The sequence below is a fragment of the Budorcas taxicolor genome, chromosome 3 (assembly GCF_023091745.1).
Source record: "Budorcas taxicolor isolate Tak-1 chromosome 3, Takin1.1, whole genome shotgun sequence".
In the NCBI taxonomy this organism is placed as follows: Eukaryota; Metazoa; Chordata; class Mammalia; order Artiodactyla; family Bovidae; genus Budorcas; species Budorcas taxicolor.
In genome coordinates this window covers 35,222,262-35,366,440 of record NC_068912.1, presented here as the reverse complement: position 1 = coordinate 35,366,440, position 144,179 = coordinate 35,222,262, and the positions used below count along the sequence as shown (strand labels likewise).

Genomic DNA, 144,179 nt, shown 5'->3' with positions numbered 1-144,179 from the left:
CTACAATGAGGTACCATTTCATGCCAGCCAGAATGGCTACTATCTGAAAGTCTACAAGCAATAAATGCTGGAGAGGGTGGGGAGAAAAGGGAACCCTCTTACACTGTTGATGGGAATGCAAACTAGTACAGCCACTATGGAAAACAGTGTGGAGATTCCTTAAAAAACTGGAAATAAAACTGCCATGCAACCCAGCAATCCCACTGCTGGGCATACACACCGTGGAAACCAGAATTGAAAGAGACACGTGTGCCCCAATGTTCATCACAGCACTGTTTATAATAGCCAGGGCATGGAAGCAGCCTAGATGTCCATCAGCAGACGAACAGATAAGAAAGCTGTGGTACATATACACAATGGAGTATTACTCAGCCATTAAAAAGAATACATTTGAATCAGTTCTAATGAAGTGGATGAAACTGGAGCCTATTATACAGAGTGAAGTAAGCCGGAAAGAAAAACACCAATACAATATACTAATACATATATATTGAATTTAGAAAGATGGTAATGATAACCCTGTATGCGAGACAGCAAAAGAGACACAGATGTATAGAACAGTCTTTTGGACTCTGTGAGAGAGGGAGAGGGTGGGATGATTTGGGAGAATGGCATTGAAACATGTATAATATCATATGAAACGAATCGCCAGTCCAGGTTCGATGCACGATACAGGATGCTCAGGGCTGGTGCACTGGGATGACCCAGAGGGATGGTATGGGGAGGGAGGTGGGAGGGGGATCCAGGATGGGGAACACATGTACACCCGTGGAGGATTCATGTGGATGTATGGTAAAACCAATACAGTACTGTAAAGTAAAATAAAGTAAAGAAAGAAAGAAAGAAATTTATATTAAAAAATAAAATAAAGAAGATACAAATATTTTAAATATTTGAAGAATATTTAATGTGACATGAAAACATGCTCACGTTAACACTATTAATCATAAAAGCAATAAACAGAATGTAAATTAATTATAAAGTAAACACTACTATGTAAAAAAATATATAGGACAAAGGACAAGAAGAAATTCACTCAGTGTTAATAATGATCATTTTGGGTGGTGAGAAAGATAATTTTTCTACTTTCTACTTTTTTACTTTCCAAATATCCCTTAGTAAGCATATACTCACTTTATTTAAAAAATACAATTTTTAAAAGACCAAATAAGTGACTGTAGAAAGTTGAATGTGTTTTTGCTAAAATAGTAATAGTGCTATTTCTTCATCTTATTTCTCCACGAAAATGACAGCTCTCATATTTTAAGCGCAGACTACAATGACAGGTATAATGCAAAGCACTTTATAAAATTTTTTAAATTCTTACAATAACCCTGGCATCATAATCTTCATTTTATAGACCCAATTAAAAGAGATCAAATGACTTTCCCAGTTATAAAGTAAGTAGCAAAGCCAGAATTAAAACCTCGGGCTCTCTGACTCTACAAGAGACCTGCTTTTAAACTACAGTAAACTACTTCTCACCACACAACACACATCTGCTGGAAGCCAGCATAGGAGATCCCACCCATGACAAGGTCATGTGGAGGAAACCTAACAGGCAAGGTGGATCAGGACTTGAGGGACTCCCTGGACCTGCTCGAGCATCTACCCCAAACCAAAATCTGTCTGTCTATTGTTTACTATATTATGCCTTCCACCAACTCTTCTGACATTAACAGGGGGCTATCCCCAACCACCTTTCTCTGGAGAAAATCAATTTAGGGCTGTAGTTGATAAGTCTCCTGAGCATGAAAGGAGCATTTCAATTCAAACTCCCCTGTTAGCATTCTAGCTTGTTTGGTAGGTTTATCCAGACTCTTGCAACTACACATATGATTGTTCACAAACCATGACATGGGAAGCCTAAGCATTCTAAAAATATAGAGCCCTTCGAGGGGTGAAAGAGTTTTATTACAATAATACTGGTGAAGGGTTTCATTGTTGAGCCAATGCTTGCTGCAAGTTCCCATATCCCTTATCCATTGTGTACCTGGGAGTGCATTAGTTAATATAGTTGGAATGTAAGAAAAACAAGTAGTAGCCTTGGTATTAACCACATCAGACCTTTGAACTAATAAGTTCTTTTTTGTAACCCACTGCACCTTTGCTCCATGAGAATGTAACTCTGTTTAGTACTTTCTGAGGCTGACACAGATTAGAGGTATAAAGAAAAAACATTTCAAGGGAAAACAAGTTTTCTGGTTGATCAACCTTTATCAAAAAAGGGTCATAAAATGTCAACAGCCATCCAAAGCCAGAAGATATTGTACACAACATAAGACCCTTGTTTATGGAAAGGTATGCAGAAAAAATCCTGGTTTCTATAAGGACAAAACTGCTGGAATGTTTGAGCTGACTCTGCATGACTTTGCATCTTTCATTTTCCTCTATGTACAAGTCAGGGTATAAAAGCCCCTTTTGAAAATAAAGTTATAGGCCTTGCTTACTGAAGCTTGGTCTCCCCATGTCATTCTTTCGTTCGCCAAAGCCGCCGTTCATCCCGAGGGTATCCCTGGTTGGACCCCAGCACGCATCCTTCTTTTGTTCATAGTGTTCTTTTCCAGTTGTGTGAAGCTCACCGAGAAATACCTCTATCAATAAAGGAGACAAGTTCTAGTGAACCCATCTCCCTGTCAAATACATGTATGAATGAAAGCCATGAGACCCAAGCCAGAGTGGCACAAAAAGGGCAGCATCTTGCCTCCTCTTGCCTCTCATTAGATCACTCTTCTTTTCCATTTTTAACCCATTTTTCATCTATCATAGCTTCTCTTTTTTCTCACTTATCTTCTTCTCTATTTTCCTTTTCTTTCTTTTAATCTCCCATCCTCTTCTCCCTTCTATCTATCCAGCCCCCTTAAATCTTTCTCTTTTTTCACTCTTTCTGAAAACACCCCCACTATTTACTCTATTCTTTTTCATTCTCCCTAATCCACTCACCAACTTTCATCCCCTAGGAGAAAATTCCTACTCTGTATCTCTACAATACCCATCTATCTAGACATATAGCAAGTACTCCTAAGTTATAATTATTATTTTTCAGCAGCACCATCAGTATATAGATTTGTTGTCTACATTTCTGTTAGGTTCTGAAGTATAAGAAAATATGCTTTTAATCCAGCACTAAGCATATTAACAATGGGCACTTAAAATATATATTTATTCTCTTTATTTTCCCTCTGAGTCCCTTTCCCATTTTTTCATCTCCTTATATGTCTCTGTTTCTATGTAGCTCTGTGTGGTATCCACATATTTTTCTTTTCCACCTCATTTTTAAATTTTCTACCAGGCCTGGTCGCTGAGGAAGCCAGCTCTTCTATTTCTACTTGCAAAACAGATCTTTCAATTTCTGTTCTTTTCTAAAAGCTAACTGAATTTAGTCACCTCACAGGATACAATATAGGTTACATATAGAATCAAACATACAGAAGAATGATAGGTTATTTGCCTTACTGTCTTATGCCAGTTAACTCACAGTGTACAATTATAACTATTCAGCTTATTTTCATAGTATCTTGGAAGCAATCAGCTGCCTCCAGATGAAGCTGAACATTGCCTTCCCAGCCACTTGTTGCTCATTCACTGATGTGAATGATGAACACAAATGTCCTACCTTTTGAGGGAAGCATATGGACATAGAAGTTGCTGTTGATGCTCTGGGAGAATGGGAGGGTTATGTGGGCCAAATCAGTGGTGGCTATAATTAAGCACGGTGGCTTGACCCATGGCCATGTCCACTGCTACTGAGGAAGAAGCAATCCTGTTATAGACCAAAGAAAAATGGAGAAAGGAAGTGAAATCTGTTCAGAGTTGCACTCTGAATGCCAATGTGAGTGTTCTCAACTTGATTATTGCAAAAATGAGGTATTCCTAATACTACTGTGCCTCACTGCCTGGGACACATGCACCCGCACCCCCCCCCGCCCCCAGAAAAAAACAGCCAAAGCCACAAACTTTTCAGTCACTAAAGAAGATGATGTTCACCAGTATGTTGTCAGAAATCCCCTGAATAAAGAAGGTATGAAACGCAGGACCGTAGTACACAAGATTCAGTATTTTGTTGCTCCATGTGCCCTGCAACACAGATACTGGCATAATACTCTGAAGAAATAGCATACTAAGGAAAATAAGGAAGAGGCAACAAGAATGTTATGAACTTTTGACCAAGAGAATGAAGCAAGCCAAAGAAAAACAGGAGCAGACTGCCCAGAGATGGAGGCTGTCCTCTCTGAGGGCCCCTATCTTTAATTCTGAGTCAGTCAAAACTTTTTATTCTTTATTTTTTTTGGCCATGTGGCATGTGGGGTCCTAGTCCAACCAGGGGTTAAACTCACACGCCCCACACTGCAAGTGCAGAGTCTTAATCACTGGGCCACCAAGAAAATCCCCACAAACAAACAACATCATATAGCACCAAAAAATACTATTCATAATCCATTATCAAATATCACCTATGTTACCCAAAAAGACAATAAAATACCCAGGTATGTAAATTTAATTACAAATTTAAATTTACTAGATTGTGAATTGGGCTTCTCTAGTGGCTCAGACAGTAAAGAATCCACCAGCAATGCAGGAGATGCAGATTTGATCCCAGGGTCAGAAAGATCTCCTGGAGAAGGACATGTCAACCCATGCCAGTATTCTTGCCTGGAGAATTCCATGGACAGAGGAGCCTGGTGGGTGTAGTCCATGGGATTGCAAAGAGTTGGACACAACTGAGTGACTAACACTTACTTACTTACTGAGACTGTGTATTATTAATTTTGTATCATTGTAAAGAAAGTATTCAGCAAATATTAAATTTAAAAAGAATTTTTTTGGCCACAGGGCATGTGGGATCTTAGTTCCCCAAACAGGGATCGGACCCACACCCCTAAACTGCAAGTAGGGAATCTTAACCACTGGACTTCCAGGGAAGATCAGCAAATATTAACTTTTAATTGACACTTAACAGATTAAAACTAAACCTGCGCTCTTTTATAACTACTGTTGACAATCTATTAATCAGCAAAATAAAATTATGTAGTATTACCTCTAAACAGATATTAGTCAGTAACACACTCCTAGTAACTTATTTTCCAATTCTTAGAAATACTATTAGTACTTAAGTAGATTAGAACCATGCTATTATGTTAAGTTTCAGGGGCTCAAGACACCTAATAAGTTAGACTAATTGTATGTCTTAACACTTCATTCATAGATTTAGTTATAATCCTGAGAAAAAATTTCTAAGAGTGGTTCTATTATTATTTCAAATACAAATTAATTTTAAAAGCATCTGAAAGGAAATTAAGGCATTTTTAATATTGAAAATAAGAAAATTTATGTTTTCATAAAAAATGTAAAACTTCAGGGAGAAGTAGTTTGAAATGTGCCAAAACACTTCTTTTGAAAATTAACAAGATTTTTTTCAAGTTAGTTTAATGCTTAAGGGCTAAAGTGCAAACTACCTGCATCATGACCTTCAAGCGGTCAAAAGGGGCTGTACACGTCCTTGCAACTCCACCAGCTATCCCTCCTGCCACCAAGCGCTTCCACCAATTTCCAGAACGTTTTTCCTGTTCAGTAATGTCATCTGGAATAGCTATGCTCTCCCCTATGTCAATCATCTGATAAAACATAAAATAGAATTAGATGGTCAAATGTAAACACTTGATAAGTAAAAGCATAACTCTGTACAAAGGCCAAAAACCCAAAGGTTATGTTTCATATCTCACTTCCTGTTAATGAAGATTGACAATATCCTTAGTACTTGTACTAGACCAAATAATTTCTAATAGCACATTCATGTATTGATTTAATATAATATCCCAAATGGAGGTTTTAGTCTTAAATTCTCCAGCTATTTAGAGAATTCTCAAATATTAGACTAATCTCTTACATGAAAAATCTAAACACTCCATGCAGGGATGATGTCCTAGTTATGCAACATAGTGTCTGCCACACAGTAAATAAGGAATAAATGCTTAAAATTTTTTTCTCTATCTTATTTCAAGTTCTCTCAGATTACACTGTGCACTTACTTAATCTGAGTCAAAATTCAAGAGTAGCATTTTATATGTTTTCATTCTCTATTATTTATACTGACTTCAAATGTCAGTTTTCTTTTTAAAAATCTGAACTCGAACAAATTTTTCATTTCACTTCATTTTCAGTTATTATACGTGATTTTGCTAAGACTATACATTTTTGCTAAATGTTGAGGCAGTGTGGTTCAGTAGGAAAAGGGCCAAATTGGAGCTAGGTTCCATTACTTGTCAATCATAGTGTGTGTGTGTTAGTTGCTCAGTTGTGTCCTACTCTTTGCAATCCCATGGACTAAAGCCCGCCAGGCTCCTCTGTCCATGGGATTTTCCAGGCAATCATAGTGAACAAGTCTTTTCTCTGTTTCTTAGTTTTCTGATCTTCATTTATTCATTCATTGAGCACCCTCTTTCCAAGCACCATCTCACCTCAGTACCTTTGTTTTTTATTTTCCCCCTGCCTAGAACATTTCTCCTTGGCTCTTTCCATGGCTTCCTCCCTAATATGTAGCACAATCTTAATTAGTTCATTTCTATTGCATGCTTTTTCCTCTAGAAGGTAAGCCTAATAAAAGCATCAAACTGGTCTCTCTTATGCATCGATAAACCTAGCACCTTGGTCAGGGGAGATAACAGTGTTCCCTAAGTGGTGGTTGAATTAGTGAATTAAAGTCCAGGGCCCTGGGCTACATACTAGTAATGTAATGGTGCAGAAATCAGTTTCTGCCCTCTAGTCCTGAATATTCATTGGAAGAACTGATGCTTTTGAACTGTGGTGTTGGAGAAGACTCTTGAGAGTCCCTTGGACTGCAAGGAGATCCAATCAGTCCATCCTAAAGGAAATGAGTCCTGAATATTCACTGGAAGGACTGAGGCTGAAGTGGAAGCTCCAATACGTTGGTTACCTGATGCAAAGAGCTAACTCATTGGTAAATGTCGTGATGTTAAGAAAGATTGAAGGCAAAAAGAGAAGGGGGTGGCAGAGGATGAGATGGTTATATAGGATCATCAACTCAATGGACATGAATTTGAACAAACTCCAGGAAACAGTGGCGGACAAAGGAGCCTGGAGTGCTGCAGTCCATGGGATCACAAAGAGTCTGACACAACTTAGTGACTGAACAACAAGAAAGAAGTCAAGTAAAGCAGATATTTTAAGGATGGAGTGATCAACCAAATCAAACACAACTGAGAGGTCAAGTAAGCTGAGATGTAAGAATGGACTACTGGAGTTGGAACATGCAGATCATTGCTTCAGAAGTCACTGAAAAGAAAGCTTATAAAGTTTCAGGTCAGAATGGGGTCTAACAAAAAGACTTTCAAAATCATTCAAATTAAAATTACAATAATATTCTATTTAATATTCACAAAATTGTCCAAAATTCTAGTCAGATAATAACAACTACTTGCAAGCATATAGAGCAAGAGTAATTTTAATCCATCACTGGTGAAAACAAATGGTACAAAAATTTTGGAAAATACTTTGATGTTACCTAGTAAAGGTAAATACAAAGCAGCAATTCCATTCCTGTGTATATGCCCTATATTCTTAGAGAAAGTCTTATTCATGTACACCAGGAGACATATACAAGAAAGCTTCAGTTCAGTTCAGTTCAGTCGCTCAGTCATGTCCGACTCTTTGTGACCCCATGAACCGCAGCACGCCAGGCCTCCCTGTCCATCACCAACTCTTGGAGTCCACCCAAACCCATGTCCATCGAGTCAGTGATGCCATCCAACCATCTCATCCTCTGTCGTCCCCTTCTCCTCCTGCCCTCAATCTTTCCCAGCATATTAAAAAGCAGAGACATTACTTTGCCAACAAAGGTCCGTCTAGTCAAGGCTATGGTTTTTCCAGTGGTCATGTATGGATGTGAGAGTTGTACTATATAGAAAGCTGAGCACCAAAGAATTGATGTTTTTGAACTGTAGTGTTGGAGAAGACTCTTCAGAGTCCCTTGGACTGCAAGGAGATCCAACCAGTCCATCCTGAAGCTGAAACTCCAATACTTTGGCCACCTGATGCAAAGAGCTGACTCATTTGAAAAGACAAGAAAGCTTATTGCATCATTATTTATAATGGAAAAAATCTAGAAATAACATGAATGTTCAACAATTGTGAAACTGATAAATAAAAAAAAATATGTATATATATATGTTCACACACTGGTCTACTATATGAGAGAAAATGGATAGAATACAGTTACAAACATCAACATAGTTTAATGTAAATAAGTAGAATGTTAAATACCATATACAGTTCAAAAATAGGCAAAATCAAATAATATGTTGCTTATACATACATACTTGGTGCTAAAAGTATAAAGAAAAAGGAGAAAATTGGTTTACAGAAAATTCAGTATATTGGTTAACTCTTGGTGGAAGTACAGACATATGACTGGGGAGGACACAAGGGTTTTAAAGTAAGGAGAATGCCTATTTCTTAACCTGGTAGTCAGTACATTAGGGTTAATGATACAATTTCTAATTGTACTTATGTTATTTATACTTTTTTGTATTTGTGCTGTTTATGTCACAATAACAAAGAATTTTATAAAAACAAAAAGAATGTCTACACTGACTTCCACACCATTTGGCATGTGTTACTGACAGACCAACTCTTACTTTCAGACAAAGGCACTGAATTGTGACAGAAGAAAAGGCTTGGTTTTGTGAAATAGCAAAAAAGAAAAATAGAAATGGATGATGTGATGACAGTTTAAATAGACACTTTAGAAAAGAGCTTCAATGAAAGAATGCAGTGATATGGGCAGTCACTAGAAGAGGAGGTATGGTCAAGGGTGTATTTTTAAATGGAAGAAATTGTAGTGTTTTTGTACATTTATGGGAATGATACAACAGAGATGCAAAAATTGATTGTGACTGAGACTACTGCTCAACAGACTCTATTCTCTTTTTTTGTTTTGTGACAACCCAGTCACATCCACATTCTGCATTTTGCCTGGGTAAATGGCCACCCAAATAGAAACCACACTTCCACACTTCCCTAGGAGCTTATGTAGACACTAGTCTAGATTTGGGCCAGGTAGTTATGAACAGAGTAAATATGTACAACCTCCACTTCACATCCTTAAAAATGAAGCAATGACCCAGCTTCAACTATGTACATGAGGACAACATCTTGGAGAACAGAAAGAACCAGTGGATTTCTCAAGGCTTTTGTGAAACAGAGGTACCCTATCAGCTTAAGCAAGCCTTACTATTACACGAATAAGAAATAGATTTCTATCTTATTGAAGTCACTGTCTTGGGATGTTGTTGCTATAGTTTCTTATCTCTCATACTGATGATGCAGGAGAGAGGGAACAATAACAGGAGTAAAGTAAATGAGAGTAAATGAGAGGAATCCAGTCCAATGCCCAGGTACAACACTTGACATGGGAAGTTTTCAAATATATCACATCATAAAACTGACATCAATGAGGTAGGAAGATTTATTCTATAGAGAGAGGGCCAGGGAGAAATCCTTTGCAGATGGGTCCAAAGGAGAGAGGAGCAAAACATATTGATAACAGATAACACACTCTACTTCACTGGCTTATTCCAGTGCTATAACTCAGAATTTTGAGGCATCCAGGAAATTTCAGAAAGCATCTCTTTGCCCATGGTATTATAAAACAAATAGATACTATTAAGTAGTTAGGTGTGTGCTAAGTGGCTTCAGTTGTGTCTGACTCTTTGCAACCCTATGGACTGTAGCCCGCTAGGCTCCTCTGTCCACGGAATTCTCGAAGCAAGATACTGGAGTGGGTTACCATGCCCTCCTCCAGAGGATCATCCCAACTACTTAACAAGGGTTTCCCAGATGGCACTAGTGGTAAAGACCCAGGGTCTTTCTTTTCCTTTCATCAAATTGTATCGTTTGTAATTTATTAAGGTAATGGTATTCCAGTACTCTTACCTAGAAAATCTCATGGACGGAGGAGCTTGGTAGGCTGCAGTCCATAGGGTCGCTACTAGTCAGACACGACTGAGTGACTTCGCTTTCACTTTTCATTTCACGCATTGGAGAAGGAAATGGCAACCCACTCCAGTGTTCTTGCCTGGAGAATCCCAGGGACGGGGGAGCCTGGTGGGCTGCCGTCTATGGGGTCGCACAGAGTCGGACATGACTGAAGTGACGCAGCAGCAGCAGCAACATTATAGTGACAAATAATAACACGTTCTGGTTGTCAAGTCCTTATTTTGTGTCAGAGGCTATTCTAAATTAGTGGTCTGATAATTAATTTAATGTAATAACTAATGATAAACCTGGTAAATCATGCAATTTTGGAGAAGATGGAGAGGTGAGTGGGCCCTGAGACCAACACCTCTGCTGATAATATGCTGAAGCATAAGTTTTGTAGAGGTGGCATTCTAAGCAAATGCACATTTATTATTGTAGTTCAAAAAGAATTCAATGGTATATTAAAAAGATCACATACTCCAATTGTTGCTGCTGTGAAGTCAATTCAGTCATGTCTCACTCTGTGTGACACCACAGACAGCAGCCCACCATGCTCCGCTGTCCCTGGGATTCTCCAGGCAAAAACACTGGAGTGGGTTGCCATTCCTTCTCCCATACTCCCATTAAATGGGATTTATCTCTGGAATGCAAGGATGTTTAAGCACACATATTAATAAATATGACACATCACATTAACAGAAGAAAAGATAACAATTAGATCGTCTTAATAGATGCACAAAAGCACCTGACAAAATTCAGTATCCTTTATGATTTCTAGTTGTTCAGTCATTCAGTCATATCCGACTCTTTGCAACCCCATGGACTGCGGCATGCTAGGCTTCCCTGTCCTTCACCATCTTCTGGGAGCTTACTCAAACTCATGCCCATTGAGTCAGTGATGCCATCCAACAGCCTCATCCTCTGTCAACCCCTTCTTCTCCAGGTTTCAGTCTTTCCCAGCTTCAGGGTCTTTTCCAATGAGTTGGCTCTTCACATCAGGTGCAAAGTATTGGAGCTTCAGCTTCAGCATCAGTCGTTCCAATGAATATTCAGAACTGATTTCCTTTAGGATTGACTGGTTTGATCTCCTTGCAGTTCAAGGGACTCTCAAGAGTCTTCTCCAACATCACAGTTCAAAAGTATCAATTCTTTGGTGCTCAGCTTTCTTTATGGTCCACCTCTCACATCCATATATGACCACTGGAAAAACCATGGCTTTGACTAGATGGACTTCTGTTGCAGTAATGTCTCTGCTTTTTGATATGCTGTCTAAATTTACCATAGCTTTTCTTCCAAGGAGCAAGTGTTTTTTAATTTCATGGCTAAAGTCACTATCTGCAGTGATTTTGGAGCCCAAGGAAATAAAATATGTTACTGTTTCCATTGTTTCCCCATCTATTTGCCATGACGTGATGGAACTGGATGCCATGATCTTAGCTTTTTGAATGTTGAGTTTTAAGCCAGCTTTTTCACTCTCTTCTTTCACCTTCATCAAGAGGCTCTTTAGCTCCTCTTTGCTTTCTGCCATTAGGGTGGTGTCATCTGCATATCTGAGGTTATTGATATTTCTCCCGGAAATCTTGATCCCAGCTTGTGCTTTATCCATCCCGGCATTTTGCATGATGTAATCTGCATAAATAAGCAGGTTGACGATATACAGCCTTGACATATTCCTTTCCCAATTTGGAATCAGTCCGTTGGTCCACATCTGGTTCTAACTGTTGCTTCTTGACTTGCATACAGGTTTCTCAAGAGGCAGGTAAGGTGATCTGGTATTCCCATCTCTTTAAGAATTTTCCAGTTTGTTGTAATCCACACAGTCAAAGGTTTTAGCATAGTCAATGAAGCAGAAGTAGATGTTTTTAAGCTTTTCCTTAAAATCAGGAACAAGATGATGATGACCACTCTCACCACTCCTGCTCAACATATTAGTGAAAGTTTTAGCCACAGCAATTAAGCAAGTGAAAGAAACAAAAGGCTTACAAATTGGAAAGAAAATAAAATTGTCCCTATTTGGAATAACATGATTTTATAATATTAAAAAAAAAAAAAAAAAAAACCCTAAAGACTCCACACAAAAAAAAAAAACTGTTAGAATTAGTCAATGAAATGAGTAAAGTTGCAGGATATACAATCAGCATTCAAGAATCAGTTGAATTTCTATTAACTAACAATGAAATATCTAAAATGGAAATTTAGAAAATTCCATTCATAATAGCATCAATAAAACACTTAAAAGTAAAGTTAACCAAAGAGGTAAAAGACAATCAAAAACTGTAAGACACTGATGTAAGAACTAAAGAAGACATAAATAAATGAAAAGATATGACAAGCTCATGGATTGGAAGAATTAATACTGTTAAAATACCATACGACCCAGACATCTATAGACTCAATGCAATTCTTAGAAAAATTCCAATGGCATTTTTCAAAGAATCAGAAAAAATAAAGTCTAAAACGTGTATGTGTGTGATTAGGCCACCCAAGATGGCTTGATCTGCTTTCTATACACAACCTGCTTGACCAGTGCCTGCTTCATCTACACCCTACTCACATGACAGACTTTCTTATATACTTGCCCTTGCCCACTCAGAGATTGTTCTAATCTTTAGATCAGAATATCTCCACCCTAATAGACTATCAAAGGGGTGGTGAGGGTGTGTCCTTCTGCTAGTTTCCCTGGTAATCAGTAACCCAACCTGATGTCAATTCCCACTGTAACTGATAACCCTCATCCCAGGAGCAAAGACTACCCCCATGTCCTGCCCACCAAGTGCTGCACATAGTAGGATATTGCTCCAGGACCTTGCTTTAGCTGTGTAAATCCCTCTACCCATTAAACCACTGATGTCTCTGTTGCTGACTCCAGGCTCTTTCTCTTGTCTCAAGGCTAGACAAGTACAAGGCTTTCAGGTCTGTGAAGTGCAATCCAATAGTATGGACCCTCAAAAGACCTCAAATAGCCAAATAAATCTTGATACAAAAGAACAAAGCTGGAGGCATCACATTTATGGATTTTGAACTATACAGCAAAACTATAGCAATCAAAACATACAGTATTAGCATAAATACAAAAATATAAATCAATGGAACAGAGTCAAGAGCCCAGAAATTTATTTATTTATAAATAATTTATAAATAAATGATTTATAAATCATTTTTGTAAAGATTTATAATCATGTCTTATCAGCTAATATTTGACAAGAACACTCAATAAGGAAAGTATAGTCTCCTAAACAGTGTCAGGAAAGCTGGCTAACCACAGGCAGCAGAATAAAATTGGACCACTATCTTACATTACTCACAAAAATTAATTCAAAATGGATTAAAGACTTAAAATGTAAGATCTGAAACTGTAAAACTAACCAGAAGAAAACATAAGGGACCAATGGACAGATCATTCAGACAGAAAATCAGTAAGGATGCACAAGCCTTAAATGATAGGTTAGACCAGATGAACTTAATTTATATTTATAGACCATCCCATATGAAAGCAACAGAATACACTTCCCTCTAACATGCACATGGAACATTTTCCAGGTAGAGCACATGTTGAGCCACAAATCAAGCCTTGGTAAATTTAAGAAAACTGAAATCATTTCAAGCATTTTTTCTAACCACAGTGCTATGAGATTAGAAATTAATTACAAGAAAAAACTGTAAAAAACACAAATACATGGAGGCTAAACAATATGTTACTAAACAATCAATAGATCACTGAAGAAATTGAAGAAGAAATTTAAAAAATACCTAGAGACAAATGACAAGGAAAACCTCAGAACCCAAAACCCACGGGACACAGCAAAGGCACTTCTAAGAAGGAAGTTTATAACAGAACAATCTTACCTTAGGAAACAAGAAAACTCTCAAATGAACAACCTAATCTAAAACTAAAAGCTAGTTCTTTGAAAAGATAAACAACATTGATAAACCTTTAGCCAGATTCAGCAAGAAAAAAGCTTTTGACAAAACTCAACACCTATTTCTGATAAAAAAAAAACTCTCCAGAAAGTGGAAATAGAGGAAACAAACTTCAACATAATAAAGACCACAAACAACAAACTCACAGCTAACATCATTCTCAGCAGTGAAAAACTGAAAGCATTTCCTCTAAGATCAAGAGCAGGACAAGAATATCCATTCTCACCACTTTTATTCAACAGAGTTTTGGATGTCCTATTCATGGCAATCAGAAAGGAAAATGAAACAAAAGGAATCCAAATTGGAAAATAAGAAGTTAAACTGATACTGTTTGCAAATGACATGATACTACACATAGAACATCTTAAAGATGCTGCCAGAAAACTACTAGAGCTCATCAATAAATTTGGTAAAGTTGCTGGATAAAAAAAGTTGAATTCCTATACACTGGCAACAAAAGTGGAGAAGGCAATGGCACCCCACTCCAGTACTCTTGCCTGGAAAATCCCATGGACCAAGGAGCCTGGTGGGCTACAGTCCATGAGGTCACTGAGAGTCGGACACGACTGAGCGACTTCACTTACACTTTTCACTTTCCTGCATTGGAGAAGGAAATGGCAACCCACTCCAGTGTTCTTGCCTGGAGAATCCCAGGGACAGGGGAGCCTGGTGGGCTGCCATCTATGGGGTCACACAGAGTTGGACATGACTGAAGCGACTTAGCAGCAGCAGCAGCAGCAGCAGCAGCAGCACAAAAGATCAGAAAGAGAAACTAAGAAAACAAGCCCATGTTACATCACATCAAAAAGAATAAAATATCTAGGAATACATCTACCTAAAGAGGCAAAAAAGATATGTACTCTGAAAACTATAAGATGCTGATAAAATAAATCAAAGTTGACAAAAACAGAGAGAAAAACCATGTTCTTGGGCTGGAAGAATAAATATTGTCAAAATGATTATACTACCCAAAGCAATCTACAGATTCAGTGCAATCTCTATCAAATCCCCAGAGGTATTTTTCACAGAATTGAACAAAAATCTTTTTAATCTGTATGGTAACACAAAAGACCCCAAATAGCCAAAGCACTCTAGAGAGAGTAAAACAGAGCTGGGGGAATCAGGCTCCCTGACTCAAACTATACTACAAGGCTACAGTCATCAAAACAGTATGGTGCTGGTACAAAAACAGAAATACAGATCAATGGGACAGGATGGGAAGTCCAGAGATAAAGCCATGCACCTCCGGTCAACCAATCTATGACAAACAAGGAAAGAATATAAAATGGAGAAAAGACAGTCTCTTCAACAAGGGGTGCTAGGAAAACTAGACAGATATATATAAAAGAATGAACTCAGAACAACATACACAAAAATAAACTCAAAATGGAAGCCTGGATACTATAAAATCTTAGAGAAAAAACAGGCAGAACACTCTCTGATATAAATTGCAGCAATATCTCTCCTGATCCACCTCTTAGACTAGAGAAAACAAGAACAAAATAAAATGGGACCTAATTAAACTTAAAAACTTGCACAGCAAAATGAAAAGATAATCCACAGAATGGGAGAAAATATTTGCAAATAATGCAACAGATAAGGGATTAATCTCCAAAATATACAAACAGCTCATGCAGCTCAATATCCCCCCCCCAAAAAAAAATTTGACAGAAGATCTAAATAGACATTTCTGTAAAGAAGACACACAGATGGCCAAAAAGCACATGAAAAGATAATATCACTAATTATTATAGAAATGCAAATCAAAACTACAGTGAGGTATCACCTCACACTTGGTTAGAATGGTCATCATTAAAACATCTACAAACAATAAATGGTGGAGAGGGTGTGGAGAAAAGGGAACTCTTCTGTACTGTTGGCTGGAATGTAAATTGGTACAGCCACTAAGGAGGTTCCTTTAAAAACTAAAAATAGAGCTTACGTATGATCTGGCAACCCCACTCCTGGCCATATACCTGGACAAAAATCATACTTTGAAAAGATATTCACTGCATCATTATTCACAACAGCCAAGACACGGAAGCAATTAAAATGTCTATTGATGAGGAATGCATAAAGAAAATGTGGGAAATATATATATATATTATACATATTATTGTATTATATATATATAATACAATAAAATATTACTCAGCCATAATAAAAAGAATGAAATAATGTCATTTGCAGCAACATGGATGAACCTGGAAGGCATGATGCTTTGTGAGATAAGTCAGAAAAAGAAAGCAAATACTGTATATTATCACTTATATGTGCAATCTCTTACTAGGGGAATGGATAAGGAAAATGTATTCAATGTGTACTATGCCATAGTTAGAAGTAATAAACTAGATGAACACATAACAATAATAATGTCTTAAAATCATAACAAGTATAAAACAAGAAATAAGATGTGAACTTTAGCACAATACTATCTATGTAAAGTTAAAACACACATGAAACATTATATGATTTTTAAGAATATAGATTCAAGAATACAAATGGAAAACATGCCTATCACAATAAATAACATTTTGAACACATATATTACCTGCTGAACTCTTTTCTAAATATACTAATGTACTAATTTAATTCTCAAAACTCTAACCATTATTATCCCCAATATATAAATAAGGAAATTGAGGCACAGAGGGATTATATAGCTAGTGGGTGCAGATGTGGGGTTTAAACCTTGGCAATCAGACATCAAAGGCTATGCTCTTAGTCTTCCCCAAAATGTACGTGAAGAGGAGGCATAAAATTACAAGGGTGGGTGCAAATATTATACCCTGAAAAATGACTGACTTAACTCCCTGTGGGCTTCCCTAGTGGCTCAGATGGTAAAGAATCCTCCAGCAATGCAGGAGACCTGGGTTTGATCCCCTGGAGGAGGAAAAGGCATCCCACTCCACTATTCTTGCCTGGAGAATCCCCAAGGTCAGGGGAGCCTGGCAGGCTACAGCCCATGGGGTTGCATAGAGTTGGACACAACAACGCGACTAAGCACATAACTCCCTGTACTGAGATCTAAAAAAGAAAAACAGCTTATTACTAAATCTCATTTGTTCCTCACAACTCTTAACCAAATACTTATATTAAAGTGGCAGACAGATTATGTAGCTGATTCTTTCTGATTCTAAAATTTTGAATCTTAATCTTTAACTTTAAATTTTCTATGACAGAAGGCCGAATTGAGTACACTGTATCTGTGAGAAAAAGAAGGGTGTACTATTTTTCCACTTTTCTAGGACAATTAACTGTATAAGAGTCATTTATTCTCAACACAAAGTGGGCCTTTTCAGCAGATGGATATCTATATTAAGTTCTAGGTTTTAGCAAACAAAGTTATTGTGATAGCTATGTTTGCACACTTTTTGCTAAGAGTACTGTTAACTTTAGACAGTGAGGTCTAAAGAGATTATGTGATCATAAGAGATAAGACATTTATGGCAAAATAAAAATAGAGCAAAATACAAAGTAATCTTACAGTAGAACGCTTCCAGAAATGAGCAATTTCATCGATATTTTTTGCAGGATGAAGCAAGAAGTAGTTCTTCCATTCATCCCAATCTACTGTCATTGTTCCATCTCTATCAATGCTGAAATACAAAAAGTATTTATAACAAAGTTAGCAACATTATAAAAATTAATTAAACATTTCCTACATATTTATTGTAGAAGCCACTACTTTGGGCTTCATCAATTTTCCTATCTTTAATAAAAGTTTATTTTTTGGAATAGTTTAAGACTTTCAGAAAATCTTAGAGAGTATTCCTCGAGATTCATTGTACAATCTATTATGATAGTACTGAGAGTTCCCACATATCCCCACATCCAGTTTCCCCTAATGGTAATACTTCATATTATTATGATGTATTTGTTACAATTAATAAACCAATGTTGATATATTATTATTATTAACCTAAGTTCAGGCTTTAGTTCCTTTAATGTCCTTTTTTGTTTTAGGGTCCCACTTGAGATACCACAAGCCATTTGGTCATTATATCTCTTTAAGACTTTCTTGGCTATGAAAGTTTCTCAGATTTTCATTGTTTTTGATAACGTTAATAGTTTCAGGGTATGCTGATCCAGATATTTTTTAGAATATTCCTCTAATGGAATTTATTCTGTATTTCTTTTTAATTATTTACTTGTATGTGTTTCTCTCATACTTGCCTATGATCTTTCAAAAGGAAAGACAATTTCTAAGTCACTTCTACATCTTTAGCACTAAGTACTCAATGTTGAATGAATAAATAAATGAATACAATGGACTGAGGTTTAACTTTATACCTTTTGACTCTCTCTGGTAGTATTTTTCCCCTGACCATCTCCTTTAACTCAATTCTATAATAACCTACAATCAAGCTATCCTGTCAATCCTTTTAAAAATGTTTTATTGTAAATAACCTTACTTCTTGTTTAATTGTATGAAGGTTAGAGAACATATTTTACATGATTCAAATTCTATTTAGTTTTTCACATTTCCTTTATGACCCACCATATGGTCAATTCTTGTGAATTTTCTATGGGTCCTTAAAATAATACATACCCTGTAGCTTTTGAGTACAATATTCTAGTTATGCTTGTTAGGTAAAGACTGATGGTGTTGATGGTGGTGGTTTAGTCACCAAGTCATGTCCAACTCTTGTGACCCCATAGACTGTAGCCCACCATGCTTCTCTATCCATGGGATTTCCCAGTGGTATTATTGAAATCTTCTATTTTTACTGATATTTTCCTGTGTGCTGGTACTATTATTGAGAAATGTGCAATAAACTTTCTTACTACAAGCACTGATTCATCTTGCTTCATAAATTTAAGACTACGTTTTTAGATCCATACATACTTAGAATTGTTATATATTCTAGGTGAATTAAATCTCTAATAGTTATAAAATGCTCTTTTAAGTTTTGTAATGAGTTTTGCCTTTGCCATTCTTTTTTCTTAAACAAAAGGAGATGTTAGCAACATTAATAAGATAGCAGAGTAGAAGGTACTAGCCTTCCTTCCCCAACAAGAAAACTATAGTTAGACAGCTATCCAGAAATAAGAAGATCCCTGGAAAGGTTCAAGAATCTAATTAAGAAACTATAACAACATGGTGGAGTAAAAAAAAAGTGGAGAATGGTCACACAGAAACAATCACTGATGAGGCTCACTTAGCTGATATGTGTGGAGACGACAAGAAACAAAGAAGGGTGAGGGTTGACCTCAACCACGTGGCAGGTGTCATCATGGTCTCCAGTGGCCTGCTCTATGGAGGGCCCCCTGAGGACTTCAACAGGCCCCACAATGGCCATAGATTCCCCACAGCTTTCAGAGTGAAGGAACCTGAAGTGGCATCAGTACAGACCCCAGAGCTCCACAGAGAACACTGGCAGCTTTTGCCGCCAAAGTAAACAACAGATGTTGCTGCCGTGGATGCACTGGAGAGGAAGATGCTGTGCACCCTCACCAGAGGGAGCCAATATTGCACCATTCTGGGACCAGGCCTGTCGCTGCCATAATCCCTGAGCCCTGGCTGCACCCCCATGCACCCACACTTCAGGCCCCAGCAGCACGGCTGCTCTAGCACACATGTGTTCAGACCCCTGCTCTGTGGCTGCTTGGTTCACACCTGCATCTCAATCACCAGAGCCACTGTGACTACAGGCTAGTTAGTGCCTTGGACCCCAGAGCCACAGTCACTGTACAAGAGCCTGCACTTCAATCCCCAGCTCTGCGGCTTCTCCATGCATGGTTGCACCTCAGATATTGAAGGCACTGCCAGGGAAAAATAGCCAGCATGCTGAACCTTGGAACTACAGTCAATCCATGAGTATCTGTGCTCCAGACCCTGGGTCAAAGGCTGTTCCACAGGTACCCACACATCAGTACCTCTGCCATCACAGGGGACCTTGCAAGCTGGATCCAGCACCATGACTGATCCCCTCAGCCAGGACAGCTCCATTGGAGACAAGGAGATCAAGAGGTTTCCAGACAACTTGAGCATCAAAAACTCCAACAGTCCTCATCACATTACAGACCTCTACAGCCTTGGCCATTGAGGATCCTGGTAATATTCACTGATGCCAATGTCAGCTGACAGAGTTGCACAGAAATTATATCACTGGGCTTTTCATACAATCAGAACCGCCACACACCCCCCACTTGGCACCCTTGTACCTACCCACAAGTGAAGGTATTTCCCCACCAAAACCACTCTGAAAAGTCTGAAAGTTCAGACTTCAGACTCCATCAAATGTGCATATATTAATTCAAGGATACAAGAAACATGAAAAATCAAGAAAACATGACACTCACAAAAGAACACAATACTTTTCAGTTCAGTTCAGTTCAGTCGCTCAGTCGTGTCCGACTCTTTGCGACCCCATGAATAGCAGCACACCAGGCCTCCCTGTCCATCACCAACTCCCAGAGTCCACCCAAACCCATGTCCATTGAGTTGATGAAGCCATCCAGCCATCTCATCTTCTGTCGTCACCTTCTCCTCCTGCCCTCAAACCCTCCCAGCATCAGGGTCTTTTCCAATGAGTCAACTCTTCACATGAGGTGGCAAAGTATTGGAGTTTCAGCCTCAGTATCAGTCCTTCCAGTGAACACCCAGGACTGGTCTCCTTTAGGATGGACTGGTTGGATCTCCTTGTCCAAGGGATTCGTAAGAGTCTTCTCCAGCACCACAGTTAAAAAGCATCAATTCTTTGGCGCTTAGCTTTCTTAACAGTCCAACTCTCACATCCATAAATGACCACTGGAAAAACCATAGCCTTGACTAGATGGACCTTTGTTGGCAAAGTAATATCTCTGCTTTTTAATATGCTATCTAGGTTGGTCATAACTTTTCTTCCAAGGAGGAAGCGTCTTTTACTTTCATGGCTGCAATCACTATCTGTAGTGATTCTGGAGCCCAGAAAAATAAAGTTTGATACTGTTTCCACTGTTTACCCATCTATTTCCCATGAAGTGATGCGACCAGATGCCATGATCTTAGTTTTCTGAATGTTGAGCTTTAAGCCAACTTTTTCACTCTCCTCTTTCACTTTCATCAAGAGGCTCTTTAGTTTTTCTTCACTTTCTGCCGTAAGAGGGGTGTCCTCTGCATAACTGAGGTTATTGATATTTCTCCTGGCAATCTTGATTCCAGCTTGTGCTTCATCCAGCCCAGTGTTTCCCATGATGTACTCTGCATATAAGTTAAATAAGCAGGGTGACAATATACAGCCTTGACTTACTCCTTTTCCTATTTGGAACCAGTCTGTTGTTCCATGTCCAGTTCTAACTGTTGCTTCCTGACCTGCATATAGGTTTCTCAGGAGGCAGGTCAGGTGGTCTGGTATTCCCATCTCTTTCAGAATTTTCCACAGTTTATTGTGATCCACACAGTCAAAGGCTTTGGCATAGTCAATAAGGCAGAGATGGATGTTTTTCTGGAACTCTCTTGCTTTTTCCATGATCCAGCGGATGTTGGCAATTTGATCTCTGGTTCCTCTGCCTTTTCTAAAACCAGCTTGAACATTTGGAAGTTCACAGTTCATGTATTGCTGAAGCCTGGCTTGGAGAATTTTGAGCATTACTGTACTAGTGTGTGAGATGAGTACAATTGTGTGGTAGTTTGAGCATTCTTTGGCATTGCCTTTCTTTGGGATTGGAATGAAAACTGACCTTTTCAAGTCCTGTGGCCACTGCTGAGTTTTCCAAATTTGCTGGCATATTGAGTGCAGCACTTTCACAGCATCATCGTCCAGGATTTGAAATAGCTCCACTGGAATTCTATCACCTCCACTAGCTTTGTTCGTAGTGATGCTTTCTAAGGCCCACTTGACTTCACATTCCAGAATGTTGGCTCTAGGTGAGTGATCACACCATCATGATTATCTGGGTCATGAAGATCTTTTTTGTACATTTCTTCTGTGTATTCTTGCCACCTCTTCTTAATATCTTCTACATCTATTAGGTCCACACCATTTCTGTCCTTTATCGAGCCCATCTTTGCATGAAATGTTCCCTTGAGTTTCTCTAATTTTCTTGAAGAGATCTCTGATTTTTCAGTAACTGATCTCAAAGAAATGGAGGTCTAAAAATTGACAACAAATTCAAAATAATTGTTTTAAGGAAGTTAAGCAAGTTAGAACACAGATAGATAACTCAATGAAATCAGGAAAAGAAACACATGGACAAGATGAGAAGTTCAACAGAAAGACAGAACTCATAAAAAAAGAATCAAAGAGAAGCTCTGGAGCTGAAGATACAATGAATGAAATGAAAAATGCAATACAGAATACCAACAACAGACTTAAGAAGGATAAAGAATCAGTGAACTCAAACACAGATCATTTGAAATTATCCTGTCAGAGAAGAATAAAAGAAAAAATGAAAAACATCTATATGAATTATGGACCCCATCAAGAAAAACAATATACACATTATGGGTGTCTGAGAAGGAAGGAGTGTGAAAAGGGGCTGCTGCTGCTGCTGCTGCTAAGTCGCTTCAGTCATGTTTGACTCTGTGCGACCCCATAGATGGCAGCCCACTAGGCTCCTCGGTCTCTCGGATTCTCCAGGCAAGAATACTGGAGTGGGTTGCCATTTCCTTCTCCAATGCATTAAAGTGAAAAGTGAAAGTGAAGTCGCTCAGTCGTGCCCGACTCTTAGTGACCCCATGGACTGCAGCCTACCAGGATTCTCCGTCCATGGTATTTTCCAGGCAAGAGTACTGCAGTGGGTTGCCATTGCCTTCTCCAAAAGGGGCAGAAAGCGTCTTTAAAAAAAAAAAAAAGGCTGAAAATTTCCCCCAGATTTTAGGAGGCTTCCTTGATAGCTCAGTAGGTAAAGAATCTGTCTGCAATGCAGGAGACCCCAGTTCATTTCCTGGGTCAGGAAGATCTGCTGGAGAAGGGATAGGCTATCCACTCCAGTATTCTCGGACTTCCCTTGTGGCTCAGCTGGTAAAGAATCTGCTTGCAATGCAGGAGACCTGGGTTGGGAAGATCCCCTGGAGAAACAAAAGGCTACCCACTCCAATATTCTGGCCTGGAGAATTCCATGGACTGTATAGTCCGTGGGGTCGCAAACAGTCAGACATAACTGAGCGACTTTCACTTTCACTTTTTCATGAACATCTAAGTACATGAAACTCAAAAGTCCCCATACCTAATGAGGACTTCTCCAAGACACATTATACTAAAATTGTCATAAGTCAGAGACAAAAATTGTCACAGAGAGAATTTTGAAAGCAGCAAGAGAAACAAAATTTTCTTCATACAAGGTAACTTCCCTGAGGCTATCAGCAGACTCCTAAGCAGTTATCTTACAGTTTAGGAGAGAGTGGGATTAAGAAGATATAGTTTCCCAGGCAAACAAAACCTGAAAGAGTTCATCACCCCCAGTCTTGCCTCACCAGAAATACTAAGTGGAATTCTTTAAGTTGAAATGGAAGAACACTAATTCCTATCATGAAAACATATGAAAGAATAACACTATCTGGTGAAGGTACATCAGATTGAGAATACTCTAGTAGTGTAATGGTATTGTATACATCACTTAACTCTAGCATAAAGGATAAAAGACAAAAGTATTAAAAATAACTATAGCTATAATAATTTCCTAATGGGTACACAATATTAAAAAACATACTAATATCAAAAATAAAATGTTGGGGACAGTAAAGGAGTTCAGTTCAGTTGCTCAGTTGTGTCCGACTCTGCAACCCCATGGACTGCAGCATGCTACACTTCCCTGTCCATCACCAACTTCTGAAGCTTATCCAAACTCAAGTCCATTGAGTTGGTGATGCCATTCAATCATCTCATCCTCTGTTGTCCCCTTCTCCTCCTGCCTTCAGTCTTTCCCAGCATCAGGGTCTTTGCAAATGAGTCAGTTCTTCACATCAGGTGGCCAAAGTATTGGAGCTTCAGTTTCAGCATCAGTCCTTGCAATGAATATTCAGTACTGATTTACTTTAGGATTGACAGCTTTGATCTTGCAATCCAAGGGACTCTCGAGAGACTTCTCCAACACGATAGTTTGAAAGCATCAATTCTTTGGTACTCAGCTTTCTTTATGGTCCAATTCTCACATCTATACATGACTACTAGAAAAACCATAGCTCTGACTATATGGACCTTTATATGGCAAAGTAATATTTCTGCTTTTTAATGCTGTCTAATTTTGTCATAGCTTTTCTTCCAAGGAGCAAGCATCTTTTAATTTCATGGCTGCAGTCACCATCTGCAGTGATTTTGGAGCCCAAGAAAATAAGTAAAGGGGTAGAATTTGTGTATGCAAAGTTAACTTGTATTCAGCTTAAAATACTTTATAAGATGTTTTATGTAAGCTTCATGGTAATCACAAAGCAAAAAGCTATAACAGACCAGAGGAAGGAGTCAAAGCAATTACTACACAAAGTCACAAAATCAAAAAGGAAGATGGCTAGAGAAGAATAAAGGCACAAAGAAACTACAAGCCATTAAAAAACAATTAAGAAAATGATAATAGTAAGTCCTTACTTATCAATGATTAAATTCTCCAAACAAAATTCATTGAGTGGCTGAATAAACTTTAAAAACAAACACTTAACTTCCTGCTGCCTAAAAGAGACTCATTTCAGCTTTAGGGATACACATAGTCTCAAGGAGAAGGGATGGGAAAAGATAATCCATGCAGATAGAAACCAAAATAGAGCAAAGTAGGAATAACTAGAGTTTAATTCAAAAACTATAAAAAGAGACAAATAATGAGGCTATATAATAATTAAGAGGTCACTTCATTAACAGACTATAATAATTATAATATTCCTATACATTATATGAACCAAATATTGAACTAAATATATTAAGCAGATACTAATAGATCTGAAGGTAGAAACAGACAGCAATGAAACAACAGTATGAGACTTCACTCTCCCACTTTCAACAACAGATAAACCATCCAGACAGAAAATCAGTGAAGAATTAATTAACTTGAACTACACATTGGACCAAATGAACCTAAAAAACAAATACAGCAGCAGAACACATAACCTCAAGTACACATGGAACATTCTCAAGGATCAATTATGTCTTAGGTCAAGTCTCAACTTTAAGACTGAAATCATACCAAGTATCATTTCTGACAATAGTATGAAACTAGAAATCAATAACAAGAGGAAAACTGGAAAATTCACAAGTATGTAGTTATTAAATAACACTCGTGAACAACCAGTGGGTGCAGGAAGATATCAGAAGAGAAATTAAAAAGTCTTACAAAAAGTGAAAATAGAAACACAACAAGTCTTATAGCATGCTGCAAAGCGGTTCTAAGAGGGAAGCATATAGCAATAAATGTCAACATTTTTTTTAAAGAAAGATCTCAAATAAACAATCTAATTGATCCCTCAAGAAATTAGAATAGGAGAAAAAACTAAGCCCAAAGTTAGCAGAAGGGAAAAAAATAATAAAGATCAGAGCAGAAATAAATACCAAAACTCAAAACCATAGAACAAAAGATCACCAAAATTAAAAGCTTGTTTGTTTAAAAAGATAAACCAAATTGGCAAACTTTTAGCCGGACTAACTAAAAACAGAGAGAAAAGACTCAAATAAATAAAACCAGAAAAGAATTAGGAGACATTAAGACTGATGCCACAGGAATACATTGGGTTATAAGACACTACTATGAACAATTATATGCCAACTAATTGTAAAATTTAAAAGAACTGGATAAATTCCTAGAAATATACAACCTAGCAAGACTGAATCATGAAGAAACGGAAAATCTGAACAGAGGAATGACTGAACAGACTGAATCAGTAAACAAAAATGTACCAACAAAAAAAAGTGCAGTACCAGATGATAACCCTGGTAAATTCTATCATAAAGAAGGAAATCTCACCATTTGCAACAACATGGATGGACTTTAAGGGTATGATGCTAAGTAAAATAAGTCAGACAGACAAAGACAAATAGTATATGATCTCACTTATATGTGGAATCAAAAGAAAGAAAAAGAAAGGAAAGAAAAAGATCTTATAGATAGAGAAAACTTATCAGTGGTTACCAGAGGTGGAGGGGGTTAGGAGGTGGAGGAAATGAGTAAGGGGATGGTCAAAGGCACAAAAATTAAAACGTCAAGGATATAACATACAGCATAGTAACTATAATTAATAATACTATTTTGTATACTCTAAAGTTGCTAAGAGGACAAATCTTAAAAGCTCTCATCATAAAAAAAAGTCTATAACTATATACAGTGACTGACGTTAACTAGACCTATTGTGGTGATCATTTCACATTATACACATATGTTGAATCATTATGTTATATACCTGAAATTAATATAATATTATGTATCAGTTATACCCAAATTTAAAAACCAAGTAAATTTAAGTTTTAACTATAAGAAAGAGTTCTTATCATAACAATAATAAGAGGGTGGGAAGAAACTTTAAGAAGTGATGGATAGGTTTATGGCATAGATTATGGTTATGGTTTCCCAGGTGTATGTGTGTGTGCATGCTAAATTGCTTCAATCATGTCAGACTCTTTGCAACCCCATGGACTGTGACCACCAGGCTCTTCTGTCCATTGGATTCTCCAGGCAAGAATACTAGAGTGGGTTGCCATTTCTTCCTCCAGGGGATATTCCTGACCCAGGGATCAAAGCCACGCCTCCTGCATTGGCAGGCAGATTCTTTACTGCTGAGCCACCTGGGAAGCCCTCCTGGGTATACACTTACCAACAAATTCATCAAGTTAGATACATAAATTATGTACTTTTTTGTACTTCAACAAAATTAAAAAAAATTTTAATCAATTACTTAAAAGAATTAAAAACAGTCTTTGAACTAGAAGCAGGAAGAATCTTTTTCTGAGGACTTTAAAAAGAATACTTCTAGTTTTATTAATCAATAGCATTTCAACAAATTTCTTAGGGATCTTTCTTAAAACATTGTCAATAAAAGGTGATGTTATCAGAACTAAAAAGAAAGGAGAGAAATGAAGGAAGAGAAGAAAGAAGCTATACTTATAACCACCAGTTACATATTAAACAAAAATTAAAACTATTAAAAATAAGGGTAAGGGCTGACCTTTGTATAATCTTTTTTGCTTGAGTTTCAGAAATATTTATACCCAGTGATTTCAAAACAGCAATTATTTCTGAAGTTTCTATTATTCCTTTAAAAAGAGAGAATATGTCAAGTTAACGAATCTGAAAAGATAACAAGGCAAAATATACTTACAAGGCAATAGCCTTTAAAAGTCCACATAGCTGATGTGAGGTTAATCTTAGTCAATTATTTTTCTAGTCTAATATGGTTATTCATTTGTTTCACTGAAGAAATATTCATGTACATAATTGCACAGTGGTGCTCCAGACCCCACCTGGAGTATTATATCAGTTCACTTCAGTTCAGTCGCTCAGTCGTGTCTGACTCTTTGTGACCCTATGGACTGCAGCACGCCAGGCCTCCCTGTCCATCACCAACTGCCGGACTTTACCCAAACTCATGTCCATTGAGTCGGTGATGCCATCCAACCATCTCATACTCTGTCGTCCCCTTTTCCTCCTGCCTTCAATCTTTCCCAGCATCAGGGTCTTTTCAAATGAGTCAGCTCTTCGCATCGGGTGGCCAAAGTATTGGAGTTTCAGTCTCAACATCAGTCCTTCCAATGAACATTCAGGACTGATTTCCTTTAGGATGGACTGGTTGGAACTCCTTGCAGTCCAAAGGACTCTCAAGAGTCTTCTCCAAAGAAGAGTATTATATAACATATCACATATGTGCTATATTGCTTTTCTAAAATCCAAATTCTAAATTTCTAATCATATCTGGTCCCAAGGGCTTCTAATCAGAGATTACAGATCTATAACAGATATTGATTATTATACTTACTTGGAAAGAAAAAGCTAATTCTGAAGAACTGATTCAGGGGCATGAAAATAAGACTACTCAACATTTTAAAAGATAAGTTTTAAAAGAAATAGCCTACTTAAAATAAGATGGAACATGAAACTCTTTTTAACACAAGCATATCCAATGTTAAATAACTCAAAACTACTAATATATTTAATACAAGCCTATCACACATTTCAATCTCACACTGCTAGATGTTCTGAAAGAAAAATTAAGTATTCCATACTGTCTGCAAGGCCTAAACCACATATATAATCATGTCACTCCTCAAATGAGAAAAAAATCTTTTAATTCTTCCCATGGAAACAAATAGTTGAGGATACCAAATAAGGAAAAAAATATTTAAAAAATCAACTTTAGTGTCATCTAGATGAAAACTATATAATGTCAAAAAACTAACATAAATTCAGTCATAACTTTATATTATACTTTACTAACCATAGCTGCATATGCATGCATTTAAAATATGCATAAGTAAAAACAGTATACATATATATGAGATATATTATTTATGTAGCCTATAAACAAAGCCCAATATTCATACATAGAAACTCAGATTCTTTACAATGACTCTGAGGCCCCTAGTATGGAATTTACTGGTGGAATTTATAGAGGGTGGAATTTCCTGGCCTGCCTAGGAAGTCTTTTTCAAATGATGAAGCTGAATCCTCTGTCTTATGCCATTATATTCCATTATATCCCATTATAATTTTCAAACACTATACAATAATTTTTTTAACTTTTTTTAAAGTTTACTACTCAAATCACTATGCTAAATGTGAAAGTAGTCAAAGATTAATGAGCCAACCACCCCAAGGAGTTTACCAGTTTGTATGCATGCACTAATTACTTTAAAAATATATCACTCTGTGTTACTGTATGTCATAGAAGAGCTATGAATAATGTACGGTGGAAAGATAAAGGAATGAAAACAAGAGTCACAAATGAAGTACTATAAAAGGATAAGCAAGAGACCACCAAAGAAACAAAGCATTTCAACAAAAGGTAAAGTATAAACATGGTAAACTTATTCGTTTAACAAAGATAGATTGGGAACTTACACACAGAAGTAGAAAGCAGGATAGCAGGTACTTTGGAGAGTGGTGGTGATTTAGAGAGGATACAAATTGGATCTTTCTGAGATGCTACTAATATTCTGCTTCTTTATCTGTATGTTGTTTTCATGTTGTATATTTGCCTTGGAAAAATTCATGAAGCTTTTACTTACAATGTATGCACTTTGCTATATATGTTATATATCAATGAAATTTTCCCCAGAAAATAGTAATTTAGGGCCAAATTTGAAATGGCATTTTAACAAGCCATGTCTGACAATTTCTGCCTTTGTTCTCTCTGCAAAAAAAAAAACAAACAAACAAAAAACAAACCTTTCTTCAGGACAGAAAGCCCAGGTATAAAGTCATGTGAAAGAAAGTGAAAGTGAAAGTGAAGTCGCTCAGTTGTGTCCGACTCTTTGCGACCCCATGGACTGTAGACTACTAGGCTCCTCCATCCATGGGATTCTCCAGGCAAGAGTACTGGAGTGGGTTGCCATTTCCTTCTCCAGGAGATCTTCCCAACCCAGGGATCGAACCCAGGTCTCCCGCATTGCAGGCAGATGCTTTACCATCTGAGCCACCAGGGAAGACATAAAGTCATGTACTTATGGTCAATTAATCTACAAAAAAAGGAGGATATACAGTGGAGAATACAAGAATATACAATGGGGTCTCTTCAATAGTAGTGCTGGGAAAACTGGATAGATACATTTAAAAGAATGAAATTAGAACATTTTTAATACCATACACAAAAACAAACTCAAAATAGATTAAACATCTAAATGTAAGGCTATAAAACTCCTAGAGGAAACAGTAAGCAGAACACTCTTTGACAAAAATCACAGCAATAGTTTTTTGGATCTGTCTCCTAGAGTAATGGAAGCAAAAGCAAAAATAAATAAATAAGACCTAATTAAACTTAAAAGTTTTGCACAGCCAAAGAAATCACAAAATAAATGAAAAGACCACCTATGGACTAGGAGGAAATATTTGCAAATGATGCAACCAACAGGGATTAATATTTAAAAACTACAAACAGCTCATACATCTCAATATTTCTAAAAAATATTAACAATAAGCAGAAGACACAAACTGACACTTCTCTAAAGAAGACATATAGGTGGCCAGAAAGTATGTGAAAAGATGCTCAACAACACTAATTATTAAAGAAAAGCAAAATTACAGAGAAGTATCACCTCACACCAGTCAGAATGGCCATCATTTAAAATCTACAATAAAAAATGCTGAAGAAGGTGTGGAGAAAAGGGAACCCTCCTAAACTATTGATGGGAATGTCAGTTTGTACAACCACTATGGAAAACAGTATGGCGGTTCCTTAAAAAATTAAGTAGAGTTACACATGATCCCCACCAATCCCACTCCTGGGCATATATCCAGAAAAGATGAGAACTCTAATTCGAAAAGATATATGTACCCCAATGTTCACAGCAGCATTATTTACCACCATTACTTTACCAATAGCCAAGATATGGAAGCAACCTAAAAGTCCATTGATGGATGGATAAAGAATATTCCATATATACAACAGAATGTTAGTCATAAGAAAAAATTAAATTTTGTTGCTGCCATTTGCAGCAACACAGATAGACCTAGAGATTATCATCATACTAAGTGAAGTAAGTCAGACAAAGACAAATATCACATGATATCACTTATATGTGGAAGCTAAAAAAAACGATTCAAATGAGCTTATTTACAAAACTGAAATAGACTCACAGACATAAAAAATAAATTTATGGTTATCCCAAAGGAAAAGGGTAGGGTAGAAATAAATTAGAAGGCTGAGATTAACATATACACGCTAACTGCGTAGAGGACATAAACAACAAGGTCCTACATGCACAGAACTATATAATATCTTGAAATTACCTATAATGGAAAAGAATCTGAAAAAGAATAATATACAACTATATATATATATATATATATATATATATATATATATATATATAAAGAATATGTATAAGTAAATCAATTTGTTGTATACCTGAAACTAATACAACATGGTAAATCAACTATACTTAAACAAACAAACAAAAAAATACAGTGGAAGAGCAGAGATGAGTGGTACCATGTATTGACCTTCACATTAGGGGTGGCAAACACTATGGTCTATGGGGAGCAGATATCTGTACAAATGGAATAAATGCTACTAAACCCCACTGATTTTTACCATGTTGTAAAGTGGGTCATATGTTTCATTTTAAAGAAAACTGGGAAAGCTGAATTTTTATATAAAATCTTCCAATTTTTATACATTAAATAAAAAAATAATTTCTTTAAAAAACTCCTTTCTTTTGAACTCTGTTTATATATTGACCCAGAAGAAAACTAAATTGTTCCTGAGCACAATTAAAGTCTCCCTCTATCACTCGTATAGCAATTATCATAGTCTAGCTTGTGTATGGCTATTCATTCTTATTTCACCCAACACTGTCTGCTTCTGAAAATCTTTGTTAACACAGTTCCTAGTGCACTAGCTCACATATACTGCTCAAAAACTCTTCGTTTCATTGACCTAAAATTACATTAAGTAATTAATCCTTATGCAAAAGAAGTTAAAATTTCAAGCTATGATGTAGAGAAAAATTAGGTAATGTAATTCAGAATATAATCAATACCTATGGACTGAATGGGAGATTCAATGTTGTCTTTAATTATATACACCGAGTTTTCACTGAGAAAGATGGGCTTGAAATGGATTTGCTAGAGTAACAGTAGTTAGTTGTATGGAGAGGAAGACTGTGACTATTCCAGTCCTGTAATTCCAGGGGGAAATGCAAAATATTCCACTTCTATACTAGAGATTATTTTGCCAAGTTAACAAGCCATCTCAAATTTTACTGGTTTAATAAGAATGTATTTGATAATAGTATGCAATCAGAGTTTGGTTCAACACATTGGTTCTTCTGTTGGTTATGCCAGGTTCACTCATGTGAATTCAGTCATCTAGACGTTTGACCATAGCTGAAAATCCAAGATGGCTTCACTCACATGTCTTTTACATCAGACGGAAATGTAGAACAGTTGGAAATGAAATGGGCCACCCTAATGGCAGAAAGTGAATAGGAAGGTGAAGGTGATGAAGGTGAAAGAGAAAAGTGAAAAAGCTGGCTTAAAACTCAACATTCAGAAAACTAAGATCATGGCATCTGGTCCCATCACTTCAAGACAAAAAGATGGGGAAAAATGGAAACTGGCAGACTTTATTTTCTTGGGCTTCAAAATCACTGCAAATGGTAACTGCAGCCATGAAATTAAAAGACACTTGCTCCCTGGAAGAAAAGCTATGACAAACCTAGATAGTGTATTAAAAAACTGAGATCACTTTGCCAACAAGGTCCATCTAGTCATAGCTTCCAGTAGTCATGTATGGATGTGAGAGTTGGGCCACTAAGAAAGCCGAGCACTGAAGAATTGATGCTTTTGAACTGTAGTGTTGGAGAAGACTCTTGAGAGTCCCTAGGACAGCAAGGAGATGCAACCAGTCCATTCTAAAGGAAATCAGATATGACCAGACAGTTTCATGGCACTGAGATCAACCCTGGGATTTCTTTGGAAGGAATGATGCTAAAGCTGAAACTCCAGTACTTTGGCCACCTCATGCGAACAGTTGACTCATTGGAAAAGACTCTGATGCTGGGAGGGATTGGGGGCAGGAGGAGAAGGGGACGGCTGAGGATGAGATGGCTGGATGGCATCACTGACTCGATGGACGTGAATCTGAGTGAACTCCGGGAGTTGGTGATGGACAGGGACGCCTGGCGTGCTGCAATTCATGGGGTCGCAAAGAGTCGGACATGACTGAGTGACTGAACTGAACTGAACTGATAGCATCAATAAAAGCACCTTGCAAAAACAAACAAACAAAACAATAATAATAAAGGAAATCAGTCCTGAATATTCACTGGAAGGACTGATGTTGAAGCTGAAGCTCCAATACTTTGGCCATCTGAAGCAAAGAGCCAACTCACTGGAGAAGATCCTGATGCTGGGAAAGATTGAGGGCAGGAGGAGAAGGGGACGACAGAGGATGGGATGGTTGAATGGCATCACCCTCTCAATAGACATGAATTTGAGCAAACTCCAGGAGATAGTGAAAGTGAGGGAAGCCCGTCACGGTGCAGTCCATGGGGTTGCAAAGAGTGGGACATGACTCAGCGACTAAACAACAATAATGGTCCTAATGGCTGAAGCAAGTCAAATGGCCGAGCCCAGGTCAATGTGGCTCAGGGTTACACAAAGGCATAAACCCTGCTAGATGAGGTTCACTGAAATACCAAATGTATTACTTAGCATTACTGTTCTCATACGTAAAAGGTAGCTGCCATGAGGACTGCATGAGACAAAAATAAGATATAGAAGATAAAGTAGCTAAAACAGGCATGGCAGATGGTAAAGTACAAAAAATTCTAGTTTCTTTCCCACCATTTTCCCAATCTAAAAAAAACTCCTTCCAAAAAAGAATCTTAATGATGAAATTATATCTAATAATTTAATTACTTCATTTCACATATTTATGACCACACTCCAAGGACATTCTGGCTCAGTAGAAGTAGGGACTCAAGAAACTTCTTGAGAGAAGTTAAGCAGATCAGTTGACATTGGGCCTTGAATACTTCCAGCTAGTGAATTTGATAGTATAGTACACCAGCTCACAAGCATCCTCTTGCCTCCATTGATTGGCATAAGGCCTGGAAACCCTCCTGGGACACAGAAAATGCAGTGGTAAAAATTGAATCCTACTATTAGTGTTCTATACACATTAATATGTGATGAACTGGGAGAGTCTCAACAATGTTGTCAGGAAGGACAAGAAGGGAAAAGATATGATGTACAGAGCCAGATCCAATAATAGGATTTGTAGGGGGAAGATTGGCTCAACAGTCAATGATGCACAACAGGTATCAGAAATTACCTTAACCCAGCCAGTCTGGAAACACTCTGGAAGAAAGTAGCAGCATGTTCGTACGAATTTAAAAAGCTGTACTTTGAGGCCCAAAATATTCTGGCATTGGACAATTTCTGATTAAGCAAATAAGAGGGAGGAGTGTATTTGTTTCCTAGGGTAGTTATAACAAAGGACCACAATCTGGGTAGCTTAAACAGGAATTTAAGCCAAAAGTGATTATTGGCCAAAATATTGGCAAAAATATGGCCAAAAGATGATGAAGGCCAAAAGTCTGTAAAACCAAGGCATTGGCAGGGCCATGCTCCTTTGGAAGATGCTATGGAAGGATCTGTTCTGTATTTCTCTCCTAGTGTCAGGTAGCCTCAGGTACCCCTTGGCTTACAGACACATCACTCCAAGCCTGACTCCATTGTCAAATGGCTACTTATATTATCTCCCTCTGTGCATGTCTGTCCCTGTATCCAAATTTCCCCTTTATGTGACACCTGTCCTATTGGGCTTCCCTGGTGGCTCAGACAGTAAATCTGCCTGTAATGCAGGAGACCCGGGTTTGATCCCTGGGTTGGGAAGATCCCCTGGAGAAGGGATAAGCTACCCACTCCAGTATTCTTGGGCTTCCCTGGTGGCTCAGACAGTAAAGAATCTGCCTGCAATGCAGGAGATCCGGGTTTGATCCCTGTGTTGGGAAGATCCCCTGGAGAAGCACATGGCTACCCACTCCAGTATTCTTGCCTGGAGAATTCCATGGACAGAGGGTATTGAGCATACCCTAATGACCTCATTTTTCTTGGTTACTTCTATAAAGACCTATTTCCAAATAAGATCACAGTCTGAGATCTGGGGGCTAGGACTTCAACTTATCTTTTAGGGGTACACAATTCACTCCTTGGAGAAGGAAATGGCAACTTACTACAGCATTCTTGCCTAGGAAAACCTATGGACAGAGGAATCTGGGGGGCTACAGTCCATGGGGTCACAAAGAGTCAAATACAAATTAGTGACTAAACAACAACAATTCAATCTGTAATAGAGGAGGTATTCCCTTTCATACCCACAAAAAGCATCATGACCAGGGTAAACTGGCTGAGCTTTACAGAAGTGTGGTCACTGAGGAGGGAGCAATGATGACACAAAGCAAGCGCCTCAACCAGAACAGTGCCTCTGCAGGGACTGCACTCTGCAGCGCAGGTGGGCACTTCACACCTACTGCCATGGCTCAGATGCTAAAAACAAAAGAAGCCAGTAGGAATTCAGACAAGAGCTCTTCCAGAATGGCGCCACTTCAGGACTTGCCTGTGATGTTCCAGCTTGACCAGTCAAGGCAGAAATTAAAAGATCTATATTGCTAATCATTACATTACTTTGGATGGCCATCTAGCCTCAAAAAGAGTATTTTCTATTATTACCAAGAGCTATAAGCACTGATTTTCAGAGACAATAGTAATATATTTTTTTACTAGGGGTTTTCTACTTTCACTGATTGTGATACAGTGTATTTTCAGCTTACAAATGATGATCATGGTGGTAACCATCAATAATGGAGTGAAATTCCAGAAGAGCACAAGAATAGAACTATCAGTCTTAGATCAACAGCAAATGATGACCAGGTTTAATTCACAGATATGAATCAGTAGTACTTCTAAAGCTTCTGGATACTATTTAAGTAGGAGGGCCCACAAAGGCCTCCTGGAAGGTAAATGGAAGCTTGAAACCTATGGTTTGGATATTAAGGAAAATACAACCATTTCTGTGCTTATAGGTCACTAAACCTTGTGACATTCAGGTTACACTTTGTCTTACAAAAAATTCATCAGTGAAATCCTTAAAATGTCTTTTCTGGTATACTTAGAATTTTTCAATTAAAAAATTCAACTTCACAAAATTTTAAAATTAATATGTATGTTTCATAAAGTATAATTAATTTCTAATTACCTGTGATGAATTAGCCATATGTGAATGCAGAAATGGTATTCTACTTTTACATTTAGTCTCTTTGATTTAAGGATTTGCAACAAAGTAAGAATATTCCTTTCCTCTGCAAATCAGCATGGATATTGATTGTATGTATAAAAGACTGGAAACATTCTAAATGTCTAACAATATGGGATTGATTAGATACATCTACTCACCAACTGAATATTTCAAAGTTATTAAAAAATTATGCTTGCAAAGAACATTAAATGAAGTGAAATGCTTACACTGACATTAAAAGAAAAAACTAGGACATCAAACTATACATACAGTGTGACCACAACTTCACTTAAAGAGAAAAAGACCAAGAAAGAGACAGAAACAAAAAGTCTAAAAGGAAATATAAAAATATATTAAAATGTTAATATCTCTAGACAGCAAGGTCTTTCTGTTATCTATCTGTGTTAACTAACTTTCCTACAACTGAAATATTTTCAAAATCAGCTAGAAAACAACAAATATAATGAGTTTAATCACCATGATACTTTTAACTCTGCTGCTGCTGCCAAGTCGCTTCAGTCATGTCAGACTCTGTGCAACCCCATAGATGGCAGCCCACTAGGCTCCTCTGTCCCTGGGATTCTCCAGGCAAGAACACTGGAGTGGGTTGCCATTTCCTTCTCCAATGCATTAAAGTGAAAAGTGAAAGTGAAAGTGAAGTCGCTCAGTCATGCCCTTCTCTTAGCGACCCCGTGGACTGGAGCCTGCCAGGCTCCTCCGTCCATGGGATTTTCCAGGCAAGAGTACTGGAGTGGGGTGCCATTGTCTTCTCCGACTTTTAGCTCATATATTGCAAAAAAAGTGAAGAGGTCTACTTATTAAGCCAAGAAGTTTTAAATTTAGAAGACAAAAAACAATTTTATTTAAATTATGACTAACCCCACAGAAATTTTAATACTAATAAATATCATTCACATATTACTCTTAGAAATTAAAAAATTACCACAAGACACGTAATAGATATAATTGAGTATTTGATAGTGGGAGTAAGTTAAAATCTAGTAAAAACATCCTTTAGTATTCACAGTCATCATTCATGTTAATCTAACTGGATAAAACACACACACACACACACACCATCATTATTTTTGTCCAGACTATTAAATGCCAGCGTCATTTTTCTCTCGTGGTCTTTAAGGTAGCGCATAAAATCTTCAAAGTTCAATCCGGAATCAGCATTGGTATCTACAGTTTTATAAATATCCTATAAGAAAGAAGAAACTCATTACAGAGATATATAGCAAGTAAGCTACTATACCACGTTAACATTGGCACATTTCACTCATACTAATTATGATTTCTACCCACATCCATTGTCCTAGTTTTTCAGTCACAGCTACAAATTTAAATACATTCGGTGATTTTTTAAATTTGTTCAATACTGAAGTCAAAACTTATTTCAAATAATTATGAGTCTTACATGCAAGTGTTTACCTAAGGTAAAAAATGAATGCCATATACCTTGAGGGAATAAAGATAGTAAGTAAGGTATATAATCTTTGTAATCAGAGACCTCACATTCCATTAAATGCAATGGGATAAAATATGTGAAATTCCAATATGACCCACAGATAATGATTTGAGATGTAGCTTTATGAAGAGTGTATGTTCAAACCTCACTAAGGTGTTCTGCTTTTTTGAACAAAAAACTAATAATTTTTAAATGCATTATCATATATATTTCTAGAAGTTTCCTATCTCAAAGGTATAGATAATATATTATTCATCTTTGTACCATAAATGCCTACCACAGGTATGGCATACCAAGGTCCTTAATCTATATTTGTTGAATTAATACTGTGAACTGGGCAATGCACTATGTGGTAGGGATTAAAAGACAAGAAGCTGCCCTGAAGGAAATTACAGAGTAGTAGAGACCATTCACATAATAAAAGAGAATTTGTTAGGTGATGTGATGGGAATGTATTCAAGGTAGAGAAGTGTGGGAGGATTCAGGAGAGTCTTCACAGAGGGAGAGGACTTGAACTGAGAACTACAAAGAATAACTGGCATTAGCTGGGCAGACCAATGGGACAGGGCATTTCAAGAATATGTGACAGTATTTGTAAGCAGGCAGAATATATATTTGTTAGAAAAAATACAGTAATAATGATAATGATAACAGCTAATATTTATTGAGCACTTCCTTTTAAGTACTTTATATATACAATCTCATTTAATCATTCTAACAACCCTAAATAGTTCTAATTTGTTACAGACAAAATGCAAGGGAGAAAAGTAGGAGATAAGGTGGGCAGGGGAGAGATTATGAGAACTTACATGTCACAAAATGGATTCCAAATTAATTCTGTAGGTAGTATTCCCCAGTAAGTGGGATGATTTATGGGGCTAACATGGAAACAATATTAACATTAAATCACAGTGAGAAAATTATTCATGTTTAATTATCTTTCAACCCTTCTGGTTACATCATGGAGAATATCTGTTTGGAGCCAATATGTCTCAATACTTCCCAACGTTAAAAAAATCCAAGAATAGTAGCAACCCCTTCCCCCATCTTCTGCACTTTCAGTTGTTGTTGTTCAGTTATGTCCCACTCTGCAGTCCCATGGACTGCAGCACGCCAGGCTCCTCTGTCCTCCACTATCTCCTGGAGTTTGCTCAAATTCATGTCCATTGTGTCAGTGATGCTACTGGACCACCTTATCCTCTGCTGCTGCCGTCTCCTTTTGTCTTCAATCTTCCCTAGCATCAGGGTCTTTTCCAATGAGTTGGTTCTTTGCACCAGGTGGCCAAAGTATTTGAGGCTTCAGCATCTGTTCTTCCAATGAATATTCAGGGTTGATTTCCTTTAGGATAGACTGGTTTAGTCTCCTTGCAGTCTAAGGGACTCTCAACAGTCTTGTCCAGACCACAACTTGAAAACATCAGTTCTTCAGTGTTCAGTCTTCTTTATGGTTCAACTGTCATATCTGTACATGATTACTGGAAAAACCATAGCTTTGACTATATGCACCTTTGTCAGCAAAGTGATTTCTCTGCTTTTGTCATAGCTTTCCTTCCAAGGAGCAAGTATGTTTTGATTTCATGGCTGCAGTCACCATCCACAGGGATTTTGGAGCCCAAGAAAATAAAATCTGTTACTGTTTCTACTTTTTTCCCTTCTATTTGCCATGAAGAGATGGTACCGGGTGCCATGAGCTTATCTTTTTCAATGTTAAGTTTCAAGCTGGCTTTTTCACTCTCCTCTTTCACCTTCATCAAGAAGGTTTTTAGTTCCTCTTCACTTTCTGCCATTAGAGTGGCATCATCTACATATCTGAGGTTGTTGATATTTTTCAACTTTGTTACCCATGGTCAACCATAGTCTGAAAATATTAAGTGAAAAATTCCAGAAATAATAAGGTTTAGATTGAGCACCATTCTGAGGAGTGTGATGAAATCTCACTCCATCAGGTTCCATCCTGCCCAGAATGTGAATTATCCCTTTGCCCAGATATCCCACTCTTTATTCACTTACTAGCCATCAACCTAGATTATCACATCGCCTTTCATAGTATCACAGTTCTCGTGTTCAAATAACACTTATTTTACTTAGTAATGGCCCCAAAACACAAGAGTGGTAATGCTGAAAATTTGGATATGTCCAAGAGAAGCCATAAAATGCTTCCTTTAAGTAAAAAGGGGAAAGTTCTTGACTAATAAGGAAAGAAAAAAAATCGTATACTGAGGTTGCCAAGATCTACGGTATGAATGAATTTTCTATCAGTAAAATTGTGAAGAAGGGAAAAGAAATTCACACCAGTTTTGCTATCACACCTCAAACCACAAAAGTTATGGCCATAGTATGTGGTAAGTGCTTAGTTAAGACAGAAAAAGCATTAAATTGTATAGTACAATATTCTGAAAGACCATATTTATAACTTTATTTGAAATTATTTAACTATACTCAATTTACAATATTGTGTTAGTTCCATGTATGTAGCTTTAGATACTTTTCCATTACAGGTATTACAGGATATTAAATACAGATCCTGTGCTAAATAAATAAATAAATCCTGTTTATCTGTTTTATATATAATGGTATGTAACTATTAATCCCATACTCCTAATCTATCCACCCCACCCCCCCAAATTTTCCCCTTTGGTAGCCATAAGTTTGTTTTCTGTCTGTGAGTCTGCTTCTGTTTTCCAAATAAGTGCACCTGTATTATTATTTTTAGATTCCATATGTAAGTGATACCACATAATATTTGTTTCTTCTCTGCCTTGACTTACTTCACTTAGTATGATAATCTCTAGGTCCATCTGTGCTGCGCTCAGTTGCTCAGTTGTGTCCGACTCTTTAGTGACCTCGTGGACGTAGCCCGCCAGGCTCCTCTGTCCATGGGATTTCCCAGGCAAGAATACTGGAGTGGGTTGCTATTTCCTCCTCCAGGGGATCTTTCCAACCCAGGGATCAAATCCGCATCTTCTGCTTTTCCTGCACTGCAGGCGGATTCTTTACCATTGAGCCACTGGGGAAGCCCATAGTCCATCATTGTTGTTGCAAATGGCACATTTCATTCTTTTATGTTTGGGTAATACTCCATTATATATGTACCATATCCTCTTTATCCATTCATCTGTTGATTGACACTAAGGTTACTTCCATGTTCTAGCTTTTGTAAATAGTACGTCCATGAACACTGAGGTGCATATGTCTTTTCAAATGAGAGTTTTTGTCTTTCCCAGATATATGCCCTGGAGTGGGGCTGCTGGATCATATCATAACTCTATCATTAGTTTTTTAAGGAAACTTTGTACTGTTTTATATAGTGGTCTACCAAGTTAACAATGTAGGATGGTTCCCTTTTCTCCACACTCTTTCCAGTATTTATTATTTATAGATTTTCTGATGATGGCCATTCTGACTGGTATGAGGTGATAACTTATTGTAGCTTTCATTTGCATCTCTCTTAGCAGGGCTTCCCTGGTGGCTCAGACAGTAAAGAATCCACCTGCAATGCAGGAGACCTGGGTTCGATCCCTGGGTTGGGAAGCTCCCCTAGAGGAGAGCATGGAAATCTACTCCAGTATTCTTGCCTGGAGAATCCCCACGGACAGAGGAACCTGGCAGGCTACAGTCTGTGGGGTCACAAAAAGTTGGACATGACTGAGTGACTAAGCACAATAATTAGCAATCACATTCTCATAACTTTTATTACAGTATATTGTTATAATTGTTCTATATTTTATTACTGAAAAAGTTAAAGTGCTGGTCGCTCAGTTGTATGATTCTGGTGCATATTTTATGTTCATTTTAGACCAGGGAAATGATATTAGATAAAAAGCAAATTCAAACAATTTTGTTATTAAGAGTTCAAAATGAGTCATAAGGCAGCAGAGATAACTTGCAACAACAACAATGCATTTGGCCCAGGAACTGCTAATGAACATACAGTGCAGTGGTGGTTCAAGAAGTTTTGCAAAGGAGATGAGAGCCTTAAAAATGAGGAATACAGTGGCTTGCCATCGGAAGTTGACAGTGACCAACTGAGAGGATCATTGAAGCTGATCCTCTTACAACTACATGAGAAGTTACCGCAGAACTCAGTGTCGACCATTTGTTGGTCATTCAGCATTATACAAAACTGTGTAATCCACCACAGCTTTTCTCATCAGAGAAGGATATAACATAGGGACCAAAGCCCCAGCTTGGAGTGCTCTCTGTGTTGTACCTCCCTCCTGATGTCTAGCATGTCTATCATAGCATCCTGGTCTTCACACATTCCTCAGAGATACAACCAACAACAAGGAACACACCTACATGAAATTGCTTGAGGTTACAAACTTCCTCCATCTTGACAAAGCCCTTAGTTAAAATCAGTCTTCACCTTGTAAGACCTCTTAGCAGACCTCTCGGTCCTATGTAATTACCCCCTCCTTGAGATATTTGACTCACATTGGCTCCCAAGAGATCACACACTCCTGATTTCCTCTCACTTTATTAAGTGCTGCTTTCCAGAGTTGTGCATTGACTCTTCCTGATCTCAGAATGTTGCAGTGATCCAGTGCTCAGTCCTCAGACCGCTTCTCTATATACACCTTCTAGGGGATCTCATCCAATATCAAAGCTTTGCATATATAATGCTGATGACATACATCTCTAACCCTGACATCTCCTCAGAGATTCAGGCTCAAATACAAAACTACTATTTGATATATCCACTTGGATGTTTAAAAGAAACCTCCAATGTCCACACTAAGAACTCTTTGTTAACCACTTATCCTACCTCACTACTCTCCAGTTCTGCCTGATTTTAGCAAACAGCACCATTATCCATTCATTTTTTCAAACTGAAAATACTGGAGTCATTCTTGACTTCCTCTTATACCTCACAGTACAAATCCAATTAACCAATGAATCCTATCAGCATTACTTTCAAAATTTATCACGGTAGTAAATTCTATAGTGCACTGCCCACCAGTCCCCCTCATGACTGAGAGTAGCTATCAGTTAATACTGACAGCTCTCAATTGAGTCCCTCCCTTTATGTCACTCTGGGCTGAAAAGATTCACCTTGCCTAAAGTCATTCCCTAGGAGCAACCCATGTTCAATAAATGGGGGAAGGGGTGAAGGAGGCAGGGGACAGGTAACAAAGGCCTGATCTTCCTGCCTCAAGATGGAACAACTCTTTTTTTAAATATTTATTTGTTGCTTTATTTGGCTGCAAGAGATCTTTGATCTTTCAGACTCTCTAGTTGCAGTGCACAGGCTTAGTTGCTCCACAGCATGTAGGATCTTAGTTCCCTGATCAGGGATCAAACCCACAGTCCCCACACTGCATGGTGGATTCATAACCACTGGGCCACCAGGGAAGTCCCAAGACATGACAATTTGAGCCTATGTAATAACTCCCTTCTTGAGATATTTGACTCACATTGGCTCCCAAGGAACTCTTAAGATCCAGAGTTCCTCTTGAATTGTCTGAAGCCTCTGTTGTAATTCCATCACAGTTCAACTTCTCCCTCTGTCCAGTCCTGCTTCCACCAGCCCTCTCAGGTACTGTCCCTAGGAGCACTTCCCAGTAAACTTCTCAAGAATGAATCTGAGTAGTAGAGGCAGTTCTCATGGAATACAACCTATGGCAGCTGGTACCACAAATGGTCTTAGGAAGCTGACTGCACATGAAACACCATCACTGGTGGTAGACGATTAACTGGGATGGGAAGAGAATGCACTGGCTAATTATAAAAACTATATAATTGGATGGATGTTGATGGAAGCACCACTGCACTAGAGAAAAATAATGAAAGGCTGAGAATAATACAGCACCAAAAATGGGGTATATACATACCATGGAATATTAATGAGCCTTAAAAAGGAAAGATTCTAACATATGCTACAACATGGAGGGGAGGGAAGAGAAATGAAAGTCACTCAGTTGTGTCCGATTTTTTGCGACCCCACAGACTAAACAGTGAATGGAATTCTGTAGGCCAGAATACTGGAGTGGGTAGCCGTTCCCTTCTCCAGGTGATATTCCCAACACAGGAATCAAATCCAGGTCTCCCACTTTGCAGGCAGATTCTTTACCAGCTGAGCCACCAGGGAAGATACATGGATGGATGGTGAGGATACTATGCTAAGTGAAGTCAGTCAGTCACACAAAGACAAACACTGTATGATTCCATTTCCATGAGAGACACAGAGTCGTCAGAATCATAGACATAAAAAATAGAATGGTGACTGTCAAGGCCAGGAAGAAGGAGGGAATGAGGAGTTACTGTTTAATGGGTATAGAGTTTCCATTTTAAAGATGAAAGAGTTCCTGAGATGGATAGTGGTGATAATTGCACAAATGAATATTATTATTAAATGAATTTAATATAATTAAATATTAAATGTATTTAATATAAAAATTAAATACAAACATGAACAAAGCTAGTGGAAGTGATGGGATTCCAGTTGAGCTATTTCAAATCCTAAAAGATGATGCTGTGAAAGTGTTGCACTCAATATGTCAGCAAATTTGGAAAACTCAGCACTGGCCAAGGACTGGAAAAGGTCAGTTTTCATTAAAATCCCAAAGAAAGGCAATGACAAAATATGCTCAAACTACCATACAATTGTACTCATCTCACACACTAGTAAAGCAACACTCAAAATTCTCCAAACCAGGCTACAGCAATACATGAACCGTGAACTACCAGATTTTCAAGCTGGATTTAGAAAAGACAGAGGAACCAGAGATCAAATTCCCAGCATCTGTTGGATCATCAAAAAAGCAAGAGAGTTCCAGAAAAACATCTATTTCTGCCTTATTGACTAGGCCAAAGTCTTTGACTGTGTGGATAAACTGTGGACAATTCTGAAAGAGATGGGAATCCCAGACCACCTGACCTGCCTCTTGAGAAACCTGTATGCAGGTCAGGAAGCAGCAGTTAGAACTGGACATGGAACAACAGACTGGTTCCAAATAGGAAAAGGAGTAAGTCAAGGCTGTATATTGTCACCCTGCTTATTTAACTTCTATGCAGAGCACATCATGAGAAACGCTGGGCTGGAGGAAGCACAGGCTGGAATCAAGATTGCCAGGAGAAATATCAATCACCTCAGATATGCAGATGACACCACCCTTATGGCAGAAAGTGAAGAAGAACTAAAGAGCCTCTTGATGAAAGTGAAAGAGGAGAGTGAAAAAGTTGGCTTAAAGCTCAACATTCAGAAAACGAAGATCATGGCATCTGGTCCCATCACTTCATGGCAAATAGATGGGAAACAGTGGAATCAGTGTCTGACTTTATTTTGGGGGGCTCCAAAATCACTGCAGATGGTGACTGCAGCCATGAAATTAAAAGACGCTTACTCCTTGGAAGAAAATTTATGGCCAACCTAGAGAGTATATAAAAAAACAGAGACATTACTTTGTCACAAAGGTCTGTCTAGTCAAGGCTATGGTTTTTCCAGTGGTCATGTATGGATGTGAGAGTTGGACTATAAAGAAAGCTGAGGGCCAAAGAATGGATGCTTTTGAACTGTGGTGTTGGAGAAGACTCTTGAGAGTCCCTTGGACTGCAAGGAGATCCAACCAGTCCATTCTAAAGGAGATCAGTCCTGGGTGTTCATTGAAAGAACTGATGTTGAAGCTTAAACACCAATATTTGGCCACCTGATGTGAAAAGTTGAATTTGAAAAAACCCTGATGCTGGGAAAGATTGAGGGCAGGAGATGAGGATGACAGAGGATGAGATGGTTGGATGGCATCACTGACTCAATGGACATGAGTTTGGGTAAACTCCAGCAGTTGGTGGTGGACAGGGAGGCCTGGAGTGCATGGTTCATGGGGTCACAAAGAGTCAGACACGACTGAGCAACTGAACTGAACTGAATATAAAAATGTATTTTATACCCATTTGAATGCAGAGTTCCAAAGAACAGCAAAGAGAGATAAGAAAGCCTTCCTCAGTGATCAATACACAATGAAAACTAATAGAGGAAAACAATGGAATGGGAAAGACTAGAGATCTCTTCAATAAAATTATAGATACCAAGGGAACATTTCATACAAAGATGGGTACAATAAAGAACAGAAATGGTATGGACCTAACAGAAGCAGAAGATATTAAGAAGAGGTGGCAAGAATACACAGAACTATACAAAAAAGATCTTCATGACCCAGAGAACCACGATGGTATTGAAGAGGAAAAGGTAAATTTTACATAACCTCCTGCTCATTCTGCCTGTGTAACTCAGCTTGCTCCTTACAAAGTCTGGATCACGTAGGTCATGTAGTCTCACAAAGTGGGGACTTACAATACTAGGAACTGGCGCTTATCTCACTCAGCCTTGTCCTGCTCTTTGCAATTGCCCAGCCCCTGCAAACCTGCTTAAACATTTCCTGTCCGTGTAAAGGTCAGGCATCCCCTTCCCGTCTTGATTGGTGTTCCTGCACTAATGAAATCCCTTAGTTTAAACCAGCCTATTAGTAGCTAGTGTTGCCCACTATAGTCTGTCTATAAAAACTCTGTAACCTCTTCGTTTGGGGCTCAAAGCTCGGAGGGTTAACTCCCCTGGGCCCGCAGGCATAATAAACCTGAGTTCTCCAACTCTCTGAGTGTGCTGCTTGGTTTCTCATTACTGGTTTCTGCAGCAGTGTGATCACTCACCTAGAGCCAAACATCCTGGAATGCAAAGTTAAGTGGGCCTTAGAAAGTATCACTACAAACAAAGTTAGTGGATGTGATGGAATTCCACTTGAGCTATTTCAAATCCTAAAAGATGATGCTGTGAAAGTGAGGCACTCAATATGCCAGCAAATTTGGAAAACTCAACAGTGGCCACAGGACTGTAAAAGGTCGATTTTCATTCCATTCTCAAAGAAAGGAAATAACAAAGAATATTCAAACTACCGCACAATTGCACTCATCTCACACGCTAGTAAAGTAATGCTCAAAATCCTCCAAACCAGGCTTGAACAGTACATGAACTGCAAGCTTCCAGATGTTCAAGCTGGATTTAGAAAAGGCAGAGGAACCAGAGATCAAATTGCCAACATCAATTGGATTATTGAAAAAGCAAGAGAGTTCCAGAAAAACATCTACTTCTGATTCACTGACTATGCCAAAGCCTTTGACTGTGGGGATCACAACAAAATGTGGAAAATTCTTAAAGAGATGGGAATATCAGACCCACCTTACCTGCCTTCTGAGAAACCTATATGCAGGTCAAGAAGCAACAGTTAGAACTGAACATAGAACAACAGACTGGTTCCAAATTGGGAAAGGAGTACGTCAAGGCCGCATATTGTCACCCTGTTTATTTAACATATGCAAAGTATATCATGTGAAATGCCAGGCTGGATGAAACATAAGCTAGAATCAAGACTGTTGGGAGAAATATCAATAACCTCAGATATGCAGATGACACCACTCTATTGCAGAAAGTGAAGAAGAAGTAAAGAGCCTCTTAACGAAAGTGAAAGATGAGAGTGAAAATGTTGGCTTAAAAGTCAACATTCAGAAAAGAGATCATGGCATCTGGTCCCATCACTTCATGGCAAATAGATGGGGAAACAATGGAAACAGTGAGAGACTTTATTTTTTCGGGGCTGGGGGGACTCCAAAATCACTGCAGATGGTGACTGCAGCCATGAAATTAAAAGACGCTTGCTCCTTGGAAGAAAATCTATGACCAACCTAGACAGCATATTTAAAAGAGACATTACTTTGCCAACAAAGGTCCATCTAGTCAGCTATGGTTTTTCCAGTAGTCATGTATGGATGTGAGAATTGGACTATAAAGAAAGCTGAACACCGAAGAATTGATGCTTTGAATGGTAGTGTTGGAGAAGAATCTTGAGAGTCCCTTAGACTGCAAGGAGATCCAACCAGTCTGTCCTAAAGGAGATCAGTCCTGAATATTCATTGGAAGGACTGATGCTGAAGCAGAAACTCCAATACTTTGGCCACCTGATGCAAAGAACTGACTCATGGGAAAAGATGCTGATGCTGGGAAAGATTGAGAGTAGGAGGAGAAAGATAACAAAGGATGAGATGGTTGGATGGCATCACCAACTCGATGGACATGAGTTTGAGTAAGCTCCAGGAGCTGGTGATGGATCGGGACGTCTGGCATGCTGCAGTCTATGGGGTCACAAAGAGTTGGACACAACTGAGTGAACTGAACTGATTTAATATCACTGAACTGCAGACTTAAAAGTGGTTTAAGATGCTAAATTTTATAATACATGAATTTTTATCACAATTTTAAAAATTGGAAAAAAACCAATATCACTTCCTAACAGCAGAGATTAGTACTATCCCTAAAGACTTACTAAGAAATTCAGGGACGGTGGTCCCCACCACTTAATTCACTAGTATAAGCCCTACAAAAGCTAGCTGAGGAGAAAGATGACAGTGCACGACTTCAAACTCAACCAAGTAGCGGACAAGTCAACTGCAGCTCTAGATCCAGATGTGGTATTTACTAGAGCAGATTAACACAGCCTCAAGGACATAGCATATGGCCATTGATCTGATGAATGTACTGTTGCCATTTACCAAGAAAGATAACCAGTTGACATTCACGTGGGAAGGGCAATAAATACATTTAAATCTCCCGCCTTCTGTCATAAAGGGATCTGGTCCAACTACACATTCATAGTACATCATGCTGGTCCTCTATATTGATGAAAACATGTTAAATGGACTTGGTAGACAAGAAGTAGCAATATGTTGGAAGCTTTGGTAAGATATCAGAGAAGGCAACGGCAACCCACTCCAGTACTCTTGCCTGGAAAATCCCAAGGATGGCAGAGCCTGGTGGGCTGCCATCTATGGGGTCACACAGAATCGGACACGACTGAAGCGACTTAGAAGCAGCAGCAGCAGTTGGTAAGATATATGCCCCCAGAGAATGAGAAATAATAAAGTCAATAAAGATTCAGGGGTCTACCACATCAATTAAGTATTTCCATAACCAGTAGTCTGGGGTATGTCAGGATATGTCCCACCACCACCACCAAAATAAAGGGGAAATGACTGAATCTCATACCTCCCTAAGAGGGAAACCAACATCTGAAGCTTCTGAGTTCTGGAGGTAATGTATTTCAAAATTGAGAAAACTGCTCTGACTCACTTTTGAGAACCAGGAAAGGCTAACAGCATTCTATGGGGACCATAATGGGCAAGAGCTCTTCAACACGTCCTAGCTATAGACCAAGTGGCCCTGCCTCTTGGGCTACCTGACCCAGCAAGACTCTATGGTATTGAAAGTATCAGAAGTATGAAAAGATATTATAAGAAGCTTATAGTGAGACCCCAAAGGAGAGTCTGCAGGAGAAAACTGTAACAGTTCCTGACATGCTACGGGACCCTGATAGAAACAGAGTCCTTAAATATGGGACTTCAAATGATTACCCAGGGCTTCCCTGGTGGCTCGGTGGTGAAGAATTTGCCTGCCAATGCAGGAGACATAGGTTTGATCCCTGGACCAGGAAGGAGGAGCCCATATGCCACAGAGCAACTGAGTCCATGCACCACAACTATTCAGCCTGTGCTCTAGAGCCCAGGAACTGCAACTACGGGAGCCCAGGTGCCCTAGAGCCACTGCAACTAGAAGCCTGTGCACCACAACTAGAAAGTAGCCCCCACTCGCTGCAACTAGAGAAAAGCCCATGCAGCAATGAAGACCTAGCATAGCCAAAATCAATATAAATGTAAAAAAATACATGTCAAAAAATAATAACAAAATTAAATTAAAATGAACACACAGCCATGGTTGACTATCATGAGTTGGGTTCTATCAGACTCACCAAGTCATAAGTTTTGGTGAGTCCAGGACGAATCTCCATAATGGAAGAGAACACCTGAGATCAAGCACAAGCAGAACCAGAGTGTAAACAAAACAAAGAATGGTTCCGATCTCCACGCTTCACCACTGTTATACCATCACCTCTCCTTAAACTCATTCCTATAAATACATGGAAGTTCATTATTACCAGCCAACACAGGTGGAAAAAGGATGAGCTTGGTCCTTGGATGGGTTTCTGAGTATGTGAATGCAAATCGAAAATAGCTTGATGTGCACTATAATACCACTCAAGAACAGTCCAGAAAGACAGCAATAAGGGGAGAGAGAGAAGAATGTCAAGTTGTGTACCTGATCACTCACTTTATGTAGAAAGAGAAGTAGACAGAAATAACAATGTATAGAGACTTGTGGACAGTGATGAGTAGCTTGTTTGGATGATCAGTAGCCTGGCAAGAAAAACATTAAAAGATCAGAGACACAGAGGTCTGGGGAATATGCATGAGGATAGATCTATGGAAGTGAACACAAAGTAAAAATATTTTCATTTTGTACAGTTGCTACTGTGGAAGAGGTACAAAATAACTAAGTAGTCATCTGCATATCTGAGGTGATTGATATTTCTCCCGGCAATCTTGATTTCAGTTTGTGCTTATTCCAGCCCAGCATTTCTCATGATGTACTCTGCATATAAGTCAAATAAGCAGGGTGACAATATACAGCCTTGATGTACTCCTTTTCTTATTTGGAACCTGTCTGTTGATCAGTTCAAACTGTTGCTTCCTGACCTGCATACAGGTTTCTCAAGAGGCAGGTCAGGTGGTCAGGTATTCCCATGTCTTTCAGAATTTTCCATAGTTTATTGTGGTCCACACAGTCCACTGGAAAGGGTCAGTTTTCATTCCAATCCCAAAGAAAGGCAATGACAAAGAATGCTCAAACTACTGCACAATTGTACTTATCTCACACATAGTGAGTGAGTGAGTGAAATCGCTCAGTCGTGTCCAACTCCTTGTGACCCCATGGACTATAGCCTATCAGGCTCGTCCGTCCATGGGATTTTCCAGGCAAGAGTGCTGGAGTGGATTGCCATTTCCTTCTCCAGGGGGTCTTCCCGACCCAAGAATCGAACCCAGGTCTCCCGCATTGTAGGCAGACGTTTTACCATCTGAGCCACCAGGGAGTAACGCTCAAAATTCTCCAAGCCAGGCTTCAGCAATACGTGAACTGTGAACTTCCAGATATTCAAGCTGTTTTTAGAAAAGGCAGAGGAACCAGAGATCAAATTGCCAACATCCGCTAGATCATCAAAAAAGCAAGAGAGTTCCAGAAAAACATCTATTTCTGCCTTATTGACTATGCCAAAGCCTTTGACTGCTTGGATCACAATAAACTGTGGAAAATTATGAAAGAGATGGGAATCCAAGACCACCTGACCTGCCTCTTGAGAAACCTATATGCAGGTCAGGCAGCAACAGTTAGAACTGGACATGGAACAACAGACTGGTTCCAAATAGGAAAAGGAGTAAGTCAAGGCTGTATATTGTCACCCTGCTTATTTAACTTCTATGCAGACTACATCATGAGAAATGCTGGGCTGGAAGAAGCACAAGCTGGAATCAAGATTGCTGGGAGAAATATCAGTCACCTCAGATATGCAGATGACACCACCCTTATGGCAGAAAGTGAAGAGGAACTAAAAAGTTTCTTGATGAAAGTGAAAGAGGAGAGTGAAAAAGTTGGCTTAAAGCTCAACATTCAGAAAATGAAGATCATGGCATCTGGTCCCATCACTTCATGGCAAATAGATGGGGAAACAGCAGAAACAGTGTCAGACTTTATTTTGGGGGGCTCCAAAATCACTGCAGATGGTGACTGCAGCCATGAAATTAAAAGATGCTTACTCCTTAGAAGAAAAGTTATGACCAACCTAGATAGCATATTCAAAAGCAGAGACATTACTTTGCCGACTAAGGTCCGTCTAGTCAAGGCTATGGTTTTTCCTGTGGTCATGTATGGATGTGAGAGTTGGACTGTGAAGAAAGCTGAGCACCGAAGAATTGATGCTTTTGAACTGTGGTGTTGGAGAAGACTCTTGAGAGTCCCTTGGACTGCAAGGAGATCCAACCAGTCCATTCTGAAGATCAGTCCTGGGTGTTCTTTGGAAGGAATGATGCTAAAGCTGAAACTCCAGTACTTTGGCCACCTCATGTGAAGAGTTGACTCATTGGAAGACTCTGATGCTGGGAGGGATTGGGGACAGGAGGAGATGGGGGTGACAGAGGATGAGATGGCTGGATGGCGTCACCGACTCGATGGACGTGAGTCTGAGTGAACTCTGGGAGTTGGTGATGGACAGGGAGGCCTGTCGTGCTGCGATTCATGGGGTCGCAGAGTCGGACACAACTGAGCGACTGAACTGAACTGAACTGAACCCCATAGTAGGAATCAGCTTTCTCCCGTCTCTGGGAGCGAGTAAGGAAAACTTGTTTTCAGGATCCCCTGTTGCAGCAGTGGCCCCAATAAAGCCTTGCCTGAATTTCCTGACTGACCTCTTATCAATTTTTATTGATTAGGGAAACCCAAGAATCCTGGTCCATTAACACCTTTACCTTCTGCCCAGGACCTCTCCGGACAGGCGGGGCCACTCACCTTCTCCCGGGCGAAAGAGGGGTTCCAGTTTTTCAGGCCCTCTTGGAGCTCCAAGATGTCCACCACCCCGTCCCCGTTGTGGTCCAGGTATTGGAAAAGGTTCTTGTAGTGTAAGTTGTCTTCCTCGTCGGTGTGGCAGCTCGCCGCGGGCAACACGAAGCCCCGCAGCCAGCGCAGCATGGTCCAGCCGGCGCTGCCCCGCGGCGGCGGGGACCGCAGGCCGCCTCTCCTCCTGGCCCCAGGGAGGGCGTCCCGCCGGCGGCCACGCCACCTGCCGCCTCCTCGACGCCGCAGCTGCTCAGGGTCCGCGCGGTCAGCCGGGCTGCGGCAACCGCCCGACTCAAGCCACCGCGATTCTCAGCCCCCTGAGGCGGGAGGGTCCGCGCCAGTGGCTCTCGGGCGTCGCTTGAAGAGCCTCGTGGGGGAGGCCCTGGCCGGGACGCCGCGTGAGCGTCCGCCCTCCCAGAAGTTGGAAGCTGAGGCGCCAAACGCGGCGGCCGGGACCTCCCAAGCCTAAGTTGACCGCGAACCGAGGAGAGCTCCGGAAGGAGGAAGAGCGCCTCCCTCGATAGGGAAGAAGGCGTTCCTCTCCCGGGGCGGCACCTGAAGAGCGCTCCGGCGTCGAGGATCTTCCCGACAAACTCAATGCACCTGGGGCAGCGGGTCAGTGAGTTGCTCGACCTGCATCTCTGCTGAGAGCGCCCAGTGCCACCGCGTAGGTCATCGCTTGGCAGTCGGGACCCCGCTGACCCAGCGGAGGTAGAGCTAAAGAAGGTAGTCCTCCCCCTAGCAGCCTTCGTCTCTGTCTCTCTCTTCCCCTCCCTGGGAACCTGCGGTTGTTTCCAAGAACCTGTCCCTCTTCACCTCCCACTTGTCTCCTGGATCCATTGCAGTCTCATCTCAGCCACCACCACCTACCTCACTGAACTTCCTCGTCACAGAATCCAGAGGACACTAAAATGCTTGCTTTACTTAATCGCAGTTCTGTTTAAGACACTGCTGACCACGCCCTCCATCCTGAAATATTTAACTTTTTACTTTGTCTTCGGGAACATCACATATTTCTGCCATTCGTTATACTCTCTTACAGGCTCCCACAAAAAGAGCCTGAAATCGTCTACAGTTGAGGCTGTACAGAATTGCAGTAGATAGGGTTGAGGGAATAGGTAAAAACCTAGTTCTGTAATTTGTTGCATTGAAGCTTTGTACCCTCAATTCCTAGTCATATCCTTTGAAAGTCAATGGCATAATCTAATGACAAGCCCACCAGTGTTTTGAAAAGTTTTCTTATAAAATTCCACAGACCACAGAATAAAATTCACTTATTTTTCAAAATAACGGTTTGAGACGTTATTTATTCCATTTGTTATTAATAAGTGTTAAAGATATAAAAGTAAAGAACATTGAATCTGCTCTCATAGCAGCTCACCATCTAGTGTGCTCTAGGTGTGTAAACAAATAAAATTCAACCTAAAAAACATATGCTTTATATTAGATATAAAGCATATATAAATAAAGATAACTGAGATGTGACTACACATGATAAAATACATGTTATTTAAATGAATGAGATTTAGGAATTAATAAACAGAAGGCTATTAATAAAGCTTTTAGAAAATATTCTAAGTAATAGGCATATGTAAATATTAAGGACTTTTTCTTTAAAAGATAATTAACTGTCAAAACCAAAATATATTGTGGAACTTATGTAGAAGTAAAATATATGACAGCAATAGGAAAAAGGATGGGAGAAGGGTCATAGAAGTATACTACTAAAAGGTTCTCACATTATATGTGAGGTAGTATTCATTTAAATCAGAGAAGGCGATGGCAGCCCACTCCAGTACTCTTGCCTGGAAAACCCCATGGATGGAGGATCCTGGTAGGCTGCAGTCCATGGGGTCTCAAAGAGTCGAAAACGATTGAGCGACTTCGCTTTCACTTTTCACTTTCATGCATTGGAGGAGGAAATAGCAACCCACTCCAATGGTCTTGCCTGGAGAATCCCAGGGACGGGGGAGCCTGGTGGGCTGCCGTCTATGGGGTCACACAGAGTCGAACACGACTGAAGCAACTTAGCATACATTTAAAACTGCGTGCTAGAAACTCTAGAGCAACCGTTGAAAAAAACATGGAAGTATAGCAAATAAACCAATAGAAGAGATAAAATAGAATACCAAAAAACACTGAATTAATACAAAAGAATGTAAGAGGGGAAAAGGAAAAAGAACAGTTGAGATAAGCAAAACAAGAAAGATGTGGGACTTAAAACCATTTCAATAATTATTCTATATGCTTCAATAAAAAGGCAGAGCAAACAAGACCCAACTATATACTTTCTAAAAAACTGAAATACAAAGATACAAATAGGTTAAAAGTAAATGGATGGACAAGGAAATAGTTGAAAACACTAATCTTGAGGAAGCTGGGATAGCTATATTAATATTAACCAAAGAAGACTTAGACAACAAAGACATTTTATAATCTTAGGAGGGTTTATTCACCAAGATGGTATAACAATCATAAGGTATATGTAGCTAATAACAAAGCTTAAAATTACATAAAGTAAAAATGGACAGACTGAAAAGTGAAATAGATACATCCACAATTAGAGCCAAACAATTGATAGAATGAGGAAACTGTCAATAGGGTATAAAATACTTCAGTAATATGATCAACATTATTTTCAACTGCACATGTAAAGTTAAAAGACTAAGGAAGATCATATGCTAGGCCATAAAGCAAGTCAATAACTTAAATGACTGAAATCATACAGAGTATTTCTTTGATCACAATAAAATTAAATTAGGAATCAATCACAAAAAGATAGTGAAGAATACACAAAGACTTGGAAATTAAATGATTTACTTCTAAATAACACATGGGTCAAAGAAGAAATCACAGGAAAAATCAGAATATACTTTGAACTGAATGATAATGAAAGCATATCAAAACATGTAGAATACAGCTAAACTAGTGCCTAGATTAACATTATATCTTTAGATGTTTGTGTTAGAAAACAAGAAAAATTTAAATATGTGACTAAGGTTCTACTGTAAGAAATTATAAAAAGAAGAGCAAATTAATGCCAAATAAGTAGCAAGAAGGATTTTAAAGATTTGAAATCAATGAAATAAAAGACAATAAAGAGAATTAGTAAAAATTAAAAGCTATTTTCATGGAAAAAATAATAAAACTGATAAACCTCAACTAGACCAATAAAGAAAAAATATTACCAATATCAAGAAAACATCAGCTTCTGGGTCAAGATGGCAGAATAAAAGGACATGCACTCATCTTCTCCTGCGAAAGCACCAAAATTGCAACTAGCTGTTGAACAACCATTGACAGAATGCTGGAACCCACCAAAAAGGATACCCCATGTCCAAAAACAAAGAAGCCACAGCAAGATGGTAGTAGGGGTGCAAACACAACAAAATCAAATCCCATACCCGCCAGGTGGATGACCCGCAGACTGAAGAACAATAATACCAAAGAAGTTCTCACACTATTGTAAAGTTTCTGAACCCCACATCAAGCTTCGCAGCCTGGAGATCTGACAAAGGGACTGGGAATCCCCAGGGAAACTGTCCTTGAGCACCAGCAGGATTTGATTAAAGGACTTCCAGAGGATTAGGGGAAACAGAGACTCCAGTCTTGAGGAGCACAAACAAAATTTTACATGCACCAAGACCCAGAGGAGCAGTGACCCCACAAGAGACTGAACTGAAACTACCAGTTAGTGTTGCAGGGCTTCCTGTGAAGGCGTGGGGACAGGGGCACTGGAAGGTGCCCCTTGGCATAAATCCTCCTGTAGTTCGCCATTAACCCTACCACAGAGCCTGTAGACTCTAGGTCTGGGTTGCCTCAGGCCAAACAACTACCAGGGAGGGAGTGCAACCCCACATATCAGCAGATAATTGGATTAAAGCTTTACTGAGCAAGGCCCTGCCCACCAGAGCAAGACTCAGTATTTCCAATCACCCGTCCCTCCCATCAGGAAGCTTACACAAGCCTCTCAGCCTCATCCATCAGAGGGCAGACAGAAGAAGCAAGAAGCACAGTCTCACAGCAGCTAAAACAAAAACCATATTACATAAAGTTAATCACAATGAAAAAGCAAAAAGTTATGTCCTAGATGAAGGGACAAGATAAAATCCCAGGAAGTGGGGATAGGCAGCCTTCCAGCAAAAGAATTCAGAATAATGATAGTGAAGATGATCCAGGATCTTCAGAAAAGAATGGAGGCAAAGATTGAGAAGCTACAAGAAATGTTTACCAATGACCTAGAAGGACTAAAGAACAAACAAACAGACATGAAAAATACACTAGAAGGAATCAATAGCAGAATAACTGAGGGAGAAGAATGGATAAATGACCTGGATGACAAAATAGTGGAAATCACTGCCACAGAACAGAATATAGAAAAAAGAATAAAATGAAATGAAGCCAGCCTAAGAGACCTCTGAGACAACATTAAATGCGCCAACATTCACATTATAGGGGCCCCAGAAGGAGAAGAGAGAGAGAAAGGACCTGAGAAAATATTTGAAGAGATAATAGCTGAAAATTCCCCTAACATGGGAAAGGAAATCATCAACCAAGTCCAGAAAGCACAGAGACTCCCAGAAAGGATAACCCAAGGAGGAACACACCAAGACACATAGTAAACACTGACAAAAATTAAAGACAAGAGATAAAACATTAAAAGCAACAAGGGAAAAGTGACAAATAACATACAAGGGAACTCCCATCAGATTATCAGCTGATTTTTCAACAGAAACTCTACAAGCCAGAAGGGAATGGCATGATATAGTTAAAGTGATGAAAGAGAAGAACCTACAGCCAAGACCATGCTAATTCAGCAAGATTCTCATTCAGATACGATGGAGAAATCAAAAGCTTTCCCAACAAGCAAAAGTTAGGAGAATTCAGCACCACCAACTAGCTTTACAACAAATGCTAAAGGAACTTCTCTAGGCAGGAAACACAAGAGGAAAAGACCTACAGAAAATAAACCCAAAACAATTAAGAAAATGGTAATAGAATCATACATATCAATAATTACCTTAAAATGGATTAAATGCACCAACCGAAAGACATAGACTGGCTGTGTGAATGAAAACATATGCATGTATGCAGTTCCACTTACCACATCACTTTGCTTGGCCACCCCCTCCCAAACTGTATGTAATTATTTTATATTGTTAAGTTAATTATGTTCCCACTATGGCTTGCAATTATAATTATCTTTTATTTTTTGTCTGGTTATTGATGGTGAAAACTGATAAACATCTTTTACTATTGTGATTATGTAACTATTTTTCACTTAATACCATTGTATCATGATTGGTCAACAGAAAAACAAGAGAACTCTATATCACCAAAACTAGGATCTAATAGAAAAACTTGTAATCACTTTTAAAAATCCAGATGCATATCAGAATTATCTTGAAATTTCTTGAAAAATACAAATGCTCAGGTATGGCATTTTCTCCAAGTGCCAGATATGTCTCTAAGGAGCAGTCATGTTTAAAAACAACTGGACTTATGATGATCCTTTACCTAGTTTGTTCACTTTCTCTATTGCATATTCATATGCATATTGCATATTCTCTATTGCTCCCGTTTCATTTAGTTTATGTTCTCCAATTTCTCCATCTCTCTTTTTTTGTTTTTGATGTTCTTTCTCAAGCCTTTGCCAAATGTAGTAGAAACGCTTTTTATACACACACACACACACACAGCACACATACGTATTGTTGTTGTTCAGTCTCTCAGTCATGTCCGAATCTTTGCGACCCCATGGACTGCAGCACGCCAGGCTACTCTGTCCTTCACCATCTCCTGGAGCTTGCTCAAACTCATATCCATTGAGTTCATAATGCCAGCCAACCATCTTGTCCTCTGTCATCCCCTTCTCCTCCTGTCTTCAATCTTTCCCAGCATCAGGGTCTTTTCCAATGAGCCAGTTCTTCACATCAGGTGGCCAAAGTATTGGAGTTTCAGCTCCTGCATCTGTCCTTCCAATGAATATTCAGGATTGATTTCCTTTAGGATTGACTGCTTTGATCATCTTGCAGTCCAAAGGACTCTCAAGAGTCTTCTCCAACACCATAGTTCAAAAGCATCAATTCTTCAGCACTCAGCCTCCTTTATGATCCAATTCTGACATCCATACATGACCCCTAGAAAAACCATAGTTGTGACTGGACAGACCTTTGTTGGCAAAGTAATGTCTGTTTTATAATATGCTGTCTGGGTTTGTCATAGCTTTTCTTCCAAGGAGAAAAAAAATTAAATTATTTTAATTTCATGGCTACAGTCACTATCTGCCATGATTCTGGAGCCCAGGAAAATAAAGTCTGTCACTGTTTCCGTTGTATCCGAGTCTATTTGCCATGAAGTGATGGGACTGGTTGCCGTGATGTTAGTTTTCTGAATGTTGAGTTTTAAGTCAACTTTTTCACTCTCCTCTTTCACTTTCATCAAGAGGCTCTTTAGTTCCTCTTTGCTTCCTGCCATAAGGGTGGTGTCATCTACATATCTGAGGTTATTTCTATTTCTCCCAGCAATCTTGATTCCAGCTTGTGCCTCATCCAGCCTAGCATTTCACATGATGTACTCTGTAAGTTAAATAAGCAGGGTGACAGTATACAGCCTTGACACACTCCTTTCCTGATGTGGAACCTGTCCATTGTTCCAAGTCCAGCTCTAACTGTTGCTTCTTGACCTGCACACAGGTTTCTCAGGAGGCAGGTAGGGTGGGCTGATATTCCCATCTCTTTAAGAATTTTCCACAGTTTGTTGTGATCCACACAATCAAAGGCTTTAGTGTAGTCAATGAAGCAGAAGATCCTTTTCTGGAACTCTCTTGCTTTTTCTATGATCCAATAGATGTTGGCAATTTGATCTCTGGTTCCTCTGCTTTTTCTAATCCAGCCTGAACATCTGGGAGTTCTCACTTCACATACTGTCTTGAAGCCTAGCTTAGAGAATTTTGAGAGTCACTTTGCTAGCATATGAAATGAGTGCAACTGTACAGTAGTTTGAAGATTCTTTGCATTGTCTATTTTTAAAATCTTAAGAAATTTGCCTAACTAAAAAAATTATGACATTTTGATTCTACTTGTTTGACTTAGTATGAATAGAATGCTAGATTTCTAATTTAAAAATAGATATGCAACAAGCAACCAAAGTTTACAGTATAGCATAGGGAGCTATAGTAATAACCTATGATGGAAAATAATTTCAAAAATAATATATGTGTATTTGTATAACCTTGCTCTGCACCTGAAACATTGTAAGTCAACCATACTTCAATAAAATGTTTTTTTTTTTTTTAAAGAAAACATCACTACAAATTCTACACATACTAAAATATCTATGGCAATAAATTTGCAACTTAGATGAAATGGAAACATTCCTTGAAAGACATATTTTCAAAGCTGGTAAAAGAAGAAACAGTAAACTTGAATAACCAGCTATGTAAAACTAAAGCTAACATTCATACTTAACGGTGAAAGACTGTGTTTTCTCCCACTAAGACAAAATGACTGGTTAAGAACAAAATGACTGGTTAAGAATGTTCTCACCCCTTCTATTAATGCTGTACGAGATGTTCTATCCAGTGCAGTGAGGCAAAAAAAGAGAAAAACACATATTGCAAAGACGCAAGTCAAACTTCGCTTATTTGCAGATGGCATGATCATTTACACAGATAATCACAAGGAATGCACAAAACAACTCTTTGAATTGACAAGTGAATTTAGTAAGGTTTCCAAAAACAAGTCAATATAAAAAGTTATATTTCTATATATATAATAATAACTGGAAAATAAAATTTAATAACATTTAAACAGCATAAAAACTGAAATACTTAGTAATAAATTTAGTTAAATATGTGCACCATCTAAAAGTGAAAGTATTTTTGAATTAAAGAATACCTAAATAAATGGAAAGATAGATCATCTCGATAGATTGAAAGGCTCATAGATTGAGTCGATTCTCTACAATTTGATTTAGAGATTTAATTGTGATCCTAAACTAATTCCTAACAGGCTTGTTTATACAAACTGATAAGCTGATTCTAAAATTTATGTGAAAATGCAAAGGATGTTGAATTACTAAAACTATTTTGAAAAAGAATAAGTTTCAGAGGTCAGAAATAAACCTACACATGTATAATTAATTTATTTTCAACAATTCCATGAAGAAAGGATAGTCTTTTCAATAAATAGTACTAGAACAATAGGATATCCATAAAGAAAAAAAAAAAACTTGAAACTGTGTCTTGAAAAGATATTGTTATGAAAATAGGCAAGACAGAGTTTGGGAGAAAATATTTCAATCCTTTTATCTACAGTAGTTAAGAACACTTAAACTATTACAAAAAAAAACTAATTTTTTTTTTAATGAGCAAAAGGTCTGAACAAACATTTCACAAAAGAAGATATGTGAATGACCTATTTTTAAAATGCTCAAAAAACCTTAGTCATTACAGAAATACAAATTAAAACCGCAATGAGATACCACTCTAGAATGGATAAAATTAAAAACACTAACAGTATCAAGTAGTGCTGAGTTTATAGAACAACTGAAACTCTAGTATGTAGCTGCGTCAGTTCAGTTCAGCTCAGTCACTCAGTCCTGTCCAACTCTTTGTGACCCCATGAATCACAGCACGTCAGGCCTCCCTGTCCATCACCAACTCCCAGAGTTAACTCGAACTCATCTCCATTGAGTCGGTGATGCCATCCAACCGTCTCATCCTCTGTCATCACCTTCTCCTCCTGCCTTCAATCTTTCCCAGGATCAGGGTCTTTTCAAATGAGTTAGCTCCTCGCAACTGGTGGCCTAAGTATTGGAGTTTCAGCTTCAACATCAGTCCTTCCAATGAACACCCAGGACTGATCTCCTTTAGGATGGACTGGTTGGATCTCTTGCAGTCCAAGGGACTCTCAGGAGTCTTCTCCAACACCACAGTTCAAAAGCATCAATTCTTCGGCGTTCAGCTTTCTTTGTACTCCAACTCTCACATCCATACATGACCACTGGAAAAACCATAGCCTTGACTAGATGGACCTTTGTTGACAAAGTAATGTCTCTGCTTTTTAATATGCTGTCTAGGTTGGTCATAACTTTCCTTCCAAGAAGTAAGCCTCTTTTAATTTTATGGCTACAATTACCATCTGCAGTGATTTTGGGTAGCTGGTAGGAATGTAAAATAGAACAAGCAAAAGACAGTTTGCTAGTTTCTCATAAATTGAACAAATAGTATGTAATCCAGCAATTCCATCTCTATATTTTAACTCTAGAGAAATGAAAATATGGGTCAAAAAAAAGGTGTTGGTACAGCAATATTCAGAGCAGCTTTATTAATAATAGCCAAAAGCTTAGAAGCAACATTCTTCATCAGTGGATAAACAAATTGTGGTATTGTCATGCTATGGAATACTACTCAGCATTTAAAAGGAATGAACTACTGATACATAACACAGATAATACTCAATACATTGTGTAAATAATAGAAATCAATGTGACAGTCATTACACAAATGTATACTTTCATAAAAAATCATCAAAATTAATACTTAAAATGAACACATTTCATTAAATGTAAATTATGCATCAACAAAGTTGAATTTTAAAGTTAAGTAACTAGCTATTACTAACTGAATGTTGTTCAATATTTTCCTATATATATAGTATTCTGTACATTTTGGGTTAGTCATCAATATAAATGGGAACTATAGTAGGAATGTTCAAGCTGGTTTTAGAAAAGGCAGAGGAATGAGAGATTAAATTGCCAACACCCACTGGATCATCAAAAAAGCAAAAGAGTTCCAGAAAAACATCTATTTCTGCTTTATTGATTATGCCAAAGCCTTTGACTGTGTGGATCACAAGAAACTGTGGAAAATTCTGAAAGAGATGGGAATACCAGACCACCTGACCTGCCTCTTCAGAAATCTGTATGCAGGTCAGGAAGCAATAGTTAGAACTGGACATGGAACAACAGACTGGTTCCAATTGAAAAGGAGTATGTCAAGGCTAAACATTGTCACCATGCTTATTTAACTTACTTGCAGAGTACATCATGAGAAACGCTGGGCTGGATGAAGCACAAGCTGGAATCAAGATTGCTGGCAGAAATATCACTAACCTCAGATATGCAGATGACACCACCCTTATGGCAGAAAGCAAAGAGGAACTAAAGAGTCTCTTGATGAAAGTGAAAGAGGAGAGTGAAAAAGTTGGCTTAAAGCTCAACATTCAGAAAACCAAGATCATGGCATCTGGTCCCATTCAATTCAGTTCAGTTCAGTTCAGTTGCTCAGTTGTGTCCAACACTTTGAGACCCCATGAATCGCAGCACGCCAGGCCTCCCTGTCCATCACCAACTCCCGGGTTCACTCAAACTCACATCCATCGAGTCCGTGATGCCATCCAGCCATCTCATCCTCTGTCGTCCCCTTCTCCTCCTGCCCTCAATCCCTCCCAGCATCAGAGTCTTTTCCAATGAGTCAACTCTTTGCATGAGGTGGCCAAAGTACTGGAGTTTCAGCTTTAGCATCATTCCTATCAAAGAACATCCAGGACTGATCTCCTTTAGAATGAACTGGTCAGATCTCCTTGCAGTCCAAGGGACTCTCAAGAGTCTTCTCCAACACCACAGTTCAAAAGCATCAATTCTTCGGCACACAGCTTTCTTCACAGTCCAACTCTCACATCCATACATGACTACTGGAAAAACCACAGCCTTGACTAGACAGACCTAGTAATGTCTCTGCTTTTCAATATGCTATCTAGGTTGGTCATAACTTTCCTTCCAAAGAGTAAGCGTCTTTTAATTTCATGGCTGCAGTCACCATCTGCAGTGATTTTGGAACCCAAAAAAATAAAGTCTGACACTGTTTCCACTGTTTCCCCATCTATTTCCCATGAAGTGATGGGACCAGATGCCATGATCTTCATTTTCTGAATGTTGAGCTTTAAGCCAACTTTTTCACTCTCCTCTTTCACTTTCATCAAGAGGCTTTTTAGCTCTTCACTTTCTGCCATAAGGGTGGTGTCATCTGCATATCTGAGGTGATTGATATTTCTTCCAGCAATCTTGATTCCAGCCTGTGCTTCTTCCAGTCCAGCGTTTCTCATGATGTACTCTGTATAGAAGTTAAATAAGCAGGGTGACAATATATAGCCTTGACTTACTCCTTTTCCTATTTGGAACCAGTCTGTTGTTCCATGTCCAGTTCTAACTGTTGCTGCCTGACCTGCATATAGGTTTCTCCAGAGGCAGGTCAGGTGGTCTGGTATTCCCATCTCTTTCAGAATTTTCCACAGTTTATTGTGATCCACACAGTCTAAGGCTCTGGTCCCATTACTTCATGGCAAATAGATGGGGAAACAGTGGAAACAGTGAGTGACTTTATTTTGGGGGGCTCCAAAATCACTACAGATGGTGACTGCAGCCATGAAATTAAAAGGCACTTGCTCTTGGAAGAAAAGTTATGACCAACCTAGACAACATATTAAAAAGCAGAGACATTACTTTTCCAACAAAGGTCCATCTAGTCAAGGCTATGGTTTTTCCAGTAGTCATGTATGGATGTGAGAGTTGGACTATAAAGAAAACTGAGCGCGGAAGAATTAATGTTTTTGAACTGTGGTGTTGGAGAAGACTCTTGGACTACAAGGAGAGCCAACCATTCTATTCTAAAGGACAACAGTCCTGACTATTCATTGGAAGGACTAATGCTGAAGCTGAAACACCAATACTTTGGCCACCTGATGTGAAGAACTGACTCATTTGGAAAGACCCTGATCCTGGGAAAGATTAAAGGTGGGAGGAGACGGGGATGACAGAAGATGAGATGGTTGGATGGCATCACCACTCAATGGACATGAGTTTGAATTAATTCCAGCAGTTGGTGATGGACAGGGAGGCCTGGCATGCTGCAGTCCATGGGGTCGTAAAGAATCAGACATGACTGAGTGACTGGACTGAACTGATAGTAGGAATGTAATCAAACTCTTCACCAGGAAAAAATTGCATTTATCATATTATGGCTGACTATGTTTCTATCCGATTACAGGAACGGAGTCTTACTCAATTTCCTGAGTGTAGCAGGGTTCTGGACAGAAAAAAGACTTCAGCATATGTTTAAAGTTTTATTAAATCTATAAACAAAGTTATACTCTCCAGAGGGGTTTTCATTCCATTGTCCTATAAACTTAACTTTTTCTAGTATTTCATGTTTGGTGACTGACTTAGAATCTCTCCAAACAAAAGTTTGTTTCATCTCTCTACCCCTAGAGAAGCACTAGAAGACACACCTGAACTTGAATCCCACCTCTACCACTTACCACTTATGCAACCTTAGGCAAACTACTTAACTACCCCGACTCCATTTTCTCATTTGCAAAAAGAGGATAACAATTATACCTACCTCATAAGATCATTATAAAAGATAAAAAAAAATTATGTAAAGTGTTTGCAACTAGCCCATGGTAAGCATTTAAAAGTTTGCTATTACTACTTTTCTTGTTAGAAACCATATCCTTACGTGAAGCAGTTTGGAAATTTCATTAGTGGGATATTTGGTGTAATAGTATCAGTTGTTTATAGAATTACTTGGGGGCTATGGCAGATACTTTGGACTGGCTCTTCCAACCTTCATTCTACATTTTTCTTTGGAGACTGTGGAATGCTCAAAACTGTGTTTCTAAACTCCTTTGAGGTTAGGGTTCTGTATGAAAATTCACTTCCCCAAAAACCTTACACAGAATTTGGAAAGAATAAGTAAGCCTGCTTATTCCTGTGGTTTTCATGCATATCTTAGAGTTTAGATAAATTTTGGTGCCTGGACTCAGCAATCCAATGTTTATTCACCAAATTCATGGGTATCTTGAAGCAGATTTGACAGTGGTGATGGCAGCTAAACAAATTTTAAACTATGAATCACAACTATATTCAACTCATTAGTATAGTTCAGGGATTTTTTTTCTATAAAGAACTAATTAGTAAATACTTTAGGCATTGTAGGTCACATACAGTCTCTTATTATTTTTTGTTTTTACTACAAATCATGAAAGGAAAATTGAGAAATTATAGACTTCATCAACATTTGGGATTGTTGTTCATCCAAAGACACAACTTAAAAAATTGATATTCCAGTCACAAACTGGAAAAGGTATTCACAATACATATTGCTAACAAATGAGTCCTATGCAGAAGTTTGAAAAAGTCCTACAAATCAGTAAGAAAAAGACAAACAATATTTAGAGTCTTAAGAAAAGAAGACTTGCCCAGGCACTTCAAAGAAAGAATATCCAATGGCTTTTTTTTTTCCCCTCTTTGGCCACTCTGCGCAGCATACAGAACTTCCCCAAGCAGGGATAGAACTCATGGCCCTGTAGTGGAAGCATTGAGTCTTCATTGGACCACTAGATGTTCCAATGACTTCTTTTTTATGATTTTATTTTAATTAATTTTTATTGGAGTATAGTTGATTTACAATGTTGTGTCAGTTTCTGCTATATAGCAAAGTGAATCAGTTATACATGCATCTACTCTTTTTTAGATTCTATTCCCAAATAGGTCATTTCAGAGATTTGAGTCGAGTTCTCTGTGTTATACAGTAGGTTCTCATTAGTCATCTATTTTATTTATAGTAGTATGTATATGTCAGTCCCAATCTCCCAATTTATCCCTCCCTGCTTTCTCCCTTAGTAGCCATAAGTTCCGATGCCTTCTTAACAGAGCTGGGTTTTTTGTGTTTTTTTTTGTTTGTTTGTTTGTTTTTGGCTCCTCTTGCCACAGAGCACGGGCTTTAGGGCACATGGGCTCAGAAATTGCAGCTCCCCGGCAGGCTCAATAGTTGTGACACATGGGCTTAGTTGCTCTGTTCCGTGTATGATCTTCCCAGATCTGGAATGGAACTTGTGTCTTCTGCATTGGTAGGCAGGTGGATTCTTTACCTCTGAGGCACCAAGGAAGCCCCAACAAAGGTGTTTTTTAAGATAATCAAAGGTGAGCTCCAGAGGTTACGTTGTGTTTTTAACTCCCAAAGTCTAAAACTGCAAATCTTAAATAGTAATTTATCACTCTGGTAATAATGTTTAAATTGACTTCTCTGTTTTCTGAAGTGTGAAAGTACCTGTTCAAGCGCCTTTGTTTCTTCATTAATTCTGAAGAGACCTTTGGAATTTCCCCCATCCTTTGCTCATAAAAGTATAAAAACCTCTAATGGGTTGAATTTTTACTCTTTGAAAGCAGTATTGTATAGATGGAGAAGTCTTGAGGCTACTGTAAGAATAAGACTGAAAACCAGAGGCAGGAGGCTGAAGTTCAAAACCTGAGAACACCAGAGAACTCCTGACTCCAGGAAACATTAAACAATAAGAGCTTATCCAAAAGCCTCCATGCCTACATTGAAACCAAGCACCACCCTAGAGCCAACAAGTTCCAGAGCAAGACGTACCACACAAATTCTCCAGCAACGCAGGAACATAGCCCTGAGTTTCACTATACAGGCTGCCCAAAGTCACACCAAACCCACAGACATCTCGAAACTCACTATTGGACACTTCACTGCACTCCAGAGAGAAGAAATCCAGCTTCACCCACCAAAACACCAATGCAAGCTTCCCTAACCAGGAAATCTTGACAAGCCACCCGTCCAAGTCAACCAAAGAGAGGAACCTCCACAATAAATAGGAACCACAAACTGCCAGAATACAGAAAGGCCACCCCAAACACAGCAATCTAAACAAGATGAAAAGGCAGAGTAATACTCAGCAGGTAAAGGAACAGGATAAATGCCCACCACACGAAACAAAAGAGGAGGAGATAGGGAGTCTACCTGAAAAAGAATTAAGAATAATGACAGTAAAAATGATCCAAAATCTTGAAAACAAAATGGAGTTACAGATAAAGAGCCTGGAGACAAGGATTGAGAGGATGCAAGAAATGTTTAACAAGGACCTAGAGAAATAAAAAAAAGAGTCAATCAATAATGAATAATGCAATAAATGAGACCAAAAACACTCTGTAGGGAATCAACAGTAGAATAATGGAGGCAGAAGATAGGATAAGAGAGGTAGAAGATAGATTGGTAGAAATAAATGAAGCAGAGAGGAAAAAAGAAAAAAGAATTAAAAGAAATGAGAACAACCTCAGAGACCTCCAGGACAATGTTAAATGCCCCAATATTCAAATCATAGAGGTCCCAGAAGAAGAGGACAAAAAGAAAGGCCATGAGAAAATACTTGAGGAGGTAACAGTTGAAAACTTCCCTAAAATAGGGAAGGAAATAGTCACCCAAGTCCAAGAAACTCAGAGAGCCTCAAACAGGATAAACCCATGGCAAAACACCCCAAGACATGTATTAATCAAATTAACAGAGATCAAACACAAAGAACAAATATTAGAAGCAGCAAGGGAAAAACAACAAATAACACACAAGGGGATTCCCATAAGGATAACAGCTGATCTTTCAATAGAAACTCTTCAGGCCAGGAGGGAATGGCAGGACACACTTCAGGTAATGAAAGACAAAAACCTACAACCCAGATTACTGTACCCAGCAAGGATCTCATTCAAATATGAAGGAGAAATCAAGAGCTTTACAGACAAGCAAAAGCTGAGAGAATTCAGCACCACCAAACCAGCTCTTCAACAAATGCTAAAGGATCTTTTCTAGACAGGAAACACAGAAAGGGTGTGTAAACACGAACCCAAAACAAGAAAGTAAATGGCAATGGGATCATACTTATCAATAATTACCTTAAATGTAAATGGGTTGAATGCCCCAACCAAAAGACAAAGACTGACTGAATGGAAACAAAAACAAGATGCCTATATATGCTGTCTACAAGAGACCCACCTCAAACCTAGGGACACATACTGAAAGTGAAGGGCTGGAAAAAGATATTCCACACAAATAGAGACCAAAAGAAAGCATATCAGACTCATATCAGATAAAACAGACCTTAAATAAAGGCTGTGAAAAGAGACAAAGAAGGACACTACATAATGATCACAGGATCAATCCAAGAAGAAGATATAACAATTATAAATATATATGCACCCAACATAGGAGCACCACAATATGTAAGGCAAAGGCTAACAAGTATGAAAGGGGAAATTAACAGTACAATAATAGTGGGAGACTTTAATACCCCACTCACACCTATGGATAGATCAACTAAACAGAAAATTAACAAGGAAACACAAACTTTAAATGATACAATGGACCAGTTAGACCTAATTGATATCTATAGGACATTTCACCCCAAAACAATGAATTTCACATTTTTCTCAAGTGCACATTGAACCTTCTTCAGGATAGATCACATCCTGGGCCATAAATCAAGCCTTGGTAAATTCAAACAAATTGAAATCATTCCAAGCATCTTTTCTGACCACAATGCAGAAAGACTAGATGTCAACTACATGAGAAAATTTTAAAAATTCCAACATATGGAGGCTGAACAACATGCATCTGAACGACCAACAAATCACAGAAGAAATCAAACAAGAAATCAAAATATGCATAGAACAAATGGAAATGAAAACACAACAACCTAAAACCTATGGGACACTGTAAAAGCAGTGCTACAGGGAAGGTTCATAGCAATACAGGCTTACCTCAAGAAACAAAAAAAAGGTCAAATAAATAACCTTACTCTACACCTAAAGCAACTAGAAAAGGAAGAAATGAAGAACCCGAGGGTTAGTAGAAGGAAAGAAATCTTAAAAATTAGGGCAGAAATAAATGTAAAAGAAACAAAAGAAACCATAGCAAAAATCAAAAACATAAAAGCTGCTTCTTTGAGAAGATAAATATAATTGACAAACCATTAGCCAGACTCATCAAGAAACAAAGGGAGAAGAATCAACATCAACAAAATTAGAAGTGAAAATGGAGAAATCACAACAGACAACACAGACATATAAAGGATCATAAGAGACTATTATCAGCAACTATATGCCAATAAAATGGACAACTTGGAAGAAACAGACAAATTCTTAGAAAAGTACAATTTTCCACAACTGAACCAGGAAGAAATAGAAAATCTTAACAGGCCCATCACAAGCACAGAAATTGAAACTGTATTCAGAAATCTTCCAGGAAACAAAAACCAAGGACCAGATTGCTTCACAGCTGGATTCTACCGAAAATTTAGAGAAGAGCTAACACCTATGCTACTCAAACTCTTCCAGAAAACTTCAGAGGAAGGTAAACTCCCAAATTCATTCTAGGAGGCCACCATAATACCAAAACCTGACAAAGATGCCACAAAAAAAGAAAACTACAGGCCAATATCATTGATGAACATAGATGCAAAAATCATTAACAAAATTCCAGCAATCAGAATCCAAGAACATATTAAAAAGATCATATATCATGTGTGAGCTTTATCCCAGGGATGCAAGGATTCTTCAATATCTGCAAATCAATCAATGTAATACGCCACATTAAGAAATTGAAAGATAAAAACCATGTGAGTATCTCAGTAGATGCAGAGACAGCCTTTGACAAAATTCAACATCCATTTATGATAAAAACCCTCCAGAAAGCAGGAATAGAAGGAACATACCTCAACATAATAAAAGCCATATATGACAAACCCACAGCAAACATTATCCTCAATGGTGAAAAATTGAAAGCATTTCCCCTAAAATCAGGAACAAGACAAGGGTGCCCACTCTCACCACTAATATTCAACATAGTTTTGGATGTTTTGGCCACAGCAATCAGAGCAGAAAAAGAAATAAAAGGAATCCAGATTGGAAAAGAAGAAGTAAAATTCTGTTTGCAGATGACATGATCCTCTACATGGAAAACCCTAAAGACTCCACCAGAAAATTAATCAATGAATATAGTAAAGTTGCAGGATATAAAGTTAACACACAGAAATCCCTTGCATTCCTATACACTAACAATGAGGAAACAGTGAGAGAAATTAAGGAAATAATTCCATTCACCATAGCAACAAAAAGAATAAAATACTAAGGTATATATCTAACTAAAGAAACAAAAGACCTATATATAGAAAACTATAAAACACTGATGAAAGATATCAAAGAGGACACAAATAGACAGAGAAATATACCATGTTTATGGATTGGAAGAATCAATATAATGAAAATGAGTATATCACCCAAAGCAATCTATAGATTCAATGCAATCCCTATCAAGCTACCAATGGTATTTTTCACAGAACTAGAACAAATAATTTCACAATTTGTATGGAAACACAAAAAACCTCGAATATCCAAAGCAATCTTGAGAAATTAGAATGGAACTGAAGGAATCAACCTGCCTGACTTCAGGCTCTATTACAAAGATACAGTCATCAAGACAGTATGGTACTTGCACAAAGACAGAAATATAGATCAATGGAACAAAATAGAAAGCCCAGAGATAAAGCCATGCATCTATGAACACCTTATCTTTGACAAAGAAGGCAAGAATATACAATGGAGAAAAGACGATCTCTTTAATACGTGGTGCTGGGGAAACTGGCCAACCACTTGTAAAAGAATGAAACTAGAACACTTTTTAACACCATACACAAAAATAAACTCAAAATGGATTAAAGATATAAATGTAAGACCAGAAACTATAAAACTCTTAGAGGAAAACATAGGCAAAACACTCTCCGACATAAATCACAGCAAGATCCTCTATGCTCCACCTCCCAAAGTAATGGAAATAAAAGCAGAAATAAATAAATGGGACCTAATTAAACTTAAAAGCTTTTGCACAACGAAGGAAACTATAAGCAAGGTGAAAAGACAGCCTTCAGAATGGGAGAAAATAATAGCAAATGAAGCAACTGACAAAGAATTAATCTCAAAAATATACAACCAACTCCTGAAGCTCAATTCCAGAAAAAGAAATGACCCAATCAGAAAATGGGCCAAAGAACTAAACAGACATTTCTCCAAAGAAGACATGCAGATGGCCAACAAACACTTGAAAAGATGCTCAACATCACTCATTATCAGAGAAGTGCAAATCAAAACTACAATGAGGTACCATCTAACGCCGGTCAGAATGGTTGCTATCCAAAAGTCTACAAACAATAAATGCTGGAGAAGGTGTGGAGAAAAGGGAACCCTCTTACACTGTTGGTGGGAATGCAAACTAGTATAGCCACTATGGAGAACAGTGTGGAGATTCCTTAAAAAACTGGAAATAGAACTGCCATATGACCCAGCTATCCCACTGCTGGGCATACACACTGAGGAAACCAGAATTGAAAGAGAAACCTGTACCCTAATATTCATTGCAGCACTGTTTATAATAGCCAGGACATGGAAGCAACCTAGATGTCCATCGGCAGATGAGTGGATAAGAAAGCTATGGTACATATGCACAATGGAATATTACTCAGCCATTAAAAAGAATACATTTGAATCCGTTCTGATATGGTGGATGAAACTGGAGCCTATTATACGGAGTGAAGTAAGTCAGAAAGAAAAACACCAATACAGTATACTAACACATATATATGGAATTTAGAAAGATGGTAATGATAACCCTATATGTGAGACAGCAAAAGAGACACAGATGTATAGAACAGCCTTTTGGACTCTGTGGGAGAAGATGAGGGTGGGATGATTTGAGAGAATAGCATTGAAACATGTATATTATCATATGTGAAACATATCACCAGTCCAGGTTTGATGCATGAAACAGGGTGCTCAGGGATGTTGCACTGGGATAACCCAGAGGGATGGGATGGGAAGGGAGGTGGGAGGGGAGTTCAGGATGGGGAACACATGTACACCCATGGCTGATTCATGTCAATGTATAGCAAAGCCACTACAATATTGTAAAATAATTAGCCTTCAATTAAAATAAATAATTTTTAAAACAATTAATATTTTAAAATTTTAAATTTAAAATATTAAAATCTTAATATTTTGACTATTTATTATAGTTTGAGTATCTATTTTTCATTTGAATTAACATAACACAATTGCCTATTAGTAAAAAATTAGATAAATATATTCACATTTATGTATATGAGGGAATGCCATATAGGAGTAGAAATGAATGAAATTATGCATATCAGCATAGATAAATCTAACAATTTTGAGTGAAAGCAAATTTTAGATGATGTATACAATATATAACTATATTAAATGTTTATGGATACATTCATATACAGAAAAATATTAAAATATGCATGGGAATGAAACATTAACTTGAAGATAAGCATAACTTCTCAAGAAAGGAGAAAACAAAAGTTACTGTTTGAAGCAAAAATGACAGTCAAATAATATGGTGAGCACATGACTGATTTATTATTTTCTTTGTGAAATGCTACATGTTTAATTATTCCTAAGTCGCTTCAGTCATGTCCAACTCTGTTCAACCCCACAGAGGGCAGCCCATCAGGCTCCGCCGTCCCTGGGATTCTCCAGGCAAGAACACTGGAGTGGGTTGCCATTTCCTTCTCCAATGCATTAAAGTGAAAAGTGAAAGTGAAGTCGCTCAGTCGTGTCCAACTCTTCGTGACCCCATGGACTGTTGCCTACCAGCCTCCTTCGTCCATGGGATTTTCCAGGCAAGAGTACTGGAGTGGGTTGCCACTGCCTTCTCTGTTTAATTATTAAGTATATTTTTTTATATATGGGCTTCCCTAGTGGCCCAGCAGTGAAGAATCCACCTGTAATGCAGGAGACATGGATTCATACCCTGGGTGGGGAAGATCCTCTGGAGGAGGGCATGGAAACCCACTCTAGTATTCTTGCATGGAGAATACCATGGACAGAGGAGCCTGGTAGGTTACACTCCATAGGGTCGCAAAGAGTCAGACATAACTGAAGCAACTGAGCTATATATTTATGTATAGGGCTTCCCAGGCAGCGCTGGTGGTAAAGAACCTGCCTACCAATGCAGGAGATTTAAGAGACTTTAGTTCAATTCCTGAATCAGAAAGACCCCCTTATATATATACTTAAAGATGGAACCAATTTCCCTTTTTTTACTCAGACTGGCAAACCTGATCATGGGAGCATTCAATAAATAAAAGATATTAATTTAATAATAACTGTTCCCATTTAAAATATTCATGTTTTGATAATATTAATATTTTCACAAACAACCCACAATTTAAATTGATGTTTGAATATCTGTATCAAGGAAAGAGAACAAAAACCAAATTTCTATTATTTAACAAAGACCTAGTGATAATTGAGGAAATTCATAGACACAGTCAAGATTTCTGAGGGAATTTGTACCTGTGGCAATCTTGAATTAAATGGCAGGTAGTGTTTCTTATTTATCTTATTAGTAACAAGAGAAGGAGTGTTTTGGCTTCTGTATATTAAATAGGAAGATAACGTATGTTTTCTATAATACCTATCACATAGTAGTTATTAACTACTATATTAACATTTTACATCTATCTATCCCTCCCTTTCAATTTTGATGCTTGAAAAAATTGTGATTTTTATATATGTGTGTGCGTTGTATCATATTTATGCATGTATATGTGTGTGTAGGTATATAACATGTTGGCATCCATATCTATACATACATACACACATGTAAATATTTATTGTCTTACTTTATGGCTAAGTGGAATAAAACACATGCCTGCCTATAGAACATTTATTACATTTTTTCCTTTACTCCAAGAACTCTTCAGAAACCAATTCAATGATTTGTTATAGTCCTTGGCAGAATAGATCCACATTCTCATTTTCTGTTTTCCTTGTCTTTGTAGACAACATAGTGGGATTAAACCTGTTTTGAACAGCCTGGGGTTAGACTTTTCATGTCCACATATAACCTTTGGTTTAAAATCGAGATAGAAATTTATAACTCTGTATCAGTTTTAGATGTACAACATAGTGATTCACAATTTTTAAAGTTATATTCCATTTACAGTTATTAAAATGTTGGCTATAGTTATATATAATCTTTTATATATTGTGTTGCATATAGTATGTAGAAATACTTCTATCTCTATTAATAAACAAAATAAAGGGAAGATACATAAACTCACAGGTTAAAATCAGACAGACCATTTATCCAAATCCAGGATATGTACATAACAACAGTTCCAATTAATATGCCATGCTGTCATTCATAAATCTTATTCTAAAATATAGAGGAAAAAAATTATGGCAAAATACTTTAAATGCTTCAGATCTATTGAAGCATTTATTTTGCCATATGTCATTGCTTTAAATCAATACCTGATCTTTATAATCTGTAGGGTTATTAAGGGATCCAGCTTTTTTCCTCTATATTTTAGAAGAAAAGGTCATTTAAAAGACCTCAATTTCTAGCAGTTTTAATTACAGAAGCATGGTGCCATATTAATTTCACATAAGGCACTTGCTTGATTTTAATCTTGTTTATGTGAATTTTAGAAGCTGAATTATTGATTAGAATCCTATTAATAAATTCTATTAAGAAAAATTGGGACTATGACTAAAAAATGGCTTCTTTTTTCTTACTCATATTTATGTTCTTTGTGTATTTAATTTTCATTTTTAGGAAATTTAACTTAACAACTTAATTCAATCATTACTAGTTTATTAAGTGCCCTATCTCAGGTAGCCTATCCTTATCCTATAATAAGGAAGTGAAATTCCTCTAATTTCACAGAAAATTAAATCAAGGATCATGGAAAAAGCAAGAGAGTTCCAGAAAAACATCCATTTCTGCTTTATTGACTATGCCAAAGCCTTTGACTGTGTGGATCACAAGAAACTGTGGAAAATTCTGAAACAGATGGGAATACCAGACCACCTAACCTGCCTCTTGAGAAATCTGTATGCAGGCCAGGAAGCAACAGTTAGAACTGTACATGGAACAACAGACTGGTTCCAATTGGAAAAGGAGTATGTCAAGGCTGTATATTGTCACCCTGCTTATTTAACTTCTATGCAGAGTACATCATGGGAAATGCCAGGCTGGACAAAGCACAAGCTGGAATCAAGATTGCCGGGAGAAATATCAATCACCTCAGATATGCAGATGACACCACCCTTAAGGCAGAAAGTGACGAGGAACTAAAAAGCCTCTTGATGAAGGTGAAAGAGGAGAGTGAAAAAGCTGGCTTAAAGCTCAACATTCAGAAAACGAAGATCATGGCATCCGGTCCCATCACTTCATGGGAAATAGATGGAGAAACAGTGGAAACAGTGTCAGACTTTATTTTTTTGGCTCCAAAACCACTGCAGATGGTGACTGCAGCCATGAAATTAAAAGACGCTTACTCCTTGGAAGAAAAATTATGACCAACCTAGATAGCATATTCAAAAGCAGAGACATTACTTTGCCGACTAAGGTCCATTTACTCAAGGCTATGGTTTTTCCAGTGGTCATGTATGGAGGTGAGAGTTGGACTGTGAAGAAGGTTGAGCGCTGAAGAATTGATGCTTTTGAACTGTGGTGTTGGAGATAACTCATGAGAGTCCCTTGGACTGCAAGGAGATCCAACCAGTCCATTCTGAAGGAGATTAGCCCTGGGATTTCTTTGGAAGGAATGATGCTAAAGCTGAAACTCCAGTACTTTGGCCACCTCGTGCAAAGAGTTAACTCATTGGAAAAGACTCTGATGCTGGGAGGGATTGTGGGTAGGAGGAGAAGGGGACGACCGAGGATTAGATGGCTGGATGGCATCACTGACTTGATGGATGCGAGTCTGAGTGAACTCCAGGAGTTGGTGATGGACAGGGAGGCCTGGCGTGCTGCAATTCATGGGGTCGCAAAGAGTTGGACACGACTGAGAGACTAAACTGAACTGAACAGAAAAAAACAATATCAATCATTCTTTTGAGTTTTAATACTTTTCATAGTAACAGCAGGTTTTAACTAAATATTAATAACCTTGAAAAGTTAGACCAATTTCAAGTTAGAGTAATGAAAATCTATAATCTATAAAATGACAGAAATATCTGTGTCCTATAAAACGCTTGAAAAGAGGATGTATTTGTTGATCCAATACAGTTACTAGTTACTGGTTATAATATAAGCTATACTGTGTAGTTAATATTTCATCAAATCACAATTTTAGAGTCAATTTTGTCTTTAGAATGTAGTTATGCATGCAAATCTTAAAATATCTTTGGCTTATTTGCTTTCAACAGAAATTAAGAAGAAGCAAAACACAGAACAACCAAAAGGAAAATAAGAATACATTCATCTTTCACATAAGTTTAAATTTTCAAAGAGGTCGGGTTTCCAGTTGCCTTCCTTTATTTTTTTTTTTATTGAAGTATAGTTTATTTACCATGTTGTGTTAGTTTCTGGTGTATAGCAAAGTGATCTAGTTATTTCTTATTATCAATAAGAATATGAAAGTGATTTCTTTCATATTCTTGTCCTTTATGGTTTATTACAGGATATTGAATATAGTTCCCTACACTAGTTTATATACAGTAGTATATATTTGTTAATCCCAAACTCCTAATTTATCTTTTCACCCGTTTCCCTTTTGGTAATCGTGAATTTGTTTCCTTTGTCTGTGAGTCTATTTTGTAAATAAGTTCATTCATATCATTTGTTTAGATTCCACATATAAGTGATATCACAGGATATTTGCCTTTGTCTAATAAGCACAAGCTGGAATTAAGATTGCCGGGAGAAATATCAATCATCTCAGATATGCAGATGACACCACCCTTATGGCCGAAAGTGAAGAGGAACTAAAAAGCCTCTTGATGAAAGTGAAAGAGGAGAGTGAAAAAGTTGGCTTAAAGCTCAACATTCAGAAAACGAAGATCATGGTATCTGGTCCCATCACTTCATGGGAAATAGATGGGGAAACAGTGGAAACAGTGTCAGACTTTATTTTGGGGGGCTGCAAAATCACTGCAGATGGTGATTGCAGCCATGAAATTAAAAGACGCTTACTCCTTGGAAGAAAAGTCATGACCAACCTAGATAGCATACTGGGAGAAGGCCATAGCACCCCACTCCAGTACTCTTGCCTGGCAAATCTCATGGACGGAGGAGCCTGGTGGGCTGCCATCCATGTGGTCGCGAAGAGTTGGACATGACTGAGAGACTTCACTTTGACTTTTCACTTTCATGCATTGGAGAAGGAAATGGCAACCCACTCCAGTGTTCTTGCCTGGAGAATCCCAGGGACGGGGGAGCCTGGTGGGCTGCCGTCTATGGGGTCGCACAGAGTCGGACACGACTGAAGCGACTTAGCAGCAGCAGCAGCAGATAGCATACTGAAAAGCAGAGACATTACTATGCCAACAAAGGTCCACCTAGTCAAGGCTACGGTTTTTCCAGTGGTCAGTTGCAAAGAGTCGGACATGACTGAGCAACTGAACTGAACTGAACTGAACTGTACTGTATGGATGTGAGAGTTTGACTGTAAAGAAAGCTGAGTGCCGAAGAATTGATGCTTTCGAACTGTGGTGTTGGAGAAGACTCTTTTTTTTTTTTTTAACTATATTTTACTTTACAATACTGTATTGGTTTTGCCATACATTGACATGAATCTGCCACGGGTGTATACAAGCTCCCAATCCTGAATCCGCCTCTCACCTCCCACCCAATATCATCTCTCTGGATCATCCCCATGCACCAGCCCCAAGCATCCTGTATCCTGTATTGAACATAGACTGGCGCTTTGTTTCTTACATGATAGTATACATGTTTCAATGCCATTCTCCCAGATCATCCCACCCTCTCCTTCTCCCTCAGAGTCCAAAAGTTCATTCTATACATCTGTGTCTCTTTTGCTGTCTCGCATACAGGGTCATCATTACCATCTTTCTAAATTCCATATATATGTGTCAGTATACTGTATTGGTGTTTTTCTTTCTGGCTTACTTCACTCTGTATAATCGGCTCCAGTTTCATCCATCTCGTTAGAACTGATTCAAATGTATTCTTTTTGATGGCTGAGTAATACTCCATTGTGTATATGTACCACAGCTTTCTTATCCATTCATCTGCTGATGGACATCTAGGTTGTTTCCATGTCCTGGCTATTATAAACAGTGCTTTATGACCCAGCAATCCCACTGCTGGGCATACACACCGTGGAGAAGCCTCTTGAGAGTCCCTTGGACTGCAAGGAGATCCAACCAGTCCATTCTGAAGGAGATCAGCCCTGGGATTTCTTTGGAGGGAATGATGCTGAAGCTGAAACTCCAGTACTTTGGCCAGCTCATGCGAAGAGTTGACTCACTGGAAAAGACTCTGATGCTGGGAGGGATTGGGGGCAGGAGGAGAAGGGGATGACCGAGGATGAGATGGCTGGATGGCATCACTGACTCGATGGACATGAGTCTGAGTGAACTCTGGGAGTTGGCGATGGACAGGGAGGCCTGGCGTGCTGCAATTCATGGGGTTGCAAAGAGTCGGACACGACTGAGTGACTGAACTGAACTGAACTGAATGGACATTAGAGTCTATGTATCTTTTTGAATAGAGTTTTCTCCGAATACATGCCCAAGAGTGGGATTGCTGGACCATATCGCAACTCCATTTTTATTTTTTTAAGGAATCTCCATACTGCACTAACCTTTCTTTATTCTTGAATTGAACTTTAAAATGCAGTGTAAAGGATAGGAAATCTATATTAACTCATTTTGTAATCCATAATTCATTGCCTTTTAAAAAAAACATAAATTCAACTACAAGGGCTCTCAAGCTTTTCTGATTTACTTTGTTTACAGTGGTAACTTTCTTGTACTATTTGGCAATATTAAGAACCAAGAGTAAGCTAAAAATGTCTGTATCCATTAATAAGAGTGCTCAGTAAATTAAAAAAAAAAAAAGAGTGCTCAGTAAGGGAGCAGTAGGTCACAAGTATTCCATTAGAACACTGAGGTATTCTGATGCCATGGAATTCTATGTAGGACTTTCTATTTTGTTTTATTCAGTCTGAAAAAGGAAATGAAGCTCAAGCATCATGTTTTCCTATTAATTATAATTTATAATTTTTAATGCCTTGGTTTTCTTTAATGCTTTCAGACAGATTTACAATATGTATGTAAAACAATGTTGGTTTTTTAATCTATAAAGTACAAAATGCTGAAAAACTTCAAAATATTCCAATTTTATTCTATGACAAAAATTATATTAGGTTAATAATAATTATGATATATTAGGTAATATAAATTGCATTTTAATCCACTTAAATGCAAATTTCTCTTTAGTGTTCATTAAACTGTTGAGAAGCTTAAATGGATTTTATGAAAATTAAACATCTTAATTCATCAAGAACTTAATAAACTTTAATTCTGGCTTACATAAAATTAAAATTTAATATTTAAGTCTAATTTATATGTTTATCTTTTTGGAAAATAGATACATCATATTTTAATACAGATCTCTTGAAGTTTAATGAGAAAGCAAAGACATGTTCATGCTTGTAAATGTACATAAAATGATAGTTCAGGACTTCATTTTTATGCTATTCCCAAGAGTGGTTTTACTGATTTGTAAACCATACGGCTTATGCAAACTGAAGGAAACAACTTTAAGAAAGTTGGAGTCATGCCTCTGAAAAATCCTGTCACTCCTTGTCTTTTATAAATTTTATAAAAGACACTAATCATATTTAGCTGTGGAACTCCTAGAAAATGAAAGGGAAGGGGAAAATCAAGTTAATTTGATGTTTTAGCTTTCTTTCAAACACTGACTCAGGAAAAACATGCTAAAATAGGTAATAAAATACAATTAATTAAATTATTTCACAAGCAGTCCCAAAGAATCATCTCTGATTCATAGTATTATGTACATAATCGGAGACTCTAATGGAATGATTTGATGCTCATCTCTATTTAATTTTCTTTAATTTTAGGAACAAATTCTGTCCACTGGAAGTGAAGTTTACTTGTAATTATCATAGACTTATAATTTTTAAAGACTATCCAGACATATAGAGGTATATGATTCAGTATCTCATGCCTTAAGAACATCTCAAAGTCAGAAACAAATTCAAATGTGTTTCTCATTTGATATTTTTCTCAGGAAATGATTCCACCATTCACGTAGCTGTTGAAACTGGAAATCTGAAAGGCATCCATGACATTTCCCTCATGTTACATATCCAAACCAATGCCCATCAATTTTACCCTCTAAATATCTCTCAAATCCATCCATTTACCTCCATGTCCACTGACATGCCTCCAGCCTTCAAACGACGAGCAATCTTCTCTAAACTATTGGCATAATCACCTCCTTCATTTTTTCCTGCATGCTTTAACCAGAGAGAACTATTAATGATGCAAATCTGATTATGTTACTGTCCTGCTTCAGTAATTTTCCATTATGCTTAAATATAGTATGCTGCAGCCTCTGTTTCCATTTCCCACCTAACTTGTTAACCATTCCCTTGCTTTCTGCACTCCAGCCTTACATCCTATTCAGTTTCTCAAATGTCTTTTTGCTTTTCCCTCTTCAAACTAGTACACTGGCTTTTCCCTTTGCTTGAAAGTAACTGCCCCCACCGTTGCGTATTTTACCCCACTTCAGCCTTCAGTTCTCAGTCTAAGCAACACTTCTGGGAGGAAGTTTTTTCAGATCTGCCTTAGATTCCACCTTCCCCATATAGTCTTTAGAGAACTTCACTTTTCTTTTGTAGCTGTTATCAAAGTTTATATGTGTGAATTTTTAATTAACAGCCATCTTCCCTATAGGGTTACCAGTTTCATGAGAGCAGGGACCAATGTTTCTTTTTCCTTACTCAAACCTCACCTGCATTGCACATTGCAGCGTTGGCAACATTCTCAAACTCTCTAGTTAGCATTTTTCTCCCTAATCTTACATCATTTTCCTGAAATTGGCACAGCTGAGTGTAAAAAGCAGCAGAGAACTCAAAAAAAAATGTCTTTCACTCTTAGTTTTAGTTTAAGCATTTCCTCTCACCACCCACCCCACAAAATAAAAGGATTCCTTTGAAATCTTAAGAAAGTCCCTCAAAACTTTAAAAACTATTTACTTGCCATGGAATTTCTTGGAGAATAGTCTATTACTATATGCATTTTTTGTGTTCTTTTAATAGAAGCTAATAACATTTCTCTCAAATTCTATATTTTTGTAAAGGAATATAGAGAACATGGTTACTTTTTTTCTGTCTGTGGTTTTGTACTTTTTTAATTGATGTATAGTTGATTTACAATGTTGTGTTAATTTCTGCTGCACAACAGAGTGATTCAGTTATACATATGTATACATTTTTTATATTCTTTTCCATTATGCCTTATCACAGGATATTGAATATAGTTCCCTGTGTTATACAGTAGGATCTTGTTGTTTATCCATTCTATATATAATAGTTTCCCTCTGCTAAGCCCAAACTCCTTTCCTTCCCTCCATCACCCCCTCCTTGACAACCACAAGTCTGCTCTCTATCTATGTCTCTGAATCTGTTTCTGTTTCATAGATAAGTACATTCATGTCATATTTTAGATTCCAAATATAAGTGATATAATGTTATTTGTCATTATCTTTCTGACTTAATTAACTGTGTGGATCACAATAAACTGGAAAATTCTGAAAGAGGTGGGAATACCAGACCACCTAACCTGCCTCTTGAGAAATCTGTATGCAGGCCAGGAAGCAACAGTTAGAACTGGACATGGAACAACAGACTGGTTTCAAATAGGAAAAGGAGTACGTCAAGGCTGTACAGTGTCACCCTGCTTATTTAACTTATATGCAGAGTACATCATGAGAAACGCTGGGCTGGAAGAAGCACAAGCTGGAATTAAGATTGCCAGGAGAAATATCAATCACCTCAGATATGCAGATGACACCACCCTTAAGGCAGAAAGTGACGAGGAACTAAAAAGCCTCTTGATGAAAGTGAAAGAGGAGAGTGAAAAAGTTGGCTTAAAGCTCAACATTCAGAAAACGAAGATTATGGCATCTGGTCCCATCACTTCATGGCAAATAGATGGAGAAACAGTGGAAACAGTGTCAGACTTTATTTTGGGGCGCTCCAAAATCACTGCAGATGGTGATTGCAGCCATGAAATTAAAAGACGCTTACTCCTTGGAAGAAAAGTTATGACCAACCTAGATAGTATACTCAAAAGCAGAGACATTACTTTGCTGACTAAGGTCCGTCTAGTCAAGGCTATGGTTTTTCCAGTGGTCAAGTATGGATGTGAGAGTTGGACTGTGAAGAAGGCTGAGCACTGAAGAATCGATGCTTTTGAACTGTGGTGTTGGAGAAGACTCTTGAGAGTCCCTTGGACTGCAAGGAGATCCAACCAGTCCATTCTGAAGGAGATCAGCCCTGGGATTTCTTTGGAGGGAATGATGCTGAAGCTGAAACTCCAGTACTTTGGCCACCTCATGGAAGAGTTGACTCATTGGAAAAGACTCTGATGCTTGGAGGGATTGGGGGCAGGAGGAGAAGGGGACGACAGAGGATGAGATGGCTGGATGGCATCACTGACTCGATGGACATGAGTCTGAGTGAACTCCGGGAGTTGGTGATGGACAGGGAGGCCTGGCGTGCTGCAATTCATGGGGTCACAAAGAGTCAGACACAACTTAGTGACTGAACTGAACTGAACTTAGTATGATAATTTCTCAGTCCATCCATGTTTCTGCAAGTGACATTATTTCATTCTAGTTTATGGGGGCTGAATAATATTCTATATATACACCATATCTTCTTTATACACTCATCTATCAATGAACACTTAGCTTGTTTCCATAAACTGGCTATTGTGAATATTGCTGCATGTATCTTTTCGAATTATAATTTTGTCTGTATGTATTCCCAAAAGTCAAATTGCTGGATCATACAGCAACTCTATTTTTAGTTTTCTGAGGAACCTCCATCTTTGCTGCACTATCTTATATTCCTACAAACACTGTAGGAGGGTTTCCTTTTCTCCACACCCTCTCTAGCATTTTTCATTTGCAGACTTTTTAATGGTGGCCATTGGCCATACTTGCCAATGTGAAGCAGTATCTCATGTGGTTTTGATTTGCTTTTCTCTCATTAGAGATTTTGAGCATCTTTTCATGTGCCTGATGCCCATGTAGAAATGCTTACTTTTCCCCTAATGTTGAGTCCATTTTCCCTATTGATTTTCCCCCAATTTATTATTATAAAAATTGTAAACTACAAAAATGTTGTACAATGAACATTTGTATAATTACCACCTAGTTTCTAAATCTGACATTTTGCCATACTTATTTTTTGCCTCTCTTTTTCTCTTCCCTGTACATGCGTATAAATGTGTGTATGTCATTTGAAAGTAAGTTGCAGACACTATGACACTTCTTCCTTAAATACTGAAACATCTCCTAAAAACAAGGACATCAGTCCACATAACCATGGTATTATGATCAATGCCTTTGAAAATTAAAAATAATTCCCAATATCACTAAATACCTCCTTATTCAAATTTTGCAAATTATCCAAAAGATGTCACTTATAGGTTTTTTTCCCAAGCTAAAATCTAAACAAAATTCACTCCTTGCGCTTGGTTGTTATATTTCTTTAATTTCTTAATCAAGATTAGTTAGTGCCAGTCCCCTACCACCACCTTTGTTTTTATGACAATGACTTTTTGAAGAGCCCAGGCCAATTGTCTTATAGACTATTTCACATTCTAGATTTGTCTGATTGATTCTTAATAGTATCATATGTCTTATTTCTCAATCCCCTATATTTCCTTTAGGTCTGAAAGCACAATCAAATGCCAGTAAAACATTTTTTTGGCAAGAGTACTTCATATCAGAAGTCATGCATTTCATATTACATTACATCACATCAGAAGGCACATATATCAGGTTTTTTCACTGCTACCAACACCAAGCTTGGTCACTTGGTAAGGGTGATGACTATCCATTCTCTCCATTGTCAAGGTTTGTCTTCCTTTTTGCAGTTAGCAAGAAATCTAATAGATGATACTTAGGCATTATGTGAATTTACTATTCCCCAATACCATTTAACTTAGTAGTTTTAACATTCCCTGATGAGCCTAGGATTCAGATACTGATTTTTAAATATCATTACTCTGTATAATACTAAAAAGAAAAATAGTTAGTATGGGTTTTTGAGAGCAGGGAATGTATCAATATAAGCAACAAGAAAACATCATTTTCCAAAAATTACAGAAGAGCCCAGGAAAAATGAATATGGACATGTTCAAAAAACAAAGGAAGATTTTCAGTTCCAGTTATAACAGAGTAGATTCTGTCAACTAACCCTTCAAATAAGAATACTCTTAAAAGATGAACCAAATACATAAAGGGCTTTCCAGGTGGTGCTAGTGAGGAAGAACCCGCCTGCCAATGCAGGAGAGCTAAGAGATCCAGGTTCAATTCCTGGGTCAAGAAGATCCCCTGGAGGAGAGCAAGGCAACCCACTCCAGTATTCTTGCCTGGAGAATCCTATGGACAGAGGAGCCTGACAGGCTACAGTCCATATGGTCACAGAGTTGGACACGACTGGAGCAACTTAGCACTCACACGCACGCACAAATACAGAAAAACACTTTGAGAGCAATCAATGCAAGCAAGACAAGATCACTGAGAGAAGGAAAGTATAGAAGTAATCATTATATTCACTCTGGTGTTTTTTTTCTTAGGCCATTTGGCCATTTTCAGCATCAGAGAATAGAGTTCAAGAGAAAAAACAACAATGTTACTGAACTGAGGACAGAAGTGCCAGATATTTGAGGAGCAAAATCATGAAAGAGTTAGCATCAGTGAAGTGAGTCCAAACAATCTCTGTATAATTTTCCCTTGGAGCATTGCCAACTCTAAAGCTGCACAAAATGCAGTTTCAATAAAGCCAGCAGAAAAAAGCAGCTGGAAGGCTAAAGGTGTATGAAAAGATTTTAGCAGTAACACAGTGCTGGATAACAGAGGTTGGAGTTTAAGTCCAACAAGGTGGGGGCTGTGATAACCACTCTAGGCTTTCAAATAATACCCATGAACAGTCACTGTCTAGGAGTAAAGGACCATACTCTAAGAGTTCCTTGGAGAAAAGGCAAAGCTGAAATAGGTCATCTTTAACAAAGTCTAAACATTTAGAGGAGAAGAAAATGGCAACCCACTGCAGTACTCTTGCCTGGAAAATCCCATGGGTGGAGGAGCCTCGTAGGCTGCAGTCTATGGGGTCACTAAGAGTCACACACGACTGAGCGACTTCACTTTGACTTTTCACTTTCATGCATTGGAGAAGGAAATGGCAACCCACTCCAGCGTTCTTGCCTGGAGAATCCCAGGGATGGGGGAGCCTGGTAGGCTGCGGTCTCTGGGGTCGCAGAGTCGGACACGACTGAAGCGACTTAGCAGCAGCAGCAGCAAACATTTAGATGATCCATGTATACTGTAGCTACCTACCAAAAAGCTTAACCTTGTTCGGAGAAAAATAATGTTATTCAGAGCCTACAATTTTTCATACAAAATGCCCATCATTCAATTCAAAATAATGAGGCATGCTACTTTAACAAAGAATCAAATAACTGAAAATCTAGCAAGAAAAAAATCAATAAAAATATTCATATATTAAATTTAAAATAATTGTGATTAATATTTTTAAGAAATTAGAAAAAATAGAGACTTTCACAAGAAATCTGGAATCTATTTTTTAAGAATAACAAATGGAAACCCTAAAGTTGAAAAAAAAAATACTAAGACTTCAATGTATGAGTTTAATAGCAGATTAGACATTGCAAAACATAGTTAGTGAACTCCAGAAGATAGCTTCAGCAAGAAGAAAAAAAACCCACCCAGACTGAAGCACGGATATGAGGGTGGAGGGGAACAGAAAATACAGAAAAGAACATAATAGATATATGAGATATGAAGAACAAAATCTAACACACATGTAATTGGAATGTCAGAAAAAAAGAAACAATGGGATCGAGCAATATTTGAAGCAGTTTGGGCTCAGAATTTTCCCAAACCTGACAAAAGCCATCAAATTGCATATTTTAAAACCAGGAAGAGGATAAATATAAAGCAAATGACATTTAGCGTGCATGTTCACTCACTCAATCATGTCTGATTCTTTGTGACCCCATGGACTGTAGTCTGCCAGGCTCCTCTGTCCATGGGATTTTCCCAGCAAGAAAACGATTGGAGTGGGTTGCCATTTCCTTCTCCACGGAATCTTCCCAACCCGGGGATAGAACTCATATCTCCCATGTCTCCTGCATTAGCAGGCAGATTCATTACCCCTGAACCACCTGGGAATCCCTAAATGATACTTTAGGCACATAATAAACTGTTGAAAACCAGAGACAGAGGAAAAAAACATCTAGAGAAAACAGAAAATACAGCATATTAAAAGAGCAACAATAAAACTGATAGCTAACTATTAAACAAAAATTACAGAACTCACAGACATTGGAATAATATTCTTTTAATGTGCCATAAAAAGAGACAAACAAAGCTAAGAGAGTCTGTTGCTAGCAGATCTCCACTAAAAGAACTTCTGAATGGAGTTCTTTAAGTAGAAGAGTACAATCCTCAGTGAAAGAAAGGAAATTCAGGAAAGGAAATAGAAACAAAAAGAGAATAAAATATATATTAATGCTGATTTCTAAAACAGTAATGTCTTATGGGGTTTAAAACATATGCTCTAGTAAAATATATGACAACAGCAGCATAAAAGGAGGCAGTATAAATGAAAAGTCAAACTGTTATATTAGAAATTGGTAAAAATACTAATTTAAGGTAGGCTGTAATTAACAAAAGATTCATAATCTTCAAAGTAGCCATTAAAAGAAAAATAAAGAATATATAACTAACAAGATAATATAGAAGAAATAATGAACATATCTGATATAATATATGGTCTCCACTTAACATGCAATAGTACCTCAAAATACAAATGTACTAAAGCAAAATAATCACACTGAATTTTTTTTGAAGATCTAACTATATGCTTTTCATAATGGATATATTATATATAAGGATACAGAAAGGCTGAAAGTAAAAAGGTGTTTAAAAATTATACCAAGTAAACATTAACCAAAACAAAGCTATTGTAACTATATAGTATCAGCCAAAGTAGACTTTTTAAGGCAAAACATTACTAGAAATAAGAGGAACATTTCATACTAAGAAAAGAATCACTCTAAATTGCAATTCACATAATAATAATATAGCTTCAGAACATATAAAGCCAAAGTTGACCAAGTTAAAGGAGGGATGGAAAAATCTACAATCATGATTAGAGATTTAAACACAATTCTGTCAATAGAAAAAGCAGACCAAAAAATCAGTAAGAATATAAAACATTTACAAAGCATTTACCTAATTGACCTTTCATAACATATATGTGCTGTGCTGTGCTCAGTTATTCAGTCATATCTGACTCTTTCCAACCCCATGGATTGTAGCCCACCAGGCTCTGCTATCCATTGAGTTTTCCAGGCAAGAGCACTGGAGTAGGTTGCCATTTCCTACTCCAAAGGATCTTCCTGACCCAAGGATAGAACCCACGTCTCCTGCATCTCCTGCACTGGCAGGCAGATTCTTTAACACATATATAGAACACTAAATACAACTTCAAAACCGACTTTCTTTTCCAAGTGTACAGTGAACATTTACCAACATAGACTATATCTGGACCATAAAGCAAGTCTCAGTAAATTTCAAAGTATAGAAATCAGGCACAGTATATTCTCTCTATACAGTGTAATTAAACTGAAAGTTCACTGTTAAAAAGATCATTGGAAAATCCCCAAATGTTTGTAAATTAAGCAACATACAATGAGTACATTGTATATAACCAATGGGTATATTCTAAATAGTCAATGGGTCAAGAAAGAAATCACAGTGGAAATTTGGATGATATTTTGAAATGAATAATAATGAAAATGATATCAATTTATAGTGTAGAAGTAAAGCAGTACTTACAGAGATATGAACTTATTCAACAGAATTTATATATTAGAGAAGAAAGATTTTAAATCAATTATCATAACCAGGGGTCAGCAAGCTTTTTCTATAATGGCCCAGAGAGTAAATATTTTAGGCTTTGGGGCCTCTTGCAGCTACTTAACCCTGCCATTGCAGCATGAAAGTAGCCATAGACAATATGTAAATAAATGAAGGTGACTGTGTTCCAATTAAAGTTTATTTCTATAAATAGAGAGTCAGATTTGGCCTCCAGGCCTAGTTTGTCAACTTCTGACCTAAACCTCTAACTCAAGAAATTAAAAGAGAAAAAGGAGGATGAAAATAATACAGAGAAGAACAGAAACCAATGAAATAAAAACAAACAACAGAGAAAAATCAATAATGTCAATAGATGAAATCAGTAAACCCCAACAAATGTGATTAAGAAAAAGAAAGGAAAAATAACAAATTGCTTATATCAGAAATGAAAAAGGAGACATCACTTAAGACCAACAGCATTATCAAGGGTTTAATAAAAGGACATTATTAACGACCTTAGCTAATTAATTTAGATGTTTAGATGAAATAAATTCTTTGAAAAATATAATGTCTTCACACTGGCAAAAGAAGAAATAGGAAGCCTGAATAATTAATAACTTTTAAAGAACTCAAATCTGTAATTAAAATACAGGGGGAAGAAAACCTTCCATCAAAAATATTCAGACAAAATTGGCTTCACTGGTGAATTTTTCCAACTATTTAAGGAAAAAAACACTTCTAATCATATACAAATTCTTCCAAAGAACAGAAAAAGAAGGAACATTTCCTGTATTTATGGGGCCAATGTAACCATAATACCAAAACCTGATAAGAACATTAGAACATTATGAGGAAAGAAAATTACAGCCAGGGGGCAGTCCTAAGATGGCAGAGGAATAGGACAGGGAGACCACTTTCTCCCCCACAAATTCATCAAAAGAACATTTGAACGGTGAGCAAATTCCACAAAATGACTTCTGAATATTGGCAGAGGACATCAGGCACCAAGAAAGGAAGCCCATTGTCTTCGAAAGGAGGTAGGACAAAAGATAAAAGATTAAAAAAAGAGACAAAAGAGGTAGGGATGGAGACCCATCCCAGGAAGGGAGTCTTAAAAGAGGAGAAGTTTCCAAACACCAGGAAACCCTCTCACTGGCGGGTCTGTGGGGAGTTTTGGAATCTCAGAGGGCAAAATAATCAGGAGGAAAAATAAATAAATAATAAATAAAGCCCACAGATTATGTGCCTAACAGCAACTCCCAGCAGAAAAGTAGCCGAGACGTTTGCATCTGACACCAGTAAGCGGGGGCTGAACAGGGAGGCCTGGTCTACATTGAGGGCAATCTGAGGGAGCTAAAATGAGATAGCAACCCAAACTGTGGGATAGCCAGAAAGAGAGAGGGGAAAAAAAGAGAGAGAGAAAGAGAGAACTGTCCCGTGAAAAGCCCTATTTCTGCTTTATTGACTATGCCAAAGCTTTTGACTGTGTGGATCACAATAAACTGTGGAAAATTCTGAAAGAGATGGGAATCCCAGACCACCTGACCTGCCTCTTGAAAAATCTGTATGCAGGTCAGGAAGCAACAGTTAGAACTGGACATGGAACAACAGACTGGTTCCAAATAGGAAAAGGAGTACGTTACTGCTGTATATTGTCACCCTGCTTATTTAACTTATATGCAGAGTACATCATGAGAAACGCTGGGCTGGAAGAAACACAAGCTGGAATCAAGATTGCCAGGAGAAATATCAATCACCTCAGATATGCAGATGACATCACCCTTATGGCAGAAAGTGAAGAGGAACTAAAAAGCCTCTTGATGAAAGTGAAAGAGGAGAGTGAAAAAGTTGGCTTAAAGCTCAACATTCAGAAAACAAAGATCATGGCATCCGGTCCCATAACTTCATGGCAAATAGATGGGGAAACAGTGGAAATAGTGTCAGACTTTATTTTTGGGGGCTCCAAAATCACTGCAGATGGTGACTGCAGCCATGAAATTAAAAGACACTTACTCCTTGGAAGAAAAGTTATGACCAACCTAAATAGCATATTAAAAAGCAGAGACATTACTTTGCCAACTAAGGACCGTTTAGTCAAGGCTATGGTTTTTCCTGTGGTCATGTATGGATGTGAGAGTTGGACTGTGAAGAAGGCTGAGCACCGAAGAATTGATGCTTTTGAACTGTGGTGTTGGAGAAGACTCTTGAGAGTCCCTTGGACTGCAAGGAGATCCAACCAGTCCATTCTGAAGGAGATCAGTCCTGGGATTTCTTTGGAAGGAATGATGCTAAAGCTGAAACTCCAGTACTTTGGCCACCTCATGGAAGAGTTGACTCATTGGAAAAGACTCTGATGCTGGGAGGGATTGGGGGCAGGAGGAGAAGGGGACGACAGAGGATGAGATGGCTGGATGGCATCACTGACTCGATGGACATGAGTCTGAGTGAACTCCGGGAGTTGGTGATGGACAGGGAGGCCTGGCATGCTGCAATTCATGGGTCACAAAGAGTCGGACATGACTGAGTGACTGAACTGAACTGAAGGCACTGCTGGGCCCACTCACAGAACACCAAGGACTGAACAAATACCAAAGGAGAGCTAGCCGGCTGCAGACCAGCCCATCTCCCACCGGAGTCAGGGAGGCAGGCAGGCGGCAGCGAGAGCCAGAAAGGCAAGGGGCAAATTCAACCCCAGAGATGGCATCCTCTACCAAACCGTGAGCAGCCTCCCAGTTGCTAACCAAGACTTCCTGGGATCCTGGATGGTTGACATCCGCCAGGAGGGTCACACCCAGAGATCAGCTCCCCAGAAGAGTCATACAGCACACCTAAGAGGGCCCTCCTGCTGTGCACCCAGGAAACCAAGTGGCCAGGATGGGAGAGGCGATAAGATGCATCCCCCACCTAGGGAGAGTGCACTCACCAAGCAACTGGTCACCTGAGCTGCTTGGACCTGGGAAGGGCACAAAACTCAGGCCTAAATGGGTCTGCGCCTTTGTGGAGTACCTGTGAACCTGAACCTGAGCAGCTTAGACCTGGGAAGTGCACGCAACCCAGGGCCCGCTTTAGACAATTCCCCTGCAGAGCAACCTGGAGCCTGAACAGTGTAGACTGGGAAAACACACACACCATGAGCGGGGGCAAACCCAGTGTGGCCGAGACACTGCAAGCACTCCCCACACACGCCGGTGATATTTGTTTATGGTGTCCCTCACTCCCCAGAGCACGACTGAACAAGTGAGCCTAAAGAAGTGACCACTTTCACCTCCTTGTGTCAGGGCAGGAATTAGACACTAAAGAGACCTGCAAACAGACAAAGCCAAAATAAACAGAGGGAACTGCTTTGGAAGTGACAGGTGCAACAGATTAAAACACTGTAGTTACACCCCCAGACACATATTAATCAAAACAAAGGTCAAACACAAAGAACAAATATTAAAAGCAGCAAGAGAAAAACAACAAATAACACACAAGGGGATTCCCATAAGGATAACAGCTGATCTTTCAATAGAAACTCTTCAGGCCAGGAGGGAATGGCAGGACATACTTCAGGTGATGAAAGACAAAAACCTACAACCCAGATTACTGCCCAGCAAGGATCTCATTCAAATATGAAGGAGAAATTAAGAGCTTTACAGACAAGCAAAAGCTGAGAGAATTCAGCACCACCAAACCAGCTCTTCAACAAATGCTAAAGGATCTTTTCTAGACAGGAAACACAGAAAGGGTGTGTAAACACGAACCCAAAACAAGAAAGCAAATGGCAATGGGATCATACTTATCAATAATTACCTTAACTGTAAATGGATTGAATGCCCCAACCAAAAGACAAAGACTGACTGAATGGAAACAAAAACAAGATGCCTATATATGCTGTCTACAAGAGACCCACCTCAAACCTAGGGACACACACAGACAGAAAGTGAAGGGCTGGAAACAGATATTTCATGCAAATGGAGACCAAAAGAAAGCAGAAGTAGCAATACTCATGTCAGATAAAATAAATCTTAAAGGCTGTGAAAAGAGACAAAGAAGGACACTACATAATGATCAAAGGATTAATCCAAGAAGAAGATATAACAATTATAAATATATATGCACCCAACATAGGAGCACCACAATATGTAAGGCAAATGCTAACAAGTATGAAAGGGGAAACTAACAATAACACAATAATAGTGGGAGACTTTAATACCCCACTCACACCTATGGATAGATCAACTAAACAGAAAATTAACAAGGAAACACAAACTTTAAATGATACAATGGACCAGTTAGACCTAATTGATATCTATAGGACATTTCACCCCAAAACAATGATTTCACCTTTTTCTCAACTGCAGATGGAAACTTCTCCAGGATAGATCACATCCTGGGCCATAAATCTAGCCTTGGTAAATTCAACCAAATTGAAATCATTCCAAGCATCTTTTCTGACCACAGTGCAGTAAGACTAGATGTCAACTACATGAGAAAACTATTAAAAATTCCAACATATGAAGGCTGAACAACACGCTTCTGAATAACCAACAAATCAAAGAAATCAAACAAGAAATCAAAATATGCATAGAAATGAATGAAAATGAAAACACAACAACCCAAAACCTATGGGACACTGTAAAAACAGTGCTAAGGGGAAGGTTCATAGCAATACAGGCTTACCTCAAGAAACAAGAAAAAAGTCAAATAAATTACCTAACTTTACACCTAAAGCAACTAGAAAAGGAAAAAATGAAGAACCCCAGGGTTAGTAGAAGGAAAGAAATCTTACAAATTAGGGCAGAAATAAATGCAAAAGAAACAAAAGAGACCACAGCAAAAATCAACAAACATAAAAGCTGCTTTTTTGAGAAGATAAATAAAATTGACAAACCATTAGCCAGACTCATCAAGAAACAAAGGGAGAAGAATCAAATCAACAAAATTAGAAGTGAAAATGAAGAAATCACAACAGACAACACAAACATATAAAGGACCACAAAAGACTATTATCAGCAACTGTATGCCAATAAAATGGACAACTTGGATGAAATGAACATATTCTTAGAAAAGTACAATTTTCCACAACTGAACCAGGAAGAAACAGAAAATCTTAACAGACCCATCACAAGCATGAAAATTGAAACTATATTCAGAAATCTTCCAGTAAACAAAAACCAAGGACCAGATGGCTTCACAGCTGAATTCTACCAAAAATTTAGAGAAGAGCTAACACCTATCCTACTCAAACTCTTCCAGAAAACTGCAGAGGAAGGTAAACTCCTAAATTCATTCTAGGAGGCCATCATAACCCTAATAACAAAACCTGACAAAGATGCCACAAAAAAAGAAAACTACAGGCCAATATCACTGATGAACATAGATGCAAAAGTCCTTAACAAAATTCTAGCAAACAGAATCCAACAACATATTAAAAAGATCATACATCATGACCAAGTGGGCTTTATCCCAGGGATGCAAGGATTCTTCAATATCTGCAAATCAATCAAAGTAATACACCACATTAACAAATTGAAAGATAAAAACCATATGAGTATCTCAGTAGATGCAGAGACAGCCTTTGACAAAATTTAACATCCATTTATGATAAAAACCCTCTGGAAAGCAGGAATAGAAGGAACATACCTCAACATAATAAAAGTGATATATGACAAGTGAAAGAGAAGTTGCTCAGTCGTGTCTGACTCTTTGCGACCCCATGGACTGTAGCCTACCAGGCTCCTCCGTCCATGGGACTTTCCAGGCAAGAGAGCTGGAGTGGATTGCCATTTCCTTCTCCAGGGGATCTTCCCGACCCAGGAATCAAACCTGGGTCTCCCGCATTGCAGGCAGACGCTTTACCATCTGAGCCATCACTCACTAATATATGACAAACCTACAGCAAACATTATCCTCAATAGTGAAAAATTGAAAGCACTTCCCCTAAAGTCAGGAACAAGACAAGGGTGCCCACTCTCACCATTACTATTCAACATAGTTTTGGACATTTTGGCCACAGCATTCAGAGCAGAAAAAGAAATAAAAGGAATCCAGATTGGAAAAGAAGTAAAACTCTCACTGTTTGCAAATGACATGATCCTCTACATGGAAAACCCTAAAGATTCCACCAGAAAATTACTAGAGCTAATCAATGAATATAGTAAAGTTGCAGGATATAAAATTAACACACAGAAATATCTTGCATTCCTATACACTAACAATGAGGAAACAGTGAGAGAAATTAAGGAAATAATTCCATTCACCATAGCAACAAAAAGAATAAAATACTAAGGTATATATCTACCTAAAGAAACTAGAGACCTATATATAGAAAACTATAAAACACTGATGAAAGAAATCAAAGAGGACACAAATAGATGGAGAAATATACCATGTTCATGGATTGGAAGAATCAATATAGTGAAAATGAGTATACTACCCAAAGCAATCTATAGATTCAATGCAATCCCTATCAAGCTACCAGTGGTATTTTTCACAGAACTAGAACAAATAATTTCACAATTTGTATGGAAATACAAAAAACCTCGAATAGCCAAAGAAATCTTGACAAAGAAGAATGGAACTGAAGGAATCAACCTGCCTGACTTCAGGCTCTACTGCAAAGCTACAGTCATCAAGACAGTATGGTACTTGCACAAAGACAGAAATATAGATCAATGGAACAAAATAGAAAGCCCAGAGATAAATCCACACACCTATGAACACCTTATCTTTGACAAAGGAGGCAAGAATATACAATGGAGAAAAGACAATCTCTTTAACACGTGGTGCTGGGAAAACTGGTCAACCACTTGTAAAAGAATGAAACTAGAACACTTTCTAACACCATACACAAAAATAAACTCAAAATGGATTAAAGATATAAATGTAAGACCAGAAACTATAAAACTCTTAGAGGAAAACATAGGCAAAACACTCTCCGACATAAATCACAGCAGGATCCTCTATGATCCACCTCCCAGAGTAATGGAAATAAAAGCAGAAATAAACGCGACCTAATTAAACTTAAAAGCTTTTGCACAACGAAGGAAACTATAAGCAAGGTGAAAAGACAGCCTTCAGAATGGGAGAAAATAATAGCAAATGAAGCAACTGACAAAGAATTAATCTCAAAAATATACAACCAACTCCTGAAGCTCAATTCCAGAAAAAGAAATGACCCAATCAGAAAATGGGCCAAAGAACTAAACAGACATTTCTCCAAAGAAGACATGCAGATGGCTAACAAACACTTGAAAAGATGCTCAACATCACTCATTATCAGAGAAGTGCAAATCAAAACCACAATGAGGTACCATCTAACGCCGGTCAGAATGGTTGCTATCCAAAAGTCTACAAACAATAAATGCTGAAGAAGGTGTGGAGAAAAGGGAACCCTCTTACACTGTTGGTGGGAATGCAAACTAGTACAGCCACTATGGAGAACAGTGTGGAGATTCCTTAAAAAACTGGAAATAAAACTGCCATATGACCCAGCAATCCCCATGCTGGTAATATGCACCAAGGAGAGACACGTGTACCCCAATGTTCATCACAGCACTGTTTATAATAGCCAGGACATGGAAGCAACCTAGATGTCCATCAACAGAAGAATGGATAAGAAAGCTGTGATACATATACACAATGGACTATTACTCAGCCATTAAAAAGAATACATTTGAATTGGTTCTAATGAGGTGGATGAAACTGGAGCCTATTATACACAGTGAAGTAAGTCAGAAAGAAAAACACCAATACAGCATACTAATGCATATATATATGAAATTTAGAAAGATGGTAATGATAACCCTATATGTGAGACAGCAAGAGACACAGATGTATAGAACAGCCTTTTGGACTCTGTTGGAGAAGGCAAGGGTGGGATAATTTGAGAGAATAACATTGAAACATGTATATTATCATCATATGTGAAACAGATCACCAGTTCAGGTTCGATGCATGAGACAGGGTGCTCAGGGCTGTTGCACTGTGCTGATCCAGAGGGGTGGGATGGGGAGAGGGGTGGAAGGGGGGCTCAGGATGGGGAACACATGTACACCCATGGCTGATTCATGTCAATGTATGGCACAAACCACCACTAGAATATTGAAGTAATTAGCCTTCAATTAAATAAATTTCTTAAAAAATTAAAAATTTTAAAAGAGAGGGTTAAAATAAAATAAATAAATAAATTTGAAGAGAAATGGCATGTTTATCATACTGAGTCTTCCAATCCATGAACATGGTATACATATCTGATTTGGGAGTGTTACAAAATGTCTCTCACCAAACTTTTATAACTTTCTCTGTAGTGATTCTGCACAAAATTTATTACATGTATTTATAACCTCTTCCTATTTTATATGATTATAAAAATTATTAAAATTTCATTTGCCTAATAAAAAAAGAAAATTACAACAAAACTTCTCATGAATATAGATATAAAAATATCAATCAAAATACTATCAATTAAATTAAACTCTATAGAAAAGGGCAATGCAGCATGAACATGTGAATTTTTTCCCATGATTTCAAGGTTAACATTTTAAAATCACTGCACAATTTGCAGAAGAAAGGAGAGAAATCAGTGTTATTTTGATAAATGCAGAAAAGGCAATTGATAAAATTCAATGCCAATTCATAATTTAAATTTCAGCAAACTAAGAACAGAAGGGAACTTTCTTAATCTCCCTAAGAGTATATTCAAAAACTCCACAGCAAACAACAAACTCAATGGTAAAATGCTAAACAATCTTCCTCTGAGTAGGAATGAGATAAAGATGCTTATTCTTACCATTACCATTGTACATTACACTGGAGGTCTCAACCAGTGCCATGAGGCAAGGAAAAAAGGGGAGAAGTATAAAAACTGGAAAGGAAGACACCAAACTATTATATTCACAGAAGGCATATCTATGTACATATAAAACCCAAAATAAAAAGAAAAACTGACAGATAAACTATTGCAATTAGTACATATATTTAGCAAGGTTGCTGGATACAAGATTATTGTTCCAGAACCAACTGTATTTCTAAAATCTGGCAAAAGCTAACATTTAGAAATGAATATTGTATAAAATTCCATTTGTCATCACACACAAAAAAATTAAATGTCTAGTAATATACCTAAGAAAAGATACATATCACCTGTATATTGAAAAACATAAAATATTACTATGAGAAATTAAATAAGACCTAAATATATAAGTGAAGAGGTATACCATGTTCATGGACTTCTAAGATCTAAATTATTCCTAAATTAATCTAAAAATTAATTTAGATTACCATTAATCAAAATAATCTCAATCAAAATCTTAGCAGGGTTTTTTGATGTGAGAATTAACAGGATGGTTTTACAGTTTATGTAAAAATGCAAAGTGCCAAAAATTTCTAAGATAATCTTGAAAATCAGCTACATTAAAGGGCTTATAATACATATGAAGATTTCTTATAAAGCTACAATAATTAAAACAATATGCATATTAATATAAGTAGTTAAATAGAACAGAGTAGAGAATTCAGAAACAGGACCATACAACTGGAGTAATCTGATTTACCACAATGCAATAAAGAAAGAATGATCCTTTCAATAAATTGATCTAGATGAGAAAAAAATAAGTTTTTACTTTCATCACTATAAATACACACAAAACATCCTGAGTTGCAGACCTAAATAGGAAAAGGTAACATGATAAATTTTCTAATAGAAAATAGAAAAAATTTGTGATCTTGTATTAGGCAGTTCTTTAAACAAAACACCAAAAGAAAAAATTAGTAATTTGTACTTCAAGAAAGTGAGGAACATCTGTTCATCAAAAGATACCCTTAAAAGACTGAACATACAAGCCACAGACTTGAAGAAAATGTTTGCAGTATACAAATTTGACAACTGACTTGTATCCAGAATATATAAAGGACTTCTACAAATCCAGGGGCGGAGGGGAAGCAATCCAGTTATTTTTTGATGGACAAAAACACTTTATAGAATAGGATATACAAATAGTAAGGCTTCCCTGGTGTTTCAGTTGGTAAAGAATCTGCCTGCAATGGAGGAGACCTGGGTTCGATCTCTGGGTCAGGAAGATTCCCTGGAGAAGGAAGTGGCAACCCACTCTAGTATTCTTGCCTGGAGAATCCCATGGACAGAGAAGACTGGCAGGCTACAGTGCATGGGGTCACAAAGAGTCGGCCATGACTGAGTAACTAAACCACCACCATACAAATGGCAAATGAGCACATAAAAATATTCAAAATCACTAGACACTGAGAAAAGTCACAAAGAGATTTTATTGTACATCAGCAGAATATCTAAATTGTAAGACTGACAATAACAAGTGCTAACAAAGATGAGCGACTGGGACTTCTAGATTGCTTTTATAATGCAAACTGAAATAAGCATTTTAGAAAACAAATTTGACAATATCTACTAAAGTTGAATATGCATTTATTCTATAATCAAAAAGATGCTTATGTTTTTCAAAAGACAAGTACATGAATATTCATATCCATTTTATTCATAATAGCCCCAAAACAGAAACAACCCAGATGGTCATCAATAGTATAATGGATAAAGTGGAGTATTATAGAGCAAAGAAAAAGACTACATGTAACAATGACTCTCCAAGACAGTACACAGTTTTTAAGAACAGATAAACTAATAAATGGTGATAAAATCAGAATAATAATTACTTTGGTGTGGAATGTTTATTAACTGGGAAAGGCATAAAGAAACCTTCTCTAATGCTAAAAATGTACTGTCTTAATCTAGTTGGTAGTTTCACGTATATATATATTTGTAAAAATTCCTACAATCAACAGTTGTCGATTGAAAGACAGACTCTTTCTGAATTCAACAGATAAATTTGTTTTAATAATTGGCAGATATTTTATCAACTTCTTTTTAAATGAATTTGAATCACTATATACCATCTTGCAAAAATCCTTTAAAAGTCACTTAGATAAATACCTAAATTTTGAATCCTTCATTATCACAATCTTATAAACTCTAGTTCAAGAATAGACTGGATACCTTTGGCATGGAGACATTAATTCTACCATCCAAGGCAGAATATCCCATCTTCATGTGGCTATAAAGTTTAGATTTGATCTTTAAAACTCAATTTCAAATAAATAGCACCACTAAAACTCATATGAGGAGGATTTCCTAATTTAGTCTTTTCAAAAAAACTAACATGAATGGTGGTAATGAGGAGAATTCTAAGACATTCTTCAGAGCAGAAAGTAAAAATCCTAAATCATATGGAGTTTTGTAACTATCATCCTTCTCACAAAAACTCACCTTGAACCTGCATGCGAGTTCTCACTAGATTCAGTGGGTAGCTGACAAACTGACCACAAAAGTTAGAGAAGGCACAACATCCCATCAAAATCACCAATCCAGGGTCTTCTGCATGAGTGTTTAGCCAGCGAGTCTTCAAAAGCTGACAGAGAACAAAGTAACAATACACTTCAACAGCTGTTAAAGAAGAACCAAGATAATAAAATGCTAATATATTTTCTCACCATAGTCAGACTCCTTGCTATCTTCTGTGTTACATTAGCAAAGTATATAAAATCCAGAATGCAGTAATCCAGTACAGAGTAGCAAAAGCCATAGGATATATATTTTTGAACTGCTAACTTATCACATAACTTAATGCAAATTAATAAAGCCCTCAATATTTCACTTTCCTCGTGGCTCAGCTAGTAGAAAATCCGCCTGCAATGTGGAAGACCTGGGTTCGATCCCTGGGTTGGGAAGATCCCCTGGAGAAGGGAACAGCTACCCTCTCCAGTATTCTGGCCTGGAGAATTCCATGGACACATAGTCCATGGGGTTACAAAGAGTCAGACCCAAAAGAGTGACTGTCACTTTCTTTTCTTTTCAACATTTCAAGGACTCAAATTATCTAAATATTATCTTTTTTCCTAAGCACCATCCTAGCAATCAAAATTATCCAGAGGTGTTCTCTATGCATCAAAACACCATGAGATTAGAGGACCTTATTGATGGAAAGTGAATCTGGACTTTAGATCCCTGGTTGTCTAATCTTTATGGAAGCTTATTCTGTCAAACTGCATTTCTTCTTACAGCAGTATTTTTGTTTCAGCACTCCTTTACACTCTTAAATATCTTTGAGGACACCAAAAAGTTTTTGTTTATATAGGTTACATCTATCAGTATTATCTATCATATGAGACATTAAAACAGAAAAATTTTAAACTGAAGAGTATGTTCTTATTAACCAGCAGAGGAATGATGTTATCATTAATCTGGGGGAAAAAAAACTCTTTCATCGCAAGAGAATGAAAGTGACAAAGGTAAATAACATCTTCATATTATGAAAATAGTTCAGGCTTCAAGGACCCTTAGAAAAGGTCCCAGAAATTCAGCCCCAGAGTGTCCAGATCATGCTTTAAATGACTGATTAAATAGTTTTGAAATATCAAAATAATTATTTTAATCTAAAGATACTAGACAATGCCATTGTTTACTTCTAATGGGCTGAATTGTGTCCTCCCACCACCAAAATTCTTATGTTTGAAGCCCTAACCCTTAGGGCTTCAGAATGTCACTGTTCATGGACAAAGTCTCTAAAGAGGTAATGAAGTTAATTTCACTAGGTATTAAGAGTGGAGTGTTTGTATTCACACATGTTTAGTTGTGTCTGCCAGGATTCCCTCTCCATGGAATTTTCCAGGCAAGAATAGCAGAATGGGTTGCCATTTCTTCCTCCAGGGGATCTTCCCAACCCAGGGATCAAACCCAGGTCTATTTTGTCTTCTGCACTGGAAGGCAAATTCTTTACCACTGTGCCACTTGGGAAACCTTTATTCAGAGTGGACCCTATTCCAATATGTCTGGTGTTCTTTTAAGTAGAAGTTTGGATATATATGTGCTTGCACAAAAAGGAAACTACATGAGGGCAGAGGGAGCTGGCCATCTGCAAGCCAAGGAGAGAGTTCTCAGAGAAACCTTGATCTTGGGCTTCTGGTCTCCAGAACTGTGAGAAAACAACTTTTCTTACACAAGCCACCTAGTCTGAGATATTCTGTTATGGCAACCCTAACAAACTAGTGCACTACTTTCAAGGCCTTTCCTCATTTAAGGATTCCCCAACTTGATTATCAGATTTACTTAGGATTTTTAAATTTATTTTTTATCAAAGTATAGTTAATTTCGCCTGCTAGCACTCATTTCATATACTAGCGAAGTAATGCTCAAAATCCTCCAAGCTAGGCTTCAACAGTACATGAACCATGAACTTCCAGATGTTCAAGCAGGATTTAGAAAAGGCAGAGGAACCAGAGATCAAATTTTCAACATCCACTAGATCATAGAAAAAGCAAGAGAATTCCAGAAGAACTTCCACTTCTGCTTCATTGACAACGCTAAAGCCTTTGACTGTGTGGATCACAACAAACTGTGGAAAAACTTTAAAGAGATGGGAATACCACACCACCTTACCTGCCTCCTGAGAAGTCAAGTCACTCAGTCATGTCCGACTCTTTGTGACCCCATGGTCTGTAGCCTACCAGGCTCCTCTGTCCTAGGGATTTTCTAGGCAAGAGTACTGGAGTGGGTTGCTATTTCCTTCTCCAGGGGATCTTCCCAACCCAGGGATCAAACCCAGGTCTCCTGCATTGCAGGCAGACACTTTACCGCCTGGGCCATCAGGAAAGCCCCTGCCTCCTGAGAAACCTGTATGCAAGTCAAGAAGTAACAGTTAGAATCAGACACGGAACAATAGACTGGTTCCAAATTAGGAAAGGAATATATCAAGGCTGTATATTGTCACCCTGCTTATTGGACTTCTACGCAGAATACATCATGTGAAATGCCAGGCTGGACAAAGCACAAGCTGGAATCAAGATGGCTGGGAGAAATATCAATAACTTCAGATATGCAGATGACACCACCCTTATGGTAGAAAGTGAAGAGGAACTAAAGAGCCTCTTGATAAAGGTGAAAGAGAAGAGTGAAAAAGCTGGCTTAAAACTCAACGATCAAAAAACTAAGATCATGGCATCTGGTCCCATCACTTTATGGCAAATAGATGGGGAAACAATGGAAACAGTGACAGACTCCATTTTCTTGGGCTCCAAAATCACTGCAGGTGGTGACTGCAGCCATGAAATTAAAAGACACTTGTTCCTTGGAAGAAAAGCTATGACAAACCTAGACAGCATATTAAAAAGCAGAGACATTACTTTGCCAACAAAGGTCTGTATAGTCAAAGCTATGGTTTTTCAATGGTCATGTATGGATGAATTGATGCTTTTGAACTGTGGTGATAAAGACTCTTGAGAGTCCCTTGGACAGCAAGGAGATCAAAGCAATCAATCCTAAAGGAAATCAGTTCTGAATATTCATTGGAAGGACTGATGGTGAAGCTGAAGCTCCAATACTTTGGCCACCTGATGTGAAGAGCTGACTCATTGGAAAAGACCCTGATGCTGGGAAAGATTGAGGGCAGGAGGAGAAGGGGACGACAGAGGATGAGATGGTTGGATGGCATCACCAACTCAATGGACATGAGTTTCAGCAAGCTCCAGGAGATGGTGAAGGACAGGGAAGCCTGGCATGCTGCAGTCCATGGGGTCTCAGAGGGTCAGACGTGACTGAGCGACTGAACAACAATAGTTAATTTACGTTGTGTTAATTTCTGCTGTACAGCAAAGTGACTTAGTTATATACATATATACATTTTTTATATTCTTTTCCATTATAATTTATCCCAGGATATTTAACATAGTTTCCTGTACTATACAATAGTACCTTGTTTACACATCCTATATATAATAGTTTGCATCTACTAACCCCAAACTCCCAGTCCCACTCTCACCTACCATCCCTCCCCCTTAGCAACCACAAGTCTGTTCTCTGTATCTGTGACTGTTTCTGTTTCATAGATAGGTTCATTTGTGCCATATCTTAGATTCCACACAAAAGTGATGTCATATGGTATTTGTCTTTCTCTTTCTAGCTTACTTTGCTTAGTCTCATAATCTCTAGTTGCATCCATGTTGCTACAAATGACTGCAAATCATTCTTTTTATGGCTGAGTAGTATTCCACTGTATATATGTACTACATCTTCTTTATCCATTCATCTGTTGATAGTGTTCAGGTTGGTTCCATGTTTTGGCTATTGTAAACAGTGCTGCTATGGACATAGGTGTTGGTGGTTTAGTCACTAAGTCGTGTCCAACTCTTGTGACCTCATGGATTGTAGCCTGCTAGGCACCTCTGTCCATGGGATTCTCCAGGCAAGAATACAGGAGTGGATTACCATTTCCTTCTCCAGAGGATCTTCCCCACCCAGGAATCAAACCTGGATTTCCCGCATTACAGGCAGATGCTTCACCAACTGAGCTACGAGGGAAGCCATGAACATAGGGGTGCATGTATATTTTTAAATTATAATTTTCTCCAGATATATGCCCAGGAGTAGAAATGCGGGATCATTCTATTTTTAGTTTTCTGAGGAACCTCCATACTGTTCTCCAGAAAGTGGCTGCATCAACTTAATTCCCACCAACAGTGTAGGGGGATTCCCTTTTCTCTACATCCTTTCTAGGATCTATTATTTGTAGATTTTTTAATGATGGCCATTCTGACTGGTGTGAGGTGATACCTCACTATAGTTTGATTTACCTTTCTCTAATAGTTAGTGATACTGAGCATTGTTTCATGTGCCTATTGTCCATCTGTATGTCTTCTTTAGAGAAATGTCTATTTGGGTCTTCTGTGCATATTTCCCTTGATCATTTAGTCTCCCAGCAGATCAAAGACCATTTTTTTCAAGCTTTGTCCATTATCCTAGATGGACTTCTTCTAACACTGTGTGTGTGCTTAGTCGCTCAGTCAATCCTAAAATTCATATGAAAATGTGAGGCACTCACAATAGCCCAACCAATTCTGAAAGAAAAAGCTAGAGAAGTCACATTTTCTAATTTCAAACTTACTACAGAACCATACCAGTTAAGGAAGTTGTGGTTCTGGTGTAAGGACAGACATACTGATCAATGAAATAGAATTTGAGGATTTAGAAATAAACCTTTAACATGTATGGTAAACTTTAATAATATTGCCAAGACCGTCCAGTGGAGAAAACAGTCTTTTCAACAAATGGTATTGATACAACTGAATGCTGCTGCTGCTGCTGCTAAGTTGCTTCAGTCGTGTCCAACTCTGTGCGACCCCAGAGATGGCAGCCCACCAGACTCCCCCGTCCCTGGGATTCTCCAGGCAAGAACATTGGAGTGGGTTGCCATTTCCTGCTCCAATGCATGAAAGTGAAAAGTGAAAATGAAGTCGCTCACTCGTGTCCGACTCCCAGTGACCCCATGGACTGCGGCCCACCAGGCTCCTCCATCCATGGGATTTTCCAGGCAAGGGTGCTGGAGTGGGGTGCCATTGCCTTCTCCGAGACAACTGAATATCCACATGCAAAAGAATGGAGTTAAATCCCTGCCTAACACCATATTCAACAATTAATTCAAAATGCATAGTAGACCTAAAGTAAGAGCTAAAAACGTAAAACCCTTAGAAGATATAAATCTTCTGTGTTCTTGGATTTGGCAGTGGTTTCTTATATATGACACCAAATACAATAGTAACAAAAGAAATAATAAATAAATTTGACTTCATCAAAATTAAAGATAATATGTGGAATGGAAGAAAATAATTGCAGATCAAATATCTAAGGTACTTGTATCTATTATATGCAAAGAACTACAACTAAACAAGAAAAAATAATAGACAACATAACCACTTCCTATTCACAAAGATAACAAAATCAAGAAGACAGATAATAACAAGTGTTGGCAAGGATGTGGAGAACTCAGAACCCTCATTCACTGCTGGTGGAAATTAAATGGTGTAGCTACTTTGAAAAACAGTTTGGCAGTTCTTCAAGAGGCTAAACATAGAGTTATCTAATGACTCAGCAATTCTACTCCTAGATACATATCCAAGAGAATGAAAACACATGTCTACACAAAAATTTGTACTCAATTTCATAGCAGCATTATTCATATTAGTAATAAAGTGGAAATAGCTCAATTGTCCATTAACTGATGAATGAGACAAACAAGAGAGAGTATACCCATATAATAGAATAATATTCAGAAAAAATAATGAAATGCTGATAAATGCTATAAGATGGATGAAACTTGAAACCATATTTCTGAGTGAAAAGAAGCCAGTCATAAAAGATTACATGCTGTATAATTGCATTTATATGAAGTGTCCTGACTGGACAAATCTATAGACACAGAAAATAGATTAGTGGTTTCCAGGGAGTGGAGGAGTTAGAAGTGGGGAGCGATTGCTAATGAGTACAGGGTTTCTTTTAGGAGTGATAAAAATGTATTGAATTAAATAGTAGGGATGGTTGTACAACCTGTGAGTATATTGAACTGTATACTTTAAAATGGTATATCAATAAAGTTTTTATGATAAGAAATCTTGTCGGCTAAGGCATTTCTATGCCCAGAGCCCTCCAACAGTTTCACCTAGAGCAAAAATTAAAGTCCCTTCTACAATCTGCAAGGCCTTGAGAAATCTGCCCTGACCCAGCAGATCTCTGACCTCATCTCCTACTAATCTCTCCTGGCTCACTCTGCTCCAGCTGCACAGGTATGCATCCATCCTAAATGTCCTCCTTGTACATGTATGTGTGGCTCAACCCCCTCACATCCTCTGGTCTTTACTCAGAAGGTATCTTTTCAAGAAGGCCTTCCAGTCACTAAATTATCTATTCTCCTTTCCTGCTTCATTTTTCTCCACAACCCTATTACTACCATATGCCATGCTTCAAAGGTTTATTGTCTGTCTTGCAGTGAAAGAATGTTGAGCTCCCTACAGATAGGACTTTCTGTCTCTTCTGTTTGGTGTACCTAGAACAGAGTGTGGTACATGCAACTCAGTAATTATTTATTGAGTGGATACATCCTCATTTTTAAGGTAAGAGGATTCAGGCACAGAGAGGTTAGGCAAATTGTGAAGCCATAATTTGTACTCTAGCAGTCTGAGTCCACGATCCTAACTGCTATCCTAACTGATAAGAATTAAGAAGTTTGGTGCAGTGGAAGGTACTCAGGATTACTAAAAAAAAAAAAAAGGAGTTGTACAGGGAATGTCATGCTTGATGGTCTCTTAGGATCAGCTACAGAGAATGACCAAAGTGAAACTGGACACTACTAATGGAGGAGAAGGGGTCGACAGAGGATGAGATGGCTGGATGGCATCACCGACTCAATGGACGTGAGTTTGAGTGAACTCCGGGAGTCGGTGATGGACAGGGAGGCCTGGGGTGCTGCAGTTCATGGGGTGGCAAAGACCGGACATGACTGAGCGACTGAACTGAACTGAACAGAGAAAAAAAGTCATTATTATTTTGCACTCCTTCTTCCCTCCCCAAAAAAGAACTTACATTCTTCTCTTCCTTTTTCTGAATCAAGTGACTATAATTGGTTTGGAATAGATGATTACTATAACCAGAAATTATTCATGAGGAACCCCAGAAGTAACATGAGCCAAATCAGACTTCTGACACTAGGAAAAAATGGGGAGCAAAACAGTATCATTCAGTCTCCTTGGTGGTCTGAAGATCAGGAGAGCGGTTTTAAAAACAGCTGCAAGTTACTGATATACCAGCTATATAGAAACCCAGCAACAGATGGAGTCACTAAGGTGGAGTAGGTTGTGTGCAGGGAGAGGAAAGGAAAGGTCAAGGTCATACTTGTAGAAAACAAGCTTATAGAAAATAATACTTATAGAAACAGTCCTGAGAAAGAGAAGCCAGAAGAACAAACTGTAAAAAGAAAAATACGTTTTCTATTCACTCAGTTTTAAATGTATTTTTGATTTAAAATTTTTTCAATTGTATTATATTTTCAGATCTAATAAATCTGATGTAAGGCCATCATAGAAACAAACTGACCTCATAGAGAGTGATATCTACACCCGCATACGGTATGACAGTCAGAAGACTAGGAATGTAGCCTTCGTAAAAGCCTGTAATCTTTTCAAGCTTCCAGATCTTCCTGGCACAGTCCAATAGCCCAGAGTACTGTCCAGTTTTACTTACAGCCAAATTAGTTTTTAAAACCTGAATGTAAAAGAATGTTATAGGCTCATTATCAGTTACCCAACCCAGGGCAATCCTATAAAGTGTGAGTTACAGAATTAAAAAGAGAAAACAATCTTAGGTCAAACTGTATTTTCAATGACAGCATACCTGCTATCATTTTCCTACTTATTCTTGGAATATTTTACTTTTGCATACTACTATGTAACAGTTCATAGGGTCACAGAAAGTTGGACACAACTGAGCAACTAAGCACACACACATACACACACGTTATAAATACAGTGCTTAAATACAAATACAGTGCATTTACCAAATTCCTGAACTTAACTTTGCAGGAAGATAAAGTATCTGAATCCAGCTGTTCTTCTTTCTGTCTAAATTAAATACTAGTGTAGCCACAGCTATTATTGCACTATAAGTCAGATAAGGAACCCAAAATTGAATATAATTGGACCAACTGCTATGGAAAACAAGTTGGAGGTTCCTCAAAAAATTAAAAGTAGATCTATCCTATGACCCAGCAATTCTTCTGGTTATAATACACAAAAGAAATGAAAACAGGATTTCAAAGAGATATATGCACTACTATGTATGTTTAGCACTATTCTGTAGCACTATGCACAATAGCCAAGATATGGAAATAAGCTCATCAACAGATGAATGGCCAACAAAGATATATATGCATATATATCGTCACTGTCCATTAATATATACATATATGTGTATATATTATAATAGAATGTTATTCAGCCATGAAAAAGGGGGACATTCTGCCATGTGTAGTGTGCTAAGTGAAATAAGTCAGACAGAGGAAGACAAGTACAGTACAGTATCACTTATATGTTTAATCTAAAAAGCCAAACTTGCAAAAACAGAGTAAAATGGTGGTTACCAGGGCATAAGAAGTGGGGCAGGTAAGACAGATGCAATTTAAGGGTACAAACTTGCAACAAGTAATAATTAAGCTCTAGAGGAAATGGCAACCCATTCCAGTGTTCTTGCCTGGAGAATCCCAGGGAAGGGGGAGCCTGGTGGGCTGCCATCTATGGGGTCGCACAAAGTCGGACACAACTGAAGTGACTTAGCAGCAGCAGCAGCAGAGATCTAACACACAGTATAATGAATACAGACAACAATCTTGTATTATAATCAACCATCTTGCTGAGAGACTAGAACTTATTTATTCCAACCACTAAAAATAAAAAACTATGAATGTGATTGTAGTGCTAAATATTGCTATAATATATAAATGTATCAAATTAACTGATGAACACCTTAAATTTACATAATACTATGTGTCAGACATGTTCAGAAAAGAAACCTAAAAGAAAAATGAAGCTCCTACAACCTCCATCTCCAACATAAGTATCCTAATAAACTGATATTAGGATTTCACAAACATCAACACACGTATACATATACACACAACTTGTGAATGGCAGTAGGTTTTTTAAACCATATATACATACATATATATATATATATATATATATATATGTAAGAGCACCCACACAAATACCAACACAAAGAAAGACCAAAAAAATAGAAAATAAAAGACTGAGGAACTTATACAGATGAAAGGATGTTAAAGAGACCTGACACGTGATCTGAATTGGATCTGGAAAAAGAAATTACTATAGAAACAATTATTAGAACAATTAACAATTAATTACATTTCAATAAGGACTGTGGATTAGATAATAGTATTGTACTGCTGATAAATTTACTGATTTTGATAATATATAAAAGAGAGTTCTTCATTCTAAGGAAATTCACACTGAAATTTTTAAAGGTAAAGGGACACAACATTTCCAACTTGCTCTCTCTCTACACAAACACAACACACACGCACACACACACCCCTATATGGAGAAAGGCAAAATGTTTACTGAAATTTGTGTAGAGTATCCAGAGTTTCCCTGGACTAACGGAAAACACAGAAAATTCTGCTGACATTGAAGTTTAGCATAAAATAAGCTGTTTCTTTACCAAGTGGAAAAGAAACTTGGTGAGCCTTAATTGTTATACTATTTATTCATTTTTCATTGAGAAATGCTATGATAGAAATGTATTTGCAGGAATCTCCTTATCTCTTACTAGATCAGTTGCTTCTTTACTGTGCATATATAAAGCTACACAATCTGAAGGACATACTGCTTATCCTAGATTATATATAAATACTGCCAGATAAACACACAGGTCAATTTATACTTTGAAGAGAAAATAATCTTAAAATTCAAAAACCACATGGAAGATCTGTATTTTTTAAAAAAATTGGATGTTTCATTCTTATTAAAGAGTAAAGAAGTATTATCATGACAGAAAAATATATTCTGAATATATTTAAATTTTATACATCTGCTCTGACTCATAGCTCTAAAATTAATCACCTTCATGATTAATCCAGGGTCTCTGGGTGTTCCTTGTATTCATTAACTTGGAATTTAGAAAAAACAAATAATAGCAAAACAAATTGGAGACTTTAAAACAAAAATAATTTAAATCCTCAGAGGGATTCAAGAGTATATTTCACCTAGGAAGACAGTTCAATATTTGCAAATCAATGTCACACATTACATGAACATTGAAGGATAAAAATCATGTGATCATCTCAAGATGCAGAAAAAACTTTTGATAAAATTCAACATTCATTTATGATAAAACTCCCAAGAAAGTGGGAATATAGGGAATATACCTCAATATAGTAATTGCCATATAAGACAAACTTACTGCCAATATCATACTCAACGGTGAAAAGCTAAGATCAGGAACAAGAAAAAGATGCTCACTAAACCACTTTTATTCAACATAGTATTGGAAGTCCTAGCCACAGTAGTCAAACAAGAAAAAGAAAATGGATCTAAATTGGAAAGAGGTAAAACTGTCATTGTTTGCAGGTGAGATGATACTATATAGAAAATACTAAAAAGCTGACACCAAGGAAACTTTTCAAACTCACAAATTAATTCAGTAAAGTTACAGAATCCAAAATTATCAACCAGGGCTTTCCTGGTGTCCCAGTGGTTAAGAATCCATCTGCCAAAGCAATTTTTAAAATTGACATGTGGAAACATCCTTGTTGGTATTTCTTTACATTGACAATAAACTAACAGAAAGAGAAAATTAGAAAACAACCCATTTACAATTGCATCAAAAATAATGAAATACCTAGGAATAAATCTAACCAAAAAGATAAAAGACTTGTACCAGAAAACTGTAAGACACTGATGAAATAAACTGAAGACAACACAAACAAATGGGAAGATAACTATGCTCGTGGATTAAAAGAATTAATATTATTAATATGACTATATTACCCAAGGCAATCTACAGATTTGGTGGAGGCTCTATCAAAATGCCGATGGCATTTTTCCAGAACTAGAACAAACAAAATTTTTAAATTTGTATGGGAACACAAAATACCACAAATAGCCAAAACAATCCTGAGAAAGAAGAAGAAAGCTAGAGGTAACATACCCCTTGGTTTCAAACTATACTACAAAGCTACAGCAATCAAAACAGTATGATGCTGGACCCAAAACAGACACATAAATCAATGGAAGAGAATAGAGAGCAAAGAAATAAACCCATATTTATATGGCTAATTATAAATAATGCCAGAGGAGGCAAGATGTTGGAGGTACAATGGAGAAAAGACAGCCTTCTCAATAAATGGTGCTGGGAAGACTGGACAGTTATATGCAAAAGAGTCAACCCAGACTACTTTCTCACATCATTTACAAAAATAAACTCCAAATGGATTAAAGATTTAAATTTAAGACTTGAAACTATAAAACTCCTAGAAGAAAATATAGGCAGTGTACACTTTGACATCAGTCTTAGCAATATTTTGTATATGTCTCCTCAGGCAAAGGGAAACAAAAGCAAAAATAAACAGATGAAATTACATTAAATCAAAGGGCTTTTTCACAACAAAGGAAGCTATTAACAAAACAAAAAGGCATCCTACTGAATGGGAGAAGATATCTGCAAATTATATATCTGATAAGGGGTTGATATCCAAAATATACAAAGAACTCATACAATTCAACATCAAACTCCCCACCAAAAAAAAGGACAGAAGACCTGAGTAGACATTTTTCCAAAGAAGACATACAGCTGACCAACAAACATGAAAGGATGCTCAGTATCACAAATCATCAGAGAAATGAAAATCAAAACTATAATGAGATATCACCTCACACCTATCAGAATGGCTATCATCAAGAGACATCAAATAACAAGTGTTGGCAAGGTGTAAAGAAAGCGTCTATGGGGTCGTACAGAGTCAGACACAACTGAAGCGACTTAGCAGCAGCAGCAGAAGAAAGCGAACCCTTGAGCACTGTTGGTGGGAATATAAATTGGTGCGGCCACTATGGAAAACAGTACGGAAGTTCTTCAAAGAAACCTAAAGACAGAACTACCACACGATCCAGCAACACCACTTTTGGGTGTTTTTCTGAAGAGAGCAAAAACCCTAATTTGAGAAGATATATGCACCCCTATGTTCATTGCAGCATTATTTACAATAGCCAATATATGGAAGCAACCAAAGTGTCCATCAATAAATCAATGGATGAAGAAGACATATATATACACAGAGAGATCAAAAAGAAAAGCAAAATCCAAAATTATTTAATAGTAGAAAATTTCCCAGAGCTGGAAAAAGAGATCATTAAAAAGATCTGAAATTAACTGATGAAAGAAAAGGGTCAGAATCTACACATTTCATGATAAAATTTCAGGAAAACAAGAATTAAAAGAAATTCTTAAGAGTTTCCAGATTATTTAATAAGAGTAATGTAAAGTGGTTGGATATAAGTTTAACTTAAAAATTCAGGAGTTTTCATATATACCAGCAATAAACATTAGCAAAATCTAATGAAATACATTAATAGCAACAAATACCACACTGTATCTAGTAATAAAAGCCTCAAATGCATAAGACCTGCATAAGAAAATTATAAACTTTATCAAATAATACAAGAACAGATCTAAATGGAAAGGACGACATATCTCATTCCTGGGCAAAAAAAGAAATTCAATATTATAATTGTCATTTCTTCCCTAAATTCACTAAGTACAACTAAGAGTCAAAATCCCAGTTTGGTTTATTTTGGTTTTTTTAAGAAACTTGGCAAGCCAATTCTGATGTTCATATGGAAGGGAAAATGCAAGAAAATAACAGCAACAAAATGTCCCATTGGCAGATGAATGGATAAAGAACATGTGGTATGTGTGTGTGTGTGTGTGTTAACACACACGCAACAGAATGTTACTTAGCCATCAAAAAGAATGAAATAATGCCACTTGCAACAATATGGATGGACCTAGATATTATCATACTAAGCAAAGTCAGAAAGACAAATACTATATCACTTATATGAGTAAATATAAGTGGTATTTATATTTTAGTAAAATAAAATGTGATACAAATCAAAGCAACAGAAATGCCAGCTTAGATATCACAGCTCTGGTAACACTGCCCTAGCAACAGATTTTCTCTACTCAATAGCTACTAATAATAAGAGGATTCTGGCTCACTTGAAAAAAATTAGCCATAATTTTCATTAAGGATAACAAATCTTTTTCAATAGCACTTACCTCTAAGGGGTAAATAAAAGACTGAGAAGTGGCACCAGCCAAAGAAGCAGAAGCAAATTTCTCAAGTGTTCCTAAACTGCCTTCTTCAGAAGAAAGATACTCCTTATACTGTATTAACAAGAGTTCAAAGGTATGTTAGCATTGAAAAAGTTCAAAGAGGCATGCAAGTCATTCAATATCAGTGGATACCTAGGCATTTAATTAATAGTTTAAAACTATAATCCACATTTTCGTGCTGCTTAGTCACTCAGTCATGTCCCTCTCTGCAATTCCACGGACTATAGCCCACCAGGCTCTTCTATCCATGAGATTTCCCAGGCAAGAATACTAGAGTGGGTTGCTATAACCTTTTCCAGGGGATCCTCCTGACCCAGGAATCGAACCCGTGTCTCTTGCATAGTACCTAAATATAGTCATGTATATTAGATAGAAGGCCTCAACCTTAACAGTAGAGACTTCATCTTGTACCTCAATTTGCTTAGAATAAGACATACAGCAAAGAAGGTATATAGCAAACATTCAACAAGTGTTGATTATGATAAGCAATAAATATAAAGAAAATGGAAAACTTTGAGATGGAAACAACTGAGAACCTTATGCAATATGTTTTGATGGCAACCATGTTATAATGAAGCAACATGACATGACAAACAAACCCATATTCTTGCCTGGAGAATCCCATGGAGAGAGGAGCCTGGCAGGCTACAGTCCATGGGGTCACAAAGAGTCGGACATGACTGAAGCAACTTAACACACACACAGACGATTATATAATAATAATGTAATTATATAACTTTATAGTAATGTTCCAACACAGATAAGCAACTACTTCTCTTTGTTTTGTAATAACCCCAACCGATTTTTTAAAAAGTAAAACTGAATAACATTCCCTTGTTAATAAATGTCATAGGCAGTGTGGTTTTTACCTGTTCCTAAGACCAGATCTTAACAGCTATTTCAGGAGCAAGCTTAAGAACATTCATACCATTTCCTCTCCACAAAGAAATGACTCCACCCTCTTTCATCATCTCTATTAAATGGCTCATTATCTTCACATTCTTTGTTTCTAAACTCTGAGCCTTGAAAAGGAAAGGAAGAATTTTGAAAATCACAGTACGATTTGAAGAACTTTGAAAACCACATATTGTAATTTTCATGTGATTGGCAGGACAGAGTTGAAGTTCCTAAAATATGGACGGTCTCTCCTGTTGGGGAAACAGCAGCTGTCCTGGTGATTAGACAGCTTTCAAGACATGTTTATTTTAATCCCTGCACTATAGCTTAAGAAGAGGACACCTTACACAGAGGACACAAGATCATGCTGCAGACATGGTTGCTTTGTTGCCCCCTCCTCAGAGGGATGAACAAATGACTCTCCCATCAGGAAGAGTGAAATTGGGTGTACATTTCAAGAGAAGCATCAGGGAAACAACATTTCTGAAAAGTTAAGGCCACAGAAACTCAGAGAACTTATTGCTAACAAGTGGCTTATGAGGCTTTTAATAAGGGTGATCAGTGTGGTCAGTGAAAGCAGAGAAAAAAAAGCTGAATCCAACTAACTCTGTGGCCAACATATGAAACCTTTCTCCAGGGCATGTATTAGAAAACAGATATACACTTGTCTTAAGACAGTATCAGAGAATGTGCTCTGGACATTGACTATGCTGCATTGACATAAGAAAAATTAAACCCAGAGCAATATTGAAAAGAAGAGACATTACTTTGCCAACAAAGGTCCGTCTAGTCAAGGCTATGGTTTTTCCAGTGGTCATGTAGGGATGTGAGAGTTGGACTGTGAAGAAAGCTGAGCACCGAAGAATTGATGCTTTTGAACTGTGGTGTTGGAGAAGACTCTTGAGAGTCCCTTGGACTGCAAGGAGACCCAACCAGTCCATTCTGAAGGAGATCAGCCCTGGGATTTCTTTGGAGGGAATGATACTGAAGCTGACACTCCAATACTTTGGCCACCTCATGCAAAGAATTGACTCATTGGAAAAGACCCTGATGCTGGGAGGGATTGGGGGCAGGAGGAGAAGGGGACGACAGAGGATGAGATGGCTGGATGGCATCACTGACTCGATGGATGTGGGTCTGAGTGAACTCCGGGAGTTGGTGATGGACAGGGAGGCCTGGCGTGCTGCCATTCATGGGGTCGCTAAGAGTAGGACACGACTGAGTGACTGAACTGAACTGAACTGAATATGACTCAACATGTGAGTGAAGATAACAGGAAAAATAAAAGATAAATTCAACAAATATAGTCCAGTAAAAGAAGCTACAAAAGTGGTTTTAAAATAAGAGGTATTAAAGAGCTATATATCTGTTTTTAAGGAGACTGGCGGCAGTCTGATGGCTGTAGTATGATAGTTGGATACCTAGTAAATGTGGAGGGGATCAGCAGGCTCATTGTAAAACATATATGAAGAGAAAAGGAGGAAAAACTGACCAAAAATGAAAAAAAAAAACAAGAACCAGTATGAAGATAATTACCAACTCTCTACTTAGGAGAAAAAGACACAAACTCAGAATGATACCTGTATTTTACAGCCATAGTAATAAATAGGTTTACTTTAATTTGTGCAATAAATCTATAAAAGAGTGTTGAAATTCAGTCAACATATAACATAAGGAAATCTTTCTGAACTGGCTTGTATACAGTCACTGAGCTAAGCCCTTGCATACCCACTCTCTCCTGCACTAGTCACTCTAGCGCCAGGGAGTCCCAGGTAGACTCCACTTTAAATGGGTGCCTGTCTAGGTGACTATTAATCAGTTTACCTATGGGCCTTCCGACCAGCCACTAGCCCTCCTGCATCATCCCTTGGCCTCTCTGTTCAGAGCATTAGTAAGATAAAAATACAAGTGACAAGACTCATTTGAGTATTTAGATCCATTCAGAAATTCTGGTGCACCAATTATTGTCTCTCTTGCCAGCAAGATCTTTTATAAAATAATATGACCTGATGTTTGGGAGGATACAGGGAAACAGGTAGTTTCATACAGTACTAGGAAAAGTAATGTATGATAAATGTGAATACATATCAAAAGCCTTATGGAGTAACCATCATAATCAACAAAAGAGTCTGAAATGCAGTACTTGGATGCCATCTGAAAAACAACAGAAAAATCTCTGTTCATTTCCAAGGCAAACCATTCAATATCACAGTAATCCAAGTCTATGCCCCGACCAGTAATGCTAAAGAAGCTGAAGTTGAATGGTTCTATGAAGACCTGTAAGACCTTTTAGAAATAACACCCAAAAAAGATGTCCTTTTCATTAGAGGGGATTGTAATGCAAAAGTAGGAATTCAAGAAACACCTGGAGTAACAGGCAAATTTGGCCTTGGAATACAGAATGAAGCAGGGCAGAGGCTAATACAGTTTTCCCAAGAGAAAGCATTGGTCATAGCAAACACGCTCTTCCAACAACACAAGAGAAGACTCTACACATGGACATCACCAGATGGTGGACACCAAAATCAGACTGATTATATTCTTTGCAGCCAAAGATGGAGAAGCTCTTTTCAGTCAGCAAAAACAAGACTAGGAGCTGACTGTGGCTCAGATCATGAACTCCTTATTGCCAAATTCAGACTTACATTGAAGAAAGTAGGGAAAACCACTAGACCATTCAGGAATGACCTAAATAAAATGCTTTATGATTACACATTGGAAGTGAGAAATAGATTAAAGGGACTAGATCTGATAGACAGGGTGCCTGATGAACTATGGATGGAGATATGTGACACTGTATAGGAGACAGGAATCAAGACCATCCCCAAGAAAAAGAAATGCAAACAAAGCAAAATGGATGTCTGAGGAGGCTTTACAAATATCTGTGAAAAGAAGGGAAGCGAAAAGCAAAGGAAAAGGGAAAAATATACCTGTTTGAATGCAGAGTTCCAAAGAATAGCAAGGAGAAATAAGAAAGCCTACCTCAGCGATCAATGCAAAGAAATAGAGGGAAAAAATAGACTGGGAAAGACTAGAGATCTCTTCAAGAAAATTAGAGATACCAAGGGAACATTTCATGCAAAGATGGGCTCGATAAAGGACAGAAATGGTATGGACCTAACAGAAGCAGAAGGTATTAAGAAGAGGTGGCACGAATACACAGAAGAACTGTACAAAAAAGATCTCATGAACCAGATAACAACAATGGTGTGATCACTCACCTAGAGCCAGACATCCTGGAATGTGAAGTCAAGTGGGCCTTAGGAAGCATCAGTCTGAACAAAGCTAGTAGAGATGATGGAATTCCAGTTGAGCTATTTCAAATCCTGAAAGATGATGCTGTGAAAGTGCTGCACTCAATATGCCAGCAAATTTGGAAAACTCAGCAATGGCCACAGGACTGGAAAAGATTAGTTTTCATTCCAATCCCAAAGAAAGGAAATGCCAAAGAATGCTCAAACTACCGCACAATTGCACTCATCTCACACGTTAGTAAAGTAATGCTCAAAATTCTCCAAGCCAGGCTTTAGCAATATGTGAACCATGAACTTCCAGATGTTCAAGCAGGTTTTAGAAAAGCCAGAGGAACTAGAGATCAAATTGCCAACATCCACTGGATCATGGAAAAAGCAAGAGAGTTCCAGAAAAACATCTATCTCTGCTTTATTGACTATGCCAAAGCCTTTGACTGTGTGGATCACAGTAAACTGTGGAAAATTCTGAAAGAGATGGGAATACCAGACCACCTGACATGCCTCTTGAGAAACCTGTATGCAGGTCAGGCAGCAACAGGTAGAACTGGACATGGAACAACAGACTGGTTCCAAATAGGTAAAGGAGTATGTCAAGGATGTATATTGTCACCCTGCTTATTTAACTTCTATGCAGAGTACATCATAAGAAACGCTGGGCTGGAAGAAGCACAAGCTGGAATCAAGATTGTCAGGAGAAATATCAATAATCTCATATATGCAGATGACACCACCCTTATGGCAGAAAGTGAAGAAGAACTAAAGAGTCTCTTGATGAAAGTGAAAAAGGAGAGTGAAAAAGTTGGCTTACAGCTCAACATTCAGAAAACGATGATCATGGCATCCAGTCCCATCACTTCATGGCAAATAGATGGGGAAAGAGTGGCAGACTTTATTTTGGGAGGGCTCCAAAATCACTGCAGGTGGTGATTGCAGCCATGAAATTAAAAGACGCTTAGTCTTGGAAGGAAAGTTATGACCAACCTAGACAGCATATTAAAATGCAGAGACATTACTTTGTCAACAAAGGTCTGTCTAGTCAAGGCTATGGTTTTTCCAGTAGTCATGTATGGATGTGAGAGTTGGACTATAAAGAAAGCTGAGTGCCAAAGAATTGATGCTTTTGAACTGTGGTGTTGGAGAAGACTCTTGAGCATCCCTTGGCCTGCAAGGAGATCTAACCAGTCTATCCTAAAGGAGATCAGTCCTGTTGTTCATTGAAGGACTGATGTTGAAGCTGAAACTCCAATATTTTGGCCACCTGATGTGAAGAGCTGACTCATTTGAAAAGACCTTGATGCTGGGAAAGATTGAGGGCAGGAAAAGAAGGGACAACAGAGGATGAGATGGTTGGATGGCATCACCGTCTCAACGGACACTAGTTTGGGTAAACTCCGGGAGTTGGTGATGGACAGGGAGGCCTGGCGTGCTGCAGTTCTTGTGGTCTGCAAAGAGTCAGAGGTGACTGAGTGACTGAACTGAACTGAACTGATGTATAGAATTCACTTGCAGTAATGGCAAGCTGGGTAATAAGGAAGGAATGTACTTCCAAGTAAGGATAACTGAAAAAGCCAATGGCATATTTATTTCTTAAAGTTTCTTAAAGGCATCCATGAGCTAACAAGACAGAGACATATTCCAAGGCCAGTATCTAGGAGAGAAGAGAAAATCTAGAAAGGTAAGATTACCACTCAAGTGTATTTCTGGACCCAGAAAAAAAACAATTATAAAGTTAACTCATTGTTTTGTTGCCTCGCTGGGTTAACAGAAAACAGAAGACAAAGCTCAGGGCTCGCTGAAGGTATAGGTCTCTGCAGAACCATCTCCACTTTAAACTGGGACTTTGCAGGTCTATCCCCTTATGGCAAGGGTAAACCAGAAGAAACCAGCCTCTGCAAGGGCATGGCTTTGTATCAGCTGGGTGGTTCTGAGAACTTCGAGACTCAAATCTGAATTAAATAATGTGATCCCAGATTGATAGTCCTCCCAAGCACCTAACAGAAACAAATAAAAATCTAGTCTCAAGTTGGATATCATCATCATAGCTCCTCAAGTTATTACTCTAAGTGATATTTTAAAAAACATCAAAAACTAATGGAGGGGGGAAAACGTAGAATAACTTTTAAAAATATAACTGAAGGCAAGAAAGGAAATAAGAAGATCTTAGAACATGCAGGACAAATAGAAAGCATAAAATAAGATGGCAGCCTTGAACAAAATATCAATAAGTACACCAACTGTTAAATGAAATAAGTCTTCCAGTTTAAAATATAACAAAATCCAGGAAATTCCCTGTCAGTCCAGTGGTAAGGACTCTGTGATTTCACTGCTGAGGGCCTGGTTCAATCCACAGTAGAAGAACTAAGATCCTGCAAGCCATGCTGGCAAGCCAAACAAATGAAAAATATATAAAATAAAATAAAAACCACCTATACACCATTTACCTGTAACTTATCTAAAACATACAAATGCTGAAACCCTGAAAGTAAAAGAATGACAATGGATATATAACACAAATCCCAAGCAAGAGTAGAGAGTGCATCTATATCAATGTCAGACAAAATAGAACAAAAGGCATTTACAGAGACGAAGAAGATCACTTCACAGTGACAAAAGGTTCAATTCACCAAGAGTATTCTAATTTTTAGCGTCAATGTATATAAAGGAAAAGTGACAATGCTACAAGCAGAGCAGGGCTAGACCTGAGAAGCGTTGCTGCCCCCGGCCCTCTATCTCAGCCTCCCAGAGCGGAGAGGTGGAGAGTGTGGAGTGCAGAAGCGTAAGCCTGCCCTACATAGAAGAAGAGTGAAGCTAATAAAACAAGCAATGACACTACAAAAAAACGTGTGGAGTTTTCAAGAGGCTGATTCACAGGGATTTATTTCTTGTGGTCATTCCTTGATTTTCTTGGTGACAGAAAGACAATGCAAATAAACAGATGTATAAATTCCTTTTATAACAGAAATTCTGACTTGCTAATAGAGTAGATTTGAAAACTCGTCAGAAGAAAAAAACATAACTATATATGGTGATGGATGTTAACTAGATTTATTGTGGTGATCATTTGCAATGCATACGTATACTGAATCATTATATTGTACACATAAAACTAATATAATAAGTCAGTTATATCTCAATTTGTAAAAAAAAGAAAAAAATCTGTGGGAGAAACATAGCTAGAAAACACAACTGCAGAAGAAATCTATACAAGCTACCTAAAATATCCATTCTTCATTTTTAATACAAAAGAACAATAAAGGGTCATAATATATGTGAAGGAGGAAAGGCAGCATAGAACGCAAAACTAAGATAAACAGAATAATTAAATCCACAGAAAATAGTGACAATTTAGGAAACTACAGTTAACTAAAACAAAAAAACATAAAGAACCCTGTAATGTCCTCAGAAAGAATCAAGATGATATCGAATTCATTTTAAGAAATACCAAACAAGAAAAAGATACTATGAAAAAAGATCAATCAAAAGGATAAAAAGAGCTTTCAGAAATTTAAACTGTGATTACTAAAATAAGAAGTTCAATAGAAGGTTTAAAAAACAGTACTGAAGAAGTGTCCCAGAATGTCAAGTAAAATGACATAGTAATAAAAATATTTATGAAAAGATAAGATTGCAATGCAGGAGACCCAGGCTCAATCCCTGGCTCAGGAGGATCCTCTGGAGAAGAGAATGACAACCCACACCAGTATTCTTGCCTGGAAAATCCCATGGACAGAGGAGTCTGGCAGGCTACAGTCCATTGGGTCACAAAAAGTCAGACACAACTGAGCAACTAACACACACACACAAGCTGCATCAAGGTCAGTCTGGGAGGTACCACATTCAACCATTCAACCAGAAGAATTCCAGAGAGAATAAAGTGAAGAAAACTAAGGAGGAAACACTAGAATACATTAATGCTGAAGAAAGACCTAAGTTCACGGTTAAGAAGAGCCCACCAAGTGTCAAGCACAATGGGTTGAAAAGAACCTACCTAAACTCACAGTGTACAATTTCAGAATACCCAACGTAGTACTTAGTTGCTCAGTCATGTCCGACTCTGAGATTCTTTGGATTGTAGCCTGCCAGGCTCCTCTACCCATGGGATTTTTTTTTTTCTATCTTCTATCAGTGGGATTTTTCAGGCAAAAATACTGGAGTCAGTTGCCATTTCCTCCTCCAGGGGATCTTCCCCACCCAGGAATCTGACCCATGTCTCCTGTGTCTTCTGCATTGAAGGCAGATTCTTTACATGCTGAGCCACTGGAAAAGCCCAAGGTACAGGCATGACTAAATGCTTCCAGAGAGGAAAATCAGGTAATCTACAAAATATCAAAATGGCATCAGACTTTTCAGAAGTAATACTGAATACTACAAAATAATAGCATAATGCCTTAAGAAGTTCTAAGGGAAAGCATTTTTTACTTTGATGTCCATATTCTGCCAATCTGCCAATCAAAGAGAAAAGAAAAATAAAATAATTTTAGACATGTAAGATACTGACTTTCAGAAAAAGTGGTAGAATGACCCCACATGTTTATTTCCTCATCCTCCTAAAACCACACAAAAACAATAGTAAAGTAACAAAGAAGGCAATAACTAGGGCACCCATCGAACCCAATTCCCCCAAAAGCTGTCCCCCCATGATTATTAAGCACCCCTTTCTTTTTTAAAAGTGTCTCGGTTCAAATGAAAATTATATGGTCACCTCATTACTAATCTGCAGGGGTACGGGTATTAGTGGTTTCATCAGATTTGGGGGAGGTAGAAAGCAAATGGAAAAGTGATAACTAATTTAGCAAAGTAAAAGTTGTAACTTAAGGTTCTGAGGAGGGGAAAGCACATAGAACTAAATTTTCCTTTAAAAATCCATGAGGCTTTATTCTCTGGAGGAAGCAGAGAGGATCTTAACTCAGGAATACAGAATTCAAGAATTCAGTGAGGCATAGGACTAAAAACAGATGAATTAAGTGAGTAAATATACAGTAGGCCTCCTGTCCCTTTCCCCTGCTTGAACTCAGAATACCAGCAGCCAGACATGCTCCCTTGCTTTGTATATTTCTATAAAAGTTAGAGACAGATTTATTCTGTGGTGACCCATAAAGGCTAAAAGGAGACAGTGACCAAATGTTGTTATAGGTCCATCATTTCTGCCTTGAATAGAGCAATGAAGAGGGTGGACACCCTTCTCACCTGGTTTCAGTTGAACAGTCATAACCAGAGACTTGGCCACGAGGCTCAGGCAATTTCTTCATTGCCTGCATTAATCTGAAAGGGATCCAAAACTTCAGAAAACTGAAGAATTCCACCTACAGGGCCCTGCATTTGATAAGGAATAAAGAGGGAGTGCAACCCTGACCACTTTCTGTCTCTTGTCACAATTTCCAGTCCAGGGAGAGAATCAAAAGTATTGTGCAGCCTTCCCTTCCCAGGCTCCACCAAAAAAAAAAAAAAAGATTTTCCTAATTTTTGCCCTCTCTAGAATACTAGTACTAGGTTATATTTAACTATTTATTTGCAGATCTGTCTCCATCACAAAACTCCAAAATGCATGTGAATGAGAATGGTATATCACTTGGTTGTTGCACCCTCAAGGTGAGTTGAGTGTCTGGGAACTTATTGAATAACTGAGTCTAGATTACTGGCAATGAAGCAATTTGCACATGAAAAAAATCAAGAAATATTATTAAGACTTCTGAAATCCTCCTTTTTAAAAGTATCAAATATTATTCACATTACTCAAAATCATGTACACGAACTATGCAACACACCTGCATGAGGGTTTTCAGACGCTCTAACGGCGCTGTACATGTTCGAGCACACGTACCCGCTATGCCTCCAGCCAACAGATATTTCCATAGATGGCCAGATTTTCTCTTTTCTCTTTTCAATTATCAACTAAATTATGAAAAGTCCATCTATCTCCCATGTCAATTCCCTATCAAAACAAATTTTACATAACATTATAGTTAGCTGATCTCAAATGGAAATATTATCTCCTAATAAGGTCTAAATTTTTTATATATTTCATCTCCACAGCAAATTTAATATCAGCCTTTCCTAGGATTTTGTATCTTACCAACCAATATAACTTTAAATAATTCATAAATTAGCTTGAAATACTGTCAATTATAAAATTAATATAATTATATTAAAAATATGAATTGATAATTTTTTGTATCATGCTTAGGACAACCTTTACAATTCAACCATTTAAAAATCTGTATACCATTTTCAACATAAAATTATTTGTCTAAGATTAAATACAAAAAGAACAATCTGTCAAATTCTAATAAATACTTTTAGCTCTCCTGTGTCTCCTACATTGCAGGTGGTTTCTTTACCCGCTGAGCCATCAAGGATGCCTCATAGTCAAATACAGGCTGTGCACACAGTGGTGAGAATAGTTATTTAAGAGGCAATAATGTATAAGTATCTTCGGTGTTCAAGACTAGCAGATTCTCCTATTATCTTCAGTCAGACTTTTCACTTCTAACAAGTTCAATTCAGTCGCTCACTCATGTCATGTTGCCCTAATGGTCCAGGAGCAAGCAACGAGAATGAAGGCAGAATACGAAATCTGGTGCAGTGTGTTAGGGGATCTGCAGCCGCTACTGGACTGAGGTGCAGAGTCCACTCTGAGTCCAGCTTTCATTCCTAATTGCAGACTACAAGATTTTTTATCATATCTTTCCCAAGACACTACACTGACACAGTCCAGATCTCCTTGTTTTTACCCCAGGCCATTCCCTTTTGGGCTAGTCTCAGGAACAATCAGCAAGTGTGTAGGCAGCGTTCATGCTTGATGCCAACCCGGGTGTTCCAAGGTCCATGCTTTCATGATCCCAGTCACATTCCCTTCTGGGTTTGGCCTTGAAGTTTGTAACAAGGAGATTATTCTTAAGAAAAACATGAAAGATAATCATTAACACAGTTTCTTAATATATGCCGTTTTTCCAGGTGCTCTTTCTGTGGAATTTCTCAAGGCTGTGAAACCACATTATGAGGAATTCCCATTACAGTGTCAGACTCTTTGCAACCCCATGGACTGCAGCACACCAGGCTTCCCTGTCCATCACCAACTCCCGGAACTTACTCAAACTCATATCCATCAAGTCAGTGATGCCATCCAACCACCTTATCCTCTATCGTCCCCTTCTCCTCCCACCTTCAATCTTTCTCAGCATCATGGTCTTTTCTAGTGAGTCAGTTCTTCACATCAGGTGGCCAAAGTATTGGAGTTTCAGCGTCAGCATCAGTCCTTCCAATGAATATTCAGGATTGATTTCCTTTAGGATAGACTGGTTGGATCTCCTTGCAGTCCAAGGGACCCTCAAGAGTCTTCTCCAACACCACAGTTCAAAAGCATCAATTCTTCGGCGCTCAGCCTTCTTTATAGTCTGACTCTCACATCCATACATGACTACTGGAAAAAACATAACTTTGACTAGATGGACCTTTCTTGGCAAAGTAATGTCTCTGCTTTTTAATATGCTGTCTAGGTTGGTCATAGCTTTCCTTCCGAGGAGCAAGCATCTTTTAATTTCATGGCTGCAGTCACCATCTGCAGTGATTTTGAATCTCAAGAAAATAAAATCTGTCACTGTTTCCCCATCTATTTGCCATGTAGTGATGGGACCGGATGCCATGATCTTAGTTTTCTGAATGCTGAGTTTTAAGCCAACTTTTTCCCTTTCCTCTTTCATTTTCATCAAGAGGTTCTTTAGTTCTTTGTTTTCTGCCGTAAAGGTGGTGTCATCTGCATATCTGAGGTAATTGATATTTTTCCTGGCAATCTTGATTCCAGCTTGTGCTTCATCCAGCCCAGCATTTCCCATGATGTACTCTGCATATAAGTTAAATAAGCATGGTGACAATATTCAGCCTTGACATACTTGTTCCGATTTGGAACCCGTGTGTTGTTCCATTCACTTCTAACAAAGCAAATATAAAATATATGACAATACATTTAGAAGCACTTTCCTGTGTAATTGATTAAAAAACCTGGGCCTTCCCATGTAGTGTGCAGAGCAGAAAATAAATTCTGTGGTATATATATCACAAGTAGGTTTTTTTTTGAGGGTCTAGAAGTTTGATCACATATGTCATGATTAAGGACCTAGGCTCAGGAGTCAGGTGGGATTCAAGTCCCAAATCCCCGAGCTCCTAATTGAATGAACCCTCTGTGACTTAGTTTCCTCAAATGCAAAGAGGAACAATACTAATACCTAACTGGATAGACTTATTTTTTTTAATTAAGTAACTTAGAGCATATAAAGCACTCAGCATAATGTTTGGCACTAAAAAACACTCAGTGACTGTCAGTTACCAATATTATTAATTGTAAAACATAGAGTGCTTGAAAGCAATTAGTCCAAGTGCTTGGCTGCGCTTAGTCATTAGCAATAATATGACTAGGAAATAGCTCAATATCTGTTTAAGAAATAAAAACTGACATTTACAGAGCAAACCCAGTGCTGTATTAAACAGTTACATGTGTCATCTTCAGTTCTCATAATAACCCTAAGAGAAGTAAGTATTCAGTTCAGTTCAGTTCAGTCGCTCAGCCGTGTCCGACTCTCTGCGACCCCATGAATCGCAGCATGCCAGGCCTCTCTGTCCAACACCAACTCGCAGAGTTCACTCAGACTCACGTCCATCGAGTCAGTGATGCCATCCAGCCATCTCATCCTCTGTCATCCCCTTCTCCTGCCCCTAGTCCCTCCCAGCATCAGAGACTTTTCCAATGAGTCAACTCTTCGCATGAGGTGGCCAAAGTACTGGAGTTTCAGCTTTAGCATCATTCCTTCCAAAGAAATCCCAGGGCGGATCTCCTTCAGAATGGACTGGTTGGATCTCCTTGCAGTCCAAGGGACTCTCAAGAGTCTTCTCCAACACCACAGTTCAAAAGCATCAATTCTTCGGCGCTTAGCCTTCTTCACAGTCCAACTCTCACATCCATACATGACTACTGGAAAAACCATAGCCTTGACTAGACGGATCTTAGTCGGCAAAGTAATGTCTCTGCTTTTGAATATGCTATCTAGGTTGGTCATAACTTTTCTTCTAAGGAGTAAGCATCTTTTAATTTCATGGCTGCAGTCACCAGCCATGTGATTTTGGAGCCCCCAAAAATAAAGTCTAACACTGTTTCTACTGTTTCCCCATCTATTTCCCATGAAGTGATGGGACCAGATGCCATGATCTTCGTTTTCTGAATGTTGAGCTTTAAGCCATCTTTTTCACTCTCCACTTTCACTTTTATTAAGAGGCTCTTTAGTTCTTCTTCACTTTCTGCCATAAGGGTGATGTCATCTGCATATCTGAGGTTATTGATATTTCTTCCGGCAATCTTGATTCCAGCTTGTGTTTCTTCCAGTCCAGTGTTTCTCATGATGTACTCTGCATATAAGTTAAATAAGCAGGGTGACAATATATAGCTTTGACATACTCCTTTTCCTATTTGGAACCAGTCTGTTGTTCCATGTCCAGTTCTAACTGTAAGTATTACTACCCCAATTTTACAGTTAAGAAAACTGAGGCCCAGAGAGATTAAATAATTTACTCCAGCTCATCCAGATAGCAAATGGCAGAGCTGGGATTTGAACCAGAGCTGGCACTGTTTCCACCCTGCAGAACTGGCTGCTTTCTACCTCTGGGCTGTACAGCTAGAGTTCCAAGCACATTTGTATCCTGTGAAATTACTATAAACCAAACAATGGACCTGCCCATGGAACAAATGAAGCACCCTTTGTTAGCACTACACCTAAAAGGCAGTTCATTGAGTTCATTTTAAATGACTTTAGTAGGTTATCACCAACACTGTATCAGTTAATTTTCAAAATATGCACTTTCCATGCCTGTTTGCTGTTTATCTCATTATTAAACAGAAAACTTATCATGTATTAGGCATACAATGGGCTTCCCAGGTGGCACTAGTCTACCAATACAGGAGGAGGGCATAGCAACCCACTCCAGTATTCTTGCCTGGAGAATCCCACAGACAGAGGAGCCTGGAATGCTACGGTCCATAGGGTCGCAAAGAGTCAGACACAACTACAGTGACTTAGTATGCACACAGGCATACAATAAATGTATTTTTCATTGTCTTGAAATTGCTTTAATCATCTCTAAAAGGAAGGTATAGAATGAACACTTCCTAAAGGAAAAAATCTCTTAATGATTACATATTTATTGAAAGAATGTTGGTAACTAGACAGTTTTGTAAGGGTCATATTATGAGTAGAGAATGCACACTGTTACAGCTAAGATAGTAAGATTATTCTATCTATAAATAGTAATGTGATCCTACTGGTCTTCTCCATTTCTCAGAGACAGGACATATGGATGCATGTATAAATTTGACCCTTGAATAACACAGGGGTTAGAGGCACTGATCCCAGGTACAGTCAAAAATCTATGTAGAACTTTACAGTTAACCCTCCATATCCATTGTCAACCACAGATCATGTAGTATTTTAGTACTTATTTACTGCGAAAAAATATGCATATAAGTAAATCTGTGAAGTTCAAATCTGCATTGTCCAAGGTTCAACAGTATACATATAATCATGAGACACAGAATAGTATAGATTTTAGTTTGTAGTTACTAAGCAAAACTTTTAAGATAGTTTAAGAAATTTTGAGAACTTTAAGAAATTACGAAGCATAGATTTTTAAGTGCACCAACAGACAAGACCTATGCCGACCATGAGGTATATATGCATATGAAAAAAACTAAAGCTTTGAACACTCTTTCAAAAACTTCTGTTCAAAGTTTATTCATTCATCCAACAAATATTTATCAGTGAAGTGTTATATAATAACGCAATCTGCAATTCACACTCCCTACTTTTCAGGCAAGAAAATAAGCAACTACAACATAAAATGATGGTGCTGAGTAGGAGTAATCAACTCTTAAGAGTATACTTCCTCTCAACAGATGTGTGCCTTTTGCAGGTTGAAATTTTAGTTGAAGTAGATATTACATGTCAACTCAGATTTTTTAGCATCATGCAAATTTCTGAGGAAACATCACTTATAGTATAGTATAGCATCAGCAAAACCTCACTAAATAATTTTCTGGCCCCACAATTTTCTAAGAGTATGTAATGTATTACATTTACACCCATGATTCATAGAATAAGACATACAAATTCGTAAAAAGAGACCACTTACGGTAAAATGGCTCCAGTAATGGGCAATTTCCTCCATATTTCTTGCAGGTTTAAATAAAAAATACTTCCTCCACTCATCCCAGTCTACTGTCAGTGATCCATCAGCATCCATGCTATAAATTAATACAAATTACAATTCATACATTTTAAAAAGCATTATTAAAATGACATCTCATATTCTTAAAATTTGAGCTGTGTTGAGTTCTGCACATTGTTACTTTTGTGATGTAGAAAGTGCATCTCACATCTCTAAATTTTGGTTTATATGGGAATAATTCCCACAAAACAGAGCTATTAGACTATTAAACTGGATTATGTATTACTACATCCCAACCTTCTAGCATTTCTCCTTTAAATATTTCCCCTTCTCCCTATTTGTAACTTCATCTTGTAACTCCTTAACAATCAAAATGATGGCTGACAATTACCCGTTTTGGTTATGGATCTCAAAAGGCAATTTTCTTTTCTATGGATATAAAATATCCCATGTCAAAAATATCATAAGAAATGCAAATATCAATGGAAATAGAATTTTCATTAATATGAGATAATAGTAAGCTAATTTTAAGAATTCTCATCAGGGAATTTCTCAAATCTTTGAATGAAATTAAGAATGTGAAGAAAGATGATGAAATATATCATTTTGAAATGTGAGGTTCCCAAAATTTCAAAGTTACTTGTTTGAGGTAGCACCCTTTCTCATCTCCCTCAGTGATTACTGCTAATTTTCACACATCTCAAGCCACCAAATCAATTTTTGACTCACTCTCAGGCCATGTTGTCCCCCATTTCTCCATAAAACATGAGTGTTGAAGTGTTCTCATCTCAAAACCTCTTAACCCAACCTTCCCCACAGTCACCCCTTAGATCTCTGCCTTCGCAGTAACACTCTCTAGAGTTGTTTGTCTAGGGACTTCCCTGGTGGTCCAGTGGTTAAGACTCTAAGCTTTCAATGCAGGGGGCCCAGGTTCAATCCCTGGCCAGGGAAATTAAGACCCCATAAGTTGCATGGTACAGCCAAAAAATGAGATGGGCATGGCAACCCATTTCAGTATTCTTGCCTGGAGAATCCCATGGACAGAGAAGCCTGGCAGTCTACAGTCCATGGGGTCGCGAAGAGTCAGACACTACTGAAGTGACTTAGCATGCATGCACATATACAGCCAAAATATATACATAAATGTTACTTTAAAGAGCTATCTACCTTCTGTCTCCACTTTCTCATTCTCTTTTGAACCCACTCCCATCAGGCTCTCACTACTATTACTACACCAGTATTCTCCATGGTACCAAATTAGTGATCCATTCTCTATCCTCATCTTTACCCTATCAGCAGCATATGACAAAGACAGTTGTCTCCTCCTTGAAACATTTTCTTCGTCTAGTTTCCAGAATAGAGTGTTCTCTTAGCCCTCCTCCTTTTCTCTGGCTGCTCCTTCTCTGTCTCCTTCACTGGTTTGCCCTCATCTCCCCTGCCTCTAAATATTAGAGAACACCAGGACTCGGACCATTATACTCTCTTCTTGGTTATCTCTTCCAGTCTCATGGCTTCAAATACCATCAATGGGGCTATGACTTCCAAATGTCTCTCTTGAGTGATCCTCTGAACGCCAGATTACTATTTCAAGTTGCCCACCTAACATTTCTACTTAGATGTCTGGTTAGCATCTGAAACACAACAAAAACAAACCTGAACTCTGATATCTACCCCATCCCAAACGTGCTGTTCTCACAGTTTTACCCCTCTCAATATATGACAATTCCATTCTTTTAGATGTTCAGGCCAAAAATATTGGCACTATCCTTGACTATTTTTTTTTCTTTTACACCCCACTCACAATTCAGCAGTAAATACTGTGAACATTTCAAAATACATCCAGAATCCAATCACTACTTACCTCCTCCATCTTGCTACAAGCCACCCTCAAATGCTGTCTGTATTATTGTATACCTGTCCTCCATACTCTCACCCTTGTCCCCTCTATTCTCAACACATCGGCCAGAATGATCCTAAAATCCAAAATCATGTCATACCTCTGTCTAAAACCATCCAATGACTTACCAGGGCAAAAGCCAAAGTCCTTATAATTTCCTGCAAGATCATATGTGATCTGACTCCTGTTACCTCTTAAAGCTCATCTCCTACCACCTTCTTCTTCATTCACTCTATTCCAGGCACACTGCTCCCCTCTCAGTGTCCTAACCTTGTCCGATATACTGCCTTTCTGGTGACTTTGCCCATGCCACTTCCTTTGCCTAGACTGCTCTTCCCTCAAAGGCCATCATGACTCCTTCCTCACTTCTTCAAATCTCCAAACAAATTTCACCAGCATGGCCTTCCCAACTCACCATATCTAAAACTGCAACTCCCCTATCACTCACACATCCATACTGTTTTCCTCTCTTCTATTATTTTTCCACTTATTTTTCCATAATTTGTTTTTCTCCTATTGTCTCCTCTTGGTTATTGAGTGTTCCGTAGAGCAGGAATTTCTGCCTGTTTCCTTCACTGCTACATCCCTGGCATCTATATAAATCCATGCACTCAGTGAATGAATGAATAAATTTCTCTCTACCCACTTTTATCCTCACCGCCTATGTTCCTAGACTCAGAGAATTACATGTTGACTCTTACTCAAGGACCCTGTCTGTCTCTCCTGAGCTATTGGTCCTACTCCTTCTCAATCATTAATTTCCTTTCCCTACAAGATATCCAACAAATGTCTCTCTTTCTCATGGCTACTTCTCCACAAATCTCTCCTATCCTTCAAAAAATTATAAAAATACAATGCAAAAAGACTTGCTTAGTCGTCTTCTCCATCTTATCTAAACTTCCCAAATCAGTAAACTACATTCATCATACCCACCTCCTCACTTCCCATTCATTCTGTAGCCCAGTGCAATCTGACATAACCCTTTACCGCCCACTGAAACTGTTTTCACTGAGAGGACCAGAAATCTCAAATGAGCAGATCCAAGGAATTTTTTTTTTCAATATTTATGTTGCCAGTCCCTCCTGTTAAATCTGATACTCTCCACCCTTGGTTTTTGTAACAATATTAAGTCAGTCAGAAAACATGTATTGATCTGTTAGTACATTCCAGACACTGTACTAGGCATTGGCTATAAAATAATGGATAATATACTTTGGTCCCAGCTTCACAGTCTATTGGGAATAGGGCATATGACAGATGAGCCTCTGTAAAGTTGTAAAAGGAAATACCAGCAAAACCAAAAACGTTTCAGAGGTCAGAGTCACATCTGAATAGAGACCTAAAGAATAAGCAGGGGATATCCAAGTGAAGGAGCTGGAATGGGTCTCCCAGACAGAAAGAACAGTTTGTACAAGGGTTGAAGCAATGGGACTCCAGGGTGTTTGTTGCTGTTGTTGTTGTTGTTGCTTAAGACTGAAAGCTCAGTCGGCCTGGAGCACAGAGTGGAGGGAGAGTTCTGGATGACGAGACTAGAGAGGTGGGCCAGACCACGTGGAGCCCTGTGGACCACAGAAAGGAAACAAGATTCCATCTTAACCCTAGGAATAGTATCGATTATTAACATGGATATGAAAATTCTAAATGAAGTGATAGCAAATCAAATTCCTCTGTATACTTAGAAGAGCAACAAAAACCATGCTTCTGTGAGTAAATCCAACAAAAGTTATATAAGAGCTTTATAGAGAATATATAACATTAAAAGACATTAAAGAAGATCTAAAAATAAAGACATACATAATATTCAGGAAACAGAAAATGTAACATCATAAGTACATCACTTCTCCCCCAAATGGATCTATAAATTACATGCAATTGCAATCAAAATTCCAAAAGGGGGGAATTAAATTCCCGGTGGTCCAGTGGTTAGGACTCCATGCTTCCAGGGCAGGGGGCACGGGTTCAATCCCTGGTTGGGGAACTAAGAATCCCACATGCTGCATGGCGCGGCCAAAAAAAGTTCCAAAAGAGGTATATGAGTGTATGTATGCACATGTGCATATTTATATATGTATCCAAATAAGCTGATTCTAAAATGCATATAGAAGATTAAAGGGCCAAGAATAGCATTGACATTATTGAAGATGAAGAAAGTAAAACCAGATATCAAGATGTATTCTAAAGTGATAGCAATTAGGAGATGGTAATGATGCATAACAGACAACAGCCAATGTAATATAGTAAAGAGATGAGAAACACATCCACATACAGATGGAAATTTAATAATATGACAGAGGTAAGCATTTCAAATTGTGGGAAAAGGATGAGACCAGTCAATTAATGGTGATGGAACAACAGACCATATAGAAAAAAATGAAACTGGCCATGTAATTTTATAACATACATGAACATCAATTACAGATGAGTTAAAGAACTAAATGTAAAATGCAAAATTGTAAAAATAAGATACAGGTTAACATTTTTATATCCCAGGGTAAGGAAGAATTTTTCAAGGTGTTAAAAGCACATGCATAAAAGAAAAAGATGGACAAATATGACTACATTAAAACTGAAATTTTCTGCACAATGACAAAAACACAAAAAATGAATTTAGAGTAAGAAACAAGCTGGGAAAAGACATTTGCAGCACATATAACCATCATAGGATTAACATCCAGAATTTACGAAGGAACAGCTACAAACCATTAAGAAAACGATGACCAATTCAGCTTAAAAGTAGGCAAAAGACTTAAGTAATTCATAGGAAGCTAATATCCAATGGCCAGCTAATACATTAAAAGATGTTCAGACTCACTAGCAATGAGGAATATAAGTAAATTAAATCAAATTATATTAAAACAACAAGACAATATTTCTGACCCATGGGTTTGGAAAATATTTAAATATTAGAAGACTATAGTATCAAGTAATAGGAAGGAAATACATTTCTAGTAGAATACTAAATTGGTACAACCACTCTGGAGAAAAATTTGTAATATCTAATTAAAGGTCTGTATACCCTACAGTTAAGCAACTTGACTGCAAGTAATAAACAAGATGATGTATATGAGACTATTCATCCCAGCATTGTTTTGTACTAGTAACAAAACAAGATTTTTAAAAAAATTTTTTTCAGGTATCATATAGGAAGTCCAAATTTCAAAGGGGAAAGTGATCTGTGCATGTTTTTTTTTAAATATTTTTGCATATATTTACCATTTTATTGTGTGTATATATAGATGACCATATAGGAAATTGATATTTGTAATAGTGGATGTTAATACTTTTTACATAACATTACTATTTAAATTGCAAACAGATTTTTCTCAGGATTAGTTTGAAAAATAATCTGAATTGTCATCTTAACATCCATCTATAGGGAAGTGACTAGTTCTATTACTCAAACTCGTTTCCTCAGCATTGAAATGACTTAATAGAACCCTCGTGACCTGCTGCAAAAATTTTCCTCTAAAGAAAAGGTTATGGTGGCAAATGACATTTATTTTATTTTGTTAAAATAGAAAAAAATATATGTACTATGTACTTTTGTGTAAACACTGAAAAATCTCTAGTCATCTCTAAGAATTAACTTGCAACTGTTTCTATAGTGCTGTTGTCTTGGGCAGTGGGCAGTTACATGACTTCGTGTTTGTTTCCTTTGCAGTCTTTTTTTTTTTCTTCCTAATAGGGAAAAAAAAAAAAAAAGGCCACCCGCATCTGGTCCCATTCCAGTTGCAGTGAAACCTCGAGTTCCACAGACTTTGCGTGCTGGCTCCTCTAACCCTGTGTGCTGCGTGTGCTTGTTTTTCTCATCTATTCTTTTTTAAATTCATGCTTAACTACTGTGGGAGAGAACAACTGTAAACAGCTTTAATTAAATCATACTTATAAAAAACTATTTTCTTAAACTCCAAAAAAAAAAAAAACCTAAATTCTATCAGGAGAATTCATAAGTAAATTGAATCATATACATTAAATAGAAGCTGTACACTGACTAAAATGATTGATGCTATAGACATCAACATCAACAAATCTCTAAAATATAATATTTAGTAAAAGTGATTTTAAAAATATGCAGCATGCCACCATTTAAATAATGTCTTAAAATATGAGAAGCAGTATCATACTTTAAGGATATGCAGGTAGTAAAATATACAGAGATAAAAATGTGTATGGGGATGATAAGTTCAGGACAGTAGTTACTTCTGGCAGAAAAGAAGGAAATGGGTTTAAAGACACTGAAAACTTCAGCTGTCTGTAATGTTTTCTTTATTTGAAAAATCTGAACCAAATATGGCAAAATGTTAAATATGACAAACCCAGTGATGGTATGGTTGTTTGTGATAAAATTCTCTATTGGTCTGTATGTTTCTTAAATGAAACAGTTCATAACAAGTTAGCTTTATCTCAGGAATGTTTAATGTCAGATCTACAACTATAGTACATTAAATAAATAAGTCAAGTTAAGGGTTTCCCTGGTGGCTCACTGGTAAAGAATCCACCTGCCAATGCAAGAGACACAGGTTTGATCCCTGATCCAGGAAGATCCTACATGCCTGGGAGCAACTAAGCCTGTGCACCATAACTGAGCCTGTGCGCCACAACTGAGCCTGTGCGCCACAACTGAGCCTGTGCTGTAGAGCCCAGGAGCCACAACTGCTGAGCCTGAGCACTTTAGAGCCCATGCTCCGAACAAGAGAAGCCACAGCAATGAGAAGCCTGTGCGCGGCAACTAGAGAGTAGCCCGTGCTTACCACAAATAAAGAAGCCCATGCAGCAACGAAGACCCAGCACAGCCAAAAGTAAGTTTTTAAAAAATAGGTTAAGTGAAAAAAGTGGTATAGTTGACAAAATTCAGCTCTCTTTCCTAGTAGAGATACTTTTCTTCAGTGTTTTCTTATGTGTCCCTATCATAACTTTCGCCACTCTGCAACTCAGCTCCCCTCAGCCCCACAGACTATTAGCTCTGCAAGGATGGGCACCAGGACCATATCGTTTATACCACTGAATCTTCACTGGCTACTGCATGTGTCACAAAAAGCATCAATCAATATCTGATTGATAGGTGACTTGATTGAGTGGATGCTTGATGGACTGATTAATAGCATAAAGCATATGATCTTACAAAAAATAGATATATGCATAAATATAAAATAAATATAAAATTATATCAATGGATTAATATTGCAGAGGTGGATTATGGTGACCTTGAGGAAGTTGCTTAACCTCAGTAAAACAAGGAAAATAATAGCCTTTGCCTCTAAAGTCTTAAGAGACTTAAAGCTGATAATATATCATATAGAACAGTGATAGCAAACAGATGATTATGAGCCATTATTCATGTTTTCATAAAATTTCCACAGTTTTCACTTTCATAATGAAAAAGCTGTTTGGGTTTTTGTTTGCTTGTGGGGTTTTTGGTTTTTTGGTTGTTTGGTTTTTGGTTTTTTGGCTACACTGTACAGCATGAGGGATCTTAGTTCCCCAACCAGAGATTGAACCCACAACAACCCCTGCAGTGAAAGCGCAGAGTCCTAACCACTGGACTGCAAAGGAAGTCCCAAAAAGGTTTTAAAGAAAGAAAGTGAAGTCGCTCAGTCAGGTCTGACTCTTTGTGACCCCATGGACTATAGCCCAACCAGACTCCTCCATCCACGGGATTTTCCAGGCAAGAATACTGGAATGGGTTGCCATTTCCTTCTCCAGGGGATCTTCCTGACCCAGGAATTGAACCCAGGTCTCCCGCATTGCAGGCAGACTCTTTATTGTCTAAGTCACGAGGGAAGCCCAAAAGGTTTTAAAGTAAATAAAAATTAATTTTAAAATGTATATAATATGTAAGGGCTGACCTTTCAAGAGTCTTCAATGCCTCTTTTTCAGAAATATGTATACCTATTAAGTTGAGACTACTGATAATTTCTGAAGGATCAATCACGCCTTTAAAGGAATAAAGAAAATGAGCATCAGCTGGAAGGTTTGAAAATATGCAGAGGCAAACAGTAACGCAGTATTCAGCACATTGTCACAACGTGCCATAAAACATCAACATCCCAATTACTTTTTCTACTTGCCCAGACAAAGAGACTGGAAAGTCCATATGACATTTCTTATATTAATAAATAAAAAGTTTATCTCCAATACTGCTTAAATAAGTCATTCTTGTCTCTTCTTTCCCTCAGCCTACTACACATTCAACCACCAAATGTGGTCTGTTCTGTGCCTAAGTGTTTCCCAAGTCATTTATTTCCATCAACCCAGTCACACAGTAGCTCAAAATGCCAGTCCATGCTCTACACAAATATGATGGGGTTACTACCCCCACTACTGAAAACTCTTCAGAGGCTTCCCACCTCATTCCCCTTTATGATCAAGTCCAGAAACCTTTCCAGACCCCAAGGCTCTCCATGATCCTACCTGTGCCAGCCTCCCAGCCTCATCTCTGACACTTCCCCTTGCTCTCAGCTTCACCCTCACTGGTCTTCCTCTAGTTCCTCAGACATGACCTACTCCCCCTAGGTGACCACAGCCTCCCAACAAGCTATTTCCTCTGCCTGGACCACTCTTTCCTACTCTTCACTAAAGTAACTTCTACTGATCTTTCCAGACTCAGCTTAACCACCATTGCCACATGGAGCTTCATGTAAAAACCTTACCAAAATGAAATAAATATTTCTCAGATCTTTAGCTAAAAAGCGTATTACTCAAAGGGTATAACCTTTTTGTTGGTGGTTTTCTTTTTGAAAGGTAGTGTGTAAATAAAAGCAACATCATTTAAAAATATTTCTTAAAAGTAATAATAAAACAAATGACAGAATTAAATAAATGAGTTTTCAATAACCTTTCAGAGAAGCCAAACACCTAAAAATAAACCTTTACTAAAACACAATTAATTTTTGGATAAAATTACTAGTTGTATTAAAAACAAACCATCATTATTTGTGTCCAAACTCTTAAAAGTCAATTTCATGTTTATCTCATTATCTTTTATGTACTGAATAAATGTGCCAAGGTCCAGCAGATTATGCTCATTATCAACCACAGATTTTAAAATTATCTACAAGAAAGAAAAAATGATATTACAGATACATTCATACAAGGTAAATAACAAATTACAGCATTTAAATATTTATATATTTATCACATGTAAATCGACCTGCCACAAATTACCAGTGCCTTATTTTTAGAGTAAAATTTCTAACACTGAAAACATAGAATCTTTGAGTACTGGAATTTTAAAGAACTTTAGCAATTGACTACTCTTCTACTCAACAGCCATGCATGTATTCATTCACTCAATAAATATGTAAGGAACTAAACGCTTGAGAAACAGAAATGAGTCAGCAATAATCCCAGTGCTCCAGAAGCTTACAGGCTAACAGGGAAGACACCAAAATCACAATGGTAGAAAATGATCAAGCATCAGAGGGTGACAAAGGTGTGAGTGCTCTGAAGAAGGGACAGAGATAGAAGGGACTCAAATATTTTTAAAATGAATAGCAAAAGGTGAGCAAACAAAGAAACAAAGGTGTGAGAAATGTAGCAAAGATCACCAGCCATCCACCAAAATTCCTCATTGCCTTCTTTGGACACGTGGCTAGTTTACACTTCCCAGTCTCCCTTGCGGTTAAGCATGGTCCTGTGACAAAGATCTCTCCAACAGAATCCAAGTGAAAGTAATGTGTGCCACTTCTAGGCCTAGCTAATAAAATCCTCTCACATGTCTTCCCCTATGCTCATTCCTTTCACCAGCTAAATGCAGATGATGATGAGACCCTTGAACAGAACATAGTCACAAGAGAGAAAGAACCTGGATCCCTGCATATCTGCAAGTTGGAGAATTGTCCCACCAAACACAACACCCTTCAGGAAATCAGGAAACCTTCAATACCATACTAAGAGGTTTACACTTTTCCCACCAACATTGTCCACCCCTGAAGAGGAGGGTTATGAACTAATGAGATGTACTTTCAGAAATGTCATATGATGGCAGTGTGGAAGAAGTGATGCTGAGAGGTAAGGGCAGGAAGACTGGTTATAAGTCTGTTACAGTAACAGGTGAGAGATAAGGGCAGGAAGACTGGTTATAAGACTGTTACGGTAACAGGTGTGAGACAGTAGACTCATCATAATGGTCCTATGAGACAGGCACTAATAAGATCCCTATTTTATGGCTCAGGACACATTATGAGAAGGCCAGAAATCTGAGGACATTGATGCCAGTTCACCTCTGCTTCCTCAGTGAAGTAAAGGGCATGGTCAGCTGGAAGGGAGGAGCAAGGAGGTTGGGATAGGCAGGGTCTCTCAACTCTGCCACGACTGACACTTGAGACCAGATAACTTTGTTGTCCTGTGCATTACAGTATGTTTAGCATCATCTCTCACTACATCCATAAGGATCATGAACTCCTTATTGCCAAATTCAGGCTTAAACTGAAGAAAGTAGGGAAAACCACTAGACCATTCAGGTATGACCTAAATCAAATCCCTTATGACTATACAGTGGAAGTGACAAATAGATTTAAGGGACTAGATCTGATAGACAGAGTGCCTAATGAACTATGGACAGAGGTTCATGACATTGTACAGGAGATAGGAATCAAGACCACCCCCCAAGAAAAAGAAATGCAAAAAAGCAAAATGGCTGCCTGAGGAGGCCTTACAAATAGCTGTGAAAAGAAGAGAAGCGAAAAGCAAAGGAAAAGCGATAAGCAAATTCATACCCATTTGAATGCAGAGTACCAAAGAATAGCAAGGAGAGATAAGAAAGCCTTCCTCAGCAATCAATGCAAAGAAATAGAGGAAAACAATAGAATGGGAAAGACTAGAGATCTCTTCAAGAAAATTAGAGATACCAAGAGAACATTTCATGCAAAGGCGGGCGCAATAAAGGACAGAAACAGTATGGACCTAACAGAGCAGAAGATATTAAGAAGAGGTGGCAAGATACACGGAAGCACTGTAAAAAAAGATCTTCATGACCCAGATAATCATGATGGTGTGATCACTCACACTCACCTAGAGCCAGACATCCTGGAATGTGAAGTCAAGTGGGCCTTAGGAAGCATCACTAAGAACAAAGTTTGTGGAGGTGATGGAATTCCAGTTGAACTATTTCAAATCCTGAAAGATGATGCTGTGAAAGTGCTGCACTCAATCTGTCAGCAAATTTGGAAAACTCAGCAGTGGCCACGGGACTGGAAAAGGTCAGTTTCATTCCAATCCCAAAGAAAAGCAATGCCAAAGAATGCTCAAACTACCGCACAATTGCACTCATCTAACACGCTAGTAAAGTAATGCTCAAAATTCTCCAAGCCAGGCTTCAGTAGTATGTGAACAGTGAAATTCCAGATGTTCAAGCGGGTATTAGAAAAGGCAGAGGAACCAGAAATCAAATTGCCAACATCTACTGGATCATCGAAAAAGCAAGAGAGTTCCAAAAAAACATCTATCTCTGCTTTATTGACTATGCCTGCTTTATTGACTATTTGACTGTGTGGATCACAATAAACTCTGGAAAATTTCTGAAAGAGATGGGAATACCAGACCACCTGACATGCCTCTTAAGAAACCTGTATGCAGGTCAGGAAGCAACAGTTATAACTGGACATGGAACAACAGACTGGTTCCAAATAGATAAAGGAGTACATCAAGGCTGTATATTGTCACCCTGCTTGTTTAACTTATATGCAGAATACATCATGAGAAACGCTAAGCTGGAGGAAGCACAAGCTGGAATCAAGATTGCTAGGAGAAATATCAATAATCTCATATATGCAGATGACACCACCCTTATGGCAGAAAGTGAAGAAGAACTAAAGAGCCTCTTGATGAAAGTGAAAGAGGAGAGTAAAAATGTTGGCTTAAAGCTCAGCATTCAGAAAACTAAGATCATGGCATCCAGTCCCATCACCTCACGGCAAATAGATGGGGAAACAGTGGAAACAGTGCCTGACTTTATTTTTCTGGGCTCCAAAATCACTGCAGATAGTGATTACAGCCATGAAATTAAAAGACCCTTACTCCTTGGAAGGAAAGTTATGACCAACCTAGACAGCATATTAAAAAGCAGAGACATTACTTTGTCAACAAAGGTCCGTCTAGTCAAAGTTATGGTTTTTCCAGTGGTCATGTATGGATGTGAGAACTGAACTATAAAGAAAGCTGAGCTCAGAAGAATTGATGCTTTTGAACTGTGGTGTTGGAGAAGACTCTTGAGAGTCCCTTGGACTGCAAGGAGATCTAACCAGTCTATCCTAAAGGAGATCAGTTCTGGGTGTTCATTGGAAGGACTGATGTTGAAGCTGAAACTCTAATACTTTGGCCACCTGATGGAAGAGCTGACTTGATGCTGGGAAAGATTGAGGGCAGGAGGAGAAGGGGACAACAGAGGATGAGATGGTTGGATGGCATCACCAACTCAACGGACATAGGTTTGGGTGGACTCTGGGAGCTGGTGATGGACAGGGAGGCCTGGCATGCTATGGTTCATGGGGTCACAAAGAGTCAGACAGGACTGAGCAACTGAACTGACTGACTGACTCATTCACTCACTACATCCTTCACATCACACACATACATCTCCCAGTGTCACAACCATCCAAAATGTCATGTCTCTGAGGGACAAAATCACCCCTAGTTGAGAACCACTGGGATAAATGGATAGAAGATAAAATTGACAAGCTGCTAAAGCAGAAGACCCAGCTCTTGCCTGAGAAGAGAGATGGAATAACAAGATTCTGGGGCTGCATTCTGAAGGAAAGCATAACTTCATCAGCTTGTTTGATGATTCTGTGTAACACAAAGTGAGTGCAGCAAAAAGCCTTGGACACACAGAATCCAGTGAAAGCAATATATGTTATATAAAATTAGGACTGGAATCTGTGGTTGGTTGGGCCTTAGTGATCAAACCATCAGTTTCCATAAAAAAAATGTTAGATAGCATTAATCCATCCCCCATTTCTCTGGTATACACTACATAAATCCTAAGAACTATGGTGTATAAACTATGTGTTACTGTGCTGACTGTATGGTTTTTCTAGATTCAGTGTTCTCTGCTCTCACATCCATCATTCAATTCAAGCCTACCAGATGGAAACTTATTAAATACTATTTCCCATAATTCAACGTAATTCAGTCACCTCATAAGGAAAATATTTCTATAAAGCCTGGTGTACTGTCACCTTTTCAAACTCATGTGCACACATGTTCCCATGGCGCTGCTGAAGCCACTAGTCTCTTAGAGAAGATTTAAGTAAAACAAAGACTTTATTTTTACTGTAAGTCAGCTAATTAAACATACAGTTGTGGAAATGAGGACCCTCTGAGAATACAATAGTGAGTATTGATATTGTCACGTGTTGAGCTTAAGGATAACTCTACGGTGTAAGGTATAGAGCAGTACAGCGACTTCTACTGCTAAGTCACTTCAGTCGTGTCCGACTCTGTGCAACCCCATAGACGGCAGCCCACCAGGCTCCCTCGTCTCTGGGATTCTCCAGGCAAGAACACTGGAGTGGGTGGCCATTTCCTTCTCCAATGCAGGAAAGTGAAAAGTGAAAGTGAAGTCGCTCAGTTGTGTCCCACCCTCAGTGACCCCATGGACTGCAGTCGTCCAGGCTCCTCCGTCCATGGGATTTTCCAGGCAAGAGTACTGGAGTGGGTTGCCATTGCCTTCTCCGACAGCGACTTCTAAACGGACAGGTATTGGTTTTAACTGGGGTTTCCCAGGTGGCTCAGCGTAAAGCATCTGCCTGCCAATGAAGGAGTGGCAAAGCATGTGGGTTCAATCCCTGGATCTGGAGGATCCTCTGGAGAAGGAAATGGCAACCCACTCCAGTATTCTGAGTAGCAAGTGCACACACAGGAAATTCCCAAAGGTGTTAGTGGGGAGCCCTTCAGTGCCAGCCCCACTACCCAAGCTATGGGACGCCCTATGGGACGCTCAGGAGGGGCCATCAAGACAGACTCTTGGAGTTTCCAAGAGCAAAATGAATTTGCGCCCAGGCCCAGGCAGTCGGCTTCCTCCAGGGGTTCCCTTAACCTGTAGGAATGCCTAGCAAACCTTTTGTGTTTTGATGGCTTGGACCCTGTTTTTAGGTAAGACTGCTACATGTTTCACCGGAGCAGCTCACTTATAGGACAGAAACGTGTGGAAAAGTGTTCCACCAGCGGGCGGTCTCTGGTGAAGCAGCTCACACCAAAAAACGTCTGGGGACTGGGCCCCAAAGAGATGAGGGGGTCTTCTCCGCCCCCACCCCCATATCACCCCTGCAGAGCCTCCCGCCCCGCACGCTCCCTGAGGCCTGAATGCACCAAGGCCCACCTCCTCCTCCCCGCCCGGAGGGAAGCCCAGGGCCTCCAGTCCTTCCTGCAGTTCCAAGATGTCCACCATCCCGTCCCCGCGGCGGCCCAGCTTCTGGAAGAGCTCTTCGAAAAGGCTGTCGAACTCGTGTTCCTGGCCAGCCACGGTGGGCGGCAGGAAGCCTCCTCTGCCACGCAGCATGGTCACGCAGCGCCAAGGGAACCCCGAGAAGTGAGAAAGCCCCACCCGCAGGCCGAGCCGGGAGCCTCCGAGGGGGCGGCCCTGCGGGCGGTGTAGCAACTGCCCCTGGAACGCGTGGTCCGACGCCTCTGGGTTCCGCGCCAGCGGGCGAGGAATGTCCCCTTGGTTCCGGGTTTGCTTCTGCCAGTCTTTTTTTTTTTTAATGCGGTTAATGTTTGGCTGGGGATTCCCAGACAGCACAGTCTTAATTCAGACTTTAAAGTGACTGAGGGTAGTCCAGGGTTGTGAATTTCTAGGGGAGGTTTTTTTTTTTTTTTTTTTTTTTTTTCAGTTTTGTTCTCAGAGCCGAGGTTGATGGAGATCAGCCTCCGTGAAGCTACCCTGGGTCTATTCTCTCTCTTCCTTTTTCTAGGCCAAAGCTTCATCTCCCATTCCCATGGAGTTGTTGAAATCCACACCTCTTAGTAACCAAGGGAGAAAATATGAGGACTTCTTTTTATATTTATAAAAAGGGGGAAATAAGCTTTCTAATATCTAACATGAACTGACAATTGCACATATATACAATATTTAAGTAAGTATACCAAAAATGACAGTGATTGAACAAAGAAATTTATCTAGTGTAATGGAAGCCATCACCCAGTCAATGGGCCAGTGAGCTAGTTGAAGGGCTGGCAAGAAAATCAGCAGCAGTGATTTTCAGCAAAGAAAGCCATCAGGAGCACTGCTCAAACCGAAAGAACAGAGAAGACACAGCAGTGGAACAATGGAGACCAGCACTGAACACATACAGGAGACTAACCAATGCCAACCAGTGTGCTCTCAGAATCTGCGCAGGCCGTTTGTCCCTCAGTCTCAATGCTGCAGATTCACAAGTAAGCAACATCCCTCCCTCTGATCCCCAGATGCACTCCAGTTCAGTTCAGTTCAGTCGCTCAGTCGTGTCCAACTCTTTGCGACCCCATGAATCTCAACATGCCAGGCCTCCCTGTCCATCACCAACTCCCGGAGTTCACTCATATTCACGTCCATCGAGTCAGTGATGCCATCCAGCCATCTCTCTTAGGGGAAGAATTAGTGAATACTTCTTGCCTGGAGAATCCCATGGACAGAGGAGCCTGGTAGGCTACAGTCCACGGGGTCGCAGAGTCTGACAGGACTGAGCGACTTCACTTTCACTTTTCACTTTCATCCAAAAGGACGTAGACACTATCTAAAGCAGAGTCCCCAGCCTCCAGGATCTAATGCCTGAAGAGCTGAGGAGGGGCTGATGTAATAATCGTAGAAATAAAGTCCACAATAAATGTAATGCACTTGAATCACCCAGAAACCATCCCCCAGCCCCAGTCCAGGAGAAAAAGTCTTCCACAAAACTCGTCCCTGGTGCCAAAAAGGTTAGAGACCACTGATCTAAAGGGGCTAATTCTGAGTCTAAGCTTTAAAAGAAATTAGATATTTGGTTAACTTTTCACCCCATTATCTAACACATAGGGTCAGGAGAAAGACCAGTTTAAGCAAATAAAGTGCATTTTCTGTACATATCTGTATTTAATATGAGCTGAGATTTAGAAGTCTTTATCCCATTAGTAGGGCTTCCCTGGTGGCTCAGCTAGTTAAGAATCCTCCTGCAATGCGGGAGACCTGGGTTTGATCCCCTGGGATTAGTGCCCTTATAAAAAAGATCATGGAGAGATCCCTTGCTACTTCCTCCCTGTGAGGACCTAGAAGACAGCATGTACAAGCCAGGAATTAGGCCCTCACCAGACACTGAATCTGCCAGTACCTTGATCTGAGACTTTCCAGCTTGGTTTACAAGACACCCAGTCTATGACCTTCTGTTACAGCAGCACTCCTGGGCTGAGACAGTACCAAAACAGCACCAAAGCAGAGAGCTGCTACTGAAAAACTGAATAAAATTAAAAGCTGGGACTGAAAAATATCTTTCAGATTTGGCAAGAAATGTACCAGCATTTTTAATAAATTGGAGAGGCACAAACCAGATTGAGGAGAGTTAGAGACTAGATGGATGGATCTTTACCTCGTGCATGTATGGGTGCTCAGTCGCTTCAGGGTGTCTGACTCTTGTGACTCTGTGGACTGTAGCCCACCAGGCTTCTCTGTCCATG

The 144,179-nt window shown here is 38.3% G+C and overlaps 1 protein-coding gene and 1 pseudogene across 1 annotated transcript in view; both read right to left on the bottom strand.

Annotated features, from left to right (window-relative positions):
- The window catches only part of LOC128045027 (calcium-binding mitochondrial carrier protein SCaMC-1-like), an 80,414-nt gene extending 28,553 nt beyond the window's left edge, over positions 1-51,861 (bottom strand). Inside the window, exons 1-5 of the mRNA XM_052637487.1 lie at positions 51,682-51,861; positions 36,851-36,977; positions 26,984-27,071; positions 17,405-17,516; positions 5,457-5,615 (exon numbers count right to left, since the gene is read on the bottom strand). Of these exons, the coding sequence (XP_052493447.1) occupies positions 5,457-5,615; positions 17,405-17,516; positions 26,984-27,071; positions 36,851-36,977; positions 51,682-51,861 (666 nt within the window). The remainder of the gene's footprint in view (positions 1-5,456; positions 5,616-17,404; positions 17,517-26,983; positions 27,072-36,850; positions 36,978-51,681) is intronic.
- A 27,237-nt stretch (positions 51,862-79,098) lies between these two features.
- Positions 79,099-141,506, bottom strand: LOC128045544 (calcium-binding mitochondrial carrier protein SCaMC-1-like; annotated as a pseudogene).
- Between the last annotated feature and the right edge of the window lie 2,673 nt (positions 141,507-144,179).